This window comes from Physella acuta, unplaced genomic scaffold (genome assembly GCF_028476545.2).
Source record: "Physella acuta isolate Inbredline_101_S28 unplaced genomic scaffold, ASM2847654v3 ptg000793l, whole genome shotgun sequence".
Classification (NCBI taxonomy): domain Eukaryota; kingdom Metazoa; phylum Mollusca; class Gastropoda; family Physidae; genus Physella; species Physella acuta.
Window position 1 is genome coordinate 302,027 of NW_026732311.1, and position 114,699 is coordinate 416,725.

General features: G+C 35.8%; 6 protein-coding genes and 1 long non-coding RNA gene across 12 annotated transcripts; 3 read left to right on the top strand and 4 right to left on the bottom strand.

Moving 5' to 3' along the window:
• Nucleotides 1-3,559: 3,559 nt before the first annotated feature.
• LOC131950994 (cell division cycle protein 27 homolog) lies at nt 3,560-19,963 on the bottom strand. Its single transcript, XM_059313227.1, has 20 exons — nt 19,836-19,963; nt 15,655-15,730; nt 15,277-15,424; nt 14,948-15,073; nt 14,514-14,611; nt 13,666-13,817; nt 13,266-13,456; nt 12,863-12,983; nt 11,278-11,363; nt 11,021-11,087; nt 7,921-8,029; nt 7,752-7,835; nt 7,470-7,642; nt 6,943-7,176; nt 6,464-6,591; nt 6,197-6,314; nt 5,737-5,865; nt 5,510-5,584; nt 5,114-5,273; nt 3,560-3,980 (listed from the first exon to the last, which is right to left on the bottom strand). The coding sequence occupies exons 1-20, from the start codon at nt 19,857-19,859 to the stop codon at nt 3,832-3,834; spliced, it is 2,448 nt and encodes an 815-aa protein (XP_059169210.1). The 5' UTR covers nt 19,860-19,963; the 3' UTR covers nt 3,560-3,831.
• A 5,616-nt stretch (nt 19,964-25,579) lies between these two features.
• Nucleotides 25,580-28,006, top strand: LOC131950995 (dual specificity protein phosphatase 3). Its single transcript, XM_059313228.1, has 3 exons — nt 25,580-25,806; nt 25,995-26,218; nt 26,895-28,006. The coding sequence occupies exons 1-3, from the start codon at nt 25,619-25,621 to the stop codon at nt 27,125-27,127; spliced, it is 645 nt and encodes a 214-aa protein (XP_059169211.1). The 5' UTR covers nt 25,580-25,618; the 3' UTR covers nt 27,128-28,006.
• Nucleotides 28,007-29,442: 1,436 nt separating this feature from the next.
• LOC131950997 (uncharacterized) lies at nt 29,443-39,034 on the bottom strand. Its single transcript, XM_059313229.1, has 8 exons — nt 38,924-39,034; nt 38,511-38,715; nt 34,550-34,648; nt 33,745-33,778; nt 32,586-32,671; nt 31,122-31,155; nt 30,577-30,614; nt 29,443-29,526 (listed from the first exon to the last, which is right to left on the bottom strand). The coding sequence occupies exons 2-8, from the start codon at nt 38,548-38,550 to the stop codon at nt 29,468-29,470; spliced, it is 390 nt and encodes a 129-aa protein (XP_059169212.1). The 5' UTR covers nt 38,551-38,715; nt 38,924-39,034; the 3' UTR covers nt 29,443-29,467.
• Nucleotides 39,035-47,683: 8,649 nt separating this feature from the next.
• Nucleotides 47,684-58,515, top strand: LOC131950999 (uncharacterized). Its single transcript, XR_009388378.1, has 3 exons — nt 47,684-47,853; nt 54,216-54,285; nt 58,243-58,515. It is a non-coding gene; the product is annotated as an uncharacterized LOC131950999 (long non-coding RNA).
• On the bottom strand, nt 51,250-72,714 carry LOC131950998 (acyl-CoA (8-3)-desaturase). Of its 5 annotated transcripts, none has more exons than XM_059313231.1 (12): nt 72,525-72,714; nt 64,680-65,036; nt 64,173-64,319; nt 63,859-64,005; nt 62,262-62,363; nt 56,919-56,978; nt 56,603-56,729; nt 56,443-56,519; nt 56,243-56,340; nt 55,428-55,604; nt 55,085-55,210; nt 51,250-54,107 (listed from the first exon to the last, which is right to left on the bottom strand). In XM_059313231.1, exons 2-12 carry the CDS (start codon nt 64,884-64,886, stop codon nt 54,038-54,040), a joined length of 1,338 nt encoding a protein of 445 aa, XP_059169214.1. In that variant the 5' UTR covers nt 64,887-65,036; nt 72,525-72,714; the 3' UTR covers nt 51,250-54,037. The 5 variants fall into 5 exon arrangements, with proteins under 5 accessions (XP_059169214.1, XP_059169213.1, XP_059169217.1 ...); XM_059313230.1 differs by lacking the exon at nt 62,262-62,363 and adding an exon at nt 59,763-59,864 and having other exon boundaries at nt 72,525-72,713; XM_059313234.1 differs by lacking the exons at nt 62,262-62,363; nt 72,525-72,714 and adding exons at nt 59,763-59,864; nt 68,562-68,580.
• A 6,530-nt stretch (nt 72,715-79,244) lies between these two features.
• Nucleotides 79,245-97,892, top strand: LOC131951000 (uncharacterized). 2 transcript variants are annotated; one of them, XM_059313235.1, is made up of 17 exons: nt 79,247-79,710; nt 80,221-80,289; nt 81,172-81,213; nt 81,397-82,475; nt 82,791-82,872; nt 83,434-83,808; nt 84,225-84,360; nt 84,515-84,587; nt 85,260-85,460; nt 85,854-85,983; nt 86,252-86,522; nt 87,161-87,322; nt 88,082-88,272; nt 88,865-89,526; nt 90,006-90,317; nt 94,819-94,942; nt 95,441-97,892. In XM_059313235.1, the coding sequence occupies exons 1-17, from the start codon at nt 79,591-79,593 to the stop codon at nt 95,936-95,938; spliced, it is 4,527 nt and encodes a 1,508-aa protein (XP_059169218.1). In that variant the 5' UTR covers nt 79,247-79,590; the 3' UTR covers nt 95,939-97,892. The 2 variants fall into 2 exon arrangements, with proteins under 2 accessions (XP_059169219.1, XP_059169218.1); XM_059313236.1 differs by lacking the exon at nt 83,434-83,808 and having other exon boundaries at nt 79,245-79,710.
• Nucleotides 97,893-98,093: 201 nt separating this feature from the next.
• LOC131950968 (uncharacterized) lies at nt 98,094-109,499 on the bottom strand. The gene is made up of 5 exons (XM_059313201.1): nt 109,424-109,499; nt 104,743-105,011; nt 102,882-103,013; nt 102,021-102,173; nt 98,094-101,493 (listed from the first exon to the last, which is right to left on the bottom strand). Exons 2-5 carry the CDS (start codon nt 104,960-104,962, stop codon nt 101,255-101,257), a joined length of 744 nt encoding a protein of 247 aa, XP_059169184.1. The 5' UTR covers nt 104,963-105,011; nt 109,424-109,499; the 3' UTR covers nt 98,094-101,254.
• Between the last annotated feature and the right edge of the window lie 5,200 nt (nt 109,500-114,699).

Sequence of the window (114,699 nt, forward strand, 5' to 3'; positions counted from 1 at the left end):
TATATCAAGAGCTGTCTAAGTTTGTAAAACATACCCATCCAAAAAGCAACATCAAACACACATATTTATAAATATCACATAAATATCATCCTTTATTCATGATTTACCAGGCACATCAATTCAAATTATTCAGGCACTAATCCCCATACACACACACAACAGCACACATGTGATTTAATATACATACATCTTACTACATACCAAAAATTGTCAAAAAAAAAAGTCTAAAATGCAGTTTAAATCAACAGCCCTTGTTCAAAACAGCTGGAGATGAATGTCTAATGAGAAAACAACTGTTTCAAACACATTTGGTCACACATGTTTGTTACATAACATGAGGTCAGTGGCGTCACAAGGGGGAGGCGGGGTGCTGTCCACACCAGGTGATGCCCCACCTTGTGACGCTACTGCATGGGGTAAAAGCTAAAATCTCCCTAAAGAAACAGCAAGTTACCTAAAGCAGGCCAGTACACTTAAATTACACATCAGCTGTACAGAAAAAAAACCAAGTGCTAAATAATTTAAGACAAAATATTTATAACTAATTTTTTAAGTCACAAATATTTTGTTCAGCTAGTTGATAAAATACAGCAAATATTTATAACTAATTTTTTAAGTCACAAATATTTTGTTCAGCTAGTTGATAAAATACAGAACATGATTTTCAATGCAAGTCTGTCAGCTCCGCCTATATTTAACGTAGATTGTATAGATGGTATCAATATTTTAACCCTAAAGGTTTGCTTTAAGATTAAATACATCTTTCAGCTAGACAAAAATACGAGTAATGATAACTTGGGAATTAACTAATTTTTTTATCAGTTCCCTATAGAAATCTGGTAAAAAAAAACATTAATGACATATGGCCTAACATCATTTCAAGCTAGTACACTGACATACAAAACCCATAAGCAACAGGTGAATCAAACCCTGTCATAACCAGCACATAAATAAACCATGTGAAGCACACACAGGTCAAGGGTCACACACATAAGATTTTTTAAAAAGTGTGCTGGATAAAAAGACACAAAACAAACTAACCACAGGTGAACAAGTCTAGTTTCAATAAATATTTACAGGAGCCAGTGGCTCACCACAACTGTACAACAGAAATTATACCCCCCCCCCCCACACCTCCCCTGCCTGCAATCTTGTAATGTACAATATTGTATACAAAATATAAAGCATATAAGCGAGCACATGATCCCCCCAGCTAGAAACTGGGAGTCCCAGAAACTACAGTCAAGATGATCAAGTAAATGGCCAACAAGGTTTGTGGTGCCATCTAGTGACTGATCTCAACCCTTTAATAAGAAAGCTGATATAAAATCAAAAACAGTCAGTTAAGTCTCTGCAACCTTGACCTACACAGGGGTAACTAAGACAAAGGTCACACAACAACACAGTGCTGCCATCTAGCGACTGAACTCAACCCTTTAATAAGAAAGCTGATATAAAATCAAAAACAGTCAGTTAAGTCTCTGCAACCTTGACCTACACGAGGGTAACTAACTAAGACAAAGGTCACACAACAACACAGTGCTGCCATCTAGCGACTGAACTCAACCCTTTAATAAGAAAGCTGATATAAAAACATAGTGACTCATGTTCCCACTCTTTGCAGACTTGACCTACAACACGCAAGGGTAACTAAGACAAAAGGTGACACAACAACAGTGCTACAACCAGCACAGTGTTGGCAAATTAGTCACTGATCTCAACCTTTTAATAAGAAAGCTGATACAGAACCTGATATAGAACCAGGAGTCAGCAAGTTGAACAAGACAACAGCTAGAATCTGAACCACTAGTTGCCAGGGAAACAAAACAAAGCACATCAAGCTTCTATTCTGTGCTGCCATAGTGTTACTCAAGTCAAACTTTTTTAAAGACAGAAAATGTAAAAACATCAGCAAATAGAATCAAGTCCTTGTTAACATCCTTTAGATACACAAACTGATGCAGAATGATGCTGCTTTTTATGTTTAGGAGAAAAAAAATAAGAATATCAAGACATTTTTTTAAAAACAGTCCCAAAGGCTGAAAAAAAAAATCTCATTTACATCAGTTTGCGTACAGGGACATCAATGAAATTATTTCAGAGAAGTCAGATTCATTTAAGGACAAAAGTGGCTTTTTTTTAACTCCCAGTTTGAGAACCACTATATAAAAGGGAAGAAGATCAACACCTATAGGACAAAATTAACAGATGTGCATAGCAACTTTGTCAAAAGAAATATATACACACACTTTTTAATCGATATTATATTTCATTCTTCTTACAAAACATGCTCTACATGTATGCTATGCCCAAGTGAGAAGGGCATAAAAGAAATTAACTAATTTTTATTTTCGAATTTCCATTCGGCAAAACATTACAAATTGTTAACTACTATAAAAGCACTAGCACTTAACACTTTAATTTCAGTCTTATAAGTTCCCTTATCTCAAGAGTGAGAATTACATCTGATCTATTAAATAGTGTCAGTGTATCCAAATAATCATCTTTACTTTCAGAATACTAACAGCAATACTGTACTTTGAACTATATGCATAAAACACAACAGCTAGCAAAAATTATTCAGATTTTAAAATGTAAAACATACCAAATAAAAAGGGATACCAAACATGTCATGTTATGATTGTATTTCTGGTTATTTATAAAACAAATTCAATAGTAGAAACTATTTAAAAACCTATTTTTTGAAGTTTCTTTAAATTTATAACAACTATTAAAGAAACAAATGTTGGATTTATTTTAAAATCATAAAAAAGGGAGAAATATTCAACGTTGACGACATTTTCAGATGAAAAGGATATGCAGCTACAAAATAATTTGTATTAACTTGTGAGTAAAAAAATATACTGAATAAATAAAATTTAATTTTAAGTAAAAGTTTCTGCCATTTATTAAAATTATTAATGCGGTTTTCAGCCATGAAGCTAAATATAGCCTACAAGCTTAATATATGAGCTTCACACTATCTTTAATAAACTGTTTAGTATGCTAGGCATAGCTTGCTTACAGCCACCAGCATATCAAGCAGAGGAAGCAAACAAGGGGTTAATCCCCAAGACTTTGCTCCGTGGGATTATTACACTAGGTCATCAATACTGATGAGTCAGTCTTCAAAAAAAAAAGTTCAAGATGTGTAAATAAAATTTGTTCTAAAATATGTATCAACATTAGTAAACATTGGAACACATGAGCCATTGTAACTAGAACTCTTTACTGTGGTAACACTTAACCCTCTACAGCCTGAGGCAGGAAAATGTATATGTGTAATGCTTATTTTGTTGCAGGATGATTAACCATATTTCAGTTTGCCTTTCTTACATTCCATTACAATTAATTTAAAAAATGTAAGAGATTACTTAATCTTTTTAAAAAGAATTCTTAATAATTTCTGTTTCATATCAGTAGATATATATATCCGTTTTTTCAGTATTTATGTGTTCTCTATTCTTTTTTAGGCTTTAAATCAATGAACATTTTAAAGAAAAGGCTATCAGATTGACTTTTTTTCCCATGCTTATACATAACTTGAACAGACTGTAAAGGGTTAATAACTCAACAAACTTTTAAAATACTGTAATGCCACTTCATGTAAAAACAAAAAGCTTTCCCTCTATTCTACATTCTAGGTAATCTTTACAATCAGAACACAACATAAGAGCCTTTCATCTCTTCTATAAAGCACACATAAATATGGCAGCAAAAGATGATCCCACACTCTCCACACCTCAGGGTTTCTCCTCCACAGAATTAAAAACAATCACAGTAATGGGGTGCTTGAATAAAAAACGACTACTCATCTAGGTGTACAACACATCACAAGCTTTCATCACTTTCAATGGCTTGCAAATCTGGCATGTCCAACAAATCCACAGCTATACCCATATGTGAAGCATCGTCTTGACTTGTGTCCTCCGCATCTAACTCACCACCTTCTAATGCACCAGCACCTTCCCCATCCAAAACTGAAACCCAGGACCATGAGAAAAAAAAAATTGTTGACACCAATAACACTTTTTAAGATAATGTTATAAGAATTATTTTCCTTAATGTTTGAAATTTTCATGGTTGAATGATTTGACTGCTTGTCCATAGGTTGAGTTCAGATCTCAATTTGGATCTGTGACTGTAAGACAAACCTTGCCTTTGGGAAAGTAAAGGCAGCTGGGCATAGTGGGGGACCTTCATATGTTAAGGTAAAAAACATAATGAACTCTGCTTCAACTGCCTAATGGATTGTTAGGTCTTAAGATAAATCTTTTTGTCTTATTTAAGAACATTTTGTAGTTCTAGGCTCCATGTTAAATATTCCAGAACACATCTCAAAAAATACTGTCATGGGATGTTTTGGCCCATCAAGGTGGAGTATATCAAAGCAGCTATTTTTTGCTGTTAAGTATCATGCTACCTTGGGCCAACACATACCCACAGAAAAAAGAAAACCTACATGTGATACACAATGACCAGCTAGCATTCTATGGAGAACTAATACATTTTATTTCAAATTATCTCTCGCCTTGATCCAAACATCCTTTGATAATCCTATAAGGCATAGCAGAGCAAGTGACTGCCAACCCAAAAGTCTTGAGTTTTGGATCAGGGGCATAAACACCTTATATATTAAGTAGGACATCCCTTAATCCATTCGGTTCAGATGGGTACCTGACACATTAGGGAAAGTAAAGCAGCTGGGTATAGTGCTGACTACACTATCCTTTCATATGCAGAGATCACAGAAACAGATGAATTCAACTTCATCTTCCCCATGGTTTGCCAACTCAAAAAAAGGGTACTTTAATTTTGATACACACATGAAAAAAGTTCCCATTTTTCAAACCTGACAGTCTATAGGGCAAGTGAAGTGAGTTAACTTGTTTCTGTGACCTAGGCATATGAAGAGATAGTTAAGTGTGGTCAGCATAATGCAAGGCTGCCTTTACTTTCCCTAACTTAAGTTAGGTACCCATCAGAGTTGGGTGGACTCAGAGACGGCCTACTGACTTGAACCCGGATTCGAACTTGAGACTTACGGGTCAGCAGTTCAGCTCTCTACCGCTAGACCACTCCGTCCTACACATGAACTAAAGTGAAATCATACCTGAATCTTGTTCCAGCCTAGCCAATGGGTCATCATCCTCAGTAACATAACGCTTGTCTACTGCTTCTTTGATCTGGTTGTTTAACCCTTTAGGGTCCAGATCCATTGCCCAGGAGAAATTCATCATTGCGAGGTGTGTGTTTCCAAGTTTTTTATGAACCTAACGGAAATATAACCATCAATACAGTGATCATTACACAGCCTTTTTAACTTGTTCAACATGAAGTAACCAGCATTAAGCTTTACCGCCTTTTAGGATTTAAAGATAATGAAAAATAACTTATTAATTATACATTTTACACAGATTGCTTTTAAAATAAAAAAATTTAATTAATCAAGTGTCTTATATTTTTATTTCTTATATATATTTTTTTTTCAAATTAAAAATGAACTCACCTTCCCCATTAAGAAATAGACCAGCGATTCTCTAGGTATGATTTGTTTTAATATCTCTAATTCTTCTAAGGCTTCCTGGACAAAGTGAAAGAGGCAATGGTTTTATAATCTCAAACTATACAACTGTTAATGGAATGGAGGAATAAAAACTCTTGCAAAAACATGGTAAACAATGCCTTGCTTTAATTTTTTTTTTTAAATCACTCCTACAAGATTTGTGAACTTACTTTGTGTCTGTCATTAGCAAAGAGGATGGATGCTCTATGGAACATACACAGGGGATTCTTGGGGTCTGTTTTGATGGCTGTGTTTAATGTGCTGAGGGCTAAATCAGTCTTTTGCTGTGCATGCTGGGCCTGGTAGAGAAATGGGGTTACGTCTTTATAATAGGCTGGAACAATACAGTAATGTAGCAAAATATGTCTATCCTCCCAGTGATTGAAACAGCTATACCATTAAAAAAAATATAGTATGACCCTGTTGGTGGTTATACAAGTAACACATTGTTGGTTCACATAACTATTTAAACTTTTTCACATTATTTATATTTAAAAAATATAATTATCAGTACAATAAGGAGTGGGGGATGGTGTAGTGGTTGCATGTTACATTTTCTAGCCCCAAAGTCTTGAAGTTCAGTTCTCAAGTCCCTGCCATACGTGACAACTGAATTAGAAATTAACTTACCACACCAACATGGCACATAAGAACAGAACTTTGTGGATTGATAGACAATGCTTTACGGTAATGAACTTCAGCAAGGCTAAACTTTTCTTGTTTGTAATAAATTATTCCAACACCATACCTAGAAAAAATACAGAAAAAATACTAAACTAAGGGTAATCCAACCAAACTGCACAAAACTAATGCTTATTTTAAAGACGGAAAAATAAATTTGATACAATATTTTTTTTAAAAATATAAAGCAACTATAATATATAGAATACACATTACCAAGCTTGATAATGTCTAGTATCAAGACGAATAGCATTTCTAAAGCAGGTTAAAGCCTTATCAAACTCCTCCAGATAAATATATTCAAGAGCTAACAGACTGTATGCATAAACAAAGCCAGGATCCACCTGTAAGGGAGAAAAACCATTTTATAATGTTATGGTTTCTATGTTGATGTCTATGTATTGTTTGGCTACAACATGTATTTTTACATACACATTTTGTTACTTACTGCTTTATTGTATATAGAAAATGTGATGGACTCAGTGAGGAAAATACTTAAGTTACACATTTTTTCTCAAAAACAAATTAAAACCTACAACTTTTTATTCCATTCTGTGTATCATTGGTTTTTTTTACATTTAATTTATGGAAGAGGAAAGTACTTTAATTCAACATTGACACTTTTACTAATGCTAAGAATATTTCTTGAAATAAAATAAAATACCATCCTCCACATGACCAAATCATCAACATACCTGAATAGCTCTCTGGAAAAACTTGATGGCCACATCATGCTCCTTCTGAAGACTGAAACAGTTTCCTGTAGCAAACCATGCTTGTGCTGACAGTTTGTCCATGGCGGAGAGCTCCTGTGCCAGGAGAGACAACTCTACTTCTTTATGCAAATGCCAGAGGACTGAGCTGTAAAAATCTAGGCCGTCTATGTGATAGGGTTCTATCCTTCTCACTTCTTCAAATACTCTAGCAGCCTGAATTCAAATACATGATAAAAAATGCATGTTTAAAAACCGTGTAAATTCTATATATTCTAGCACTCACTATAAACTATTGCGATGTTAACTAGAATTTCTTTCAATTAAGTTTTTTAGATTAAGATTTTTTTTAAACCAATACAACTAAATTATTATATATAAAATCATACCAGACAGAGAAAAATTAAGATAATTATTTTTTTAAATTTTGATAACAAAGAATAAAGTTGATTAAGACACCTGATTAAAGAGACACAAAAAAATTTTTTATTTTTTATTAAAGCTGTTACCCTTTGATACTCTGCCAGTTCATAATATGCCCTTCCCACTTGGCACAAAACCCAGCCTGTGTTGTACTGATGCTCTGGCAACTCTGAGAAGAGATCAACAGCGCTCTTACACTGGTACCGTGCCAAGGCAGAGTACGCTCTTCCAATATTTTTCAACAGGTGGAGAATTCCAGCTATGTACAACATTAGACAAACAAGATGGTCAAGCTATATAATTAATAGATATAAAAAGACTAATCATAAACTAGACTGAGGAAATAACAAGTGAAAACTGAATTTTACCTAGAGATTGCTGCTGCATCTGAACTATCTGTTCAATGGTTTCATTATTTCCTAACGTGGGCTTGGTGTCTACTTCAAGGTCACCTTTTTAAAAAAAACATATCAGTAAGTTTCAAAAATAGCTTGATACCATTTCTTTTTAAGAGACAAACGCTAGCCACTACGTTACCTTTATTGATTTCATTCAACTCCTGGGGTGTCTTCGTGGTTTTCTTAGAACGTCTGTTAACTCCCTTTGTTCCCATGTATGTACCAGGTGTTTGACTTTTATTATTTTCCTTAAACAAAAGATTGTCATCAATGTTAGTTCGAAAGCTAGTGTTGAAATTAACAGGGTCCATAGCCAAATCCCAAAAGAAAATTCAAGGCTTTTTCAAGGTTTTCAAGGTGATTTTGGGGGGAATTTCAAGGTATAAACTACCACTAACGGGCATTACAATGAGGGTGATGTATGTTTTTTGCACACACAATTTTTGAAATAATTTTGGTGTTATTACAAAATTATCTAAGTCAGGAGATTGTCTGAGAGTCCAGCATAATCCCTTTTGCAATCAGTATCTTTGGTGTCAAATGACACTCCAACTTCTATTTTCAGAAAAACTTCTTTCAACACTGGCTTGACCATGTGACAGAAGCAATAGATCTCTAACAATTTTCTAAATGTTCACATAAGAAATTTTGCTACCAAGCTGTTCTATGAAAAAAATGTCCAGCCTATCGTGTTCTCAATTAGATTTAGATAGACAACCATTTAGAGTACATGTATCTATGAATGTTGAAAATTGAAACAGAACTTGGTCACACTCAGCTGATTCAGTTTCCATTTGTTGACTAGGATGTGAAGAATTCCCTTCATTTTTTTGGTGAACTGGCTCTATTTTTAAACATTTGCATTAGGCTAAGTCTCTCACTAATGACTAAAGTAATGGAGATTTAAAAAAAAAATTTGATGAAAATCCTATCAAAGTTGTCTTACAATCAGATTTGAAATTGAGAATTTGAAGCTCATTTGCTTTTTTTACTTTTTCTAGAGACTTTATTAGAGAGTCAGCAACAAACCCAACTTCAATTGAATGACTTGTCAATGTCAAGTGATAATCAGAATCAGGTCATTATACATAAAAGGAAGCATTGGTTCGTCTGTCTGATAGTCCTTTAAAAAGGACTCTGCACATATTTAGAAACAAAAAAAAACAAACCTAGCTATGCTTGTAGAAATTATCCTGCTTAATGTCACAAATGATCTCACGCTTTTTAAAAGATTATTACCTCTCCCCCCCCCCCTCAGTCACACATCACAAAAAGCCAGGCCCCGCCCTCTAAAATGACGTCACACCTTAGCCTATAACCCCTCCCACCCACCCCCCCCCCCTTGATTGCAGTTCAACTTTTCTTAAAATAGGATTTTTTTCCCAAAATCTTGTCTGAACTCTGTCAAAATAGAGTATTTTAATCAATTCCTTTTACAATTTATTAAAACAGTTTTCTAAAATGCTAAAATTCGTTTTTCTGACATTGCTTTTTAATAATGCAAAAGTGTGATGTCACACGATCTGACCCCCCCCCCCCCCCATCCCCTCATCACACACCGTCACACGATTACGGATCCCCCCTCCCCCTACGAGTGTGACGTCATTTATGGACGACGTCATTTGCTATTGGTTTTTTTAACGAACGTGATAAATATGCCTATTGGTATTAGGAAATCTTGTTGTTAAAAATCTAGATCAAGATCCACGACTATAAAAATTATTAATATACTGCGAGGTCACTGTAAGCTGTAAGTTGAGATAGACCTAGAAGACCTTCTAAGGTCGCAGTGACCGAAACATCTGCTATCGTGGGGTACACAAAGAACCGTGATTGATCTAGGATCGTAAAAACGTGTCTTCTCGCACATCTAAAATAACAGAACACAATAATTCGATAAATTATGTCTCGCTATTTACCCGTAATTCCGCAGCTACGTTTCGCCCTTTTGTGTCTAACCCACACCGAGAAAATTTTAATTTAAATAAATAGAAACCTACGCTCGCATAGTTAAGGCTATTCTTTTTTTTTTAAACCTAAGGTTTATTTTCTTGAAGAAAAAATATTAGTTCTAGATGTAGGTTTAATTATAATCGAGATAATTTCCATGCGCGACCAGAATTTTAATGATTTAGGCCACATTCCAATTTTTTTCTTTACGGACATCACCGATCAGGAGACAACAGACCACTCGCGGGGTCAATAAAGTTCACAATATAAATAGAGCCAACGACTGCCGAGATATTGTCGGGAAGGGATTTGGATGGCGGGGGGGGGGGGGGGGGGCGTCGATTGTTATGATTGAAGATGTTTGAAACCATAGAACCGGATAACACGGAAATTTAACACAAGAAGAAAAAAAGGTCGACACTAAATCGTACAAGTAGGTAGGCCCTAACAGAAAACAATGAATCTAGATCTAGAATCTAGTAACTCGGTCGTAAACGGACGGAGATATCCGAAAAACGATGCTAAATTTAGCCCTCGGCTATCGTTTACGTCACGATCTAGAATCTAGGTTAGGAAGAGCCTATGCAAAACTGAGGTCATACCGCGAGGCTCAGCGAAGGAGAGGGTTGGAAATAGACTCCGAAGTTAACGCAGACCCACGGCAAAAAAAAAATAAAGGCAGAAAAAGTTTAGATCCATCAGAATTGAATTTTTTTTTTAAAAATCGATTTACGCACGGTTTTCAAGGTTTACCTATAAAATTCAAGGGGTTTTGCTCATTTTTGGGGAAATTCAAGGGTTTTTCAAGGCCTTGAGATGTTTTTTGGAATTCAAGGGTTTTTCAAGGATTCAAGGTCCGCTACGGACCCTGAATTAAGCCAATTATGGCTTAAATATGCCCAGCTACCAATACCCATACTTTAAACTTTAAAACACCTTAGTTTTGGCAAACAACAGATATTAAGAAATAATTTTGAAGTTGAAATTACTGTCGCATGAACTTTAACACGTATGCTCAAAGGCAACCTATCATATGAGGAGTATGGTATATTTATGGGCAAGGAACACCTGCACTGACAATAATAATCAAAGTGATATCTATTTAAAGTAACAGTTCAATGGGTATCCACTAGCAAACTTTTTGCTCTAATTAGCTCTTGGTAGGATTAGCAAATTTTGTCAGTTCAATTAAGGAGTGTTTAGATTACTGGAATAAATAAAATATATATCACTTTTTAATAAAGATAGTAAGGATTCTGCCACTACCCAAAAATAAAGATGTAACTCACCTTGACAGCGCTAGAGTTGGAATTTGAATTTGTAAACAACCGTGAACTTCTTCGTATAGGTGCATTCCTAAAAGGGCAAAATCAAAGTTTACCTATATAATATTTTTTAAAAGATAGCAAATACAGTTAATGAAAGCTTTTTTTATAATCTTCGTTTGGTCCATTGTAAACTCACAGAAATGTGCTACATTCTATCTTGCTAATAAATAATGTTATTACAGCATAGGTAAATTTTAGAAACAGTTTACAATACTCACACTGGTTCTTGTTCTTTCATCTTTTTTAATGTGTTAGACCAGTTAAGGACTGGAGACTTTCGTATTTGTGCTCGTCTTGTCATTGGCTAAAAAAAAACAAATGCAGATTTTTACTTTATCAACTGTATAGCTTCTAAGGACGTTTAATTATAATTATCTTTTTTAAAAATGTAGTTACTCAGTTATCCATGTTCTATAAGTTAATATTGGAAAATAGTCTATCTATAATAATAGTTTCGCTGTCTCTCTATCTATCTATCTGTCTGACAAGAACGCTCTAGAGAAAAGACAAGCAATTTAAAAACATGCACAGTAATTCGAAAAACGAAGTATGACGTCGACACATTTAGCGCACAGAGTAGAAAATAATCTCAAACCCAGAGAGTGCACACAGTTATATGACGTCATTGATTATCGAGTAAACATATTCAATACAAAGGCAATTTGGTCTAATCTAAGTGGTTTGCGTGAAGAGTTTCTTGCATACAATTCTTCGGGTAGGGGCGAAGCCCCACCCCCCGCGTAAGAACGTCTGAGCCCCTCCCCCTCCCCAACTCAAAAGAAATTTCCTCATCGATACTCTATAATAAAATTAATGTGTCTAATCTAAAAAGTGGTTTTCTTGCAATGGGACGGTAGACATGTTTTTTTTTTTGGGGGGGGGGGGGGGGGGTGGAGGGTTGGGGGGAGGGTGTGTGGAGGGGTGGGGGGGGGGGTGTGTGTGTGGGGGGGGGGGGTGTGGGGGGGTGGGTTGGTTTCAGTGTTTCTTTCAGACTTTTTCCTCCCCGGAGAGGGGTGGGGGTACTTGAAATTTTCGGGGGCGGGGGTAGAATTTTCTGGGAGGGGGCGGACACTGGAAAAAGTATATAATTATATTTCGTTGAATGGGACGGTAGACATGGTTTTTTGGGGGGGGGGGGGGCGGTGGAGGGGGGGTTGGAGGGGTGGGGGGTGGGGGTGGGGGTGGGGGGGCGGTGTGTGGAGGGGGTGGTGTGTGTGGGGGGTGGGGGTGGGGGGTGGGGATGGTGTGTGGGGGTGGGGGTGGTGTGTGGGGGGTGGGTTGGTTTCAGTGTTTCTTTCAGACTTTTTCCTCCCCGGAGAGGGGTGGGGGTACTTGAAATTTTCGGGGGCGGGGGTAGAATTTTCTGGGAGGGGGCGGACACTGGAAAAAGTATATAATTATATTTCGTTGAATGGGACGGTAGACATGGTTTTTTTTTTGGGGGAGGGGCGGTGAAGGGGGGGGGGGGGGGTTGGAGGGGTGGGGGGGGCGGTGTGTGGAGGGGGTGGTGTGTGTGGGGGGTGGGGGTGGGGGGTGGGGATGGTGTGTGGGGGTGGGGGTGGTGTGTGGTGGGGGGTGGGGGTGGTGTCTGGGGGTCGGGGGTGGGGGTGGGGGTGGTGTGTGGGGGGGTGGGTTGGTTTTAGTTTAGAGAAAAGAGACAGCACTATCAGCCTAGCGCCCGTTGTACCCTTCCTCAACGGGCCATTTATCTAGTTTGTAATAATTGGATATTATTTTACAAAAGGGTATACTCTGAAAAAAACATTCTTTATGGAACTAAATAGCACAATTTAAGTTGCTTACTCTTGTTTTGATGGGTGCTTGCACTTCTAATGCTTGTGAATCAGTAGGGACAGGGGAGATAAATGATGGAGTTGAACTAGCAGAAACAGGCAATGGGTTTTCTACAGGCAATAAACCAAAACTGTTGAAATAAAAAAAAAAGTTATTATTAAAGTTAGTCTAATGGCAATGAACATTGTCAACAGACATATAAAATTCCAGTGTTATTTCCTAACAAACCAGATTCTCAGTTTTTTGTAAAGACAGAACTATACAGTATGTTCAGACAGCAGTGTCACAGAAATGCTTGGCCTTTTATTTTAAACAATGTGTTTAGTGAAGAAATTTTTTTAAGTAAAAACTTGAATAATCTATGTTGGTGATCTTAAACTATTTCTTCATTATTTATAACAGTTGTACTCACCTAGGAGATATATGTACAGAACTAGAAAATAATTTAGTGGGGCCGGTTCTTTTCCTGACAAATGATGGATCAGGCGTTACTACAGGTTTTTGTTTGTTGGGTCGGGGTGCTTTACTTATGTCATGGGGACCTAACTGGTTCTGGAAATTTTCAGGGGTTTGGTTGGGGAAAATATTGCGTGGAGACAGTAACTGTTGAGAAAAAAAGGTTTTAAATTTTTAAAATAATTTTCTTTGCGTATAATATGCAACGACAATCCAATTTAGAGAATTAAAACCAGTCATATTTTAAACAGCCTATTGAAATGAGACAATAAATGATAAAATGCTTTCAAAAACAACATAGTAATAACCGAAACCTACTTTTAAACAAAGAATTTTTCAATCAAGTGATTACTTACATTTTCACTTGAAACAATTGTAGTGGATATTGTGTCTGAAATATTTTCACTCATGGTAACAGTGTCTTGTGGGGATGTTGTTGTTATGTTTGTGGTATTTGAAGAAGAATGGGGTGGTATTTGAAATACTGTCTCTGGTTTAATATTTTCACCTGCATAGTGCAAAACAAAACAAAATTATGAAAACAGAAATATATTAAATGATACAATTTAACACACAAAAAATTTGTAACATTGCTATAACATATTTGATTATTTTTATCTTAATTTTAGTTAGCAAAACATGTTTTTATAAGCTTTTATTAAGTTCACATTGTCCATTTATTTGTGGGATGTGGCAAAACTTTAACTTAATTTTAATATTCCAGATACATTTGTCTCCAGTGACAATGAAAGAATAACTATTTTTAATCTGATATTAGGTTAGTCATTAAATTGTAATTAAAATATTACTGAATTCAGCAAGAGTAAATGCTAAATCAATTGGCTGCCGACGGTGAACTGTTTAAAGGCTGAGTGATTTTGTGCCTGAGTATCGACCACATACTAAGGGGCAGCTAGTTGTCTTACAGAGAATGCAAGTTACTGATCAGGTTCTACACAAATATTTTCAGTCATAGCCTATTATATTGTGTCAACTTTATTTAGAATAAATTACCATAAAAGAAGAAAATAAAACAAACAAAAAAATTATAAAAATTAGCTTTTAAAATCACTGCAAATAAGAAAATAAAACTCAATTGCTTTGATTAAAAAATCAAATTAGTTGTATTTTCTTACTTTCAGTGCATTCAACAGATTATTATAAAGTTTTTATATTTGTTTTATTAAAAATTGCAAATATTTACCCATTGCACACAACATTTCATATGACTTCCACAGCAAGGGATTTAGTGCAAGTGACCTACGATAACACTGAGATGCTTTTAAAACTCGCTCAGTTTTACTGTAGACAAAACGTTTTATAATAAATTGTAGATCTTGTAAATTTATGCTTCAAATATTTTTTACACTTGTTTTTTTTACATTAATTTAATATTTCTGCTTGTGAACATTATCAAAAATCAATAAGCTTAAAAACAGGTTATTATTTGTTCTTGTTTGTCCTTAGAGCTTGAATAAATTCATGATAAATCAAGAGAAATAAAAGGCTTTGTAACATTTTTTTAAAATTAGTACTAAACTTTAACAATATAAATTATATTAATGTCACAAATCTGCACTTCATTGTTTTAAACTGAATTACAACCAAAATAAACATTGCCAAGTAGAAGTCACTTACCTGTAAACAAACCCTAACAAAGCAAACACATAACACGCAAGGCTACCAAACTCAGTTTCTATGTCTTCATGTGATTTCACTTTTGTTAATATAGTCCCAGCTAGAATTCTCTCTGCTTCGGCAAACCTTAAAGGTACAATTAAATATTATTAAATTGATCAAAGCAGCTGAAATCAAAAGCAGGCATTTATATTTAACACTTAAGAATGGTATCACATTTAAATACACACCTTTATACTAAAGGAGTTAAGTACCTTAAGTTAAGTACCTTGAAACTCTTAACAAGATACCGCTAAGGAACAAAGAAATCTATCATAAAATTAACTTACTTGTTCATATCTGAGCAGCATTTTGCCATTAGATATTTACACTGGGCTGTTTGACAAAGATTTTTCTCTAATAGCATATATGCTTGGTATGGTTTTCCAGATCTATAGTAACAGGTTGCAAGCAGGTGTAAAGAATCATTGTTGGATACTGGAAGAAACATTATAAAAAGAAATATGTGTTAAAGGGTATCTTTTGTTTTTGTTTTTTAAAAAGAAAAATTAAATGCTAAGAGTTAACTAAATGCATTATAATTATTTTTTTCGTATTTAACTTCTACTTTTTAAAATAAAATTCATTTTATTTACAGATTTGAAAATGTGGCAATAAAAATGGGTAAAATTATCAGGTAATACTATAAGACTTGAAAGTGAACTAACTTTCTGCAAACAGCCTCTCTGCTAAAAATATTGCATCAGCATAACAATAATTATTTAGTGCATCCCAGATAGCAGCCTGTTATGAGAAAGGGTAGCGAAAGAGAATTAACAATACATCAAAATGTTATGATTTTTTTTAAATTAATACCTGCAGATAAAAAGTAGGATAGTTTTTTATGTTAATATGTGAATATTGGCGAATAGCAATTAAATATGTGGCACAAAAGGAATACACTATATTATTGCCAATCTCACATAAAAAAACTAAAGCTTGTTTGCAAAATGTAAATACAAATTCGCTTATATGAAAAAGATGTATTATTGGCTAAGAGGTGTCCATAAAAATGACGTCACACTCGTAGGGGGAAGGGGGTCCGTAATTTTGTGACGGTGTGTGATGAGGGGGAGGGTGGGGTCAGATGGTGCGACGTCACACTTTTGCATTATAAAAAAGCAATGTTAGAAAAAAAAATTCAACTGCAATTTTGAGGGGGGTTGTAGGCTGAGGTTTGACGTCATTTTAGGGGGGTGGTCTGGCTTTTAGTGACAATGTGACGGAGAGGGGGGGGGAGGTAAAAATCATCAAAAAAGCGTGACGACATTTATGGATGACCCCTAACAAAATAAAATCTTATTGTGAATTATTAAAAAAATTACGGAAATAGTTGTGCTTAGTTGAAAGGTGAAGAGGTTTACATAATGGAAAGAACTAACTTTAGCTTCTATTAATACTGAATTATGTTTGGGTGGTTTTAGAATTGTTTGACAAGTTTATTTCATAATACCTTTTCTAAAAAATTACAAGCAAAATAGGCATAAAACCAAAACATATCTCGCAAATTGTCTCACTAATTAGCCATACCAATAATTCTGCAGGAAAAAATGTTTCACATTTTCTTCTCGCATTTTACCATCTTGCAAGTTCTTGTTTTACACCTTCCCGACTGATTGAAAGTTTAGCCTAATGAATAGGGTTAACAACATCATCTAATCTAGATCTAAAACATTAGTTTAGCAAAGAATGACCACACTAGACTCAGGGCTATAGCTATTTTAAGATCAACTAAGTAGGCTAACTTTTATATTTAGAATCTAAACTTTTAATAGTCTAACTGGAGTAATACACTTCAACACATACAAAAAACAAGTGATAAAGTGTAGAGCAGAGCCTGATAACTCTTAACTAAAATCTATTCTAAATCTAAACTAGAATCTAGTAACTATACACAACTAGTTTAGACTAGAGATACTTGTTATAATGGCCTAAGTAATAACTTAAAGGCGGATTATAGATGGAACAAAATTAAACTATGCATGCATAGTGGGAAAAAACTTGCCTTTCTAAGTTTATGGCAACATTTACAATGCCTAAAGGCTGCATCAATTCAGACCGGGTCTGAATAGCCATAGCCGCTATAAGAACCTGGGTCCTTATAGCCTCGCTGCTTTTCGGACCAGCCAATAGATTTGTTAAGATTTATTGTTTAATGTTAAACAATAATTCTTTTAAGATGTAGAAAAAATCTTTTCTGTTGTTAAGATTTTTTTTTTTAAATTCTAAATGATATCTTGCTTTAAATACCCGATATTATTCCTGACAAATAATATAGCGATTGATAGTCATATGGCCTATGTAAATTCTAAATTATATCTTGCTTTAAATGCCCGATATCATTCAATAAAAAAAAAACATACTAGCAAATCCACAAGAAAAAAATCTAACAAACAAAAGGTATTATTTTAATACAGGTTATATTGTGTAACTATAGACCAAACTTAATGCTGGGTCCAAATAGCCACTTCCATGCCTAAAACCTTACTCTAACCCAGGGGTCGGCAACCTTTTGAAGCAGAAGAGCCAAAAGTTACAATTTTCAAAATTTCCCTGGTTTTAAAGAGCCACCAACATTTTTTTTATTTCAAAATTTTTATTTTTTTATTAAGATTATTAGTATTTGCGCAAGGAGCTGGAGAGCCGCATCTTGATATCAAAAGAGCCGCATGCGGCTCTTTTGATCGACCCCTGCCCTAACCCTATAAAAATTCAATTTATATGGGAAAAAAAGCAAAAATAAAAACTCTGTCAAAAGGATTGGAACCCATGCATACATATTTGCTCCACCTAACTTAGGGCCTTGGGGAGGCTTGGCGGTATGCAGTATATTCTGCATAGTCACTTCATAATTTTTATAAACTCAGCATGTAGAAAATCCAGGATGATTGAATATACTGGTGTCTGAAAATCCCAACTTAATTTTATGGTTAGAAATTAGGGTTATGCTTTGGGTAGGACTACTAGTCCTAGTCACTAGGGTTAGCATTACCATTATCAAGCTGTGTGTGTATTTTTTAAATTTTAGCTAAATACCAGTAAAAAGGGTGTTGGTAAAAACACAAAAATCATCATATAAAAATAAAAATTATATATTCTTGTGGAGCTCAACAATACGAAAACAAAACAAAAAAGATTTTCTTCCTAACTCAAATAGTTTTGTTCAGTGAGGGGTGGAATCCCCTTTTTTTTGCATTGGCCATTTGTGACAAGTCATGTATACCTGAATAAATGAGCATAGTTATTTAACTTGCAGTTGTATTTTGTTCATATTTGCAGAGTTTACTTAGAGAATGATATGTAGAACTTGAAGGCCTTGTTTTTTAACTGAATAAAAATAATACAGAAAGTATATTTTAGTGTTAGCTTCCTCCCCTAACCCCAAAAAATTGTGTGCTGGGCAAATATGAACATATTTCAAAAGCAATGTTTTATATAATAAAATGAATGAAAGAACTACATGGTCTGAAATCTAAAATAAATCACTTGAGCACTGTAATGTGCATATAACTGCCTGATTATTTTGGGCAGGTGAAGTAGAGTCCATCTTTAAGCCATTTTTGTTATAAGTGAACTGAAGTTATCAGATCAATGTTTTTATGTATGTAAGAATTCTGATTTTCAGCATACAACTATAAATAAGGTTAAGTAGAACTTGAAAACTTAAAATTACAGTTAGCACATTGCTAGTAAATAGCAACAGACAGGTAACCTAGGCCTGATTGAGATTCTTGTCTAGTCTGATGAAATTTAATTTTAGGAAAAAGATAATTGACAAAATTTTACTTCAAGCAAAACTGGATCTAGAGCTGAAAAAATGAAAGATGGGTTGGCCTATATTAAAATATTTTAAAAACACAATAAGGAGATTTGTTTTACACCTTACATAAGAATGCTGTTGTTAACTTGTCAGTGTATCAAAACTAAAAGCCGGCAGATCGCGATGAAAAAATATAACAATGGTGGCAACACGACCTACATACGGTGACTATTTTAAATGAGTATACCTAATGACCTTTTCAACTATGTAATTTACCATAAATTAAAAACTTATTAGTATGCAAAACCAAATCTCATGTGCCCGGTATCAGGAAGTAATGAAAGTTTTCTGGGTCAAGTTATTACCCGAACTCTGCCGATACCGACAACCCAACCAGTAACCTAACACCCCATTTTTTCTGTTAACGGACACTGGTATTAAAAATCCACATTAATGATTAGTAGCCTAGAGATCTAGATCCAATCTACTAGATCCTTGTTAGGACAAGTAGGCCCCTATATTTAATATATTAGGCTATTAGTCTAGTATTATAATATTAAGTACGCCAATTGAATATTTTGAATGGATGGTTGACTGTTGGTTGTTTACACCACAATTTCACCATTATTTTGCTTTGATTCTAGACTAGAAAAATACACAAATCGTCAAATACTAGATCTATAGGGAGTCTTTTTCTTATAACAAGAGTCAAGACTTTTGCTTCTTTTAGGTTTAGGCCTATTATTATTTATTATTTATTTTTATTTTAGGCCTAATCCTTTTTACTTTTTATTTAGTAGATCTAGAATCTAGATTTAGATCTAGAATACTTAAGAATAGAGATCTAAATACTAATTAGAGATTTAGATCTATTATTAGTTCTAGATCTAGAGATCTAGAAATCTAGACCTAGATCTAGATCTAGAAATCTAGGTTATTTCTCACAACTCACAGACCTGTTTTGATATTTTACAGACTATTTTTCAGTAGCGACACTACAAAAATACAACAGTTATCTAGATCTAGGCCTATTAGATATTAGATTTTAACACTGAGAAATATTAACTGAAAATTATATTACGAATATACCTGAACTGGTTCCTGTAGAAGCATTGTAAGACCTAAATCCAAAATAAATCAACCCACAATAGTTTTTTAGTTTACATTTACTCGAATTTTTTAATATTCGGCCATTATCCAACATGACCTCGTTTTGAAGCTTCAAATATATACCCACGTGACCTGCTCTTTTCAATTAAAAATCACTTTTTTATATTTTTACCTTAAAATTCTAGGCTCAGACCAAGGCTACCCTTTATAGAAGTCATAGTCTAGAATCGTATATTATTAACTTTAAAATTGACTACAATGAAATAGTTGATAAAAATACTAAAGTTAATAGATATTGATAGCTGTTTACTTCTGCCTCCTCCATGATTTAAATTAACAGGTTCCCATCTGGGGACCATGAACCTAGAGGCCCAGCCAGGATTTTCATTAATTATAGAGGATGTAATACTAATAGTTTGCCTTAAGGGTCATCCATAAATGACGTCACGTTTTTGACGATTTTTACCTCCCCCCTCCCCTCCGTCACTCATCATCACAAAAAAGCCAGACGCCCCCCCCCCCCTCTAAAATGATGTCAGACCTTAGTCTACAACCCCCCCTCAAAATTGCTGTTGAATTTTTCTTAAAACATCGATATTTTTCCAAAATCCTGTCAGAACTATGTCAACATACAGTAGTTTGATCAGTTCCTATTACAATTAATTAAAACCGTTTTTTTAAAACACAAAATAACGTCTAAAACTCGTTTTCTAATATTCCTTATTTATAATGCAAAAGTGTGACGTCACACCATCTGAACACACACCCCATCTCCCCCTTATTACACACCGTCACAAAAGTACGGAACCCCTCCCCCCTACGAGTATGACGTCATTTATGGACGACCCCTTATAGGCGTCACGATGCTGGGGCGTGGGGTGCGGAACGCATCAAGCGACACCATTTAGAGGAGTGATAAGTTAATCAATGACCGGGGTGTCGTGACACCGTACCTAATAATTTACTATAAAAACGTTGCTTTCTTCCACTTGAAAATTGGTGGATTTAAATTGTGATTATGGGACAGCATGGCCTAACAGTAGAAAGCTAGACTGCAACCCGAGAGTCTGGAGTTCGAATACGGGCTCAAGTCAGTATGGAACGTCCATGACTTCACCCAGTTCTGATGGGTACCCAGAGGCGTAGCGACCCTTCCCGGCGCCCGGGGACAAACTTTCGATCTGCACCCCCCCCCCTCGAACTTTTCATTTGCACCCCCCTCAAACTTTCGATCTTTCGATTTGCACCCCCCTCGAACTTTTCATTTGCACCCCACCCCCCTCAAACTTTCAATTTGGCGCCCCCCCCCCCCCTAAGGTCGGCGCCCGGGACATATGTCCCCCCCCCCCCTCGCTACGCCTCTGTGGTTACCTAACTCATGTTCAGAGAAACAAAGGCGGCTGTGCATATGCTGACCACGCATCCCTTTATATGCCGAGGTCGCGCTGAAGCAGACAAACTCTACTTCACCTGCCCCTGTGTTTTGGGCACGAACGAGAAATGATGATGATGATAATGCTGATGATGATGAAATAGTGATTGCACTAACTCCCGCCATTTGGAAAAATCGGAGGTTGTGACAAAAATAGCAACTATATATATATATATATATATATATATATATATATATATATATATATATATATATATATATATATATATATATATATATATATATATATATATATATTAATTCAGCCGTTGTATCATCGTGTTTTTTAAAAGCTGCTTTTGTAAACTGTATTAGCAGTGTTTCTTCCAGACTTTTTTCTCCGGGGGGGGCACTTGAAATTTTCGGGGGGGCGGTAGACTTTCTTCGGGGGGGCGGACACTGTTAAAAGTATATATTTTCTATATAAATTATATAAATTTCATTTCGTTCGTCCTGGAAGAAACTCTGTGTATTAGGAGTGTATTATAATACCCAATGTTGACTGAGTTAAGCAGATGTTAGAAAGAAATCGCTGTTTTAATAAACAAATAAGCAATTTTGAGGAACTAGATCTATAGGCTGAGGGCGACGTCATTTTAGGGGTCGGGAGTCCGGCTTTTTGTATCGGAGCTGAGGACTTCTTGCGTTTTGGCTGAAACCACGCCCCTTTATGCGTCCTGGACTACCGGTACCTAGTCGGATGATATTTAGAATCGACCCTTTGAATCCCGGTCAGATCGTCCCCCCGGCGTGGCCTCAACCAACCGGCGGGCTCGTTGCATTGAGTTTAAATATAAACTCAAAACAATAATATAAACAATCTCCTTTCGGTCGGTCAGGCCACATACCACGCACGCATAGTGTTGTGTGTCGTGCCTTAACCAAAATAAGCCTTAACCAAAATAAACTATCTCCCTTCATTATCATTAGACTTAATTAATTAATTAATTTGCTAATTATAAAATTATGTATGATGCTATAGAAGTAGGAAAGTATAATTTTTTACTATGTATTTGTACTATTAAACATATTAAAGAAAATCGTTGTTTCAATACCACCCTCTCCCCTTCTTGAACTCAAAGTTAAACTTTTAACCCCGTTTATAAAGACTAGCGGTATGCTGTGAGGCGGCGGGTGGGTAGGGTATATACTCATTAAAAAAAATCCACCGTGGTGCGTGTTATTGGCCTTGGGTGACCGCTGTTGGCGCTTGCTGTGAGGGGGAGAGAGGTGTGTGTTATACTCGGTGAAAAAAAAATGCACCGTGGTATTGGCCTATGATGACGTCGGCGCAAGCGGGAAGGGGTGGGGGGGGAGACTTTTTAAAGCCAAGAACTAGGCGTTTCAAGGCAGTAATGAAAATCAAGGACTGGTATAGCCATGATGTCGAATTTAACGAGTGATGCTTGCTGGGTCTATCATACGATTGCTTGGCGATGGGAATCTCGTCAAGCTCAGTTTACATTATTAACAGTGAACTATTGGGATGCTGTCATGCACAAAGTAACAGCTACCGAATGTAGCACTTAAAACAAATAGTGCATCCCGCTCATTATAAATCTTTGAAATACAAGTTAGGGGTCATCCATAAATGACGTCACACTCGTAGGGGGAGGGGGGTCTGTAATTTTGTGACGATGTGTGATGAGGGGGAGGGGGGGTTCAGCTTGCTGACGTCACATTTTTGCATTATAAAAAAGCAATGTTAGAAAACGAATTTAAGACGTTACTTCGCGTTTTAGATAACTGTTTTAATAAATTGTAATAGTTTAGACAAGATTTTGGAAAAATGTCGATGTTTAAAAAAAATTCAACTGCAATTTTGAGGGGGGTTGTAGGTTGAGCTGTGACGTCATTTTAGGGGGGGGGGGTCTGGCTTTTTGTGACGACGTGTAACGGAGGGGAGGGGGGGAGGTAAAAATCGTCAAAAAAGCGTGACGTCATTTATGGATGACCCCTTAAGTCCAATAGGCAATAACTACTAATACTTGAAGGACTGCCAGAATATATGCATTGTATTATAAAATTAATCCTTACGATATAACTAAAATGTGCATCCAAATATGTTTAGGCTAATGGGATCTGCATTTAAATAAACAAAGTCAAATACCTACCCCATTCAGTAGAAATATTAGGCTACTTTTGCATGGTAGCACAACGACATTTTTTAGATTTTGTAATGAGTAGCATGGTCGTGCATCAAACTAGAATAAAGGGTTGTACTCAATAGCAATGACAATAATGAAATGCCGGCTTCAAATTCCGGCTTCCCCGTATTCTTCGACTAGAAATATAGCTCCGTCGTTTAAATGACCCCACCCCTCCACCTTTTGCCTAGTTGAATATAAAATTACACTTTCAACCCCGTTAGGATGCGTGAACTACTGATGATCTAACTACTGAAAAAAAATCTATTCTGGTGTTAAATTCCCCTCCCCTACTCCCAGCATTTAACGTTGGGGCCATACACAACATCAGGAAGGTCTAGGTCGGTGTTTTATCTCGTGCAAGTTTACTCACAACACGACTACACACTATGGTTCTATCCAGGATTAAAGCTGCGGCACTTACTTAGAGTGGGATTTATTCGTTAGATCATTGTGCTTCAAATTCTGTTTCATTTTAGGATTAGAGTGATAGAATGTTGGAATTCAGTTTGTTAATTAATATATTGACCTAAATGTTGTGTACCATCAGAAACTAAATTTGTTGACAAGACACATGTGTAGGCTAAAGAATGACCTCTAGATCGAGCCAAAGATGGCTGGTTAAGGTTGACAAACGTGGTTTTCAAATTTCATGGTGATGCTTTTCTAACGGATTTTATTTTGTGCTTTCTTTGGGATTATTTTGTGTGATGTGAATATTCAAAAGTAATTTGTAAGTAGTTTTTCACGTTCAACCAATTTAACAGTTTGCTGTCGATCTGCGGCCGGGCTGATTAATTTACATTTAGCGAAACTACACACTACACGGCGTCCTAAGGCCGTTGTTTCAGCATGCCCTACTAGATCTAGTCAATTATAGACAACTTTAGAATCAACATATGTAGCCAATACATCGATTTTTATTCAATAATCTTCAAAAGCCATTCCTCTAGGGTCGTTATTTTCACGAAATTGTCGTTTTCCAATTTGTTGTCAAGAAACTGGTATTTAGTTCACGAGAACGTACGAAAACCACTCATGCGTGACCGAAATCGTCGATCGGGTGCCTTCACGTGGTTTGACACGTGTCGCCATGGGCCTTTGTTTACATCGAAACATAGCTCAAAACGGCCCTTTTTTAAATTAATTCTTCGAAAAAACGGCTATGTCCATTTTTAAAAAGGGTCATTTTCGGGCCCATTTTAAAAAACGTAAAAAAATCCGAACTACACGTAGAAAAAAATGGCTTTTTCGGCCCTTTTTAGCTCCAAAAACGCCGTGTTTACGGGTCGCGTGACGTCATCGTGACGTCAGCCGCCAACCAAAACGCGTTGAAAGCGCGCGTTTGATTGGTTGGCGGCGGATACAATGAAATATCAAGGGTTTTCTCTAAATTTTTACCGATACTATAATAAGATACCATATAGAATATAGATCTATAGTAGACCTAAATATATATATATTTATATAGTGGTTAGGCCTTGTCTGCCGATAGAGAAAATTATCCTCTGTTGACTATAAAAGGAAAAAAGTCTTGAATAATGTAAATGTTGGTCTTGAACTTGATGAGTCATCAATGATTTTTTTTTTTAAATAGGCCTTTTAGTTTATTTTTAGTGACTGATTTAAGTAATATTTTCCTAAGGCTATTATTATATTATTGCAAAAATTATTTAAGTAAGCAGGCATGCCTTGAGGACATTGCTTGTCTAACTAACTCTAGTAACTGTCGTGTAACTAGAGTCTAGAATAGTCTAGATCTAGATCTAGAAATTTCTTTATTAATTTCAATATATAGATTCTAGATCTCTCATATGCTAAGAACAAGTACATATCTTAATATTATCTAAACTAGATCTAGAATTTAGTCACAGTCTTTGGACACTGGACTCCCGACTTTGTTCGTTAGTTGTTTATTTTTATTTTTTTTAAGATCTTATTTTTGTGTCATTCTAGATTCTTTTTTGGTTTTAAAACTACAAGTAAACTAATTGTTTTCTGATAGATGTACAAAATTGCCATAATTTTTAAATAATATAATTTTATATGAATAAAATTGGCAGTGTGTTAAGCTAGTTCTGAACTGAGTACTTTTAATAATATTTTAAATTAAAACTTAAATTTAAATGTTTTAGGGCCTATTATTTTTTTATTTGCAGTTTTGTGCGTATTGTGTATCAGCTATGTCAAAAACTGATAGTGACAGCAAGTTATTGTACAGCCAAATAAAAGAATTTCTTACTAATGAAAGCAATACTGTAGCACTAGCATCAGGTCGCAGAGTCGGTGGACCATTCTCATACTTTCCATTTCCTATGGGACCAGCACGCGCCTTTGATGAAATATGTCCAGGTTTATTCCTTGGAGATGCGTAAGTAAATTTTTTTTTTTTTAAAAGTCCACAAAAAGTATTGATAAGCTACTTTCATAAATAGATTTTTGTGATTGTGTATTTTAAATATTTTTAAGTTCTATTGGGATACAGGAAATTTATTTTTTCAAGTAGACCTTCGAGAATGGATATGAAAATTTTAAAGAAGCTTTTTGTTTATTTTTCAGACAATGTGTTCAGAAACCAAATGTACTAAAACAAATGGAAATAACTCATTTGGTAAATGCGAGCATGGGTTCCAAGTTCAATCAGACTGATACAAACGCAGAATACTATAAACCCATAAACATATCTTTTTATGGCATTCCAGCAATGGATTTATCATCCTTCAATATTTTGCCGTATTTACGGCCTGCAGCTGATTTTATTGAAAATGCCTTATCAACCAAAGGTTTGTTTTTGTTTTCTTTTATTTTAGAATAAAGTGTACGGTTATTAAATAATTATTTTTTAAATATTTTTTTAAGGAACTTTGTGGTAGAATAGTAGAGCCTTCGACTGCTAACCCAAAAGTCTTTGGATCCCTGGTTTTAGTCCATATGATGTCCTAGAGTCCACCCAGCTCTGATGGGTACCCGATTCACATTAGGGAAAGTAAAGGAGGCTGGGCGTGGTGCTAACCACACTATCCCTTCAAATGCCAAGGTCACTGAAGAAACAGATGAACTCTAATTTACCTGCCACTAGATTTTTAAGGGTACTTTACGACTTCTTTTCATATTAAGATAATTTTCTGGTGATACCTCTTTGGTAAATTTTTATTCTGTTCAGTCCAAAAAGCCAAAACATTCATTGAATACAATTAATTTATTTTTTTCTTACTTATTAATAAATGAAACCATTTTTGTTTTGTTATGTTTTTCAATATTTTCTTTTTGGAGACTGATATGTTGTAATTTTGTTTGTAACAAAAATAGACTGTAACCTTTATCCGAAGTATTTTCCACTTGCTGTTATAAAAAGCGAGATTTATCAAGCAAGAAGACTTATAGAACACTGCAAAAGCTCTGATCACTATTGAGGAAAAATACTTTTTTTTAACTTGGATTTATTTTTATATATTTCAGGTAAAGTTTATGTTCATTGCCAACAGGGTATCTCTCGCTCAGCTACAGTTGTTATAGCGTATCTAATGGTCAAGAAACAAATGGACGTAATGAAGGCTGTGAGACTGGTGAGGGAGAAGCGTGACATTTTTCCAAATGATGGCTTCATCAAGCAGTTGTGTCAGCTCAATAAAGAACTGCTTAAAACTCAAAAGGTACTGGATCAGATGAGACTGTGTCAAACACAAACTTGAGTGACTTGAATCTGCCAGATACTATTTGGTGGTTCAGTGCAGAATATGTTTAAGTTTGGATGTTGTGTAAGGCTGTGAATATTTTTTCTAAATTATAGTTTTATTGGGCAGCTCTGTCTAAACTTTTTCCAACTTCAAAGGAACTGGAGCAGATTTGACAATGAATAACATCAAAATGATTTAATTAAGGTTTTTGATGTTGTATGATACCTTTTGTTGGTTCTGTGATAAAAGTTTGAAACTTGTATTAGATTATCAATATCATTCTTCATCATTTTTTTTTACCATTAATTATAGAGCTTGTATATATGTTCTCAAAAATACTGTGATATTATTTAAATAATAGCAAACTTCTGTAATGTGCTTCAGTGATTGTTGACTGACATGATTATTGAATTAATTCACTTACCATTACATTTATTAAGGCTATATGTTCACTAATCAATTTAACATCATCTTATCAAGATGTTTACGCATAGTTTAAATGAAGAAAGTAAAACAAACATACAGAAAAAAATATAAGGAAATAAAACAAAAAGAAATCTATTTCTTAAAAAAAAATAAGTGTCTTATAAATAACATGTATTTAAATTCAGCTTTATGAATAAAAGCATTTAGGCTAAAACTGGCGAACATTATTTAAATATTCATGCATATTCTAAGTTTAGAAAGTATAAAAACAAACCAGAATAGATAAATATATTAGGAAACAAAAAAAAGTCATCTTCTTTTATAAACATGAAATAATTGTCAATTTATAAATAATTAAAAATGGGCCAACCATATCCAGTATCCATTTTTTATATTTATTTTTTTAAAAATATTGTATATTTTTTCTGTTAAATAACATTGAAGTATGTTAATTTTTAACACATTTTTTTTCACCGATAATGAAAATTAAAACCTTTACAATTATATCTCACTAAAATTATTTTTTGATCTGTTAATTGTATTTTGATTTTTTAAAAATTTGCCCAAAAGAGAAATTTAAAAAGGCAGGCCTAGGATAGATGACATGGAGACAGATTAATGGAAGCCTGGAGTCTGGATGTTGAAAAAGAAGACAAGTCTGAGGGGGAAAACAGTGGTGATGCTGGCCTAAGACCTTCATGGGCTGTGGAGACATCGGATGGATTTTTCCACTTCCATAACCCTGTTTTTTTAAAATTAGTGATTAATCTGCAATAAGTATTGCCACTGCATGGCAAGGTGGGCCACTGATATTATTTTAACATGTAATTAATCAAAATAATTACTTTAAATATGACCATACCATGAAAAGTCAATTTAGTGTGCTAACCCCTTTTTAACTGATCATCCATAAATGATGTAGGAGTGGTTCTGACGTTTTGGATGATGTGCTATGTGGAACATCATTAAGTGATGGGACAATAGGCCTACAGGGTTGTTGGTAAAACTTTGCTAATTACGCATAATAACATTTGTTGACAGCTTCCAAGTACAACCAATGTACCTGAGACTTAATTACATGGTGAAGTATGGCTGTAGCGACAAGCACAATACTAGGCCTACAGATAGTTATGAGAATTCAAAATCTTTTTTTAGGAGGAACTGTACAAATATCACAATTGTTGTAACATCAATTTAATTTTTTTTTAAAAAACACATTAAAAATGGTCCTAAATCTCAATAAAACAAAATGTATGAATAAAGATCTAAATATAAAAATACAATTCAAACTAATACACTGCACTCCAATAAAAAGCAGTTTTAGATCATCTGTTCAACAGAAATAACCATTTATCACAATTTTTTACCAAGGGGTCATCCATAAATCAGACCCCCCCTCTAAAATGACGTCACACCTCAGCCTACAACACCATCCCCCCCCCCCCTTAAAATTGCAAAATCTTGTATGAACTCTGTCAACATATATTATTTTAATCAATTACTATTACAATTTATTTAAAGTTTTCTAAAATGCGAAATAACAGCTAAAACTCGTTTTCTAACAAAAGTGTGACGTCACAGCATCTGAACCCCCCCTCCCCCTCATCACACGGTCACAAAATTACGGACCCCCCTCCCCCCTACGAGTGTGACGTCATTTATGGACGACCCCCAAGCAGTGTTTCTTCCAGACTTTTTTCTCCGGGGGGGGGGGGGCACTTGAAATTTTCGGGGGGGGGGGGGCGGTAGACTTTCTTCGGGGGGGGGCAGACACTGTTAAAAGTAGATATTTTCTATATAAATTATATAAATTTCATTTCGTTCGGGGGTGCGGTAAAAAAAATTCGGGGGGGCTTTGCCCCCCCCCCCCCCCCCCCCGAAGAGATGCCTGGAAGAAACTCTGCCCCCAAGTTATCACACTTAAGTAATTCAGAAAAGTGGATCAAGCAAACTCTTGTCCTCCTTTTGATTCTTTGCAGCTGAGTTATCTATAGAGATAATGAAAAAATTACACGATAGCGGACTGAGAGATACCCCTCTTCTAAAATGACTTCACACCTCAGCCTCCCATCACATGAAACCAAGTGTACACCCCCCTTCTCAACAAAGTTAGAAGAAAATATTTCATATACAAAATATATACAGTATTAGAAACTGTAAGAAAATCACGGCGCCCCACGTTTTTCATCGCTTATAGTAGAGTGATCGCTTGCATTATTGTGATGTATAGCATTTATTTTCTACTTTTTAGTTCAATCAGAAAACGTGGTTTTTTAAAACTTTTTTTAATGATTGTATTTTCTACTTTTTAGTCTTTGTCTGTTTGTTTGCATTAAAATCTTGCTATCGATTTTATCTTTTCACTTTTTTTTTTTGGGTAAACGAAGACAACTCGTAAAAAGACAACTCGTAAAAAGACAACTCGTAAAAAACACGTTGTGTGAATACGTTATAGTGATAGTGATAGAGAGAAAGAGATGGGACTGTAAGGAGGCGCTTGCAGCTTGTTTTCTAACGGCTCGCAGAGGAGAATTATATATATAAATTATATAGCGGTCTAAAATGCTCAATAAAATGTTTCCATGGATCAATTTAGTAATAATAACATTAACAATTGAATATTCTATTGTCATCCAAAACAAAGCTTCCCTGAAAATGTCAGCGCGCTAGCTAACTGGGAAGTGCCAGAAATTTCGATCGCAAGATTTGATTGGAAAGACAGAGACGAAAGCAAGTTAAAGAAAACGTGGGAAAAAGTTATGATGAAATATGCTAAGTAGTGGTCTTTCATTTTCACTTTCTCGTATATACGAAGTATAGAGAAAGTCTTATGCACATTTTATTTGGCGTTCACTTGATGTACAATTCTTTTTTCTACGAGATTTTATTCTATTTTAAAAATGGATTAAAAATCATATCTAAATCCCGAGTTGCCATCCCCTGTTGTTTCAAATTAGAATATTCGAGAAAGTTTAGGGGAGATCACTCCCGGTTTATTTTGTTTTACATCAGCCAAGATTTATTTCTAATAAACTTACTAATTAATGGAGCCATTTCTCGCTCATCCTCCTGGGTTCTGAAAAAAAAAATGGAATAAAATTTACAAAAGCTGAATTTCTTTTAACTAAATATTTTATATTGGGATAAATTGCAATCAGGGTTTCTTTTCGACATTTTTTTGTTCCGGTAAGGGGGGGGGGGGGGGGGGGGGGCATTTGATATTTCAAGGAGTGGGGTCGGGCAATTAATGTTAAAGTATAGGCTTTTTATTTATTTTTATATTTAATTTTCTTTTTATTTCAGTGCTCTGGAAAAGGGGGGGGGGGGGGGAGACCTGAAATAAACACTTATTGCAATTAGGCTGTCTCGCCACTTAATTCATTATTATTGAAAATTTGGCTTCATTCCTAACTAGACCTATGTATATTTTAACTTTGTATCCCATGAGTATCGGTTGTAATTTTTTCAACTTGCTAAATTTGACATTGGAAAAGCTTCCATTCAAAACCAGCTTTAATTTAATGATTACACTGTACTACATATAGTAATGTGATTATACTAAAAAAATTAAATAGAAGCTTACGGCTTGCTTGATTTTTTTCGCTGTCGAGTGGTGTCTGGTGACGTTAAAAGAATATTGTTAAAATGTTAGCAGATTTACTTATAGTCTTATACAAAACCACTGACCCACTGTCACATCTAGTGTTTGCTTTAGGCATTCGTCTTTTTTTTTTACGGTGCCACCATAGGCTAATAGGGCTTGTAAGTCTACGGTCTCGAAATCTACTAGCTGGCAAGGGGTCATCCATAAATGACGTCGAGCTTTTTTTGAAGATTTTTACCTTCCCCCCCCCCCCTCCCCTCCGTCACACATTGTCACAAAAAGCCAGACCCCCGCCCCTAAAATGACGTCACACCTCAGCCTGCAACCCCCCTCAAAACTGCAGTTGAATTTTTCTATATTTTTCCAAAATCTTGTCTGAACTCTGTCTATATACAGTATTTTAATCAATTACTATTTTTAATTTATTAAAACAGATTTCTAAAACCCGAAATAACGTCTACAATTAGTTTTCTAACATGGTTTTTTATATTGCAAAAGTGAGACGTCGCACCATCTGAACCCCCCCCCCTCCCTCCCCCTCATCACACACCGTCACAAAATTACGGACCCCCCTAAGATTGTGACGTCATTTATGGACGACCCCCAAGTACGACAACGAGAAGTTGTGACCTACTTACAAGCCCTATTGAATCACTACCAGTTTCGTCAATAAAAAAAAGTACCTCCTAAAGAAAGTCTAAGATTGTTTGAACCCTAAACCTAGTTCTATATGCCTACCGGTTACGCAGTATGCAGTGGCGTATGCTGGGGAGGGGGGTTATGAAAGGCTATAACCTCCCCCCCTTCCACTCCCAAGGACCCCAAAATGACAACCGCTATTGGCGACGGTGGACTCGAGTCGCTATCATTTAGTGCACACTCTTAGGGTCGCAGACAGTGTGGGCCTACACCATTGTCAGGAGCAGAGGCGTAGCGAGGGGAGGGGGGTGCGGACCGCTTTGGGTGACACCATTTAGGGGGTGACACCAAGGCAAAAAATAGCAATATATAGAGAGAAAAACTTGAGTGGCGTCGCTAGGTCGGGTATCATCCGGTGCGGCACTTCTTGGTGTCACCCCCCCCCCTCACAAGAAACAAAGTATATATATATATATATATATATATATATATATATATATATATATATATATATATATATATATATATATATATATATATATATATATGTGTGTGTGTGTGTGTGTGTTTTTGTGTCGGCCTATAAGACCTATAATTTAAATACGCGTACATGTATGTGTAGAAGCTTTTTTGCCTTGGTGTCACCCCCTAAATGGTGTCACCCGGTGCGATCCGAACCCCCAGCTACGCCTCTGATCCTGGCTACGCTATTGGTCACCAATAGACCCACACTCATAGACCTATATTTTAAAAAATGTATTTTAAAATGTATTTTTTTAACATAGAAAACACGTATGCTACCACCTTCACTCCTTCTGTCGCCAGATGGAGATGGAATAGTGTCATGTTGATTGCCTTGTGAGTTTTGACCATCTTCTACCGTTTTTCCTCTGAAAAAATGAAGTAAATTATTTTCCGAGCATATTTGGACCCCTTCAATAGAAAATACGTCTCAAGGAAGTCTCAAACAAAACAAAAAAGACAGGCAATAGCCTTATTATTTTTAGTTTTTATATGCGGAATATAAATGAAGTATTTTATCCACATTTCTGAGTCGGAATTTGGCAATCGTGAGTGTCTGTGTAGCTTATTCCCCGTGTGAGTGTCTGTGTGTGGCTGGCTGGCTGCATTATGTATGTCTGTATGTCCGTATGTATAATATGTGCATGATAACATTCAGAATCGTTTAAGTTAGTTTGACAAAATTTCAAATAAAGGTATAGAGAATGCGCAGGTTTCAGCCAACTTTTGAACGATTTACGATAATAGGAAGTTATACTCTATTTACGTGGTAACAAAGTAAGTTTAGTACTGTTAAAGTTAGGAAGACAAATTTCTTTTTTTATGAGGAGAATCTATATGTGCTCATACTTAGATTAGCATTAATTTTTGAGTGACCTCTGCAATCCGCATTTCGTAATTTACCCTTTTTCCGGTTAATAAGTTTGACACCCCCCCCCCCAGAGGCGTAGCGGGGGGGGGGGGGACATATGTCCTTGGGCGCCGACCTTAGGGGGCGCCAAAGTGGGTTGGAAAAATAAAGTGAAAGCTTGAGGGGGGTGCAAATCGAAAGTTTGAAGGGGGGGTGCAAATCGAAAGTTTGTGCCCGGGCGCCGGGAAGGGTCGCTACGCCTCTGCCCCCCCCCCCACCCTTCCATCACACTTTCGCAACACATTTCTTCTATATAATAAACGGATGTTTGTACGAAGAGTAGACACGTCATTTTTTTTTCTAAAATAACAACGCCTAATGTAAATTTACATATCCGAAGGCAGATCTAAAACTATTTTAACATTACATAAGGCGATGCATTTAGTTCCCCTAAAATGTCTTCATCCCCTTTGGGATACCGCCGCTCTGTTAAACAATTATTTATTTTAAATTTCAATTTGCTAAACATTTTAGTTCACTTAAGGTTTGAACTATCTTGGCATTTGTAGTTTTAAGAAGTTTTTGACTTACTTGTCACTTTCCTTCCTGTGCTTGAGCTTGTATCCTGTTCAGCACACGCAAAAGTATCAAAGAATGAAATAGTATTGTTAATTAAGTTTCGTTTTAATAAATCAGGTAATAATAGGAGCCTGAGCCTCACTGAATAATCATCCAGATCACTTGAGGAAAAGCACTGGCAAATGTTTTATTCTTAAATATGCCTATGGGTACCTGTTCCCTTGTGATACTTAAGTTAAATGCTCAGCTAAATGTAGGCTGATTTATATTTTGAGTTGCACTATCGTAATTTCATGTTACGCCCTTGAAATAACTCAAATACCCGTCTATGATAAACGATGTGAATTGATAATATTCTTTAGTTACTTTTAATAAGGATTAAAATGTGATTTTTAAAAAGGTCAGTTGGAGGGGGTGGGGTGTAATTTACAAGCTATTCATCAATGAAACAACCAATTAGCAGCTTATTGCTGATTTATCATTGTTTATACCACAAGCTTTACAAGGTTTGGGAGGAGGGTGTGGTCGACACAAGATGACACCATTTGATAGGATGAGATCAGATTTTTTTTTTAAAATAGCTAAATTTTCCAATCAATTAAAATAATCAAGTAGTAGGTGAAGAGAGTGTGACACCAAATTAAAAAAAAAAAAACAAATTCTAGCAAGCGGGACGACACCCTGGATTTCTGCACCGGGGTAAGCCCAAATTGATGACTCCGTTATTGTCTTCAAAGGTTTTTGTCTACATATATCAATAAATTCAGAATTCAAAAAATTAAGAATGACATAATAATGATTAATAGTTATACATTACTTGTGAATATGATGGCTCCAACAATAAAGGCTAAGATTGTCAAAACCCAAAGAATAACACAGACTGTTAAGTTAGTTGCAGCTACACTTTCACATGTATCTACAAAAAAGAAAAGTGTTTATCTTTTCTAACACATACGTCTTTCAATTTCATATACAACAAGCAGCACGATACAGATAATTAATTGGTTCCCACGTATGCCTATAGTTCTTTTAATCGAGAAAGATTGGTTACTATTTCGGGCATGACAATTCATAGGGCAAATAACCTCGTCATAATAATATGAAGAGATGGTGTAGTCATTTCTTGCCCAGTCGCCTTTACTTTTCGTAAATTGGGTCCCATTAGAGTGGAGAAACTTAGGGACTTTCAGGAACCCATCGCGATATTTTCGCGGTAGCAGTTTTGCGTTCTACCATCTGACCACGCACTCCCGGTATTGCTGTTAGACTTAGGTACTAATGTTTGAATCGGAACTAGTGTGAGGTTGAGGGATATATATATATATATATATATATATATATATATATATATATATATATATATATATATATATATATATATATATATATATATATATATATATATATATGGTCTGTATGCGTGGTTGTTGAGAGAGCGCATGATTGCTATCCCGGAATTTCCGATTGGCAACCCACCTAGGAGAATAGACCCCGGAATAAACAGGAGTGGAGCCCATTAGCCGATAGTAATTATTATTACATTACGGACTCTGGTTTCATTTCGGCAGTTTCTGCAACCGAAGTTGGTATCAGGTATCCAAACGTAATGCTCAGCATTCCCTTGGACTATACCAACAGAGGTCATGAAAGGAATGGGAAACCCGTGATCTCTTCATCTAATGCCCTGGTATGCGCCCTGATGATTTTTTTTCATCTCTTGGGGCATCTATGGCTTCTCAAGACAAACAGAAGCCATATTTATATATGCATTTATGTCCCGATGAGATTTCTTCCTTAATTATCTTAAATAATGCCCTTAATACAGTTCGTAAACGCATTGAAAGAGGAGTATGTGTATAGATCTAACTAAATAGTTAAACTATATAAATCTTACTTGTGTTGGTTTGTAGTTGGTAGCTGACCTTCAAACTTCTTGAAACACCTGTATAACTCGCTTGACATGTTATTTCTAATGTTACGGGGTGAGGGTGGGGGGAGTAACTAAGAATAGTTATTTTATTTTTGTACTTTTACATAAATAATTAAGGAATAAGAGTATATTACCAACACCCAGTGGCATCGCTAGGTTGGGTGTCACCCGATGCGGTCCGCACCCCCGCCCCGCCCTCGCTACGCCTCTGCCAACACCACGTTAAACTACCCTGGTATACCCTCTCCAAACTATCGTCACATTTCGTCACAGTAAGCCAGACCCTCTTCCCGTCACTAAAAAACGTCCCCATTTCCGATAGCTAAAAGCAAGAAGAAAAAGTGTCGCTAGTTGTAAACAATAGTAAGCACTCATGTGATAACAATTGTAGTAAGCATTCATTGCGTTATAGGGATAATAAAGTACATAGTCTTTGATTCTCTTTCTTCTCATAGTTAGCTGACCGGCTCATTAAGCTGTACAGCGCAGAAAAACAGGAATAGTCATTTAATTTGATTACTGTTACCGAACTACTTCCCATGTCTGCAGTTGATACATTGTTTACAAACCATGATAATTTTGTTTTGAGCGAGTGATGATAATAGTCCGTAAGTAAACAGGAGCAATTTATTAGGGTACTTTCTGGGGTTGGAGATGAACATCTCATAGTTAGATCTACAGGATTATCTGGGAATGTAAATAATAATAAAAATTATATGCAGAGAATGCGAACCAAGAAAATAAATTAATAAATGTACTTAAGTTGCAGCAAGAATAAAAACAACGAGCCGACCCGCGGCATAACATACGCCTCTATTTAGTTGTTGTTTTTTCTACTTTTCAGTAATTCATAATTTGTGAATTCGACAGTACCAACGCTGACACTGAAAATATTTCTTTAAAACACTATAAGTAGCTCGTTAAGGACCATAACCCCCCCCCTTCCCCCCCCCCCCCCCCCCACGTTTAAAATCGTTTCAAACTAAATTATCTGCCCCTAATAGCCGTCACTAAACCCAACTCCACGAAGGTAAACATAGCGTGAACCACAGCTCACTAAGATCATGTAGGGGTGGGGATGTTAGGGAGCGCGCTTGCAGCTTGTTTTCTAACGGCTCGAAGAAGAGAATTATATATATAGATAGGTCTTAATTAAAGTACATGTAAAATTAAATTTTAAAAAATCCTCTGGTGAACAGTGTTTCAGAACTTATTCTCCGGGGGGGGGGGGGGGGCACTTATATTTCCGGTGGAGCGGCGGACACTGGTTAAAGTAAATATTTCCCTATAAAAGTTATATTATTCGTCCAGGGGGAAGAAGTCCTCCGGGGAGTAGGGGTGGCAGTGCCCCTCCCCCTGAAGAGATGCCTGAGAGGAACTCTGTTGAAGACAGGCACAGTCAACAGATACACAGCTATGTATTTTTCCCGGGCCGCTTGGATAGTTCACTCCTGACTATATGCAACTTTTCATTCTCACCCCGGTAAAAATCCATATTTATTCACCTAACAATTCTGGGCTCATTTATTTGACATAGATGTGTGCTCATTTTCTAACTACATTATAATATTTTAAGGAATTTTTAGCGCAATTTCCATTCTGGAGAATTGCGTTTATTAACCCGTCATTTCTGGATGGATGAATGGATGGATGGATGGATGTATGAATGTATGAATGTGTGTCCGCAGCTTTAAGTCGTATCTCCTCCTCAACGAAGCAATATCGATGACTAGTTCCAAAAGCGATTATGTTAAGCAAGTTAAGAGGATGAGCATAGGCCATAAAAATTCCGGGTTTCTTTCATGGATTTCCCGGAAAAGCCAAAAAACCTCGAAAAAATGCAGTTTTTGGCCCATATCTCAGCAACCAGACCACTTACTGACTTGAAACATTTACCAATCGATTCCGGCCATAATTTAGAACAATATTGCCGAAGAAAGTTTTCAAAAATATCATTTCGTTCGGTCACAAAAAATTTTTTGAATTAATTAAAATTTGGACCGAATTAGTAGGCATTTTATGCAACCACACCACATGCGTCATCACGTTCAATAGCTGCGCGATCACGTTCAATGGCTGCGACGTCACGTTCGGTAGCTGGGCGCGCAATGGTTTTTAGTCATGTTACTCTATTGTAAATAAAACATGTAAAATACTGAAATTTTTTTTAATACAAAACGTTTTAATAACTAACCAATGGTTTTACTAGCCCTGCTCTTGATTTACGCTACGACTGTGCTATTTTTAGATAACACAAGGAAATTGCGCTAAAATTGTCACTAGACTTTTTTTAATTACTTGTTTTCTCTTCTGTGTGTGTTTGAAACTATTTAAATGTAACCGATTGAGGCTATGGAAATTCACGTTTGATGAAAAGTAACCTAATTCGTGAAGGTTAACCTACGTAAACTGTACAACATTGGATGGCGAAGCAACATCTGGGTAAGCTAGTTGATATCGACTGATAAGCTGTCTCAGATTTCGCTCATGAATATTCTGTTTCACAGATTATTCAGTTTACTGATCATTTTCGATCAACTGAGTGTATCTAGCTCCACACTTTTTTGAGATTCGCTTGTAATCCCGAACTATTAAAAGAAGTTGTCAATGTATATAACGGTACAACTCGTTAAGGATATCGATCAATTTTCCTAAGCAGTAACTGACTAACTCACAGCCCATTAACAAGATATGCCTTTCAGGTCCAATGGTTTTTTTTAATATACCTAGGCCTATCTCCTACTGGTATAATTTATATGTCCTATTAGCGTTTTTATAAGAACAGTATTGATATATAAAATATTGTCGATAGCATGTAAGATCAGCGTTTCAAAGAAACAAACCTTACGTTTATCTTTATTGATTGACTGGTTGTATCCATACTGCATATCTTGTGCTTGACCTGTTATGTTAGGGTAAATGTGGATTTGAAATTCATATATCGCGAGCTCCTCTGGTACTTTCAGGACACATTCTGTTATGTAATACCTTACATTGTTGACATGAAATGGGGTGTTTTTGACAGAGGTTTTGCCCCTGAACAAGCTGTCCAGCTGAAAAAAAAAAGATGCAGAGGTGGCATTTCATATGGTGGAATAGAGTTCTCAATCACAAAATTCTAACATAGATTTTTACTTTTTTTTCGGCTTGCGCATATAAATCAAATTTGTTGGAGTGTGCATGGTTCATAAAAGAATGAATTCGATGTGTGATTCAGAAGTAAAATTTTTTTTTTTTTTTTTAAATGCAAACTACTCATACCAGCTCATTTTTCCAAGTAAAGTTACACAAAGCTTCAGGGTAATTCTCACTCGTACATGTAATGGTCGCGTGGTCCCTATGCGCGTTTATACTACAGTTCACACTGCGTACATTTGCTGAAAATTAACGTCAGCCGAAAAAATAAATTAAAATATTTTAGCCCTTATATAGGCCTATATATACATATATATATATATATATATATATATATATATATATATATATATATATATATATATATATATATATATATATATATATATATATATATATATATATATCAAAGCATGTCTGCGCATGGCTTTGTCTTTTATGGAAATCCAAACGATTGAACGGATGATACGGAAATGATTTATTTTGACCACAGGTGCAGTATAAACCTGGAAAGGTTTGTGCGCACTTTCTGGGTAGATACAGTGAAATTTAAAATTGTTTTTAATTTTTCAAATATTTATATAGGCCATATTAATAGGCGACCTCATTTCCGTCATAATCAGATCCATAATTTAAATATTTTGCGCTGCTTTTTAATTTCTCATTTAGAGACATCTGTATTTGCCTATTTAGTACTAGGCATGCTGCCCAGCTTTGCTTAGGCTTTCGAAAACATTGAGAATTTGAATGCTTAATTAATTCGCCCGAGGGTCGGTCTACGACCTCAGGAGTTATGAAGAGGTTCCTCCGTGGACATTTTTTTTCGATTTATAGCTCATATAAGGCGCCGGTCAGTCGAGGTCAGTTTTGACCCCATCATCGTAGACTTTTCGGCCAACCGGCCCCCGTGTTCTGTCGCCCCAAGGCAAGATCCTGCCAAATTTGAAGCGCCTGCGGCGCCGGGAAGTGCCCTATCGGGCACCCGACAACTTTGCTTTATATATTATAGAAATTAGCAAAGATTTCAATAAAGTAATTAAGGCCTGAAATACTTTAGTATAGAAATGTATTATTTGAATAGATGAATCTAGAATATCTAGATCTAGAATCCAAATAAATAAAATAAATTTTATGAGTTTAGGCCGGAAAAATTGTATTGTATACATTTCATAGTGTACGTAGATCTAAATCAAATTTGAATGAAATAGTTCATTTCTTTTTATTCGAAACACGGCAGATGACGTCATTAGTTAATGTATAAGCAATAGTGACGTCACAGTTTTATGCGTTCTTTTTCACATCTATTAATGCTTTTCCGGTTGCATAAATAATACTGTTTCTCTACATTCGAATACGCCTTTAATTTTTATTTTTCTTCTTTAAATAAAATTGTGGTTATACATTTAAAACATCTAACATATTATTTTCAACAAAAGTCCGTATAATGTTCTCCATATATCGCTGCCGTTTCTGACGTGATGTCCGGCGAAAATATTTTGCGGACAGACAGAGAGAGAGAGAGAGAAGAGCGCACATGGCGTTTTATATATTAGGATTTATCCAACATTCTAAAATAAAAACGGGGCTGTGGATATAATAAACGAATATATTTTATAATTTAAAATGCTACTATTATTATAATTTTTGTCTATTAGTATTAGCTTTAAAGCTTCATTGTTTATTAATTATTAATTATTGTATCACTACTTTAGGTCACTAGCAATAGAATTTAAAAAGATTTGATGAGATAGATTAATTCGATTGGGTTGACACCAAACTTTTTAAAAAATCAAATTGTTGGAGCACGATTGGGTAACATACTCAGTTACCGCACCAGTGACATCATTTGTGTAAGCTCCCATATCCGTACTCGCATCCGTCTAAAACTAGGAAAAAAAATTTTAAGAAACAATAACGAAAGGAAACTTGGTTAGCAAGTGGGTAGAGCCAGTGTTTCTTCCAGACTGTTTTCTCCGGGGGGGAGGGGGGACTTCAAATTTTCGGGGGGAGGGGGGAAACTCCAGTGTTGCTTCCAGACATTTTTCTCCGGGTGGGCACTTGATATTTTCGGGGTGGGGGGGCTACATTTCCCGGGGGGGGGGGGGACGATGAGGGTTAGGAGGCAGTTGAATCTGGCAGTCGAGGTTGAGACTTTGTAGTGAGAGGACGGATATGAGAGTTCTCGTCCTCGTCACCGTAGTTTTAACAATATGTGGAAACTAGTAGAAGAATAACAAGAAGAATAGAGAAAGCAAGCAATTTCCCAAACCACTACCCAACCAAGATTGTATCACGTGCAAGAACAAAGGCCAAAGGACGATAAGCGATCATGTTTGTTTTTGTCATGTACTTTATGTTATTTCAAAGGAAACCAAGAAACCGGAAGTGAAAACAAGTAAATCAAGAAAACAGGAAAATATAGAAATACGAAAAGAAACCAGACGTGAATCAGTGGCGGAACTAGAAAAAAAAGGCCCCCCCGCAGAATTTATTTTTGGGCCCCTATATATATATATATATATATATATATATATATATATATATATATATATATATATATATATATATATATATATATATATATATATATATATATATATATATATATATATATATATATATATATATATATATATATATATATATATATATATATGGCCCCATTAAGTTTTCGAAGTGAGAAACACCGACTCTCTAAATCTAGCCCAACACACTAAACTGACGATGATTTTTAAGAGGTTTTTATCAAAACGTTACCAACCGTGTATTTTTAGACGTGTGCCCTGTTTACCAGAAGTTGAATTAAATATTAACAATTTCGGCAGTTCATTTCTACCAACTAGACACGCCAAGGCATGCTGTAAGTCCCGCGGCGACGGCCCAGGTGTCAGGGGAGTCACGGGGCTTTTAGGAGGTACCGGTTACATTCAGAGTTTCTTCCAGGCATCTCTTCGGGGGGGGGGGGGGCGAACGAAATGAAATTTATATACTTTATATAGAAAATATATACTTTTAACAGTGTCCGCCCCCCCAAAAGAAAGTCTACCGCCCCCCCCCCCCCCCCCCCCGAAAATTTCAAGTGCCCCCCGGAGAAAAAAGTCTGGAAGAAACACTGGTTACATTACTGCACAGGGGATGGGCGCGACATATTGTTTCTTCCGGCAGTCTGGAAGAAACATTGGTGCAACACTTGATTAGATTTAGTCATCGAGTGTAGTAGCGAGACTTATTCCTAGTGTTGTGGGAACTTTTAAACGACTGTCTGTGGGGGCCAACCTGCTCATATGTGATGCGCTCAGGATGACACTGTCGCCGGTGATTTAAAGTAGTAACCTCATCCGCTTATGCAAGATCTAGGGGTGCTAAATCACATATTTCCGTTGGGCGTCCCCACTCCAATATGTAAACAAATGTTAGCCTATGACAGAAACCTTTGCGTGGCTGTCCTCAACAGCTTCCAAAGTTTTCATGGCGATTGGGTAAATGAGGCAGTAATGCAAAATAGACAGAAACATGTTTTTCACATGTACAACTGTATGTGGCCAGCTCACGCGTCGGATAACCTTCTGATTTAGGGGGGGGGGGGGGAATTCACAAATGACGTCACATTTTTTAACGACTAACAAAAAGCCAGACCCTCACACACCCCCACCTCAATAACATCATTTATAAATAGTAATTGACTATTAATTATATAATAATGTTCAATTAATTCTAAACGTTCTAATTAATTTCTAAATAATTATATAAAAAATAACCTTACCTTCCCTGTTTTGTGAATTAGTTAAGATGTGCCTAATACTAATAGTATGCAAATAAATTAATATCTGTTGACTAGTGCTGTCTAGTGTCTGACAAAATGTGCTAAAGTGGTGAATCGTACGGTTAGGAAGTATTTCATAAACGATACATTGATCTACTCGATACTTGCGAGGCTAAAAAAGAGGGATGGGATGGGGGTCGGCTCGGGAAAAATCTTGAAAGAGACAACAAAGCGCCTATGTACCATCGCCCATTGTAAAACTTACTCAGGGGAGATAATTCCAAGTATATGCCTTAAAGGTTTACTATGATATTTCTTGTAAAAGTAAAAATCAAGTAAACGTATATTATAAAAACGAAGTTTCTAGTATTATATTCTTTTTTATTATTTGTAGGATACAAGATAGTACAGAATACAAATTCAACCACTATCACTAACACATATTAACAATGAAAAATGTTCAATGGATTTCGGCGGGTCCCTAACTAATGCCGCAAAGAAGAACAGCGCATCATGAAAGCCACTTCATATGTAGCGGCTTCTCGTGCTATGGTCTTTGTTGTTTTTTTAAAAAGAATTTTGCCGGCGACAGCGTGGGGAAATAGAACTCGGCCTTGACGATGGTTAAAAAATACAACTATAAATAAAAAGAAATGTTATCCCCATCCCCTGCCCCATCCGCCACAGTACACTTTGGAGGATCGGTCAAACAGTTACGTGTCCTCTATTTAGCTATCAAAGGGGGGCAACGAGTCAAATGTGTCATTTAAATTTGAAGCGTTGCCTATATTTTACACTGTATTTTGTGTAATGGATTTTATTTTTTTGCTGAAGAGCGTGGTATAGTGACTGTAAAATAAAGATAATCGTACCGCAGCTACAGTGTTTTTCTTTTACAAACTAAATATCAAGGCAAAAATGCACGAAAATTAAATTCAAAATTTTAAAAAAATACTAATTATGGTCAGCAGTGGGCCCCTAAACGGCCTGCCCCCCCCCCCCCCCCCCACTCGCATTGCGGGGTCTGGGGGCACTGTAGTTCCGCCCCTGTATAGATCTTTTGGTTGTTTTTAGGCTTAAAAGCTAGATCATTGTATCCTAAAAAATTTTAACTTTAATGTATTTAGTGTTAATAACTAATGTTCCATTAATACGTGTACTAATTATAAAACGATTAATAATATAAAGACGAGTCTTACCTTCCTTGTTGTGTGAAATAGATTCGTCAACGAAATACTTTATCAGGTAAATGAACAACTGACTAGTGTCTTTAACAAAAAGTGCAAAAGTGGCCAGTTTACAGTTCAGTAGTTCATAAACGGTTTCGTTAATCTATGCATTACATCTTATTGTAAGAGTAAGGGTGTGGTGAGGGGTAGAGGTTAGGGGGATGGGGGAGGGTAGAGAGTTGGGAAGGTTCAACGGAAGGGGACAAGAAAGCACCGATGAACATCTACATCAATAGTGCCGACTTTTTCCGGTCGTCTAGAAGACCAGGATAGTCGCCGCAACATTTCCCCAGCCCGATTTTCAAAGCTTTTTTGTTCTCCTAATCGACGCCACTAAACAAGAACGGTAGGCTGCGTCTTTGAAGTTGTCTATATGTCTGGCGCTCTCTCGAGCAATAGTCTGTGCATTTTTCTCAAAGACGTTTGCCGACTATTGTGTTTGTTTGTAACTGTAGAAGAAAGATAACTCGACATCCACCTAATTTTTTTTATTTAAATTTAAGAAAAAATTTTTTTAAATAATTTAGCCAGGATTTTTGGGCCCCCAATTGGTCTGGGCCCCCCCGCATTGCGGGGTCTGGCGGCACTGTAGTTCCGCCCCTGACGTGAATCAAGAAACACAAGGGAAATAACAAAAGCAAGAATTAAATTCTTTTAAATATGTATAATATTTCATGTATGTATATAATCATGCAACCTACTCTTGCTGCCTCCCTGCGCGAACAGGGTAGAAAGCAAGAGAGGAAATCTATTAAACGCCAACAGGCACAAAAAAAAAAAAAAGTATCTCAAAAAAAAAAAAAAAATTTAAATGATAAGGTTGACTATCAGGACCTCGCGAGGCACAGGGGAGGTGAAGTAGAGTTCACCTGTTTCTATGTTCTCAGCATATGAAGGGAAAGTGTGGTCAGAGCCATGCTCGGCCGGAATCGTTTTTTAAACGATAAAAACATGTTGTCTGAGACTTGGCGGGACACTGGGCAGGTGAAGTAGAGTTGAGTAGGTCACCTGTGACGTCAGTATATGAAGGGATAGTCCGAAATCGTTGTTTTCGGTGTTTTTAAAAGATAAAAAACATATGTTTGAATGTGGGGTCTGTTTTTTGTGACGATAAGTGATACTGCAGTAGCGTAGCGAGGGGAGTGGGGGCGGGGGGTACATATGTCCCCGGGCGCCGACCTTAAGGGGCGCCAAAATGGGTTGGAAAAATAAATTGAAAGGTTGAGGGGCGTGCAAATCGAAAGTTTGAGGGGGGGGGGTGCAAATCGAAATCTTGAGGGGGGGGGTGATGCACATCGAAAGTTTGAGCGGGTGCATATCGAAATCTTGCCGGGGGGGCGGGGGGTTCAAATCGAAAAGTTTGTCCCCGGGCACCGAAAAGGGTCGCTACGCCTCTGAGTGACAGACGTGATGTTTTTTATGGATGACCCCCGAAACCCACAGTTATCCAACGGATGACGGGTAGTCTAGTATTACATAAAAGTTTGTCACTAAATCGTTTTTTATGCATTTTTTTCGGTAGTTTAAATTTTTTGATAGAGTCTCATGAGTAAAAACTATTGCGCACCAAATAAACATGAAGATGCGTATAATAGTGCGGTAAAAAGTAGATCCCTCAACTTCATTTAGTAAATATTAATTAATTCATAAAATATTAATTAGGTATTAAATTAAGTAAAATTTTATGTCGGATTGCATTGTCATCGAGCCTAAACCCAAGTGCCAAGTGTGAAACAAATCGGTTAGTTTGAAGTGCTCAAAATTTTGTTCGGCAGTTTTGATCTTATGACAACAGACAGACAGACAGACAGACATACAGACAGACAGACAGACAGACAGACAGACAGACAGACAGAGGAAGCAAGTTAAATAAAAGTTTGAAAAAATATGTTGCTTTATATTTTTATCCGAATTAATGCTGAATCTATTTTGAAAAAACAAGTTAATAAAAAGTCTAGTGACAATTTAAGCGCAATTTCCTTAATTAATTTTTTTGTGACCGAACGAAAAGATATTTTTGAAAACTTTCTTCGGCAATATTGTTCTAAATTATGGCAGGAATCGATTGGTAAATGTTTCAAGTAGCTAAGTGGTCTGGTTGCCGAGATATGGGCCAAAAACTGCATTTTTTTTTCGAGGTTTTTTGGCTTTTCCGGGAAATCCAGGAAGGAATTCCGGGAATTTTTTTGGCCCACAATCATCCTCGGAACTTGCTTAACATATTTGCTTTGGAACTAGTCCTCGATATTGCTTCGTTGAGGAGGAGATACGACTTAAAGCTGCGGACACACATCCATTGCGGACACATCCATCCATCCAGAAATGACGAGTTAATAATCGCAATTGTCCGTATGGAAATTGCGCTAAAAAACATTGCATAAAAACGTATGTTTATGTAATAATGCAATAAAAAGAAGAAAATAAATGATTTTTAAAAATACATAATAACACACTATTTATTTAAATTACTATAAAGAAAAGCGTGGGCCACTATATTAACTATTGGACACCTTTGCTAATATTTAGGGGAAAAACGAGTCTTCTGGCTTTGGTAGCGACCTCTAATTTTAATCAGTTCTGAGAAATGTTTTGACTGATTTCTTTCAACCCACAAAATGGAATATATTGGGAAGAGGGGAATGCCCCGTTGGAAAATCAAAATTTTCCTAATTTATTTATTTAAATGTGCTGTATATTTAGCCATATATATATATATATATATATATATATATATATATATATATATATATATATATATATATATATATATATATATATATATATATATATATATGGCTAAATATAGCCTACAGCACATATAAATAAATAAATGTATATATATATATATATATATATATATATATATATATATATATATATATATATATATATATATGTTTGTTTGTATTTGTATGAAAAATATTATAAACATTATCCTACACAAACTTACTTTCTGTGTTTTATGATGTTCATCTAGTTTAAAATGTATCAATTGGAAAGTAGGTCATATTTTATTTTTAAAAATCCAGTGATCAAGACATTGTTAAACGGTCTTTTCTTGAAGGTTAAGCGCCTGAGAGCTAACCTCAATCTGGTCTTTTGTGTAAGACACACGGTGGCGGACTAGAACTACACATTTCAATATACGCTATTAATAACTTCGGTCTACATTCGATCTATAAACCGAGTGTCTTCTGCAACACATGTTGACTGTATATTTTCTAACCTTCAAGCCCGATTTATCATTGGCTGCGCAGGGGGTACATGGAATATTCAATGCGTAATAAACAAAAAAAGTGTTTCTTCCAGTTTTTTTTCAAGGGGGGGGGGGCGGAAAAAAAACTCAAACAAATATTGAGTTGCTTTCCTAGAGCTTAAGCACTCCGCTGTATTATAAGTTTGTTAGATTAAGGTCATACAATTGACATACAATAGCAAATTAGTGTACACATTGGAATACGATACGGGTATTTCGTTGACTGGTTGATTTTATTAATATGGTTCGACCTTCATACAAATCATGTGAGTTGACGAAGTGTTGTCCACGCATATGGTCCTTTGGAATAAAAAGAAAAAATCAATAGAGTTTAGAACAGTGGGTTCCATCGAACTCAAGAGGTTCGGTAATTCAGTCACAGGGCTTCCGCGGAGGTCAAGACACACACCCGACTCATATGATTCACGATCGGATTTTGTCAATGTGGATGATACAACTATTAAGAAAGGTTCGTTGAATGCGCATATGAAACTGGTGGAGTTCGGTACCTCCAAAAAGTTAAGAACCACTGCTTTATAGTGTACTTTGTAGAAGGTGCAAGCTTATTTGGTCTACTTTTGGTCGTGTCTTTAGAACAATTTCGATAATAGTATATTACAATTTTAAATTATCAGTTAGGTTGAACAAATTGTTATAAAAAAAGCAATCAAAAAGTGATTTATTCATTACAATATATAATTCTCTTCTCTCTTAAAATTTTGGCAAATAGTGTGGTTATTTTACTGATCGGATAGCGATACATTACAAGAATCCGTGATATTTATTTCTTTTTAATGCAGTGATCCAGGTAAGATGTCATGCAATCAAGTAAAAGTATCTGATCTCTCACATTGAAGTTGAGAGAATCGTAAGAATCGTACAAAGAACTAGTCGCGTCATTTCTTAGCAAAACTGGGTAGTGAAATCGTACATTAAGCGTTAAAACAAATGATTTCTTTTCTAAGTATTGAAAGAGTTATCTGTTCACCGTTCCAATTCAAATCCTTCGATTTTTGTTGGTAAAAATAGTGCCAAAGTCTGAATTAGAAGATCATTTGGCTAGGGACGACCGGCCAAAGTCCGAATTAGAAGATCATGAGCAGATTTTTGTGGGTTTTTTTAAATACCGTAAGGATCATGAAATTAAGTCTTTATTGATTATTAATTAAAGTAAATGACAGAAACATTCAAATTTTTTATTGGCTCAATCAATCAATATTATCACTTGTTACAACAAGTTGAAAAGAGTTTGCCGCGTCCGATGCTACCTTCAAGCGACTTGAGTTGGCGTGGGCGTCAGAAACCAGATTTCTATGTACTTCTAAATGCCATAAAAGTTCATCAAAGAGCAAAATCAAAGACAGTCGGCGTCACCGACCACGGGCAACAAGAGTTTTGTTGCACGTGGTCGGTGACGCCGACTGTCTTTGATTTTGCTCTTTGATGATTGTCTCACCTCGTCATTATGTAGGAGGCTGTCACAGTTACAGCCCATATATGGAAACTAACATGGATTTACATTTTTTTCTTTTGTTAGCCATCTGCTATGTCGGTCTCATGGTCTGACGGCCTTTTTGGTCCATGTCGCATTGCATATAGAATGCTATATAAACAAGAGCTAAACAATACGTTACTCACAATGAAACCTCAACCAGAATAATGAAAACGCGATCACAACTTAGTCTAGATTGAACATTGGCCGTGAAATCCCGGCCAGTGCGCGCATTGACCGGCCAATGTACTAAATACACTCTTAGTGCTAATAAGTTCTTCGGGCTTTGGCCAAGAGAGCCGGCCAATGCGGGCTTTGGCCGCACTTCGGGCTTTGACCGTAACATATATATATATATATATATATATATATATATATATATATATATATATATATATATATATATATATATATATATATATATATACATTAATAGAAAACATATAATACACACATTTTTGAGAATGTATTTTTATATTCACTAGGAAACCATACAAATAATCTGTACAGTATGTATAGCCATATAATTGCTTATGTAAATGTGTTTTATATTATTTATTACTAGCTTACTCTTCCTTAGCGTTGCACTAGGGCAGGGGTCTCCAAACTACGGCCCACGGGCCGGATGCGGCCCGCGAAGTCCTCTCATCCGGCCCGCTGAGATCTTTTTGTCCACGGAAAAAAACGTTTGTTGGTGATGGCTGAGGAACTTTGCCCAGAAAAATCAAAGACATGCCTTGAAGAAACTGGCCCCCGAACTGAAATTTGATAGTTAATGCGGCCCTCGTAATGAAAAGTTTGGAGACCCCTGCACTAGGGTGAAACAATATTTTAAGATGATTACATCAATGCGTTACCATCAATGTCGGGTAACGCTCATGGTTCAGTTGAGTAACCAAATGTAGTGTGCAGCAGTGTCCCTATTGTCAGTGGCGTCGCTAGGTCGTATGTCACCCGATGCGGCACCTAATGGTGTGATTCCCCCCCCCCCCCCCAGAAAAACATCTATATTTTACATGCCCTCAAACAATCTTCATCTATATTTTGTTATATATACAGCTGGATGTAGTATTGTTTTCTATACAGTTTACAGGTTAACATCATGGTGTCACCCCCCCCCCTACTTTTAACAGGATCTGTCGATTTTGCTCTTAAAAGACTTTTTAACTCTAATTGATCATCTTTTTAACAGGAATGATCTTTATATATATATATATATATATATATATATATATATATATATATATATATATATTTGTATTTTTGCCATGGTGTCACATGGTGTGGCCCGTACCCCCCCCCCCCCCGTCTATAGTACCATACTGTTTAAAACTAATGTAGGCACCCTAGTGCTCACATGGAGCCCTGGATGTTCCAGGTCACCTAAAAAGATACCTGTTAATGTTTTCTGATCATTAAAGTACTTTATTAAGAAATATGCACCAGAAATCATAAAGTTTATAGCCTTTATTTCTAGCATAAAGTATTCAAATATAAAGATTAATCTCACATGAAAGTTTAAGTGATTTAATCATAATTATATGAGGACATAAGCCAACATATATACAATATTTAAAATACAAAATTCTAGTAAAGTGAAATATTGTACTGCAAATCTGTTACTATAACTAATATAAACAGTTATTTTTAAATCAATTTTAGATTTGATTAAATAAAAAATGACAAAAAAAAAGTTTTGATGGCCAATTTAAACTAAGATGTAATAATTAACAAGAACACAATATTTATATGTAATGTGCATTAAGATGCCCTATTAAGATTAAACAGAAACGAGAATTGTGTAGATCAGGGGTCGGCAACCTTTTGAAGCGGAAGAGCCAAAAGTTACAATTTTCAAAATTTCCCTGGTTTTAAAGAGCCACTAACATTTTTTTAATTCAAATATTTTATTTTTTTATTAAGATTATTAGTATTTGTGCAAGGAGCTGGAGAGCCGCATCTTGATATCAAAAGAGCCGCATGCGGCTCGCGAGCCGCAGGTTGCCGACCCCTGGTGTAGATGGATCTATAGCACCAAAGCAGTAATACATTTAATGTTGGCACATGACCTGACTGCATTTTTAGGCCTATGATTATACATTCTTTAGGATGAGGATGTATGTTAATGGCAGGCTGATAAGTAATCAAAATAAGAATGAACTGTTACTTTATAAAAAGATATTTTAAATGTTTAAATAAGAGTGACTAAGTAGTTTTTACAATAGATTAAGTACTTTTATTTATGTTATGTTGAAACTTAATACATTAAACCAGGATTTGTTATCTTAGTTATACACTTTTGTCTTATGTGTTGAGCTGCAAAAGTACTTGAAAATATATTTTGATTACAGGGTAACTAAGCAGTAGATGTTAAAAGCCAATAACTATCTTAAGTATACATAAGTGGTGGGTCTATTCATCAAGATTGTTGCTATTTGAGAGGTATTTTCTACTAACCTCCCCATGACTACACATCACATAACCCCCCCCCCCCCCCTTTACTGTAATATAATTCAAACTTTTGCAACAATTTTTTTTAAAGAACTGCAAATTATATATAAACAGTTCCCAATGAAAGATAAGAGTAGACCCCCCCCCCCCCTGCAACCTCTTGATTTGTGGACATTTTATGAATGACCCATTGACAATACTTGAAAAGTTTTCTGCCCAATAAATGTGAACCTATGGTTTTAAGAAAATATTCAAAATAACTTCACAATCAAAATATACTTTATTACAGAAAAACATGAATTTCTTTTTATTCACTTATTGCGATACTTTATTTGAATTGATTACAAATTATTACATAGCTAAAAGTATAAAATTTGAAAGATGCACACAATAAATTGGTTTTTTTAAAAACTGATCCTAGTTTTAGAATTTGAGCTTATATATTTTAGACATTCTGACAAAAAAGTTCTATAATTATTTAATTTATAATTACTTTGATTGTTTTCTTTTGATTTTTACCTACTACATTCTGAATTTTTTCTTCACACCTTGTCTCGCATGGCTTGCATATCAAATATAAAAATTGTGCTTTGCTGTGTAGTAAATTATTGAAACCATATGTATCAAGTAAATTTCAAGTTAAAGAACAAATATATGCTGTAAACAATTTCTTCACAATTTACAACACTAAAAATAGAAATAACTCTCATTGAATTAATGTGACAACAGTATTATTAATCAAAAAGCCTATTGTATTTGGTTTCGTTTTGAAAATTTTCAAAAATCAAAGCCAATAAAATATATAATGGTTTTTAAAATAAACGCCATACATAGATCTAAGTCTTCTGCTTATAAACAGAAATTAACCTAAGTATACAAACGTTAAGTGCTTTGTAGTACTGCACCAATTAGCAGGTTATGAGTTTAAAAAAAAATACTTCAAAGCAAAGAACAAAAAGGTATGAAAGTAGTGACCACCTGATATTTATGAGATCTATGGCCTGATCTTACATCATTTTAATCTTTGTCTTAGAAAAGATCTGCTTTGAAAAATGTTAATGTCATTTTTTTAAATATAGAAGGGAAAAAAAATCTTGTCAAAAAATTTAGCAGTTTTTATGTACATTTTCAAAGCATTTACTTACTTCCAGGCCACTTTAAAAATAAAAATCCAAAATTAAGACTATTTCCAGGGGGAAAAAAATAAAATTGAATGAACTAACATTTAAAATAAACAATGGAAAAAGCAAAAGTATCATTAAACTTTTAATTTATAAAATGCAACTATTATCTTGAATAAGACACATTACATTTTAAAAAAAAAGATAAATGAAACTAATTGCTAAAAAGTATTTTCACATTTAGAATTGAAAAAAAAACCAACATTGTACTTTAAAATAGATTTTAATTAACATGATCTCAACGCAGCAAACCAATATCTAAGCATACAGAGTTGAATTATTATTGTATTTAATAAATTCACTTGATTTACTTGCATGATCATCTTGGTGACTTAAGTTAGCTGTATCTTAAAGCTAGAAAAACATAAATTACTGGTACCTTATTGTTTAATGGGAGACACCTATTAGGTATTTTTAACTTATTTTTATATAAAGCAAGTCCACGCATAAGATTTTATTTTACCTATTTCAAAACGCGATTGGTTATTGTTTCAATATAGCAGTCTGAAGGCTTCCAAATCTTTTTAATTTGCCTTTGATTATAAATCTAAAAATTGTGTAGCTTAAGAAACAGCAGTCCAATTTTTTCAACAAAAGAAAAATCAGCCTCAAATGGGTTTATTTGTTCAGTTATGACAAGCTATACATGGAAGCAAGAATAACAACTGATAATTACTAATTCTATTTTTTATTTTATTTACTTTACCAATATGTAAAAAAACAAAAATAAATTTAAAATGAAACAAAAAAGATTAATAAGCAAAGACAATTTAGGGCATTACAAAGAACAAAAAAAAAGACAATTCATCTGAAAAAAAAAAGTGTGCATAAAAGAAATACCACAAATACCCCTAACAAGAAAAAAAATCTTTTAAAACAAGTCTTTGAAAAGCCTACAGAAGTAACTAAGAAAAATGTCTTGTGATATCCAATAATGAAAAATAAATCATATTTGCAACTGAAGCAGGCTTAATTTGCAAACATTTTCACTTTATTTCTTTTTATTCTTTAAGCCTATACTCCTACAAACATTACACTTTTTTTTTACTTTTAATAAGTGGTAAAATTTTCTAACCATTATTTTATTTTTAATTTAAAAAATGAAATTTTAGTTTTCAAAGTAAATAAATTACATGCAGTTGTATATATATTCTTTCCCCTTTACAACTCTGAAAAGACACACAAAAGCTAGAACTAGCAACATTCAACCATGACAATTGGTTTGTTCATTTTTTTTAAAAATAACTTTTTTATTCCTTGAATAAATAATGACTTGTTAAATTTTACCAACAGTTGGAGACATTCCTGATTGAATAAATAGAAAATCATAACAGCCAAAAATGTGTTTGCACAAATAAACAATTTTATTTGTGACTTTCAAAAAAAGTAATTTAATTTACACAGAAAAATGAAGTGTATTTAGCAGTTTAATTTCACTAATACTAGCTAGAGAGGATTGGGGGTGTCTCCCATTAAAGTAAGTAGTAAGAATGTACTGTAGAAAAATTTCCTTGTAACAACTAACAGCATTTATTCACACAAAATATATTTTACATGGATTATGTAGATTTTATGTTGAAATATACAGCATTTCTTAATGATCAGTTTTCCAAAATTTTTATCTGTTAAAACTGAAGGTAAATAAATTTTCCTGCATTAAAAAGCTGCTGACTATACAATAAACTTATAAAACTGCTAGTGAAATGTAACAAAAGAAATCTGTTTTAGTTATTGGCCTATTTTTCTCAAGGCATCGGTATTCAGTTAACTAATTAAAATATTAAGTATTCCTTTGCGTGCATTGACTATATGCATATTTTTTTTTAAACTAGCAAAAATATGTATAGAAATATGCTTCAGTGTTGCAATCAGGAAGCTACAGCCTCATGGTAAGCTTGATACGTGGAATACCAGAGTTCTCCTGAGTGCTTGAGAGATCTAGATGGAAAAAAAAAGGCATATTGTTTTGCAATATTATGTTGAAAACTTTCCTAAGTTAATAAGCTGATTAAAAGTTTCTTGTTATCATGATTTAGTTTTATTCAGTGCCAGCTGTGTTCCAGGAACATTTTTAGAGCTTAACGTGGGCTTCCAAAAGGCCATAGGTCAGTGTCAAGTAAGCATAAAATATTTTTGAAAGTGACTACTTCCTAATTAAAACTTACTAAAAAATATTTTTTTAAAAAAATTAACTGTTTTAAACTCATTAATCATTAAACATGAATATGTGGTAGGTAAATCTTTCTGAAAGAACATCATACAGAAATCCTCACCTACACCATATACCAAGATCACAGAAAAGTGATACTTTTCACCTACACCAATCTTTACTTTTATCATCACATTTGATTTTACCTATATATATCACTATACTTGGCCTATGCATCAATCTGCCTAAAATTATAAAATAGATTATCTAGTTATTAATTGAATTATGATCTATTTGCATCAAACCACCTCAACCTATGTGACACTGCTAACCCCCAAAGTCTTGAGTTTGAATTCAGGTTCATATCAATGGATCGTCCTTGCTACCACCCAGCTCTGATGGTTACCTGACTCACCTTAGAAAGAGTAAAAGCAGCTGGGCATATGCTGACCCAAAGTATCCCTTCATATGCCAAGGTCATAGAAACAGGTTTGAAAGGGAATTTTATTTACTTTTACCTTAACCTCCCTCCCACCACAATGTTTATAACCAAATGAAGGAGGGAAAGCCCAACTACATATTTAAAAAATGAGCTTCAATTAAAGGTTTGGAAACCAATGGCTCAATGCACATTTAACAAAACAAATCAACTAAAGTGTTTCCATAAAGCAATGAGCTGAAGAAGTACATTTTGTCAGGACACAACATGAATGAACAAGATTTATTTAGAGATAGTTGCCAGGTTGCATCTAACCACTTTTCTTACCTTACTATATCAGCAAAAGCAGTACCCAAAGGTTTGACTTGATAAGAGACTCCATGTTTTTCACACAGTGACTTTACCAGGGGAGCAATCTTAACCAGGTTATGTCTTGGCATTGTGGGAAATAAACTGTAAGAATATATCTTAATTATTGAGTTGTAAATTTTTTAAAATTATTTTTAGCTTAAAAGAGAGTTAATCTACAATTTTTTTTTTTAACAAGTTATATTTTATCCAAAAATATAGCATATTAACGACTTGCATCTTTTGTAAAAACTACATAATTGAAAGTTTAGGTTGAAAAACAAAACTGACGTAAAATAGTTTACATAAATGCCCAACTCACTGATGCTCTATTTGAAAATTGAGATGCCCTGTGAACCAGTCATTGAAAAAACTTTGCTCTACATTACATGTAGCCTGAAGCTGTAAGGGCAACCATGGCAAAGCAGTATCGTGATCAATCTCCATAGGGATATGGTTTGACTGGGCAACCCAGGTGAACCAATGGCTTTCTAAACATCTGTAAAAAGAGTGATAGATTGCTTATGACACAAAACAGATTTAACTCTTTAAAAAAAATTATCATCAAACAAAGCAAGTATATTTGAGTGGCATGTTAAAAGTTATATATTTTTTGTGCGCCATTTAAATGGCAAATAAAGTTAAACGAGCTGACCCGCGGCGTATCATACCCCGCTATTTAGTTTTCTTTTTTTCTTTTCAGTAATTCATAATTTGTGAATTCAACAGTACCAATGCTGCCACTGAAAATATTTGCTTTAAAACACTATCAGTAGGTCGTTGAGGACGATAACCCCCCCCCCTCCTTTCCCCCAACTCCTACCCCCCCCCCCCCCATGAAAGCAGCCTCCTCTTAGTTACCTCACCTAAGTTTAAAATAGTTTCAAACTAAATTATCTGCCCCTAATACTAATAGCCGTCACTAAACCCGGCTCTACGATTGTAAACATTTAGCGTGAACCACAGCTCACCAGACCATGTGGTGGTGGTAGGGATATGCTTAGAGAAGCTTACAGCTTGGTGTTTTCTAGGGTATCCAAGAAGAGAATTATATATATAGATACTAACTGTATGATAAAGTGGAACAGGACAGTGGAACTGAATAGTAAAGTTTAAAACTAAAATGGATTTTCTAACCTGAATGTAAAGTAGAAAGCTATGGCATGTCCAAGTCCCAGCATTGGTGTATACAAGTAGAAAAATTTTGCAAAGAAAATCATCACCATTAGAAGATCCTGTTATGAAAAATACATTTGTTCATTTACCAACTGATTGTTAGCCCAACAAAATTAAAACTATTTAGAAGGAAAAGGCTTGTCAATAAATATATTACTTACCATCCATGCCTTCCTGGAAAATATATATTTAAACAACAGAACCTGGAAATATACTGGGAATAGAAGTGGTGGTCCAACTGTAAAAATAAGAAAAGATTACATTTAACTAATGATAAAATTACTCTAAATGGGTTAAAATGCTAGCAGTTTTAAAACTTACGAAGAAAGAAATAATAATTCTGCCAATTATAAGGCATGCTTTTCTTGTATTTTTTGGCCATTTGTACAGGCATTTTGTCTCCAACAACAAACAAAGCTTCAATACGAACATCAGGATCTTTGCCCATCTGCGAATAAAAAAGCATTTACCTTTTTACACTTTCTTACATTTATAGCTATTGACTTGTAAAAGTCTCAACTAAAAATACCGATACTCCAAAAAATTATTTTTAAATTATACTGATGGAAAATTGGAAATAAACAAGTTTATATTTTTAGTCAGTATATTAAATATGTATGTAAACGCTGACACTTACCACATTAGGCTTTGCATGGTGCTGATAATGCATGTGATTCCACCATGATGGAGAAGCACCCTAGAGTAAAGAAGTTAAAATATGTATGCAAACAAAACAATAAATTATTTTTACTTGATACAAATGATAGCTTTAAAAAATATTTTTTTTCTTTAATTCAGGATTATTTTATATTAAAATATTTATCTTATCATTAATTATTTTTTAAAAAAAAGTGATTCCAAAAACTACATAAAATAAAGGTTTAACAGAAGTCTAAAACATAAGCCATTAAAAGTCTGACAGGTTGAAAAATAAAGAACATGCAAAGATAGATGATGAAGGTGATAACACAGATGGTGATGATAGGTTAAGATCAATGCCTGTTGCTGCACAATTTCTTTATTACACACAAGGATTACATAAACACAAGACCAGTCAAATTAAATAAGCTTATTTTAATTAACTATTAGTGATTTTATTAACACAGGTGCTGTAAGTACTAAAACTATAAAAGATCATAAATGAAATAATGTTTAAAACTGGAATGATGTGTGCCATAACAAGTAGATAAAGTGTCATTATTTAACCTTTTAAGGAGCTGCACTTAAGAATGTTTAAAATCTTAAAAGGACATTTGATAATGAAGACTCAGCAATTTAATTTAAATTTTGGATTTAACTTATTAATTCTGTATATTCATTTGAGTCACTACTTGTCATTGAATGTTACATTTTATCATTGTAAAGTTATTTTATCTGTACCTTGAGTGTGTCAGTTAAAGTTAAGATCTAAGATAAGCTGTAAGATCTAAGATAAGTAATCTAAATTCCCTAGTTTGATATGTTATCTTCACTTTTTATCTCTACTTCTGTTATTGGGACACAAATATTAAAAAGTACATTGAACTCAGTATTCCCCAGTGATTTAGGATGATTCTTTATTTTTTATATATAATCATTTAACTTTCCATTTCTTTAAAAAAAAACTATCCTATACTTTTAAACTAAACATTAAAAAATAAAATAGTCATGCAGTTTTAAATTTATTATAGACGTTGAGACAATGATTTGTAGTGAAGATGACCCTTGAGCAATCCTGGTCAAAGATTACCCAAGAGAAATGAAAATGCTGAACAATGCCAGCATACATAGGGAAACATTGATTACTAAAATTATCTGTTAAGTGCAGTTTTTTACACTGTCTATACAAGCTTTCAACACAAATAACCACTACTATTGTGTAGAGATAAACAATAAGAACCAAACAGTTATAAGCCTCATAAATTGTATTAAAAGCACTTTGTTTTTGTTTTTCTTAAATCTTCTATCTATATTATCCACAGAGAGCCTTTTCTGATATGGTATCATGTGCTGATGAGAGCAAAATAAACAAAGATAACTATCCTTTGCAATGTTGAGGTCACAGAAACAAGTGTATAATTCATCAGCCAAATACGTAATTTAGTAAAAAAAAAAAATTAATAAGATCCGCCAAAGATTTTTTAAATTGCTAAAAAGAAAAATTATAACCATTTAAACCCAAAAATGTGGTCCATATTTTATCAAATGTGAAAAAAAATATTGAAAACCCTTTAAATCCAAATCTACAATAGCGAAACCCAAATTGCTGTGATGTTTTAAAGACAGACTGCTATAACAGACTTCTGCTATAATAATGATTAATAAATAAAATAATATCTATTTTTTATACTTGACGTCACAATTACTATTTACCCAATTCCAATAATACAATCTGGTAACTAGTATCTTAAGAATAAAGATTATACTAATATGCAGCATATAAAGTTACCAATTTAATAAAATAAATCAGTTTTTAAATATTTAAAATATAAAATTGTCTGATTGACTTAATTGAATTACATATATTCTGTATACACACATATACATACAATGTTTATTGTTTATTAAACAAATGGTAATTTCAGCAATTTGGGTTCTATACAACTTAAACTTTATCAAGAAAAAAGTTTGACAGTCTTAAAAGCTTACTCAATATATAATTTTACTGTATCAGCCCTTTTAATATTAAAGAAAAAATATAATTTCAAACCTTTCCTCATTGCTTAATTATAAACTTGCAAACCATGTTGCAATTTGAGAACAACAATCTTATTTAAAACAAATTTCAATAGATTTTCTATTAGAAGAAAAATCATTTAATGTCAAATACCCTTTGAATCAAGTAAACAAATGCACTATCACCTTGCTTCAATATTTTGTTTATAAGAATGAAATATTGCAATTACGATTAATGTGTTATAGAACATGCAATATAAAACTATACATGTAACTATGGTTCATGCCTCAATAAGACTGAATATTATATAACTAATGGCTGTGATAATGACTGCAGTTAATAAATGTCATGTAAGTATTTAGCACATAATTCGATGACTATAACCTATAACTGTCAATATTATATAATTTTGTTTTGCATGAATGTTTGAATAAAATTGTTGTGGTTTATTTAAATAGCCCTCAATTAATGTTGTAGCATGGGAACTAGCCATAAAAAAGCAGCAAATAAGCATACAACAAATGCAAATTAAAATAAAGTTTATAAATGTGCTCATAACATCCAAACAAAAAATGTTTTCCTATAGTCCGTTATTTTTCAAGATAATCAGTAAGAGATGTAATTAAAGATATTAAATACACATCAATTATATAATGTGAATTCAAAACTTGTTAAGCTTTATTTATAGCAATATTTTACTAGTCATATAATCTATTGATCATGTTCTAAAAAGGGGAACATAAAACATGCATTAGAGGACAGGGAAGCATGCAGGAAGAGAGGGCACAGACAAACTTTTGGGCACCTGGTAACTTTTTCCATTACCTTGATTATCCCGACAGAAAAATAGTGCAAGACATGATTCCACTTAGAGTTTTTGAACACTGACAAATGGCCAAAGTCGTGTTGAATCCAGCCCGTCTGAGCCTAGACGAGGAAGAGACAAAATGGCCAAAAATCTGATTTACATATAGCTACAGAACAGGTCATGGCGGCTTAGCAAGTTGTTGCTCTTGTCCTAGCATATACGGCACTCATCGCACTGGGAATTATCAGTGGTGGCGGTCTGTTCTCAAGTAGCTGAAAGCAATGTCTTTAGGACATCAGAAGTATTTACTGAGGAAAGAAAAACCTGCTTCATGCAAGACAAGTTGAGCTGTGCACCCAAAAACTTGTATCAGAGCCAGAATGAAGCATGTTTATCACACAGAGGTATGAACTACACAGGAAAACTAACTTTAGGAACTAAAAAGAAAGTGGAGAAAAAGATCCTAAAATTCTTATTTTCCTGTATAGCTTGCTCTCAGAAGTCTGCATCTGTATTTTGACATTGTCTTCACGCTTAGGCACCTAACAGATGAAAACATTGTCTGAGCAATCATTAGAACAAATGAGAATTAGCGCATGAGGAAGTTGATGTTATTGGTCTGAGTTTTTGTTGATACGTTGCTAGATGATTTTCCCATGCAAAATACAATATACGGTTAATTAGTAGCAAACTACAGTGATATAAAAGCTGCCACCATAAAACCAATACTGTATCACAGCTCATTAGTCAGCATGGTACAGAATGGCTTCATGTTGTATAGTAGACAAAGGCATGATAATGTGCAGGGGCAGATTTTATATGGTGTGCAGGCTAGAAAATAGGAAAAAGCAACACCACACACGGCAAGTCAAGGACAAACAACACTCATTTTAAAAATCTTTTTATGTTAATGGGAACCAAACTTTATTGATGTCTTTACAAAATTACAGTGTGGTTGAAAGTTGCAGAATGTCAAATTTGACTTGCTGAATTTGTATAGGCTACTTATTCAAAGTTTTATATGTTAAAAAAAGGAATGGCAAGAAGTTTAAGGGGGGAATAGCCTTCTACAAAAAGAAAAATTTCAAACCCATCATTTGCAATTTAAAAGAAAAATAATGTAATTGATTAGACACCAAGGCAACTAAAATCTATGCACACAAAACCCTAGCATACCCTGGTTCTTTATAGGTGACCAGTCTAAACTACAATCTATGCCTAGCCAATAGAAACTGCTTAAACAACACATGCACTAATCAATCATCATACTGACATTAATGAATTTCTAAGCAAACCTAATTCAAGCTACAGCAGATGATAATTCATTTGAGTTAAAGAGGGCTATAAAACCACTGCTAAACTATCCATAAGTAGAAACAATTGTTTTGTACCAAATCTAGTCTATCTTTTATTTTATTGAAAACACTGATGTTTTACAAAAAAAAATCTGCTTGGATCAGCAAATTTAACTACTCTTAAGACTGTATTTGTGGAATGTTGATTGTGCTGAGAAGGTAAACATTGATAGAATTCTCATAAAATAAATTTAGCAAGGCATGTCATATAATAAAATACTATTTTTTTATATCTTATGGAGGAAATTAGTTAATTTATAAAGTAACGGGAAAAAATAATTTTTTTTAATATGCCAAGTTTAGTATGTCTATGAAACTAAAAGGTATGAATACAATTAATCCCTACATGAAAAATAAACTTGCATGCATGTAACTAAATATATTTATATATGGTTGTTTCCACAAAATCAGAAGCATAATTCTTCATGCTTGTCATTCAAAAAGATTCCCTTTAACTATACCGCAATCTAGGGTTTATTACTAAACTATTTTCAGTCCAAAAAATCAAAACGCATACACACAACATGTAAACTCCAAATTATAAACAATACATACAGTAAAAGAATTACTGGTCCGTGAAAATTGTGATTAAAAGACAAAAACAAAAATTCTAAACATAGGATGGGGATATTTTGGTTTGCTACACTTAATTGACTGAAACAATTATGTGATTTGTAAAAATAATACATGAAACAGGTATTTTTAAAAAAAAACATGCAATACTTTTAAAATATTCACACACTTCTAAAAAGTGAGGTTGTTTTAATATTAAAATGGTATGTTAGCAAAAAGGTGCGCATTGTTACATTTGCTAAATGGAATGAAACTGTGCAATTTGTTATGCTTATGAAATGGCAGCTTTTGATACAGACAGTAATACCTAGAACATAAAGCATAATATCTGATATACTATGGTGACAGACAACACGTGACAATGTGAATGATGACCAGGGCTTGTATTGACAACATTTCAATTAGCCTTTTCTTTGACATTTTTGAGATGTTTTAGGAAATGTTTTGATTCAATCAACCAGCCAGTAAAAATATTGTCAAGACCAAGTCCTCACAATTACGGTGATCAAAGAAATGGCAGTAGACAAGGATGAAATAAAAGAGCAGACTTCCAAAGAATCAAAGAGTAGGCTTCAAATTAAACTGTACCTCCATCATACCCATAACAAAGTAATGTAAGGCATGGTTCAACCTGGTCTTTCTGAACACTGACAAATGACCAAAGTCATGCTGAAGCCAGCTGCACTGAGCCTTGTGGTACAAGTTTTATGGGAGACACATGAAAGATATTCATTAGTTAGGGTTAACTATTTCAGCCTAAGATATACACTAATTTAACTACTTGTTCAAAGATATACAAGTCTAATAAAATAGACATTTCTAAAATTCACAGTAGTTAAATACTACTACAAAACAGGACTGTCACTGTACTTTATGTTTTAAAAAAATATTTTAATCAAACAGCATAGTTTTATTATGACTTTACCATAATTTCTTACAAAAATAAGATAATTTATCAAATTAGGAAAATTCAATGTTGAATTATCTTACATAAATCACAAAAGTAATGAATAGAATGGAAGCATTATGTTAAGTGCCCCTAACCATTTAAAATAAATAATAACAGCAAAATATTGAATGTTTTCTCTAAAATGTGAACTAATAAGTCAACTTTAATGCAGGTATGTCAAACCTCGTCTCAAATTTCAAAACTGAAAGATAAACGTGCTTTTAAACAAAGACTTATCATTTCACAAATACCTGTAATTAAACAAAGAGTTAAAACAATGACAATGATGTTTCTAGGTTAAATTCTTGAGTATAAAAGTACAAGTAAACAGGTAGCAGTTAACGTGATAAGCTTAATGTGTTATAGTTAAGATGGTCTTGTTAAGGGATCGGGGTCGTGCTGGGATTTACTTTCTTTTTCATTTTGTTTCTTGGTAAACACAAATCAACAAAATCTTTTAACCAAAGCATTCTTAGCCACCTGATTTAAGTGGGGCTAAACAGGGTTATTAAATGTTCCAACTTACAATTGGATGCTATATTTTTTAAACTTCTGAATAGAAAGGTTTCTATAAATATAATTACATAGTCCAGCAGCAATAACATGCCAGAATAAATGATCAGTACACTGCGGCAAAGAAGCATTTAATTAGGTTTTATAATATCATGCTCTAGGCAAATACCAGCTGGAATAAGAAGAAAAATTATTAGGCAAAGATTGTAAACAGTAATAGTTGACCAAAGTGCTGAGTAATCTAGAATAAAATGTTTACATTAAACCTAAAGAAAACAATTCAAAGCATTTAATGAATCAAAGTAAAAGAAGAAAACAAGAACATTTATGATCATATGATATCTTTTAACGAAGTCTATTTTAAATAAAGTCCCTTTCTTTAATACCAATTTTTTAATGTAATTACAGTATACACTTATAAACTTAATTGCATTAAAATTCTGCTTGTAATAAAAAGCAAGACATTTTTCTATAACTCTTGTATGTTTAGAATGGCCAATCAATTTTTTGTCCAAGTTTTAATTCAGTTGTATTTTGATTACTTGTGTGAATCAAGTGTCCCAAATTTGAGATAAGCTATCAGTGTGCTGAAAAAAACTCTAGAGCACTTTCTCATTGAAAAACTTGAGAAAAACTTGCTTTAGCCAAAATCAGTTGGTAGTTGTTTAAAATAAAATAAACCATACTAAATTATTTAAAAAAAAAAACATGATTGAAACGTACCTCCACAGTAGTAATCAAAGCTAGTGAAATCAAATATGGAATCCAGCTGGTACCAAAATAGTACATAGTAGCCCATGCTGCCCAGTCTAAAAACAAAATGTGGAACATGTGCAGGAAGAAAAAGAGATAATTTGGCTTAAACAGGCCCTGTGAAATAGAAAAAAATAATACAATAGTGTTAACAGCAGAAAATATGTCCTTAAAGTTAAACATGTTACATCAGTGAGAGTAGCTAGTGATTATTTTTTTAAAAATAAAAATGTGGATAGTTGTAAATATAATAAACTTGAAATTCATAGAGAAAAAAAACATACCATCTTTTCGGCTGTTTCCCTAAGCTCTCTAAACTCTTGCTCAACAGGTTTAACATCTATCTGACACTTCTTTAAACTTCCAATATGAATTGGCTTCATATACTTTTTTACTGCATTCAGGTCATTATGAAAAGCCCTGAAAGCATCCTGTGTGAAACAAAATAATAGTGAGACAAAATGTATGAAGAAGAAAATTTTTAAAACTACAAACAAATGAGTAGAGTATTGGAAAAAAAAAGAGTCCTTTAGAGGAAATTTTTTTGGATCAGTCTTTCGAAAAGCTCTTATTAAAATAAAATAAAAATGTAAAACAAAACATTCAGAATTACTAGAGCATTAAAAAAAAAAATCTAGCAATAGTTTTTGCTGACTAAATTATGTAATCATCATATCATCTCTGGAAACCTTGAGTCTATGTCATGAAATTTTTAACTGAATTCTAACAATTCTAAAATTATTTTCTTAAAAGCAAATTAATCTCCAGCATAATTTAAATACATTACTTACTGTTGCGTCTTGACCAGCATAGTGGCCAATAACTTTTGGTCCTCCTGGATGCCTGTTAACCCAACGTGTAATATTATACACTTCACCATCAATAACTAACCATTTTTCTTCCCTAGTATTTTTTTCTTTTACGACATCCCAAGTAAATTCTTCTAGTTGTCTTTTTACTGCTACTCCATTCGATTCACCTTGAGCCCCTTTGCCCATTTTCAATCACAGGTTATTTCTAAGAAAATATCTTAGAATTGGTGAGATCTACTAAAAGTATTTCAATCCTCTTCAAACTGGCAACTGTTCAGCTTTGAACAAAATTTAGCATTCCTGGTATTGCTGAAAGTCTTTAAAATTTCAGCAGTCCTGAAAAGGAAAGAAAAAAAACAGAGGTAAAGTAACATTTTATATACAGACTTATAACACAGGAGCTAAAAATGGCAACTTGACTCATGACTGAAGACAATATAGGTTTCTGCATTTGATGAATATTCCTGTTAGTTAACATAATGACTAAGCCATGGTGTCAAATTCCATCCACAATTGCACCTAAAAATGTACATCTCTATTTTAGTTATGTAGTAGTATTTTTAAAAATTAAAATAATAGCACTCAAATAAGTAATACATAATGAATTTTACACACAGGCCACAAATGGCTGAGCTGCATTAAACAGTGAAAAGATATACAACAATATGTAACAGCTGGTACTTCATTAAACCTGTTGTTTCATTTGAATATTCTTATCCAGGATTTCATTTCAGTAATTTCCTTTCTTAGAAAGTTAAACCCTTAATCTTAACTTTATTACAACACCTGAGGCTTATGGTCAATGTTTAATGCAAACAGACAATTAGAAAAGCAGTGATTATCTTAGAACAGTGAAGCTTAGCACAGGTAATCACCTTGTTCCTACAATAAATGTAATGGCCTGAGGCCAGCTTTTGTTATTGCAACTTTATATAATATAAATATGTGTTATATTAAACAAGTACGTCATCCCACCCATGGTTTAGGCGTACTTGCACAACGGCCTAAAGTACTGGTATTTTTTTTTCTAAAATGGACTTTGAAATTTGATTTAATTTTCAACTACAGTATTACATTTTTAAAATTATTTCTAAAAAAGTTTTCAAAGAGCTTGTGTAGTTGTTTTGCACAAGCAAACCCTGGTTACCTTGTAAAGCAAGATTAAAAAAAGAAAAAAAAATATCTACAGTTAACTACCGTCTGGTAGGCCTATGCTTGCTATCACACCACAAAGAACACGTCACTACAAGGTTTCAGTTAGTTTCCACGTGAACAGTGGCTAGCAGGCAGATTAAATTTCGAAACCCGATCCGTGCATTCTTTTGTACATTAAGGAGGTAGATTTTTTTTTAATTTGGCAAGCAATGTAAAGCAAGGCGGACGGTTCAAGTCACGAAGTATCGTGCACTGGATTTCCCGGAAAGACGGAGGGATGGTGAAACTAGTGCTACTGTAGGATGAAGTTTCTTCATCCATACGCAACCCCGATCTGAGGAATAGTAAAGAATTCGACTGCAGACATCGTTATTTCCCGACTTTCCTTAAAGAATTTTCTGTGAACATAAAAACGGCCATCACCTGGGCGCTGATTTAAAAACTCATGTTTGTTTTATAGGCCTAGTTTTAAATGAGAGCGGCTGTGTGAAGTAGTGTAGCACTACAGCACAATTTGCTACTACTTTTTTATGCACGACTTCGGCGGGCCACTACGTCATATCGGTACATATCCATATTGTTAAAGTTGGTGTATAGAGGCACGACTGTTAACATCCTTTGAAGGCAATACCGAGTATTATTATATTGAAAATATTTTAGGTTTCGGTCCTTTCATTCTTAAAGTATTTCGATAGATGCTGGAATAGTCAACCATTTTAGTATTAGGAAGTCTTTCTGTGTGCCAACACAATCTGAGGATCGGGAACACCAGCGGCACTTTTATCTAAAATTGAACTTTGACTTTCGGCTGAGTTGTTCTTGACCACTAAGCTTTCTTACTGATGGTATGCTATGTTTTAAACGATTGTAGGAACAGCTTCATTAGTTACTGAAAGCCCAGAAAACTGCATTTAAGGGATGTTATAGTCAGCAAGTTGCCTGTCAACTTCTTGGTTAAAAAAAAGGAGCGAAGATGGTAATTGGTACGTAGATAGTTTATCTTGGTCATCAGATTTGCAGTGAGTTAGAAAGCACAAGGATAACAATATAATTTTTATAAGCCGCCCAATAATAGGCAACGAAACGCAACACTGAAGCCACTACGGTTATAGGCCTACTTTAAATAGAAGTGACGATGAGCAGTATATACGCAAATCAAATGTAAAAATGCTACAATTGGAATGAGATGGTGACAAATGGGCGCTTTGTTGCTTGGCGCTCTACTGTGCGCAGATAAAAGATGACGTAAAACTAGACAATGGCCATGATGTTAGTACTAGGACTTTGGACAAGGCGCCGAAAAGGGAGCGCCCTTTCCCGAAAATTATCTCTTGGAGAGCCAGCAGTGGCTATAGATCTACCTGGCTACGCCTCTGGTGTCAATGGTTTTTTTCAGCCGGTACAGCTGTTAGGGTTATGGGTAATGTCAAGTTTATGTTCAGGGATGGACTAGAATAAAAATAAAGATGCGTTTTGTCATACTAGTAAAAAAAAAACTAGCTGAACTTTTAATACGTTCTTACTAAGGTTAGGTATAGTTGGTTTAACGGTTATTATGGGCGTTATGGCTAAGTATTCGTATCGAAGATGGCGATTACAAAGTATCAAACTGTCTAAGTCAATTAGAGTTTAATTGAACCCCTAGGGCCACGGGTAGAGCCCAGTTTAGATTTGGTGCTATGTTTTACAACAGTGTTTAGCTCTAACAATCAGTAAGAGAGGCTCGGGAGAAGCGGTATATTTTAAAGTATATATAGGCTGTGTACACGTACGTATATTTTGTTTCCACACACCGCATCTGTCACTTGAAAGCCCACAGGTCAACACATCATGCTCTTGTTGACAGATCCGCGTATTTGGTTATATTCGACCGATGAAGGCCCTGAGGTAAACTTTATATTGAAAGAACTGACACAATTCGAGGATAGTTAACCTGATAACACGGATCGTACCTTATGGTAAAGAGAACCATGTAAAATATAATTTACAAATAGATGAGAAAGGCAGTTTGGTCTGTTTCTCAGCTTTAGAGTCAAAGCTAAAGTTTAGGCAAGTTAATTTTAGATTTAGAAGAAGAAAAAAAACGTGTGTGTGTGCTCGTGTGTGTGTGTGTGCTCAAGGTGAACTTCTAAGCCACCTATAAGAATTACCACAAACTGTTATTTGAGGCTACCAGATTTCTAGTGCCTCTCCATGATCAAGAAATGGGAACGTAACGGCAAATCTACGGTCAAGTTGAATTGAATACAATTTTAACTCGTTAAAGCTAGTTAAATCAAACCAAACAACACAGCTACAACAAATAGGAAAACATGGAGTTAACAGAGCCACGAAAGTTAGGTAAAGGCAAGCATAAGAATTATAAATAGATCTAGATTCTAGTACTATACGCCAGATACAGGTCAAACTATATATCTTAGTTCGCCCCTCCCCAGAGGCTATAAGCGGGGAAACTAGCTAGTAATCTGGCTGAAAAACACGTTAACTCAGACCACGATACAAAGTCCATATTGGTTTAAACCAGGAAAGGGACTTATCTTAGGCGACTGACATTTCCTCTACCTAACAAGTAGGTTCAGGAAATACAGAAAGCTAAAACTGTAACACGCTTGAATACAGAAAAACATGACCCCTATATCTATACCCTTCTACTACTGTACATGTCTTAATTCGACAAATTAATGTTTTACACAAAAAAATACAAACTTAAAACACGCAACTTTTGGTGACTAAGTGTCAACTACACTCCTTTTTAAGTATAACTAAACTTAACATCAATATAAAGGAGTCGCATTTAAACAAAATATGCAAATAGCTTCTTATACAACTGTATAAATGAATAGGACCCTAAACAGGTTTCCAAAAACTATCAAGCCAATACACATGGACCTACGCATTCAAAGAGGGATACGTTGTTATGCGACAGCCGTATCTAAAGAACATTGATCTGATATTGCCATTGTCATTCTGCCCCCCCCCTCACTTTATTTCCTAAGAAAAAGAAATACAACAGCACGTTCATTCAAATAAGGAAGTACTATATGATTTAAGGGACCACCAAAGTCGGGGGGGGGGGGGGTGAGAATCACTAATTTTCTTCAACCTTCTGCAAACTGTAGGGAGCGTAGAATCTAGCCCGGTTGGGTGCTAAAAGAATCATCAGTGTAGCCATAAGACACTTCACTTATAGTTCTCTTCACATCGTACATAGCTATATATATGATACAACGGATGACGTGGCATGCACGATGACGGACCTAACAGTAACCTCTTCCGAGAGGTCAAACAGATCAAGACAAAAATTCAATTAGCAGTTGACAACAAGACGGCATGAACCGAAATTATCGCCAAATAACTGTAGCGTGGTGTGATCATGACACGTCTCCAAGCGCCTTATCCTTTAGACAAGTTCAGGGTTAACCGATAGGCGAAGTATAAATACGGCAACGTGCCGATATGCAGGGAGCCCTCGGGTGTCAGTACACAAACGCCGCAGCGGCCATGTAACGTTGGCATGATCAAACCAACAGACGGAGGCTAAGTTCATCTACTCCGCTAGTCAGGAATTACATCAGTATTGATTTAGCAATCCATTACCATCTGCGACTAGATTGGTTACGTACCACTCGATAATTAATTTGACGTAACATTTGGTTTTTAACAAAGAAACGAACATGAAAAGGATAATGACTATGGTAATGGTAATACATATTCAAAAGAAATTCAATTTCTTGAAATGATTGCAGGTGTCATTGGTTCTGAACGGCCGAGAAATCGATTACATAATTCCAGACGACAGATTTAAAGTAGGTCACGCGTCAAGCCGATCCAAATTTATTAGCCTAAATATAATTGAATCAACCACCCTAAAGAATGTTATGGTCTACAGCACATCGTGCTGGGGTAAAGACACGTTTATAGACGCGATACAGAGTGGGGATTTTTCATTTTGCTAAATAAAAAGAAGCCCTCTAGGTCACGCTACTGCGTAATGGGCGGGGCTATGGTTGTTTCTATGAGTAAATAAATCGACATGCAAGTCCAAATAAACCAAGTTAAATGAAATATAACACCATCAGCAGGTTTTCAATGTTATTTAACACCTCTCAATTAACAAAAAAAGAGCTTGAGTTCCTACAAAATTAAAAAGCACTAACAGAATAATTGTATAATCTATATGAAAAACATATAGATTACTCTAACCAGTGCCTGCTCCACCCTTACCCACCTGGAAAAAATGTCTGAAAGGAACCCTGTTAAGAAAGACAGCTGTAAATTCAAAATACTACTAAACATATTACTAAAAACAAAAATGAAAGACAGGTTTACTGTTATCAAAAGAGAATAAGAAAGACTAGGCTGTTAAGTGAAATTAAAGAGCTGGTCTGTCACAATAATCAAGTGAAAATAGTTTAGGTAACATTACAAACTGTGTAAAGCAAAAAGTACCTGGTGGTAATGTTGCAGCACTGTCACATACATAGTATGAACCACAAACCACGCCTACCTTACAAGCTTTTATAATTACTTTGTATTAGCATACTTAGGCTTTTAAACACTTGAGTAAAGTTTCCAGCATGACATATTTTTACATTCAACCCTTTAACCCTTTTCTGTCTTTAATGCTGGTTTTTATCACTTTAAATTAAATTAATAACAGAGTGAATTTTTCTCAGTCTAACAATGAATTGCTCTAATACACAGGGGTGCTGTGTTATTGATCATGACTAGATCTATATTCAGTTAAAATTAACTGTGAGTAGTAAGGATAGTTTCAAAGCCCCAAAGGTATTGAGTCAACAAATTTTTTAAAAAATGTGACCAATATTTAGATCTTTTTTAACATTAGCACTAATTGCTGATGGATAGGCCTACACTAATTACTAATTTACTAGTGGTAGTGCATCAATCATATAGGCTATATACTATATAGGTACAAACCAAGCACAGTCAAGAAGTTTTACTAACAGTATTTTAACGTCAATTATTAAGTCTAGTCAAACAGTTGCAATGTAAAATTGTTAAGCATAGCATTAGCAGCCTTTGAAAAAAAGCTGTTCAGGAGTATTGATAATCCTATATTATTACTAGATCTAGATTCTACATAAATTCTACACAAGTCAGATGATTCACCAATAATGCAATTTTAAAAATAGGTGTTAAGTTACTTAGGCCTAGTCTATATGTAATCTAGATCTATAGATCTTTAGATCTAGATGCATTTTAAACTGTAAACAGTATGATTCTGTACTAAATCTCTAGACTCTTGATCTAAAATCCATTAATGAGTAGCATAATCATATATTATCTAATCTAGATATCTAGTAAAGTAGTAGACTAGTGAAGAACTAGATTTAGAATTGAGATCTAGATCTATCTAGTACAGGGGTCGGCAACCTGCGGCTCGCGAGCCGCATGCGGCTCCTTTGATGTCGAGGTGCGGCTCTTCAGTTCCATAGAAAAATATGAAAAATATTAAATTATTTTATTTTCTTCTTGAAACTAATAAAAATAATAGTCTGCAACACTCGTTAATGAACGATTAAATAAATATAAACAATAAACACTCGCTATTCTATTTGCGAATTTGATATTTTATTTTCGCAAATATCTCCCCATGAGTATTCTCAACATCTTCCTAAAGTTTCATGGCGATCGGATAAAAGGTGTAGTAATGAATAAAAGACAAACAGACACATACGCACTTACATACTACATACATTGATATATATATATATATATATATATATATATATATATATATATATATATATACCTAATCATAATCAAAGGTCATAATATTAAAATAAAAATGTTAGTGGCTCTTTAACAGCTGGGAAATTTTGAAAATTGTAACTTTTGGCTCTTTCGTCTGAAAAGGTTGCCGACCCCTGATCTAGTAGTATCTAGATCTAGACTAGAATCTAGTTAAAATCAAGTAAGTAGACTAGAGACTGAGAATCTATCACCTAGATCTATATCTAGACCAGCAGTTAGTTGTACAGACTAGATTCTTGGTCTAGGTCCTAGGTCTAGATTCTAGATCTATGATCTAGAACTATTAGAATCCAGATCTAGAGATCTAGAAGTAGTGTAAGTGTAAGGCAGGTTAGTGTGACTTGTTAGTGTTACTGACTAGACTAGACTGCAATCTAGATATAGAATCTAGATCTAGATTCTAGATCTAGATCTAGAGAATCTAGATCTATTATATCTAGATCTAGATCATCATTTACTCATTAGCCTACTGTAACAGGCCAGTGTGTAGTCTGTGTAGTCAAGTCTGTTACAGTTCAACGGTGTAGTTTGTGTTTAGTGTTTAGTCTCAGTGTTTAGTTTAGTTATCTTCGGTTATGTAACTTATGTAAGAGCAGTTAGGACTGTGCTGTGACATTGCCACTCAAATATGTCTAGAGTCTAGATCTAGAAGAATCTAGATTTTGTTAAATTTAGTAGGCTAATAGATTTAGATCTCTAAATTCTAGATCTAGATCTAGAATCTAGGCTTAAATTTGGATGACAAGTGGAGTAAAATACAAACTTGAATATGCGCTATTTTAATGAAAATGCGTGCGGTTATGTAATCTAGAATTTGTTTAGACTAGAACTCTAGGCAAAATATATCATGCTAGAGTCTGTTATAAAGACTAAAAAATATATTATGCTTACCTAACTAAAAGAATAGAACAATCCTAAATTTATTCAGGTGGGCAAGTTTGTAGGGACTTTACACAAACAAAATACAAAGTTCCGATTACCGGCATCGGAAGTACACAGTGCAAACGAATGGTAAGACCGAGAACGAGAATAGTGACGTATTATGAAGAAAATTTAACCCTTGCACGATCACCATGCCAGTTCCGGTGAAATGTCGAGTCGTCAGGCGATTGAACGAACCAATGAAAACGGTTCTTGTAAACTAAATGCAAAGGACCTAGTTATGAAACATGTATCAGTAGTCCGTGACCCGTTCACGTAAAGTTAGTGTCGGTACACATGCACCAATTTTTAAAATTACATTAACACTGACGCTTAAAAACAAGTTAACTACATTTTAAAATTACCGTATTGAAATTTCTGAAAGGCAGTAAAGTAGAATTGTCTTTTTTTTTTTAAATTATAAAGTGATGCTGCTGTAAAACGGTTTATTTTGGATCATTTATTTTCTTATTTAAAATTAGTTAAATATGAAAAGAAGACAACGGGTCTATGGAACTGTACAACTTTATATTACAGTTTCACTTTTTATGTTTGATGGCTGTTTCGTTTCCTGATCAGAGTTTCTTCCAGGCATCTCTTCGGGGGGGGGGGGGTGGCAAAGCCCCCCCCGAAACATTTTTACCGCCCCCCCCCCCCCCCCGAACGAAATGAAATTTGTATCATTTATATAGAAAATATATACTTTTAACAGTGTCCGCCCCCCCGAAGAAAGTTTACCCCCCCCCCCCCCGAAGATTTCAAGTGCCCCCCCCCCCCCGGAGAAAAAAGTCTGGAAGAAACACTGTTCCTGATGTGTGACAAAATACCGTTACAAAGAGGCGTATCCGGAGGGGGGGGGGCATTTTAAGGCAGGCCAGTGATGTAACAACCATTAAACCACGGCAAGGTACACGCACTTCTTCCCCTTTCCCCCCCCCCCCCCATGTCACAGGAGCCCCCGAGCTTTTAAAAATAATAAACAGAGTATCTGTAGACTGGATTTTTTATTATTTCATTATTGTTAAGGTGAACAAAATGGACGCGCGGACCCGTGCTCTCATCGGGGGGGGGGGGGGGGGGGGCTGTGTCATGAAATTATCTGTAGGAAAAGAACGATTTTTTTTAAAAATTCTTTTTGAAATCACTAGTATTTCAAAGATTTTAATTATTTTTCTTTTATTTGTAGCTGAGCCGTGCACCATTTTTGTTTCACTGTTGAGAGAATAGCGAGTTTTCATACTATAATTAAATTTATATAAACTGACATAATGTTTAATTGTATAGCATATTATATTGTACTAATATAATAATGTTTGAAGAAACAGAAGTATTTTTTTTTTTAAATTGCTTATCTATTTAATGGTTTGAAAGTATTTTCTTTTATAAAAACAAAATTTGAAAGATGTAATTAAATGTGTGTGTAGAACTATATTAAAGAGTGTAGGCCTAATTATTTTATTTCCACTACTTATGAATGGTGCCCTTATACATATTTTCAATATTATAATATATATAGATCTAAGTGATATGCATAAGGTTGTGTTTGTTTTTTTTGTGAAAATTTTTGTTGCGTTTTGTGCTACTATGTTTTGTTGTGTATGTGATGTGTTATTTTGTGGTGTTCTCTTCTGTATTTTAAAGCGTAAGTATATATGTGTGTATATATATATATATATATATATATATATATATATATATATATATATATATATATATATATATATATATATATATATATATATATATATATATATTATACCTTATCTGGACTTGCCGCTTACCTACCCCCTAAACCTGCGTACGCCTCTAGGGTAAGGGCCTCCAGTCTTTAAATGTACACAGACACCCACCCCCGATCCCCCACCTCGGGCGGATATGTTACGCAACTGGGATAGGGACGCTTTTTTTGAAAAATTAAATGGAACTTGGCTAGGAACAACAACTGGCAATCTGGAACAAATTCAATATTTAACTAAGTTTTTACATAACATAAATTTTAAAAAAAATTCTTCTTGTTTTTAGTGCGTATAAATTATAAATATAAAGCTTTTTTAGGCCTATACTGTTATGAATACACAAAGCATATTTTTAAATGTTTGAAATGCTTAATTTTTACATATGTGTATTTATATCAAGGGTTAAATAACTTCTGTAGATAGCGTTTTTCTCGTTGTATGCGTTTAATGTAATTATTTTTAAGTTCCCTCCCTTGACATATCATATTACATAGTAACTACAATAAATATCATTTCCACACGAGAGTTAATAATAAATTAATTACCAATAACAGTTATTTATATTAATTACCAATAACAGTTATTTATATTAATTACCAATAACAGTTATTTATATTAATTACCAATAACAGTTATTTATATTAATTACCAATAACAGTTATTAATATTAATTACCAATAACAGTTATTTATATTAATTACCAATAACAGTTATTAATATTAATTACCATTAACAGTTATTACGTTTACATTACAGGGAGGAGGGCTGCATGGGTTCAAACATATTTTCTATATAAACATTTTATCCTGATCCTCCAGATGGGTATTGGATGTGCTACAGGGCCAGTCCCCCCTCCCCCCTGCCCACCGAAGAGATGCCATTGAACTTGGTTGAGGAGATGCAGATACGATTTCTAGGGGTGGGGGCGGACTTGTTAAAGTTTCTATTTTCTAATTTTCTATATGAATTATGTTTTCTATTTCGTAAGGGGGGGGGGGGAGCAGGGGATGACAATGCTCCGGGGCGCAGCGTCCCCCCCCCCCTCCCCGCCCCCCCCCCCCCCCCCCCACAGGAAGATACCTGAAAGAAACTCTGTTTTTGCGTGTCTTATACCACCTTGCATTTTCACCATACGAACGTCCTCAGCACGAGCAATGCTGTTTTTAAAAAGTCAGATCTCTACATGATGCGAATGGAAACAAATATTTCTAGCCTCTTAAGACTATAGTTCATATCCACCGGGCAATTATTTCCTCCTCTGGTGCACCTCGTTATGGTTAACCGGTCGGGACGGTGTGTGAAAAGAGGAGGGGGTGTTCAGTCACGGCAAAAACTGTTAATCTTGGTCCCTGAACTGAACCATGCAAGTGCCATTACGGAACCAGAGTTTTGGAAATAAAGGAAAGAGTCCAGATGAAGTAGAGTTCACATATTCCTTGACCTCGGCATATTAAGGGTGTGGTCAGCACTTTGCCCACCCTCTTTGCTTTCCCTAACATGTGTAAGGTGGACTCTCAAACTCGAGACTTTCTGGTTAGCAGCCGAGCGCTCTACCGCTTAGGCCACGCCTGTTTTGAAAATTGTGTGTAATTCATTCCCTTTTCGGGGCCGTAGAGAGGAGTTCTGAATTTTATGATGATTTCCATCATCATCTATGCCCAAGATACATGGGGCAGGCGTTTCAGAGACCTCGGCATATTAAGCAGTGTTTCTTCCAGACTTTTTTCTCCGGGGGGATGGCACTTGAAATTTTCGGGGGGCGGTAGACTTTCTTCGGGGGGAGGGGGGGGGGCGGACACTGTTAAAAGTATATATTTTCTATATAAATTATACAAATTTCATTTCATTCGGGGGGGGGGGGGTAGAATTTTTTCGAGACTTTCGGGTAAGCAGTCTAGTAATTGTATTTATTTAAACATTTTTTTTAAAAATGTGTTCCAATAAAAATCGATTTATAATTTCTACAGCAAGTACAGACAACTAGTTTTTTTTGGTCCTCTACCTCTCCGTACAACACACGTTACATACATTTTGCTAGTTCCTTGTGACACGCATGACTGCCTAGCGTAGCTTCGTCTTTGTTTAGGATTGTATGTATGAAAAGAACGCCTACTCTTGTCAAAGCTTCCAGCAGGGGCGACGACCGATGCATGAACAACACGCAACCATAATATAACTTAATATAAGATAAAAATCAAATCCCAGAGTTCCCTATGTGAATTGATGTGTCTTGTTGAATGATATTATTACCGTTAGGAGAAGCCACTGGTTGATTATTGAGTCGTGCGCTTGTTGCCGTCGTGTGTCTTGTCAAATCTGAAACTATTTCAACTTCATGTCACTTGACTTGATGACAGTGGCGTCACTAGGTCGGGTGTCAACTGGTACGGAAACTAAGGGGTCACTCCACCTCATTCCAACCGTTTTGCATATTGGGTTTGGTGTCATCCCTCCTACGTACAATTTTATTTTTCTTACTGGGAAAAAAAACCCATTGTTTTGTTAGTAATTTTTAAAAATTTGGTGTCATCCTAAAAATGGTGTCACGCTGTGATTACCGCAATTCTCCTTCCTTCCCCGCCCCCACATTGTGACACTACTGTAGTACTGGTTGATCATTATCAATTTCTTTCGATTTGAATACAATGCCACAGTGTTTTAGTGCCTCATCATCATTCCTTTGTGGCCCCTGGGGAGCAAAGGGCTGCAACCACACATCTCAATCGGACTCGGTTTTGGGCTGCCCCCTTTATCTGTGCCCATGTGTGCCCAGCTGTTTTCACCTCTTTTTCAACCGTTCTTCTCCATGTCTTCTTTGGCCGGCCCACCCTCCTTTTTCCCTGGGGATTATAGTCTAAAGCATGCCTTGCAATGTTTTCTTTTTCCGATCCATCCCTATTTCCGGTGCCTAGAATCTAGTATGTTACTTTCATTACATAAACCCAGTGATTTTTTGTGACGGTACGCGATGGTACAGCGTACCGGCACCTTTTTCAATGTGGGGAAAAAAATATTACTTTTCTTGTATTTTAACGTTTATTATTAATTTATTATATTATTAAAAAGTTAAAAGTTTGGCAATCCTTCACTGAGTCCAGGCACCTATTTTCTTTTTACAAAAAAAAAAAAAAAGCACTGCATAAACCTAATAAACATTATACCTTCAAATGGTATCATTGTAATCACCTAAACTAACTTGATAAAAAAAAATTAAGCATATATAAATACTTTTCCTCAAGCGTGTTTGTCCATGTGCCTAACCAAACCAGAGGCGTAGCGACCCTTCCCGGCGCCCGGGGACAAACTTTCAATTTGGGAGCAAATTTTGAATTTGCACCCCCCCCCCCCCTCAAACTTACGATTTGCACCCCCCCCCCCTCAAACTTTAACTTTCGATTTGCACCCTCCCCCCTCAAACTTTCGATTTGCACCTCCCACCCCCCTCAAACTATTTATAATGCAAAAATACAGCTAAAATGACATTTTAATTTTTTTTTACAACCCATTTTGGCGCCCCCTAAGGTCGGCGCCCGGGGACATATGTACCCCCCTCCCCATCGCTACGCCTCTGAACCAACCGATATCGGCAGTGTTTCTTCTAGACTTTTTCTCCGGGGGGGGGGGGGGGCACTTGATATTTTAGGGGGGGCGGACTAAATTGGGGAGGGGGGGGGCAAACACTGGTAAAAGTATATATTTTCTATATAAAATTTCATTTCGTTCGAGGGGGCGGTAGACTTTCTCCTTATCCGAAGAAATGCCTGGAAGAAACACTGCAAAGGTTAGGTTAGGTTTGCGCTGACAAGAGCTTTCCAGCCGTCTCTGTCCTGGGCTAGTCTCTCCAACTGTCCCCAGGTGTATCCATTTTTTTTTTCGATGATTTACAACGAGCGATGGGTATCAATGGGTGGTGGATTACGGGTCGGTTAAGCTCATGGTTGCTCCGATTTCAGCCGATTTCTTTTGTATTTGCTTCCATAGCCTTTGGCCAACTTAAAACAAACTACAAGACAGCAGTTGCTTGATTTTGGAGTAGTCTCTCCTAGAAGAGTTGCTGTTCTCAGCTATCGAGCTATAAAAGTAAAAGTATATATAAATAATATATTTTCTATATAAATTCCATTTCGTTCGAGGAGGGGGGGGGGGGCGGTAGAAGTGAAAGAAACTGGTTCGAACTCGACTTCCCGACCCCACACATTCGATTTGATTTTAGTGTATGAAGTAATATGTCTTTATATAGATCTTCAAGGTTTGGCCTACTGTATCACTATGATTAAACAATCCTAAAATTACTTCATAGCTTAATTTAAAATAATTATAGTGTTTATTGTGCAATTCCTTGCATACACGTTTGATTAATGCTTATTTTATATTTTGGGCTTTCCCAAAGGCCTATTTCAGGGAACGAGGCCTTAATGACGTGGCGGAAGGTTAAAACGTCAGTAAACACTAAACGCAATAATGGCCTGTATTGGTGTCAGTCAACGACACTATAGTTCTGACACATTTCGCTGCGAATTTCCACCTACACTTTAAAAAAATTTAATTGAACCAAGGGTTTCGTTCAGACATTTTTTTCGATCGGGGGAGGGGGCTGTGGGAAGTGTTGGGGGGGGGGGGCATTTTATCCATCGGACTTATTTAGTTAAAGCCTTTGGTTGCTGTTTTGCTGGAAAAGCAGGCTTTTTAAAAAATTCTTATCGTCATAATAATATGATGATGAGAAATTGAGTCTAGGTGGGGCAACTAAACATTCACCTAAGAAATTTGCATTTTAAGAAAGTGGTGAAATGTCCCCCATTAACACTCATAAAGTAATACTTCCAAAAATAGAAGATTGTGCTTGTATTATAATGATAACATGTGACTAAAGTAACTCCACGTCACTGTCTAAATATAGCAATGACCTTAAGTGCGCAGAAATCTTGTTATGATATATTTAAAAGAAAAAAATCATTTTAATAAGTTTGCATTGAAACTGTGCATTTAGACAGCGCTGAGATTTCTTTTATTACTTCCAATTCTCGCTTTATAGCAACAATACTGCAAAGCTTGTTTTACATGGTTGGAGATAAAGCTGAGAACTATTCCATACTCAGCGCGGATAGTTTTGTTTGTGTTTCGGTTTGTTTGGGCAAATCTAGATTCAGCTTCTAATCAACAGTGTTGCGAGCCATCTTGTTTATACGTTTATAACTTTGTTTTTGTTATTGAAGTCCTCCCCAATGTTAATGTAAAAAAGATTGATTCATCACAAACTACTGTAATATAATCATCATTAACATCCAGTCGTTTTTAAAATGGATGAAAATAGTCTTGTGGTAGCTGTTCGACTGTGCGATACTGATGAGAAAGAGCAACCAGATCCGTTGTGTTTACTAACCAAGGATTTGTCAACATGGCGAAACTTCGAGGCATTAGTAAGTAACAAAACAAGTAGCAAGTTGTTACTTACAAGTAGATCTAGATCTGTCTGTAAGTTAGACGATGTTTCGGTGGATCTTTATAAATATCCATTCTAGATCTAGTAGGCCTCCCTTCTTAAAAAAAGGGGTGTTAGGTTTTCTCAAGGGAGTCTTCACTCTAGCTACTAGCTACTAGTGACCAGCTAGATCTAGATCTAGTCTTTAATTTTTATTTAGAAATAGATCTAGATCTAGTTTTTTTTTTATTATTCTACTTGGCGCTTACTAAAACTAATATTAATTATTACATTTTTACCAATTACTTTACTGTTATGTTAGGTCAACTATTACTATTAGAGTATGAAACTCTACTACAACCCTCACACATGCTCCACTTAGTAGTAACTTTGTTGAGACAGTTAACCTTAGTTACCAGTTACTAATAGTTAGGCTAGCATTTCAACATTAATATTTTATTATTAGCCTAAGTCTTATACGTATAATAACTCTATTATCTTCATTCAGTTGCGGGACATGTACAAATCACCACCTAAAGCTATCAAAGTCTGTTATCTGGATGATGAGAATGATTGGGTAAGTAGTAAGTACTGTCTATTGATTTCAAGTGCATAAACTTACATATGTGCTAACGAAAAAATTGTTATTGTCATGCAATTTTTTTTAGTGGAAAAAAAAATCAAATAAACTTAGTCAATCTAGTTCAGATTAGTTTTTTCATCATAAATAATTTGTTTAAGCTGTGGATATTAATAGATCTAAATTTTTTTGAAATTATAAATAACTTTGAAAGTGAAACTGAAAGTTATCACTGGAAGCAACCTCGGACAGATGAGGCTCGTTAGCTGGGGACAGCCACTCTTCTGGGAGAGACAACTCCAAACTCAAACAACTGCTGCCTTGTAGTTTGTTCTTGGTTTAACAAAGGCTATGGAAGCAAATCCAAAAAGAAAAGCAGGCTGAAATCTGAGTGAATGGCCTCAATGGTGCATAACCAGTCGACACGTATCCTTAATTGTGATGGAGCCGTGGTCGAGTCGGCAAAAAAAGCTCATGGTTGATAAATTCGAAAAAAAAAAGTCTCGAGTTCAAACCCTCTGGCAGATAAGGCTCGATCCCTTCCAACACTTAAAATTAAGAATGAAGAAGAAGAACTGGAAGCAACAACAAATTTTCTAGTAGGGGAGAAACCCACTGATTTAATTTAATTTTGATTTGTATATAAATTTTGTACAAATTTTAATGAGTTTCCCTAAACATAAGGATAAAAACATATAATGCTCTAATTCAATATTTTAAATGAACTTAATAATCCCTAATAAACATCCCTTAAAATTGTATTGTTTATTCCTACCCTCATACATGATTTCAAATTCGAACACATGTTAATACCAAATATTGTCTTGGACATGTTAATACTTTGTATATTTTATTTGGTTTAATTATTATATTACTTAGATTCAGCTTGATAGTGATGCAGAGCTAGCTGAAGCTGTTAAGGTATGTTGAAGAACAAAATTTCTATTTTTATGAGTTACGTTATGAATTGTTAGAAAAGAAAAATAACGTATAATTATAACTCTCTTTTTGTTTTTAGTATGGAGACATTTTTTTGAAGTAAAACTATATATTATTAGTCACTAATTCTTAGATGATATTGAATATTTACATTTTTTAATACAGGTGACCAAAAATTCTGGTGAGATTTTGCAACTGAAAGTTTACAGATACGGCGGTGGTGTAGAGAAGAGCGAACCTGCAAGCCAACAGCCAACATACATTCCTACCACCGACCCTGGAGGTGATGTCTTTGACCAGCTGTCATACCCATACCACACTGCATTCAGCCAACCAACAGTCTCCAGTCCGATTGATGCCCCGCCCCCTGTACCCCCAAGACAGCCAATAGCACCAAGGCTCCACCCTGAGATTTTGATCTACCCTTACCCCAATGGCGCGAATACCGTCATGTACAACCCTGGTACCTTGTACACACAGTTTTCTACCTCAGGCACCGCCAGTGCCCCTGGCCCAAGCATTCCACTGTCTACAAATGCAGTGCCTGCCCCTTTCTGCTACGGTAGTATCAATTCCATTGACATGTCACAGACCATTCCTTGGGACCTGCCTGCTAGAGAAGAAAAAACTACCAACCCATTCGATGAATTTAAAGACAAAAACACACCATTGGCGTACAAAAGTCAGAGGGAAGATACTTTGATGACTGATAGTTCAAAAGTTGAACCTTTGTGCACAGAATCTCGTTCTCTTGGACAAAATTTTATCCCCAACCAGGATCCTTTTGAGATTAACTCCCCTGAAACACAACAGATTCACTCTTCTGTTGCATGCGACATAAGGCCACCACTAACCCCAACTACTGCAAGCAAATCTTTGGCCCAGGAAACAGTAGCCAGCAGTAAAGAATCTGAAGTCGCAGGGGGAACAACCCAGCCTGCCAAGCTGTTGGAATGGGTGAACACTGTCCATGCTGCTCTCTCCTTCAATGCAGGGCAGGATCATTTCCCCCAAAATCCACCAGCAGTCGGTGGAAATCCATCCTACTCCGCTGCTATTCCAAAATGTAAAGTTGTCAAGAAAGGATCTGAAAATCAACCACCCAAACCTTTGCCGAGATATCTTTTAATGATGGATGGTGCCCAATCTGGTGCCAATGCAGTGGCAATTGAAATGCCACCTGAGCCAGATTTTTTCCATGCAGCAAGCCTAAATAAAGATGAAGAAATTGCTGCAAGCGGAGGGTAAGTCAGTTTAATATGTTACATTGTTTTATCTATAACTAGATATTTTAACTACATTTATATAGGACCTATGTTTAAATTAAGAATGACACTAATTTAAAATGAAAAAAAAATTTATATTGTTAAATTGCATTGTCAATACCAGTAGGACGATATTTTAATATTTATGTATTAAAAAAATTAAATATTTAAAATGACACGAAGATAAAATGTAAAAATTTATATGTTCTATTGTATATTTTGATTACATTTATGTATAACTAAAATTGAATATTCAAAATGACACTGAGATAAAATGTTGAAATGTGTTCCCAGAGCATCTTCGACTTCAGCATCTGAAGAAACTGGTGAAGTGGTGGCCAGAGGAGGTAGTGATGCTGCAGCAGTCTGCAGAGAAGTATGTTGCTCTTATTATCCTAAATCATTGCTTGAGATCCCATTGAAGTTTAGGCTTTATTAAAAGTAATGATACATTTCATAAAAAGTTTTGAATTTTCAAAGAATACAATTAATTTAACTATTAAATTAAATTTTATACACTAAAAATATTAGTAAAACTCTGAGAAAATTTAATCTTGTTGTCTGTTTATATTTATATTGTGAACTTTGGTGAAATGCTTTCTTTCTCCACCTTTGAATATTTCTGTCCTTCCCTTTTAATTGTTTTTAAATGCTGTTTCTATGTGCCTTTAAGTTCCTGTCACCTAGCCTTGCTTGATGTCAATCTTGCATGTATAGCTGTGCTTGTTCCCATTGTTCAGCATTGGCCAATAGAGACTGAGTTGTAACAGATCTCTGGGATTCATCACATCTTCACTGCCGTGGCTCTATGTTGTTTTTTTACTACAAGATTTCTTTCCAACTGGATGGACTGGAGGCTTGACACCTTTGTTTAATAAGACAACTATACTGACCAAACACCAGCGTCACTGCAATTTATCCTCAATTTAATCCTCAGATAAAATCGTCCAGCCAAGCTGCGGAGCCTTGTGGTGTGGCGGTGGTGACAGCAGAGAGTTCAGCTGCTAAGTCGGAGAAAAAAGTGAAAAGATCAGACGGAAAAGTTAAAACAGTGAGGAAAGAAAAATCAGAGAAAAAAGATATGAAACCTAAAGCAGCAGTAGAAAAACCAGAACGGAAACTCAGCAAAAGCAAAACAGATGAGCACTCTTCTGTTAAAGAAAATAAGAAGAGACCAAGTTTGGAGAAAGTCCCAGAGTTGAAAGCCGAAGAGAAGAAAGTGATTAAAGCTGATGTTGAATCAGGAGAGAAAGTGAATGTCAAGGAGGAGATGACTCTGCTTCATGGGGACTTTGTGAAGTTTATGAGGAAGGTAAAGTTTTGCTGGACAACATCAATCTATGCTGTGTTGCTAGTCAGTGTCTTGATTTCTGCTACATGCTGTTTGCTTGTCTACAACCTTGCTTCTCTGTAGATTTCATTGGTGGCAGGATAATGTACTTACAAATCTCTTGATAGAAACCATCTTAAATTAAAAATAATTATTGTTATTGTCGAACTAAAGAATGAAATATTTTCAAACATTTATCACAATCATTACAAATTTGTTTTTTGTAGTTTTGATCCTTGTCTTTTTTTGTTTGCATGGTTTACAAAATGATTATCTTTAAATAACAATTTTAATAGACAAAAAAAAATAATGTAATCTCTATTTATTGTTACGTTAAATGTGTAGCTTTATACTGTCGTTGAGGCATGTTTAGAGCGTACTGATTTGCTTATTTCCAGTGGAAGAAAGACATGCACTCCACTATAGTCAAAGATGTGGTGAAGCAGACAGACAGCTTGCTCCGTAAGACACTGTCAAAGTCTCAGGCACAGAGAGACCTGGACGTCCTTGAACTTAAGACTAGACTCACAAAATGTAAGCTCACATACTTAACTTGTTATTCCTAATTCCAATACATTTTCAGGCTACCATTTTATTAGAAATAGTTGTTTTGTAACTAAAAACGATAATTTTTGTTTTTTAATTAATGACTCAGTTCTGAACAAAATTGTGCTTGTATTTCCCTCAGTGATAGGTCAGCATGTGGGTATCCGATGTATGGTCTGTAACAGGGATATTGTTGGCATACGCTACATGTGTGGGTGAGTCATAACCTAAAAATAACATAAACTTTAAGGACTGTGGTTTTGTAGGTATATTTGTACTCATGGGACCGGCTCGGCCTAGCAGTAGAGTGCTAGACTGTTAACCGGAAAGTCTTGAGTTCGAATCTAACTTCAAGTCTGCAGAATGTCCCTAAGTCCACCCAGCTCTGATGGGTACCTAACTCACACTAGAGGCAGCAAAGCAGCTAGGCATAGTGTTGACCACACTATCCCTTCTTATGCCGTGGTAGTTGAAACAGGTGAACTCTACTTCATCTGCACAAACGGGAAAAAAGAATATCTGTACTCAGCTATCCTCCTTTAAAGAGGTGTGGTCAGCATTATGCCCAGCTTCAATAACTACCCACCCACTTGAGCTTGCAAGTCAACTACATTAACAGTCAAATGTATAAGTTCAGCATTAAAAGTTAATTTATGTAAGATACAAGACTTTACACATGAGATTGAACAGTTGTTACATGAGCTGTTTTAATTTTTTGCACCCAGTAATTGTGATGACTCGACCACACCGACCCCTGCTTGGGAGTCAATTACGTTAACAATCAAATGTATAAGTTCAGCATTAAAAGTTAATTTATGTAAGATACAAGACTTTACACATGAGATTGAACAGTTGTTACATGAGCTGTTTTAATTTTTTGCACCCAGTAATTGTGATGACTATGACCTGTGTGAAACGTGTGAGGACACAGCCAACACGCACGACCCAACACACGTTTTCCTGAAGTTGAGGTACCCCTCTGCTGGTGCTGGATTTGTTGGGGATCAAAAGTTCCCACTGCTCAGGGAAAATGTTTACCTGCAGGATAAAGTCATAATGGAGGCTACAAGAGGGAAAGATTTTGAAAAGTGAGTTTGTTTTTTCTATATCCTCTTAATTTGATTTATTTAAGTCAGAAACTCGTTTTTTTAGTTTTACAATTATTGTTAGAACATTTTTAATATAACTTAATTGTGTTCCTTAGTCATAATCATCATGGCTAAAGGCAGAAAAATTGCTATCCAAAATTTTTCAAATATATTGGAAAGATTAATACAACTTTTAAAGTGTTTTATTATTATTTAACTTTTCCTTTCATTTGTTTTAAAACTTTTTTGTGTGCTTCTGTGACTGCTTTTAGGGCCTAAAAAGCTACTTGTACCTGTGCCATAAGCCTGTACTTAAACAGAAATAAAACCTTGATATGATACCATGTTGCCTCTATTCCCTCCCACTGACAAATTTGTTTTTCATCACCCCAGGGTAGAGGAGAGCCAGAACACAGACAGTAGAATAAAAATCTCAGAGAAAGTTGTGCTGGAACAAACAGAAATACAAGAGCTCAGCACAAGACAAATTGAGCCCAATACTCACCAAGGATTTATGGTCCAGGTCAGTCACCACTCTTTACTTTTATAAGTATCAAGGTAAAAATTGAGCCAAATACACACCAAGAATTTATGGTCCATGTCAGTCAAAATCCAAATTTTTCAAAAAATGTATGGAAAAAGTTAACACCACAACTCTAGATAACAATTTCTAAAGTAATATATTTTATAAAGTAATATTTCAATATTTCCAGTACATTGTAAAACATTTTTTGTTTACTAGACACCATACAAAAAACAAGCAACCTCATTATATTTTTGTGTTTAACCAGACACCATCTTGTAACTACTTTGACCTGGAGATGAACCATGGCATACACCCGGATGAAGACAGACTAGCCCACTACATGAGAAACTCAGAGGAGACAACCCCAGACCATGGCATACACCCTGATGAAGTCAGACTAGCTCACTACATGAGAAACACAGAGGAAACAACTGGAGACCTGGATAGAGTAGAGCATCACATAGAGAGAAAAGTGGACACCATTCCCATGGTGCATTTGTTTGCAGCCACACCAGTTGCAGCTGGCAATACTGAAGGTAAAATGTTAAGATTTTTTTTACCGATGATATGGGCAGTAAAAAAATATTACTACAACCCCGAAACAAATAATGTTGCAGTGAAAGAGCTAGTCTAGCAGTAATATTTCAAAGTTGTTTTTTTTAAAGTTTGCATTACTGAACAATTAATTACAATAAACTAGGCCCTATATATTAACTATTACAGAAAAAAATTACTGAAAAATTAATTACAATAAACCATATATTAACTATTACCAGCTTTGATGTTCTGCTGCCCTCAATACTATGAGTTTTAGACTTGGAACTAATGCACTATTACTACCAGCTCTAAGACTTTAAACTACTGCCCTCTCAGTAAACAAAGATTAGACTAAAAACTGTTTATGTCATCAATTATATGAAGAGTCTCCACAGAATACTTACTGAACAACTAATAACCATAAACTCTATGTTATAGTTAATCATTATAAAACTTTGATGCACTCCCCCCTCAATATCAAATGATCTCATCAAACAGATGTGAGTGCTGACCCAACAAGCCCATTTTATACAGAACACTTAATGAACAACTAATAACCATAAACTCTATGTTATTGTTAACATTATAAAACTTTGCTATACTCCCCCCCTCAATATCAAATGATCTCATCAAACAGATGTGAGTGCTGACCCAACAAGCCCAGTCTCCACAGACTCCAGCAGTAGCATCATCTCCTTGTCCCACCCTCACCAGTCAGCTGGTCTTCTAGCTGCAGCCATGCCACTCAGGAGGAGAGATGAGGAGGTCAATGTTAATGGGGACAGGGAGCCACAGGCCTGTAAGTTTATTAATTACCTCGTTAGTTGAATGTTTAATGGGGACAGTGAGCCACAGGCCTGTAAGTTTATTAATTACCTCGTTATAGTTTAATGGGGACAGGGAGCCACAGGCCTGTAAGTTTATTAATTACCTCGTTATAGTTCAATGTTAATGGGGACAGGGAGCTACAGGCCTGTAAGTTTATTAATTACCTCGTTATAGTTCAGTGTTTAATGGGTACAGTGAGCCACAGGCCTGTAAGTTTATTAATTACCTCGTTATAGTTTAATGGGTACAGTGAGCCACAGGCCTGTAAGTTTTTTAATTACCTCGTTATAGTTCAATGTTAATGGGGACAGGGAGCTACAGGCCTGTAAGTTTATTAATTACCTCGTTATAGTTCAATGCTTAATGGGGACAGTGAGCCACAGGCCTGTAAGTTTATTAATTACCTCGTTATAGTTCAATGCTTAATGGGGACAGGGAGCCACAGGCCTGTAAGTTTATTAATTACTCGTTATAGTTCAATGTTTAATGGGCAGGGAGTCACAAGGAATACCAAACCTAAGTACATCACTGAAGGAGTATTCGCCCCCAATGCAGGGACCCGCACGTGTTTAGTTTTGTTCTGTTCCCAAGTTGGTACATTTAAAAAAAATTCACTGTGGTGGAGCACGAGTATGCCGCTAGTTTATTTATACCCGTGGTCACTACTGTGGATTCTGTTTTAAAATTTATATTTCGTTTGACTGAATCCCTTGACATTTATTGCCACCAGTTGACGAGGACCTGGACAGCATGCCACAACTTGTTCCGTTTCGCCGCCCCCAGTCCCCCAACCAGCCCATTTTCTTTGAGATGGACGAGGAGGACAGCTCCTTCCAAGAATGGGACTCAGACAGCAGTGAGGACTTCTGTATCATAGACCCCGCCCCAGTATGTAGGGATGACTATGAGGCCATTACTGATGTAAGTATGACACACATGTAGTACTGCTGTGTAGTTGGGGCTTGGTGTTTCATGATGATCTGCTCAGTGATTGACTAGACATGAAAAAAATTGTGTACAAAATTCACCCCTGACACTGTTACACTGTTTAGGGCTTGAATATCTCAAAATAGTTTATAAACCCATTCATGTCAACCCCCATATAATCACAATGGCTTGCAATCTTTGGCTTGTTCCCTCATGCCTAAAAATGATTACAATGTGGTAGATAACATGATATTTTGAGCTACATAATTAAGTAAACTAAACTAAATAGCATTCATTAATTAAAACTGATAAATGTTACTATTACAAAATAGAAACATGACTTTTGAAAGCTTCTTATATTGGTGTTAATGAACATTAGTTGGATGTTGAATACCAAAGTTTTAAAAACAAAAGAAAAAAAATTGAAATCATTGAAACATATTTTAGTTAATTTAAATGAAAAATATAATGAATGTAAATATTGTTTTTGAGTGATAATATAAGCAACATTTTAGAAGAAAAAAAAATCAATAATTTAGTTTCATTAATTGATATCAAAATTAAAGTCTATTTATACTTAATATAGGATGATGGAGAGGAACAAGTTGAAGGTCCATTTCAAGTTGAAGGTACTTGCCAAGTTGAAGGTCCTTGCCAAATTGAAGGGCTAAACCTAGTTAAAGAACCGTGCCAAATAGCAGGCCCATGCCAAGCTAAACAACCTTACCACATTATAGAGAGACCCTGGAGAGTTGAGGGACCTTGCCAAGTTATAGGACCCTGTCAAGCTCTTGAGAACCCCTGTCAGGATCAGCCACAAGAACTTGTACAAAACAACTCTAGCACTGTCGACATTGATGCTGCAACACCAGTTACTGATGCCCCAGCTCCAGTCAGTGATGCCCCAGCTCCAGTCAGCGATGCCCCAGCTCCAGTCAGTGATGCCCCAGCTCCAGTCAGCGATGCCCCAGCTCCAGTCAGTGATGCCCCAGCTCCAGTCAGTGATGCCCCTGCTCCAGTCAGTGATGCCCCTGCAGCTGTCAGTGCTGCCCCACCTGCCAGTTTTGACCAGGTTGAGGATGTTAAGACAGGCGAGGCTGTCACCCCTGTAGCGGACAGCCCTGTGGATGTTCATGTGCAGCAGGAGGAGAGAGAGGAGCCGGTGGAGGTGGAGGTGAAACAGGTGTATAAAGCCACCATACAGGAGGACGAGTTGGTGCACAAGATGAACGACGAGGAGAAGTCCAGGTGAGTGTTTGCACAGGTTCACCTCGGTATCTTCTAAGCCAGTTCACCTGTATCACCTGTATACAAGTTTGTATAAAGAGTACTGTTTTTTCCCCATTGTTTTGAAGAGAGAATAGATTGCATTGAGATTTTTTCTGTTTGCATTGGGATTTGTTTTGTTATAAATTGAGGTTTTTGAATACTTTACTTATTCTTAAGCCTTACTAAATCTCTCAGCTCAGATGGGTACCTGACTCATGTTAGGGAAGGTAAAGGCGGCTGGGCATAGTGCTGACTACACTATGCCTTCATATGCCGAGATCACAGAAACAGGTGAATTCTACTTCACTTGCCCCATAGACCATCAACTTCAAAAGGAAACTGAATAGCTGCTTCATATAAAACTTGTTGGTAGCTATACCTAAAATATGTACTACATAGCACCAAAAGATAACCGATGCTGTTATAAAAGTGTAAACAAGAATGAATTAAATCTTCAGGTTTGAGCAACTCCTCCGAGCAGAAATGGATAAAGAGTTTGAAGAAGAATTAAAGAAAAGGGCCAAAGATCTGGAGAGAGCATTGCAAGCTCAGAAAGAAGAAGAGTTCCGGTACATCCTGGAAGCTAAAGAAAGGGCGGCCGCCATAGAGAACGAGAGGCTGGAACTGGCAGCCAAGCGTAAAGAGCTGGATGACCAGCATGCACTTCTGGTCAGACAGGCGTCGTCTGTCAGCAGCTCCTTACTGGGGGAGAACTCACTCACATCCTCTGACAGCTACACTGTGGGCAAACGTGACGCTAATTGCCAGACGTAAGTTGGTCTACAGCTCACTTATTATAGCCCTTATTTGTAAAGAAAGTAAGAAGTTCCCTTTTCAAACCTGACGGTTTATAGGGCAAGTGAAGTAGAGTTCACTTGTTTCTGTGACCTCGGCATATGAAGAGTTAGTGTGGTCAGCACTATGCCCAGCCGCCTTTACTTTCCTTAACTTGAGTTGTAAAGGTTTAATTTTTATTTTCACTTATTATATAACTATAACCCTTACTTGTAGGTGTTTCACTACATTTCACCTATTATAACCCTTACCTGTAGTAGCCTTAGATTTCTAAACAGACTGCTGTTGAAGTTGGTAAATTGCATGTTGGTCTACATTTCACTTATTATAACCCTTACTTGAAGGGGTGTCACAGTAGTAGCTTTAGTTTTCTGAAAGAACTTCAGTTTAAGATGATAAAATGCAGGTTATTATATTTTTAATTTTTATTATGATTAAACTATGAAATTTCCTATTATAAAATGAGATAAAACAAGCATTGGTAACTAAAGGCATTTGGATTATGTATAGAATTGTACTTGTATTGAATCATTAGATTTACTTACTTATTATTTTTCATCAGATGATAGTTCTGATGAACTGTTTGATTTATTAAGTTCACTCTAGACAAATGTATTGCACTTTTGTGAAATCCTGTCCATAACACCACCTCTATCATCCATTGATTTACTGTTAGTTGACAAATGTATTGATTGTGTTGTGCCTGTTTGTCTCAGAAACCCAGAACCTTTCCATAACACCAGCCCTATCATCCATTGATTTACTGTTAGTTGACAAATGTATTGATTGTGTTGTACCTGTTTGTCTCAGAAACCCAGAACCTTTCCATAACACCAGCCCTATCATCCATTGATTTACTGTTAGTTGACAAATGTATTGATTGTGTTGTACCTGTTTGTCTCAGAAACCCAGAACCTTTCCATAACACCAGCCCTATCATCCATTGATTTACTGTTAGTTGACAAATGTATTGATTGTGTTGTGCCTGTTTGTCTCAGAAACCCAGAACCTTTCCATAACACCAGCCCTATCATCCATTGATTTACTGTTAGTTGACAAATGTATTGATTGTGTTGTACCTGTTTGTCTCAGAAACCCAGAACCTTTCCATAATACCAGCCCTATCATCCATTGATTTACTGTTAGTTGACAAATGTATTGATTGTGTTGTGCCTGTTTGTCTCAGAAACCCAGAACCTTTCCATAACACCAGCCCTATCATCCATTGATTTACTGTTAGTTGACAAATGTATTGATTGTGTTGTACCTGTTTGTCTCAGAAACCCAGAACCTTTCCATAACACCAGCCCTATCATCCATTGATTTACTGTTAGTTGACAAATGTATTGATTGTGTTGTGCCTGTTTGTCTCAGAAACCCAGAACCTTTCCATAACACCAGCCCTATCATCCATTGATTTACTGTTAGTTGACAAATGTATTGATTGTGTTGTGCCTGTTTGTCTCAGAAACCCAGAACCTTTCCATAACACCAGCCCTATCATCCATTGATTTACTGTTAGTTGACAAATGTATTGATTGTGTTGTACCTGTTTGTCTCAGAAACCCAGAACCTTTCCATAACACCAGCCCTATCATCCATTGATTTACTGTTAGTTGACAAATGTATTGATTGTGTTGTACCTGTTTGTCTCAGAAACCCAGAACCTTTCCATAACACCAGCCCTATCATCCATTGATTTACTGTTAGTTGACAAATGTATTGATTGTGTTGTGCCTGTTTGTCTCAGAAACCCAGAACCTTTCCATAACACCAGCCCTATCATCCATTGATTTACTGTTAGTTGACAAATGTATTGATTGTGTTGTACCTGTTTGTCTCAGAAACCCAGAACCTTTCCATAATACCAGCCCTATCATCCATTGATTTACTGTTAGTTGACAAATGTATTGATTGTGTTGTGCCTGTTTGTCTCAGAAACCCAGAACCTTTCCATAACACCAGCCCTATCATCCATTGATTTACTGTTAGTTGACAAATGTATTGATTGTGTTGTGCCTGTTTGTCTCAGAAACCCAGAACCTTTCCATAACACCAGCCCTATCATCCATTGATTTACTGTTAGTTGACAAATGTATTGATTGTGTTGTGCCTGTTTGTCTCAGAAACCCAGAACCTTTCCATAACACCAGCCCTATCATCCATTGATTTACTGTTAGTTGACAAATGTATTGATTGTGTTGTGCCTGTTTGTCTCAGAAACCCAGAACCTTTCCATAACACCAGCCCTATCATCCATTGATTTACTGTTAGTTGACAAATGTATTGATTGTGTTGTGCCTGTTTGTCTCAGAAACCCAGAACCTTTCCATAACACCAGCCCTATCATCCATTGATTTACTGTTAGTTGACAAATGTATTGATTGTGTTGTGCCTGTTTGTCTCAGAAACCCAGAACCTTTCCATAACACCAGCCCTATCATCCATTGATTTACTGTTAGTTGACAAATGTATTGATTGTGTTGTACCTGTTTGTCTCAGAAACCCAGAACCTTTCCATAATACCAGCCCTATCATCCATTGATTTACTGTTAGTTGACAAATGTATTGATTGTGTTGTGCCTGTTTGTCTCAGAAACCCAGAACCTTTCCATAACACCAGCCCTATCATCCATTGATTTACTGTTAGTTGACAAATGTATTGATTGTGTTGTGCCTGTTTGTCTCAGAAACCCAGAACCTTTCCATAACACCAGCCCTATCATCCATTGATTTACTGTTAGTTGACAAATGTATTGATTGTGTTGTGCCTGTTTGTCTCAGAAACCCAGAACCTTTCCATAACACCAGCCCTATCATCCATTGATTTACTGTTAGTTGACAAATGTATTGATTGTGTTGTGCCTGTTTGTCTCAGAAACCCAGAACCTTTCCATAACACCAGCCCTATCATCCATTGATTTACTGTTAGTTGACAAATGTATTGATTGTGTTGTGCCTGTTTGTCTCAGAAACCCAGAACCTTTCCATAACACCAGCCCTATCATCCATTGATTTACTGTTAGTTGACAAATGTATTGATTGTGTTGTGCCTGTTTGTCTCAGAAACCCAGAACCTTTCCATAACACCAGCCCTATCATCCATTGATTTACTGTTAGTTGACAAATGTATTGATTGTGTTGTACCTGTTTGTCTCAGAAACCCAGAACCTTTCCATAACACCAGCCCTATCATCCATTGATTTACTGTTAGTTGACAAATGTATTGATTGTGTTGTACCTGTTTGTCTCAGAAACCCAGAACCTTTCCATAACACCAGCCCTATCATCCATTGATTTACTGTTAGTTGACAAATGTATTGATTGTGTTGTGCCTGTTTGTCTCAGAAACCCAGAACCTTTCCATAACACCAGCCCTATCATCCATTGATTTACTGTTAGTTGACAAATGTATTGATTGTGTTGTGCCTGTTTGTCTCAGAAACCCAGAACCTTTCCATAACACCAGCCCTATCATCCATTGATTTACTGTTAGTTGACAAATGTATTGATTGTGTTGTACCTGTTTGTCTCAGAAACCCAGAACCTTTCCATAACACCAGCCCTATCATCCATTGATTTACTGTTAGTTGACAAATGTATTGATTGTGTTGTGCCTGTTTGTCTCAGAAACCCAGAACCTTTCCATAACACCAGCCCTATCATCCATTGATTTACTGTTAGTTGACAAATGTATTGATTGTGTTGTGCCTGTTTGTCTCAGAAACCCAGAACCTTTCCATAACACCAGCCCTATCATCCATTGATTTACTGTTAGTTGACAAATGTATTGATTGTGTTGTGCCTGTTTGTCTCAGAAACCCAGAACCTTTCCATAACACCAGCCCTATCATCCATTGATTTACTGTTAGTTGACAAATGTATTGATTGTGTTGTACCTGTTTGTCTCAGAAACCCAGAACCTTTCCATAACACCAGCCCTATCATCCATTGATTTACTGTTAGTTGACAAATGTATTGATTGTGTTGTACCTGTTTGTCTCAGAAACCCAGAACCTTTCCATAACACCAGCCCTATCATCCATTGATTTACTGTTAGTTGACAAATGTATTGATTGTGTTGTGCCTGTTTGTCTCAGAAACCCAGAACCTTTCCATAACACCAGCCCTATCATCCATTGATTTACTGTTAGTTGACAAATGTATTGATTGTGTTGTGCCTGTTTGTCTCAGAAACCCAGAACCTTTCCATAACACCAGCCCTATCATCCATTGATTTACTGTTAGTTGACAAATGTATTGATTGTGTTGTACCTGTTTGTCTCAGAAACCCAGAACCTTTCCATAACACCAGCCCTATCATCCATTGATTTACTGTTAGTTGACAAATGTATTGATTGTGTTGTGCCTGTTTGTCTCAGAAACCCAGAACCTTTCCATAACACCAGCCCTATCATCCATTGATTTACTGTTAGTTGACAAATGTATTGATTGTGTTGTACCTGTTTGTCTCAGAAACCCAGAACCAGTCCATGGTGCCAGCCATATCATCCAGAACGTGGCTTCAGGTGTCTCTAAAGCAGCAGCCACAGCTTATTACACAGCTAAAGATGTTTTCTACACACTGCAGGCCAAACAGGTAAGAAAATAGCTGGTGAATTGTGACACTTACTCAGTCTAAACCACCCAACTCTGATGGGTACCTAACTCACGTTAGGGAAAGTAAAGGCAGTTGGGCGTAGTGCTGACCACACTATCTCTTCATATGCCTAGGTCACAGAAACAAGTGAACTCTACTTCACTTGCCCCACAGACCATCAGGTTTGAAAGGGAAACTTTACTTTACTTTTACTCAGTCTAAAAGTATGACCAAAAAAATTTGGAATCTTGTTGAAATACTGGTGCAGCCATATAGTTTTGTATTCAGTTTTTTCTCCAGTATTGCTAATAGAGTCAAGTTATGGCCAGGGTTAGGGTGGTGATATTATTAGCATAAATATAACTAGGAAATGCCATACTAAAATTCAATATATCTTTTTAATCCCTTTACAAAATATTGGCTTACGTAATTATCATGAGCTTTCCCTGGTTTAAAAAAGTTTAAAAAAAAATTATGTTCTTAATTATCGTACTCTAGAATGAATGGAAAGGCCAGACTTCTACTTTCAAACCACCTCACTCCAACTGGACACCCCCTGAGAGTACCTGGACACACAAACCTAGCACATGGAAACCACCAAAGGATGACTACATTCCCCCCACCTCCACATGGGTGCCACCATCAAACAGCATTCCCCTGCCCTGGAGTTGCACAGAGTCAGGGGAGAGAACCGAGGAGCCGCAGGGAAACACTGATAAAAAAGACATCAAACAAAGTGAAGATGTAACCCCTGGGGGTCAGGCGACCAGCAAAAGGACGCCGGTCACCCCTCAGGAACTCATGGAGTTGACAGACTCTAGCCTCAGGCGTGAGATGCAGGGAATGCAGCGTCTGATTGAGATGGGCTTCGCCAACAGGGAAAGAAATCGCCAGCTGCTCAACAAATTTGATGGGGATTTGGAGAAGGTTGTCCAGTGTCTGCTGCAAGAGGAAGGGGAGGGAGATAGTGACCACTGGGCAATCCACAGGCACTAGACTGGAGATACACGGTTGGAAGGAGGGGAACATTGCGAATTAAAGAAATAAAGCACTGATTGAAGCGCCACCTAGCTTTTGGTAGTTCATTTCCAAGCTTGCTTTATTCAGACATTATTGTATTTTGTATTGGTTATTACATGCATTGAAATGATACTTTCATGACTTGATTACAATTACAAACAACTTTTTGAAAGTCAAAACAAGAAAAACATTTTTTTTTGTTGCTCCTATTTTGAATGAGAAATTTGTGGTGTGTACTTTACTACCAACCAAAAATAGTCATTAAACAAGACACTGTTGTATAGTCAAACAGAAGAAAAGACAATTTGAAGTGTTTTTAAATACCAATCTTTAACTCAGCAGTGAACTGATTCAATTTTATGTATTTATATTATTATTTCTTTACTGATTTTCATGCTATAGTATCCAAAACCTTATAAAATTTACATGCTTAATATTACTTTTACAGATATTACTTTGGAAAAAAATTGTTTGTATTCTGGAGTGTAGTGTATAGTTTGTGCATTAGTCACTAGCAAGAGCCTCTTCTGTTTTTTTTATTTATTGTGTCATTGACTTGCCTAAAACAATTTTATTTTTAATTTAGTAAAATGTTTCTATTGTTATGAACAAATGGGCACTTTTTCTTGTGGCAATATCCATCCTCTTAGCACTAAATTCACTAGAAATCTTTTTTTTAAAGTTATTTTCATTGTTTTTGAATTGTTACTCTATTTCATCCTAGAGTAGTGATACTAAAGCAACAGTTTAAATCTGGAAAATGTAATCTAAGATAATTGTTGCACCAAGCATTTTTGTCTAAAGAAGCTTCTTGTTATTTATCAATATATATTTTTGCTACTAATTAAAAAGTGCAGTTGTATTGTTTTTTTTTCTATATATATTTAATGTTAGTCTTAAAGTATCTGTTATAGTGATAAGTATTGTGTAGACAAGAGAACCATGCTGTGTATGTATCTGTGTAACACACCAAATTTGTAACTTTGTGTCACTCAAAAGGTTCCTTCCTTGCTAGCACTGGAGCTCTTCAGAAACAAAAAGTAATTTGACTGTGATTCAAGTTGTGATGTAAACCTAGCAACATTCTGTCTGACTCAAGTGTCTCTCAGCTACTATTGGAACTCATCATAAAAAGAAATAATTTTATTGTAGTTCAAGTTGTAAAATACCAGCTTATAGGTAACATCAGCTGCAGAATTACGCATTATTTAGATAAATACAGCTGTAAATAGCTCATTGTCTTTCAAGTCAATAATTTTTTTCAATTTATTTTATATTTGGTTGTTTATAAAATATGAGAAAAAAAGTATTTTCTCATTAATTTGAAATAAAACTTGAAAAATTGAATGCAGTGATAAAACATTTTATTATCAGCTTATAAATTTACAAGTTTTAATAATTAACACTTTTTGCACAAATATTTTTTTGAAAAAGTTTGTGTTTTTTTTCAGTGTAAACATTTTGTTTTTATTGTTTACATTTAAACTTAAACCCACTTTTGTTTTCTCGAGATTTTTGTTCTTCAAGTCGCTTCACTATTTATGTGGTAACGGGTTGCAGTTTTTGTGTCCCTTTTTGTGCTTGTTGCAGAAACAGATTTTCATGTTGGTGTTATTGGGAAGTCATAGTGGTCAAATAAATCAGGCAACAAAAACAGAACAGTTCAATTTGAGTTTAGTTTCAAAATTAAGATCATTAGATTGTTTATGATAGATTTATTGAAGTTAGGTTAAAACAAATGTGCACCTGTTTTCAAGCTGCTCTGACCCATACAATTATGTTGTCAGGGTGGAAAATTTCTTTATTACACCTAGATCCTGATCTTTTATCTCCCCTACAATAATGCATATTGCTTTGATTTATTGTGTTGGCAAAGCCATGATAATGTACATTTCTGGTTCTCGTATGGTCAAATAAAATTTCAGTTTAATCAGTTTCTTGTTTCTTTTTTACATCTATTGTTTGCCTAATGGGGACGGCGTGGTCAGATGGCTGAGTACACCGACTGCTAATCCACAAGTTAAGTCTGTAGAACATACATGTGTAAACCCATCTCTAATGGCATGCTTTTTATACTCAACATGTTTAACAATAGTATAACAGACAAGTGTTGATAGAGAAAAAAAACCAATTGAATAAAATATTTTATTACATTTGAATGGTGAATGGAATAAACCATGCCATATTTTCAATCAATGCAATTAATACTTGAATCGAAAACTTAGCTTTAACTCACTAACATTCAATTCCATCTTAAACAGTTGTATATAGAACGTAAGTATAAAAGTAAGTAAATCTCAACAGTACATTAATAAGAATGTTACAAAGCCCCTGGTAAAGAGAGTTACATAGTATAACTTACATATTCTTCAGTTAAGACATTTTAATACAATATAAGTTGAAATCAATTTTAATCTAAGTAGTGGTTCTTAACCTGGGTTCGATCGATCCCCAGGGATTCGATGAGTCAGTTTCAGATTTTTGGCGGAGGTCAAGACACACACCCAACTCACGATTCACAACGATAAAACTATTAAGAAGGGTTCAGTGAATGTGCATACGAAACGTGGGGTTTGGTTCCTCCAAAAAAGTTAAGAACCACTCATCTAAATGTAATAATTTAATTACATAAAAACAAATTCACCATAACATAAAATGCACTATAATTTGGTTATGCAATAAGGCATATATAATTTTATAACTGTGGAGATGTGTTTGCTAGTTTTGTTAACCCATATAATGCTGATTATGTCACCAATACATGGTTGTGTAAGAGTACATTAATTTATTTACAGAGTATAATACACAAGTAGATACATGTAAACAAACCTTAAAAGTAAGGCACAATCTTTTATAGTAAAAATGTGGTATTGAAAGAGAAACGCCAAATCTGGGCTGATCAATGTAAAAATCCTTTAGGTATAAAGGGATGGATTAAGTAGGTGGAGTGAATTACATTACTGAAGCCATGACATACTTCCTGGTATTTTCTACAGAAGAGCTGAATAGGCTAGAGGTTGAACTGAACATCTAAGTAAATCTTGACGTGTCAAGCATTTTAAACTTGACACTTGCTAGGGTCCGAGAATTAAAAGACAACATTTGCAATAAAAATATATAGTGACAGAAACTGATCAACTACTTTCAGAATACTGCCTAGCTAAAGGATTCAGTAACTTCGTTGCCTGATCGGGTATTGGATATAAATGTAACTCAACAGAGTTATACAAAGTAGGACAGAGATTTGGAATTTCTAGTACAAAATGAGTCAAAAGCCTTACAAAAACAGTCAACAGCAAAACAAAAGCTGTTGGAATGATATGTGCCCAGATGAGGACAGATGCCATAAACAAGCCTGCGCAAGAAGTGGGAATGCTGCCCTAGGTCGTGACTTCACTAAAGAAAAACTTGAATGAGCTGCCACTGCTCAATATTGCCAACTCATTATGCATGTTCTAGACACTAAGGATTTAACATAGATTTTAAGACAAAAATTGCATGCATAAATTCAAAGATTCCTAGAAAAAGCACAAACTGCAAGCAGAAAATGTGCAAATACAAGCTAATTACACTAATTTTTCATATTTCATGTTAAACATTTTTATTATGCTACAATTTACAGGTGGTTATTCTTTCATAATGTTAATAATGCTTGATTTTTTTTAAAAATTGCACTTTTTTCCGGTCACCAAATTCAAAGCAGAAAAATATGTTAACTTGTTAAATTTATTTTGATTTGTGCTCATGCATTCTTTCACATAGCTTTAATTTATATGCAGGTTTAAATTTTTTTAATAAGATAGTATTTAAATTTTTTTTTTAAAACTGCAAATATTTTATAGTGTGTCAATGGTCAAGGATAATGAAAGAGCACAGAGTTAAATTGTTTACTTTAAACAATCATAATATTCATTAAGAAATCCAATAAACCTAATTTCTATGCGTGTATATAAGAGTCCATTGGATATATTTTAATTAAAAAAAAACTGCTTACAACAAAACAGCAGAAGGTATTGACATAAATTTTCATTTACAGTTAACTACAAAATTCTTTTATTTTATTTTATCAAACCATAATTTCACCAGTTTCATGCAAACGAAAGGAAAAAATTAAAAAGTACTTTTGAAGTAAAAAATGATATGTAAAGAACTAAAGCATGCAAACCAAAAAAGTTTAACGGTAAATTTTTAAAAATGCTGTTCATTATTTACAAGCAAGTTATTAAAAACAGTTCTGTGGAAGACTCTTAAGTTCTAAAGAATATTTATTTAAAAAATGTATAAAAATGGAAAAGTACCTTGAGAATTATGTCTGTGTAAGTAACAGTAGTAAAAATTCATACACTTGAAATAAGGTTCACTGTAAATTATTCATTAAGCCATATTTCAAAATTGAAAAAAAAAAAAAAAAAAAAAACAAGCACAAACTTTTCATAAACTATTTTTAAAATAATTAACCAGGATGACTAAAGAGGAACTGAACCAAACCACAGCAAATCACTATTGTAAATAATTGCAGTACAAAAAAAAATGTATTTACATTATCACCCCGAACTGTTCAGACTTGTCCAATGTTCTGAACTTTTGACATAGATTAATCACGTACCGGGCAGTCGTGTAAAACATGACTTACAATATTGCCTCTCAAAATCAAAAGAGATTCATGTTTTTTAACTCAATTCAATAACTTGATATTAACATTGTATTAAATTTGTTGAAAATGAATAGTTAAAATTAATATTAAGTTAAATTTTAAAAATTTGAAATATTTTCACCTTTCAAACAATGATTTCTTGTGTACAAAGAAGATAAAATTTCATCCTGAAATTTATAATAACTAAACCAAAATTGCATGAATTATTTTGTTAAAAAAAAAGTAAACAAAAAATGTTATCAAATTAATAGTTATACAATATAGTAAAACCAATTTCCTATGAGGTTGCCTTATAATAATGAAACAATTAATTTACAAAATAGAAAGCCTATTTGAATATTGAACCCCTTAAAAATCACTCACACAATTTTAAATTATTTGAGTCAGATACTTTTCTTATTATATTATTTTTAAACTGTGATTTGTAAGCAATAGAAAAACATATTTTAATTTAATTTATTAACACTCATTAAATTACGAATTTAGTAACCGTTCAAACATAAAAATATCTCTTTAAAACAAATTTAAGCCATAAGTGTTTTAATAAAGCTGACTCACAGTATGTAAGCTGTAAAAAGTTAATAACTCCTAATGACCAGGTTAAAATTACCCTTAATCGAGAGAAAATTAATGAAACATTACACAACATCGTTTTCACTCTTTGCAATGCGACCTCCCATCAAGTGTGCCATTGCTGCCAATCCCATCAGCGCTACGGCCACAATGTCCAAGGCAAACCCCCAGCTTAGGTTCACCTGGTCTTTGAAATACTGGACCATCACCTGGGGGACGTGGTCAGCGCTCAGAGAAACAGGCAGCATCAGGCTGTCCTTGTAGTTGGCTGCCACTATTAGGTCCCCAACTAGTATGAAGAAACCTGTGAAGTTTAATATAACAAGATTTGAAAACAGTTACCAGATAATGAATTCCATTTTGAAGAACATAAAAAATTTGTTGTTAACCACTTGTTGCTTGAGAATAAGATGTATATGGTTAAAAAAAAAACAGCCGTATTGACAGTGTTAAACACCAAAGGTAGACAGAAGAACATATAGTCCTAGAAAAGACAGCAGTTTTAGCCATACAGGTATTTCAAGGGCTATATTATTCTGTATATTTGTCTACCCTTTGTCAATATTGCTATTTTCAGTAATAACACCTGCTTTCACCCATATACACAAAATAAACAGCTGTAAATAATTTAATTTTTTAAGGTCTGACAGAAATTTGTTTGAAGAAATTAGACATAACATATTTGGATATGATTATCATAACATCACATCATGCAGATGAAAACAAAGCAGGCCAACTTCATGAAAATATATCAACATTGACAAAAACTAGGAGGACACACTGAGACCAGCTTTCTCACATTCAAAAACAAGCGACGGGGAAAGGATTTACCTGCAAAGAAACATCCCCCAGAAATAAAGAGGTGAATCAAGCGCAACCTATCTCCGCGGCTTCTTGAAACCACATTCACTATTGCAATGATGATAGTGACAAATGCTAATATGATTCCAATAATGGCCATGGCTTGGCTTGACCTTAACCATGCTTTGTAAAACAAAAAATTAATGATCAACTAAACATGACAAATAGATTAAAAAAATCCATAATTGTATTTGCTTCATAATTTTTGTTTCTTTTGTTCAATATGAAAAAAAGGCATTTAATGTGTATTTTTATTAAAAATAATAATCTTTGCTTTTAATTTATGAACTAGCTAATAATATAAACTGTTCATCATCATCCTTTCCTGTTTGTGCCCCAGACACTTGAGCAGATGAAGTAGAGTTCATCTCTTTCAATACAAGGGGATAATGTGGTCAGCACTATGCCCAGCCACCTTTGTATCCCTAACGTGAGTTAGATGCCCATCAAAGCTAGGTGGACTCAGGGACATTCTACTGATTTGGACCCGGATTCGAACTCAAGACTTGCGGGTTAGCAGTCCAGCTCTCTATGCCAGATTTTGCCATCCCCTAAACTGTTTATATAAATCTATATATCTTATATTTGTTTATATGAATCTGGCATAAACAGTATTTTTAAAAGTTAAAATTGTAGGTTTAAATTTATCAGTTTTAAACACAGGGTAAACAAAACTTTGGATATCTAGGGTATTGTCATGAAGCCATTATTTTCCTGCTATTGCTTGCTTAATCCTTACCACAACCCTTAAATGTAATACTGACAGCAAAATATTTTTAAAAATATTTTACAGTCTTTTTTAAGTAGCACTATATTATTAAATTTAGATACCTTCAGACTCAACTCCAACTGGAACGTTTTTGTCATGAATATCAGCCCATGTCTTACAAATAACGCCACTTTTTCCTGAAATGCAGATCTCCCAAAGACCAAAGTTGATATCAGTATCAATAGAATCTAATTCTAGAATGAAAAATGTTAATAAGTTACATATTAATGGCTAACATAAGAAAAAAAAAATAGGAAAAAATATTTCAAAATGACAGTGTAGTGTAGCAGAAGAATGCACACTTGCTAACAATACAAACATGAAAGTCATGATTTCAGGACCCAAGGTTAGAAATCATAGGACATTCTGTCAACCTAAGAATGTGGTACCATGCATTGAGGAGGGAGTAAAGTCTGAAGGAAAACCACAGCAGCTGGTGACTTGAGTCAGAAGATACTCCATTCTTCATCTAGTTACTATCTGCTTAAAATTGCGAGCAATGCTTCTGCCATCTAGTGCTTGTGTACCCTGACGACCCCCAGAGCTATACCAGTGGGAGTGTAAACTCCATGACCCCCAGAGCTATACCAGTGGGAGTGTAAACTCCATGACCCCCAGAGCTATACCAGCGGGAGTGTAAACTCCATGACCCCCAGAGCTATACCAGTGGGAGTGTAAACTCCATGACCCCCCCAGGGCTATACCAGTGGGAGTGTAAACTCCATGACCCCCAGAGCTATACCAGTGGGAGTGTAAACTCCATGACCCCCCAGAGCTATACCAGCGGGAGTGTAAACTCCATGACCCCCCAGAGCTATACCAGTGGGAGTGTAAACTCCATGACCCCCCCCCCCCAGAGCTATACCAGTGGGAGTGTAAACTCTTGGCATGACCCCCAGAGCTATACCAGCGGGAGTGTAAACTCCATGACCCCCAGAGCTATACCAGTGGGAGTGTAAACTCCATGACCCCCCCCCAGAGCTATACCAGTGGGAGTGTAAACTCCATGACCCCCCAGAGCTATACCAGCGGGAGTGTAAACTCCAAGACCCCCCCAGGGCTATACCAGTGGGAGTGTAAACTCCATGACCCCCCAGAGCTATACCAGTGGGAGTGTAAACTCTTGGCATGACCCCCCAGCCAGTGGGAGTGTAAACTCCATGACCCCCCAGGGCTATACCAGTGGGAGTGTAAACTCCATGACCCCCAGAGCTATACCAGTGGGAGTGTAAACTCTTGGCATGACCCCCCAGCCAGTGGGAGTGTAAACTCCATGACCCCCCAGGGCTATACCAGTGGGAGTGTAAACTCCATGACCCCCAGAGCTATACCAGTGGGAGTGTAAACTCCATGACCCCCAGAGCTATACCAGTGGGAGTGTAAATTCCTGGCAGGTTCAACCAAGCTGGGAAGATCTGCACGAGTAGGGGTCAGACGAAAGCTAGCACCCTGGTCCTCCAGGTTGGGGTTGAACATGAGGCCAGCAACCTTATATCGTAAAAAAATAACTCGCTACAGAAACCCTGACAGTTGACTATGGCCTGGGAGAAGGGGGATCTCTCAATGGAGAATTTATGAAACCGGGTGGTGAAAGCAAAGATATAGATTATGAAGATTGGATACACAGAGTCGATTGATGAGACAAGCCCAGGACAGAGATGCCTGGAAAGCTCTTGTCAGTGGCCTATGTCACAGGAGGGGCGACAGGCTAACCTAACCTATGAGCACTGCTTAAGCAGCATAAGAGAGAGAGCGTTGCTGACAAAACATAAAAACCTAGACAGAAGCCATTATTTTAAAGATAAGCTTGAGGAAAGTTGCAGTGGGCTTGTAATAAAGGGATATTTTAAATGTCTTAATGGTAAACCAAACTAAGAAACAAAAATATTTTGTGTAAGCTGAGTTAAAGGATCAACTACTTACTGAAACCTTTCTCTCCCTGAGCCAGCTTCTCAAAGTCAAGGCTGTCTGTTGAGTTTGGCATGCTTTTGATCAGCTGCGAAACTTTGGCACCAAAGTGACCTAAGTCAATCTCTGAATAGTGCGGGGTCACCAGGCACACAATGTGCAGCGCCAGAGCAAAAACAATCAAAGTGGTTCCTACCAGGTTGAACATCATCGCTTGGCTCATGTGAGGTGGCATTTTGATCCCCGGTCTTGTACAACCTCTCAGAGTCAAATGAATCTCACGGCTATCAAACAGTCATAGAAAAGAAATTATTTCAAAATTGGTTTATTTCATGTGAAAGTTGTTGTTTCAGTAAGGTTTAAACAAAAAAAAGTAGTAATAAGGATATGGAGTGTTAGTATTAACCTCACTAATGGTATTAAATGAGTTGGACTCTTGAAGCAGAATTGTTAACTACGTGATTATGAAAATTTGATTCCATGTGTTCAATGTTATCAATGTGATTATGAAAACTTTATTTCATGTGTTTTTTTAAGTCACTTTTGTACACATTTGATGCATTTGTTGGGTAAATAGTGAGAGACACAATTACCAATACATTTTTGGAGTTGGGTTGGTTTTTTTAAAGTGCAAAAATGAAAATTCTAGATCACTAGTGTTATTTTTTTTTGCAGCCTAACTCTAATCCAACCCAATTCTTAATCCTAACCCTACGCCTAACCATAACCATATGCCTAACCCTAACTCAAAGGTGTTGTTCAAACACAATAGAATGAAGTTGATCAATCAAAATCTAAACTTAAAACATGCAAACTAAATAGTGTTTGAAGTCTGCATCTGCACAATAAAATTCGAGTATGGTACAATCTTCGCAGACATCTTTGCATTTTAGCTCAAGTAACAGATGTGTGGGAGTAATATGCAAGACAAAAATGTCCTGTGAACTACGGTTTTCACACCAATCTAGCTTTTTACAGCCTCGTTGTTTCACATCCAATTTTCCCAAGACCCCTCCAAGCCATGATTTATTATTTGCCAAATCTAAATCTACAATCATCAATGACTTGAATTTCAAGTTAATGACCAGGTCCAGCTAGCTAAGCCTTGCTCTAGCGTAGATAAACTACAGTCTAGGTCTAGATCAGGGGTCTCCAAACTTTTCAGCCTGAGGGCCGCATTAACTATCAAATAACAGTTCGGGGGCCAGAGTTTCTTCAAGACATCTCTTCGGGGTGGCAGCGCCCCCCCCCCCCGAAAACCGTTTACCGTTCCCCCCCCCCCCCCTTAACGAAATATAATTTATTTAGGAAAATATATAAAAAAATTTGAAGTGTCGTCCCCCGTCCCCCCCCCCCCCCCCCCCCGGAGGAAAAAGTCTGAAAGAAACCCTGTCGGTGGCCAAAATCACACTCGAGGTCCAAGTTTGCTCTCAAATCGTTCTTCACGTATTTCAACCTTGAAAATATTTGTTCACATAGGTATCTTGTTCCAAAATTTGAAAGGTACTTTAAGGCAAAAGTTTTAATATTAGGAAAATCTTATAAAACTTATAAAAACCCACCCGCCCTTCTTTGAACGTGTCTCTAATGACCTCCAGCTGCAGTTCACCCCTGCAACTGGCCACATTTGCTTCAAATGGGTTCTGAAACAGTCTCACGTTTTTCTGCCTTAGAAACCAAGTCAGAAAACCATTACTGAAACTGCAACTTGAAGTCTTTGATGATCTCGTATGCAAATGACGTGAGGAACTCAGTGGTTGGTTGAGCCTAAAGACCTTGCACTCCTGAGAGTGCGTAAGTTGTTGGCTTGTACTTGTTCTAAAAACATGACAAGTTTGGATCTGAAAGCCTTTAGAAACTAAATTTCCATCTCTTGTAGTTTTAGGTTCAGAAAATTTAAATGACTAGTTATGTTTGCAGCAGAGGCCAATTTCTATACCCACTCTTCATCAGACAGTAAGTACATCAGCTTGTGGCTTGCCTTTACTTTCAAGGAAGTCACCTTTTCCTTTCTTAACGTAAATACTCTGCTCAGAAAAATTTCTCGCAAATTAGCCATCTTACTGCTGTGAAATATGGTAAATCTTTCGATTCTGTGTTTCTATCTTTTAACATGTCTTTGAACTATTTATATTTTCTCCGGTAACAGTGTCATACATTCTATGTAGGGAAGCCAGCTCTTGTATTATGTTTATGTCTTCATCCACACCTCTAATGAACATAAGCAGTTGAGATGTGGAACAGCTGTCCAGCAACTGATCCATTACAATTAAAAAATTGTCAAACTTGCTTGCATTTTCGCTATTTGAGTCACGATGTTTTCACCAATGTCTGCAACACGGCGGGCAATGGTATTTGCACTCAAAGCTACCTTTTCAAATTGTTTTGAATTTTCTGGGCATAGTCTCTCAGCCATCCCTTGACTTGACTTACTTGACTTAGTCCTCTTTGCTCCTTATGGAGCATAGGGCCTCCACCATTTCCTTTCATTTCTTCCTATCCTCGGCTATTAATTTTGACATCTCCCAAGACATCCCTATTGGCTTCAGTTCTTCAAGAAGACTCCGCCTCCAGGTCTGTCTTGGGCGCCCTCTCTTCCGTTTTCCCTGGGGGTTCCACTCAAGCGCTTGGCGTGTAACATTTGTGTGAGCCTTTCGCAGTGTGTGATCCACCCAGCGCCACTTCCTCCTTCTTATTTGCACACCTATAGGCTGCTGCCTAGCTTTCCTCCATAGTTCCAAGTTCGGCACTTTGTCCTGCCATCTCAGTTTCAGTATCTGTCTAAGGCATCTATTCATGAAGGTCTGCATCTTTGCTGTGCTTGCCTTGGAGACTCTCCATGTCTCTGCTCCATACAGCAGAACTGCCTTGACATTAGAGTTAAATCTCAGCCATCCCTAACAAACATTTATTCCTTGGACAAAAAGATCGCCGCGGGCCGGATGAGAGGACCTCGCGGGCCGCATCTGGCCTGCGGGCCGTAGTTTGGAGACCCCTGGTCTAGATAATAATAGATATAGATCTAGCTAGTAGTAGTACTAGTAATAGTACTAGGCACTAGGCTACTGTGGTACTAGATTCTAGATCTAGATCTCTTCTCTAGGTAGTCTGTAGCTACTAGATTCTAGGGTAATCTCATGATATAGCGTCGGAAATTATCTGGTAATGTTTGTTGGGTTTCGGTAACATTCGTTACTGTAAACCATAGTTTATTTGACCGTTGAAATAAAAATAAAGTCAAGTGCATTAAAATTTTCATTAAATTAATGTTTAACTTAATTTAATGTAAAATTGACAGAAAATTAGCAACAATTAATAAATCTAAATATTATTAACAAAGTCGAGTGTAGTAATTATAGTAATTAATGTTTCGAAGTGTCTACTCGGAAGAAGATTTTCTCGCCAACGTCTCCACTTAGTTGGCAAAAGATAGCTCTGCGCATGCGCAGTGACCTATGGCTAGGATTAGCGCTAGAATGAGGGTTAGGGGTAGGATTAGGGATAGGGTTAGGGATAGGATTAGGGCTAGAGTTAGGGATAGGATTAGGGATAGGATTAGGGATAGGGTTAGGGTTAAGGATAGGATTAGGGTTGGTGTTAGGGTTCTGCGGTTGTAAACACACGCATGCGCAGTACCATCGAAAACATCGCCGCGAAGGCAAGTCGTAGTTTCTCTCCATTGCTCATGCGTATCGCATGTTTATCTTATTCCGGCTAGAATCGGTCTTAATGGTTTTTTTTATTAAAGAAACACACAAAAAAAACTGCAGAAGATTTGCGACAACTAGATCTAGATTTAGTAAAATAAGACGATTAGATTTACTAAAGTTAAAAGTGGTAAGAAGAACTAGAACAATGTTGAGTTGCAGCAATAATTAGCACATACGGGCCTACATTTAAAATAATTAGAAATACAAAATAATTAGCAAAACAGTATTTAAAATGCAACTAAAATCAATCCATGCACATTTTAAAACATTATGTATTAAAAATAATATGGCGGCAAATAAATGAATGATGGTTTACAGTATTTCCAGTGGTTTCCGGAACGGCTCGACAGAGTACGTCATGGTTTTACTGTTTTTTACTGCTCTACAATTCCGGAATAATAACCAACGCTATGTCGTGATTTTACCGATTCTAGTACTAGTCTAGCTACTACTAGATCTAGATCTAGCTAGAGTCTAGGCTAGGCCGTAGGTCTTGAGTCAAACTTAGACTAGACTCACTAGAGTACTAGATTCTAGATCTAGATTCTAGACAGAGGAAAGTAAAGAGTAAAGACTAAAGTTAAAGTAAACTAAAGTTAGTAAAGATTCTAAAACTCTAACTAAAGCAAAGAGTCTCATAACAAATAAGGAGATCTAGATCTAGTGTTTTCCTAACGTTTTTGTGTGTTTCGGTTGTGTTTATAATAAAATACGCTCAACTGGAGGTGAACGTGAAGCGGGGGAATAAAATTATTAATTATTAAAATACGCTAAAAATTGAGTTTTACCGATCTAGACTTCTAGATCTAGATTTCTAGTAGTTCTGAGGATCTAGTCTAGATGTCTAGTCTTCTTGTACTATTACTCTATTAGACACTATTAGTCTAGACTCCAGTCTAGAGATACCCCTAGGCCCTAGCCCCTAACTAAATCAATCATTTTAATCTGGATCTATTTTAATTTATTTTAGTAGTTTTTGTACTCACAGTTCAACTCTCAAAGAGTAGACAACCACACAGGAAGATTCCTATAGTTAGGCGACTGTAAAACTTTTTATCTTTTATCGTTTTTTCCCTCCTGGAAAAGGTTAGAAGGTCATCCGTTAGCTTCGAACAAAAGCGGGATCAGTTGGGGAAATGCAGGTGTTTTTAATGAGGTCATAACTATAAATAGTAATTCTAGATTTTGTTATGTTATGGGGTGTTATTAAAAGTTCTGTGCGATGTCAAATTTAAGAGAAATAGATCTTCTATGTGCGTATGTTTTGACCGATTAGCCGTACCCACATATTTGTATAGATGGAATAGTGATAATGAGACTTCAACATCCGATGTAGACTACACAGTTGTGAGGGAGGTGTCAAGACAGACTGGGCCATGCTTTTACTTTAACTTACTTGGTGACCTCGATAATTTAGGTGGCCCATGGGCCACGAGTTTTTTTTTGGTTCATTTTCTTAGTTCTAGAAATTTGGGATCCCATCTTGTAACTCCATTTTGACTCATATCTTGCAGCAATTACCGATTAATTTTCCAGATACATTCACTCCATGCAGGTACAATTTAACTTAGTACAAGTTTTATATAGATCTAGGCCCCAGAGGGGCAGAACAGTCTGAAAAAGTAGAGAACAGCGGTTGAAGTTATCCCCAGTGCCGGCGCTAGGGGTCATCCAAAAATGAAGTCACGCTTTTTTTGACGATTTACCCCCCCCCCCCCCCCCTCCGTCACACATCGTCACAAAAAGCCAGACCCCCCTAAAATGACGCCGCACCTCAGCCGACAACCCCCTTCAAAATTGCAGTTGAATTTTCTTAACAACATCGATATTTTTTCCAAAAACTCTGACAACATAGAGTATTTTGATCAATTCATATTACAATTTATTAAAACAGTTTTCTAAAACGCGAAATAACGACTAAAACTAGTTTTCTAACATTGCTTTTTATAATTCAAAAGTGTGACGTCACACAATCTGAACCCTCCCCCTCTCCCCTCATCACACACCGTCACAAAATTACGGACCCCCCCCCTCCCCCCTACGAGTGTAACGTCATTTATGGATGACCCCTAGGCAAAACTTGTCAAAACGCCCTCTTTCACACAAATTGATTTTTAAAAATAGACCTATGTATAAGAAAACAATAATTTTAAAGTGACATTAATATGTCACTTTAAAATTATTAATATTAGTTGCATAAACGCAGTGGCGTCGCTAGGTTGGGTGTCACCCAGTGCGGCACTTCATGGTGTAACCCCCCCCCCCCCTCCAAGAAACAAAGTATATATTATATATATATATATACATATATATATGTCAGTGGCGTAGCGAGGTCGGGTGTCACCCCCCCCTCAAAGGCGTAGCGACCCTTCCCGGGGACAAATTTTCGATTTGCACCCCCCTCAAAGTTTCCGATTTGCACCTCCCCCCCCCCCCTCAAGTTTTCGATTTGCACCCCCCCCCCCTCAAGTTTTTCTCTATATATTTTGCTATTTTTTGCCTTGGTGTCACCCCCCCTAAATGGTGTCACCCGGTGCGGTCCGTACCCCCCGCCCCCCCCCCCCTTCGCTACGCCTCTGATATATACACATATATATATATATATATATATATATATATATATATATATATATATATATATATATATATATATATATATATGTGTGTGTGTGTGTGTGTGTGTGTGTGTCTGCTTACATAGGTGACGTCTATAATTTAAATATAAGCCGTATGCGCGTAAATGTATGTGTATACGCTTTAATCACTGTAGACTTAATAGTAACGATGTTTAGCTATAGTCAGTTAATAATGCATTTGGATGTAGCATTGTTTTCTTTATAGTTAGCACGTTTACGTCATGGTGTCATCCCCACCCGTTGTTATAATTGTCGATTTGTACTTAAAATAGTATTTAACTGTAATTAATCATTAATGGAACAGGCAAAAAGCATTTTTATTCTGTACATTTCGAATTTTTTGCCACGGTGTCACCCCCTTAAATGGTGTCACCCTGTGCGGCCCGCACCCCCCGCCCCGCCTCTGCATAAACGTTACAAGTAAACTACAAAATATAATTTTTCATGCCTTTTTTTCCCTCGTAGAAGTTCCTACTATAACTATACTATACTATAACTATAACTTAAAGTAAGACTCTAACTCCTTCAGTTATAGTGTCGAAGCGCAATCATATTCTATTAAAATTGTTGCTTAATCCACGAGTCTTCTTTGCGACATAGTTAATAGTATTATCAACCAGATACCTCTCACCAGCATGGATGTATGTAATAAGGGGTCATCCATAAATGACGTCACACTCGTAGGGGGCAGGGGGGTCAGTAATTTTGTGACGGTGTGTGATGAGGGGGGGGGGATTCAGATGTTGCGACGTCACTCTTTTGCATTATAAAAAAGCAATGTTAGAAAACGAATTTTAGACATTATTTCGCTTTTTAGATAACTGTTTTAATTAATTGTAATAGTTTAGACAAGATTTTAGAAAAATATCGATTTAAAAAAAAAATTCAACTGCAATTTTGAGGGGAGGGGGCTTTAGGTTGAGTTGTGACGTCATTTTGAGGGGGGGGGATCTGGCTTTTTGTGACGACGTGTGACGGAGGGGAGGGGGGAGGTAAAAATCGTCAAAAAAGCGTGACGTCATTTATGGATGACCCCTAACTGTTATTAATATTATGTAGGCCAATAAAGCTTTAGACTCGTCCATGAACAATGAAACGCTTTTTGGACGATTTTACCCCCCCCCCCCCCCCACTTCTATTGTCACAAAAAAAAAAAAAAAAAAAAAAAAACTCCATCACATTTCACTCTTCTTCGTCCGTACTTGTAATATTGAAAAAGATTCCCTCCGACACAATTTAGTATCTACGTATCATCTTATGACCCACTGACTCCGACTTTCTGGATTAGCTTCCGTAGCCTTTGTCCAACCAAGAACAAACTACAAGGCAACAGTTGTTTGAATTTTGAGTTTTCCCTCCTAGATGGGTTGCTGTTCCCAGCTAACGATCCTCATCTGCCCAGGGTAAAAACTCGAGATTGCTGGGGTTAGCAGTCATACGCTCCGAGCACCCCGTCCAGGGGCGGAACTACAGTGCCGCCAGACCCCGCAATGCGGGGGGGGGGGGGGGGGGCAGGCCGTTTAGGGGCCCATGGCCGACCATAATCAATTTTTTAATAGTTAAAAAAATAATTTTCTAGTAACAAAAAGATCTAATACAGTAGTGATGTTCTACAATAATAACACACGCTGTTTCGTAAAGGAAAAAAATATGTAGGCTACATGACTTGTAGTGTGAAAGATAGGCAACCGTTCAAACCACTTCCATGACTTATTTCCCTTTTTAAATAGTCAAATATGTGTGCTCTTAAGAAACTTTAAATAGATTTGCACTAAACAAATTAAAAAGCAATCACTTCTCCTATTATTTAAAAAATAAATAAAAAAGAATAACATAGTATAAAAAGGAAATGTATTACAATCTAATAATATAAATGCTAAAAAAACATAAAAATAAACATAAGGCGAGAAACCATTACACATACAAAGCTTTCATGCTTCATATTCTTTTGACCGACTTGTCAATCACTTCCTCGGCTCAATAAAACCGTAGAACTGGATGGTGACCCACTTACCAGCCATATTAAGGAAGCATTATGCCAGACATTAAAACAGAGAATTTCAAAACAGACAAATAGCACTCACACAATTGATGTGTTGTTTTAACATGTTTTAATAAAATCAAAAACTAAGATCATGCCCTTTTTTTCTAGTTCCGCCACTGACCCCGTCCCCTCTTTTTCACCCTAAAATCGGCTACCAGTGGCTTAGGCGGGGGGGGGGGGGGGGTCAACCCCCCCCCATAGACCCCTCGGTATATATATATATAAAGTATGAGGGGGGGGGGTGCAAATCGAAAGTTTGAGGGGGGGGGGGTGCAAATCGAAAGTTTGAGGGGGGGGGGGGTGGTGGTGCAAATCGAGAGTTTGTCCCCGGGTAAAAATTGGAACCCCCCCCCCTTGAAACGATCTTGGCTACGCCACTGTCGGCTACCAAACTGAATTATTTTAAAAATCTAAAAATATATTTTAATGTCCTCGGTTATCAAGTTCATTAGGTCGTTGATTCATTTTTATTGCAATCTACACAAGTAAAACTTAAATAACCGCCAATATTCTTTTTCAAAACTTACTTTTTAAAAATGCAAGTGCGATTTCATGCTTTCAATCCTTCCCCCCCCCCCCCCCCACACACACACACAATTTAAAAAACCTATAGTACTATATCATATATGGACGATCCCTTTCAATATTAATTACGTTAATCATACACAATCATTTATAACATTTTCTAAATAGCTTCTTTAACTAAAAGAAACTCATCTGAATATTAAATATTCTAATTTTTAAAAAAATAATTGGATTCACTGATGAGAAAAGCGCCCCGCCTTCCCCAGTGTTTATATAGCCGCTAGATAACGGATGTGATGTAGGAACTGTTCTGTTTCGTGTCAGGTAAAATATAACCGTTTATTTAAGCTTGGTTTCTTATTGGCCTGGATGCATGCCGTGTTTCTTCCAGACTGTTTTCTCCGGGGGGGGGGGGCACTTGATATTTTCGGGGGACGGCGGACGGGACGACACCGGACACTGGTAAAAGTATGTTTATATATATATATATATATATATATATATATATATTCCATTTCGTTCGGGGGGGGGGGGGGGGGGTAGACTCTCTTCGGAGTCCCCACTCCCCCCCCCCAGAAGAGATGCCTGGAAGAAACTCTGTATGACTGTATGCATGGGTGGACTGGCCCACTGGGATAAAACTCGGTGGGCCACCGGTAAAAAAAAAAAAAAAAAAATCACTGTGGGCTCCTTGGAGAACGGTGCTGTAATTGTTAATTCGTTTTTTAAATTTAAATAAATAAAACTTCTTGGTATTTTACCGTCCATTCCTTCTTGTCGAGGCGTAAATTATAGTCTTTGATGGGGGGTGGAGGGGGCTTCTATACTTGGTTCCCGGGCCTCTTGGACACCACCAGTAGTTCACCCCTGCTTGTATGACGCAACTACCGAGGAGGGGGTGTTCGGTTTTTGTGGCGTGTTACGGAGAGGAAGGTGTTAACATTTAATTTGTGTTTAAATATAATCTACGCTTATAATACTTAGATCTATGTAATAAAATATATCGCCTAATATTATTAGGCCTGAAGCGTAATGTTTATTTTCCATTTTTTTTCTT

Excerpts from the sequence above, each read along its gene's own strand:
- LOC131951000 (XM_059313235.1), top strand. The coding sequence starts at position 79,591 with ATGGATGAAAATAGTCTTGTGGTAGCTGTTCGACTGTGCGATACTGAT. Across the intron at positions 87,323-88,081 it reads GGACAGGGAGCCACAGGCCT|TTGACGAGGACCTGGACAGC; the intron begins GTAAGTTTATTA and ends TATTGCCACCAG. Across the intron at positions 88,273-88,864 it reads ACTATGAGGCCATTACTGAT|GATGATGGAGAGGAACAAGT; the intron begins GTAAGTATGACA and ends TACTTAATATAG.
- LOC131950997 (XM_059313229.1), bottom strand. The coding sequence starts at position 38,550 with ATGCAGTATGGATACAACCAGTCAATCAATAAAGATAAAC. Across the intron at positions 33,779-34,549 it reads TGGAGCCATCATATTCACAA|GATACAAGCTCAAGCACAGG; the intron begins GTAATGTATAAC and ends TGTGCTGAACAG. Across the intron at positions 31,156-32,585 it reads TGGCGACAGAAGGAGTGAAG|ACACCACTCGACAGCGAAAA; the intron begins GTGGTAGCATAC and ends TAACGTCACCAG.
- LOC131950998 (XM_059313231.1), bottom strand. The coding sequence starts at position 64,886 with ATGGGCAAAGGGGCTCAAGGTGAATCGAATGGAGTAGCAGTAAAAAGA. Across the intron at positions 64,320-64,679 it reads ATGCTGGTCAAGACGCAACA|GATGCTTTCAGGGCTTTTCA; the intron begins GTAAGTAATGTA and ends TGTTTCACACAG. Across the intron at positions 55,211-55,427 it reads AATTTTCAAATAGAGCATCA|TTTATTTCCCACAATGCCAA; the intron begins GTGAGTTGGGCA and ends ATATTCTTACAG.
- LOC131950994 (XM_059313227.1), bottom strand. The coding sequence starts at position 19,859 with ATGCTTCTACAGGAACCAGTTCAG. Across the intron at positions 11,364-12,862 it reads AAGCACCCATCAAAACAAGA|CCAATGACAAGACGAGCACA; the intron begins GTAAGCAACTTA and ends GTTTTTTTTTAG. Across the intron at positions 11,088-11,277 it reads ATGAAAGAACAAGAACCAGT|GAATGCACCTATACGAAGAA; the intron begins GTGAGTATTGTA and ends TTGCCCTTTTAG.
- LOC131950995 (XM_059313228.1), top strand. The coding sequence starts at position 25,619 with ATGTCAAAAACTGATAGTGACAGCAAGTTATTGTACAGCCAAATAAAA. Across the intron at positions 25,807-25,994 it reads GGTTTATTCCTTGGAGATGC|ACAATGTGTTCAGAAACCAA; the intron begins GTAAGTAAATTT and ends TTTATTTTTCAG. Across the intron at positions 26,219-26,894 it reads AAATGCCTTATCAACCAAAG|GTAAAGTTTATGTTCATTGC; the intron begins GTTTGTTTTTGT and ends TATATATTTCAG.
- LOC131950968 (XM_059313201.1), bottom strand. The coding sequence starts at position 104,962 with ATGCCACCTCACATGAGCCAAGCGATGATGTTCAACCTGGTAGGAACC. Across the intron at positions 102,174-102,881 it reads AGTTGGAGTTGAGTCTGAAG|CATGGTTAAGGTCAAGCCAA; the intron begins GTATCTAAATTT and ends TGTTTTACAAAG. Across the intron at positions 101,494-102,020 it reads TGGGGGATGTTTCTTTGCAG|GTTTCTTCATACTAGTTGGG; the intron begins GTAAATCCTTTC and ends TAAACTTCACAG.